At 42.0% G+C, this 119,318-nt stretch overlaps 2 protein-coding genes and 1 long non-coding RNA gene across 8 annotated transcripts; 2 read left to right on the top strand and 1 right to left on the bottom strand.

The window, feature by feature from the left end:
- Positions 1-5,615: 5,615 nt before the first annotated feature.
- Positions 5,616-30,591, top strand: LOC122163747 (sodium/hydrogen exchanger 2-like). The gene is made up of 12 exons (XM_042825215.1): positions 5,616-5,865; positions 7,175-7,638; positions 7,738-7,988; positions 11,554-11,771; positions 13,929-14,125; positions 18,448-18,537; positions 20,407-20,477; positions 21,433-21,597; positions 22,680-22,794; positions 23,961-24,095; positions 28,896-28,962; positions 30,476-30,591. The coding sequence occupies exons 1-12, from the start codon at positions 5,616-5,618 to the stop codon at positions 30,589-30,591; spliced, it is 2,139 nt and encodes a 712-aa protein (XP_042681149.1).
- A 4,083-nt stretch (positions 30,592-34,674) lies between these two features.
- Positions 34,675-49,281, top strand: LOC122163589 (transmembrane protein 182-like). The gene is made up of 6 exons (XM_042824909.1): positions 34,675-35,117; positions 36,220-36,423; positions 39,049-39,166; positions 40,718-40,816; positions 42,726-42,863; positions 47,824-49,281. Exons 2-6 carry the CDS (start codon positions 36,271-36,273, stop codon positions 48,051-48,053), a joined length of 738 nt encoding a protein of 245 aa, XP_042680843.1. The 5' UTR covers positions 34,675-35,117; positions 36,220-36,270; the 3' UTR covers positions 48,054-49,281.
- Positions 39,752-73,220, bottom strand: LOC122163591. Of its 6 annotated transcripts, none has more exons than XR_006169999.1 (3): positions 73,136-73,220; positions 44,723-58,591; positions 39,752-43,381 (listed from the first exon to the last, which is right to left on the bottom strand). It is a non-coding gene; the product is annotated as an uncharacterized LOC122163591 (long non-coding RNA). The 6 variants fall into 6 exon arrangements; XR_006170000.1 differs by having other exon boundaries at positions 45,225-58,591; XR_006169997.1 differs by having other exon boundaries at positions 39,752-47,715; positions 47,806-58,591.
- Between the last annotated feature and the right edge of the window lie 46,098 nt (positions 73,221-119,318).

Genomic DNA, 119,318 nt, shown 5'->3' with positions numbered 1-119,318 from the left:
AGTGGCTGGAATTCACTCCCCAGGCCTTTGTATCAGGCTTTTCTGCAACATCTCAGGTTCTGCTGTATCCAGGTGTAGGAAACACCATAAGGAGGGTGTTGCAAGTCTGAAGGCACAATATAGAGCTGAGTGTTTTCTTTCACATAAATAATAAGACCTTAAGTTATGGGAAATGGCTGCTTTACCAAAGTGAAACAAAGCTGGTTGTTCTCAGAGTGCTGAGGGCAGTGATGGTCTCAGAAGGCTGTTGGCTCTGTGACAGGGTTGGTTGGGTTATACATGCAAATACACTTTGTATCAGAGGATTTACAAGTAAACAACTCCATAATTCTAAATATGCCATGGAATGCTGCTGACGTGTAAGTTCTGACTTAGGTTTTAGGGTCCTCAGAAAGATTCTTGTTTTGTGCAATAATATGATTAATGCACTGTGCTGGTGGCTTTTTTTGTTCTTATTCCCCATCTGTACTGACAACATACTTCTGCTTTCCATTGCTGAATTTCTATTGCATGCTGTGCTGCTGACCAGATTCCTTCAGTGCTCTTTCCATTGCTCAAACCTATAAAACTGCTGTTTCTGTAGTTACGTACTACTTTGAAATGAAAGCTAATGAAGTCCTGAGCAGGCTGAGGGTATCAGATGGAAGCTTTGATCTCATTGTGTGTTCCAGGTCATTCAGCTTTGTCAGGCAGTTCCTGTGGGTAAGCACAGTGTGCCACGTTGCCCAATGGGTGACTGATGAAGGTACTAAGATACCACTTCATAAATAATATAAATACTGGATTATTTAAAAAACAAAAAAAACATTTCCTTCTTGAACTTGCATGCATAAAGCTCTAGGAGAATAGCCAGTTACTGCTTGCCTGATGAGCAGTAAGGAGCAAGGCTGCGGAGATTTGGGCTGGGTTTTTTTTTCTGAGGCTTTTGGGGAAGTGCTTTCTGTTTCACTGTGTGCTTCCCTCACTGTCACTCATTGCTGCAGTTGTTCGTTGATCCTGACATAGTTTTTCCTTGTCCAAAGACCCTGAATTCTGTTTCATGTGGGAAGAGTGAGAAATCACAGGTGCCTGCTCGCACCTTTTTGTGTATATGAGATGCATATTACTGCTTTGTTTCAAATGATGGAAATCTGTGAATTGGGAACATAGCAAACTGACTTCCAAGCAAGTCCTGGCTTTAAGTCTTAAACAGATTTTGTTTGCTTTTATTCTCCTTTCCTTTTACTTGAATTAAAGAAAAATAACTTCACAGTTCTTGCTCTCTTTTCCAAGAAATGTTGCATATGCAAACGTTGTGCAAGAGAGGCTGTGGGAAGATGTGTCTGAATATCTGCACTGGTGGTGTGCTCAGAAAGGAACTGACACAGTGCTATTTCCCTTTTCTAACCATTCACCACTCGGCTATTGAGCATGAATTGTGGAGCACTGGCTGCAGCAACACAGCTGCACTAACCCGGCTCTCAGACAGACTTGCTGAATGTTTCTGGGTAACAAATATACCCCAGGAGGTAGCTATCTGCTTATGTTTATTCCCCAGGAAGAAACCCCAGGCTGCATTAAGCCACTGCAGGACCTTAGAAGTGTGTGTCCCCAGCAGCATGGCTGGCAGCGAGGCCACCTGTGGGTGCTGGTCACCCTATCAAGCTGAGGTCTCAGGGTTAATTGTATCATTGGATTGATATCAGATGGATTTCTGGAGGCACGGTGTGCTCCACACCTCCAAAGTGAAGAATTTCTGTACTGCTGTATAGTCTTAGAGCTGCTGTGCGTTCTTGGATCTACCAATTCACAGTGCAAGCTTTAGTGCAAGTGATGCTGCATAGTGTCTGCTCCGATTGCTTCTTGTTCCTCTTTGGCTCTTATTTTGTGATTGCAGAACTGTGATAGTGGTGAACCATGACAGCTGTTATTTTCAGCATTTGGTTTGTCTGGACTAGTGCATTTTCCTGGTGGGTGATCTGTGGTTTGGTCAGGGAACAGACACAGCTGAGTGAAGGGGCAGAACCCAGTGGGCTGGGAGGCTTTCTTCCCACACAGCTGTGTCTGCCACCCAACTTCACAAAAAGGTTGAAATGGTGGCAGAGCAGCACTGGAAGTAAAGATACAGGCTTTCCCAGGTAGAATGATGAAAAAAAAAAAATAATAATACTGAAGGCCATTTAGCTTACTGTTTGTTTAAGCAGTTGCTCAGAGTGCTCGAGCTCTTACTGACAAAAGCGGTATCCAAACAGAAGTTGGTGCCAAAATGATTAAAGTCTACTCCTCTTGTAGTTGCCCTGTAGGAATTCATTAATTGGGAAGTTGTTAAACTCGAGGTTGTGTTGCAGTCAGTGTGTAGCAGTGTTGCTTGGAGGGGTGTGTGACAGGTCAGGGTGTTTGCAGTACGGCAAATTCACCAACCTGATGTTAGGTGGATGTTCTTCCCTGTGGGCTGCAGATCGACCTGTAGTGTCCCTGCCTGTAGCAGGTGGTTGAAACTAGATGTTCTTAAAGGACCCTCTCAGCCCAAACCATTCTAGTGAGCCTGGCATTCACCCAGCTTCCTGCAGCACGGAGTTGTTTCTCAGCACACTGATGCTTTCTGATATGCTGCAGCAAAAACCAGCATGGTATGAATTAAATGCTAAGGCTTTTGTATTTCTGCTTTCCAGAAAAGCTGTGAGTGTGATCCATCCCAGCAATAAGTGTGATGAGGGCTTGGTCTTAATTTTGGTTTTGATTAAATCTTGCTAAACTCTGTGTCTGCTTTGTGAGCTTTCTGTGTTTGCTTGTAGGCTTGCATATGAATGAAAATATGTACTTTTCCACTCCTGCTTCTTCGAGAAGATCAGTAGCTTATGCACAGCCTTCAGTAAATAAATATTGAAATGTAACAAAACTGCAAGCAATGAGAAGTACAAAAAAGAAGGTGACTGCTTGTGAAAATACGAGCAGGTTCCATTCTAATCGGGAAAAAGATTTTGCTCATTCATAAACTGAAATGACTGTCTCCAAGTTTTAGACAGTGTGTAAACAAATGGCTGTTATTCTGACATCAGCTGGAACAGGGCTGATCGCAGCAGCAGCACATAGCTCAAAAGACAGAAGAGATGTAAGGGATGAAGAAGTGAAGCACCAAAGCCCCACAGCGCACAGCAGAGCCTTGCTCTGAGATGTCCTGGGGTGAACTGTTTGCTAGAGAGACTACGAACGAGTAACAATCCCAAGCTTTTGAAAGAAGAAATATATCTGTGCAGATTAGCTGCCTTGTGTGGCAATCACAAGCTTGCAGCGGTGGGAACTGCTGCAGTGCTTTTGCAGTGTTGGGCTGAACCCATCCGCTGGGTTTGCAGCTTGGCAAATCACTTACTGTTGTAATATGAGATTCTCTGTGCTTGGTGTGTTTGGGGTCTCAATCCAACGTGGGATTTTCCTGTATTATCAGCTACAAGCTCTGAAATGTTGAGTACTTATAGTTAAGATTTACTTAAATACTTTACTGAAATGTCTCCTCATTTGAGGCCCACATGGTACCACAGCACAAGGACATTCCAAGTTTTCTTACAAATTTCAGTGGTAGATACATGAATTTCAGGAGGTGATGGAAATTGAGATTTAGTTTAGTGTGTATTTATTTTCTCATTAAGTGATGCACGCATCGATAGCTTAAAAAAAAAGGCATAAATTAAAGTATAATTAGAAATAATAACAAGACAGGAAGATAAAGTAAAAAAAAAATAATCACATATTTCACTTTTAAAGTAAGGAAAGGAAAAATATTTTGTTGTCATTGGTGAAGGAGTATAATAGCAACATTTAAAACAATACTTCTAACAAAACACTTTTGTTCTGGGGTCCTGAATTCTCATCACTGTTACTGTATTACACAATATCTTCTCATAACCCTATCTCTTTCACCAGAGACCAGTCAATGAAATTATAGGGATCAAAATCTAGCCCTGAAACCTAAAAATTGGGAAAGTACATTATGTTATAGACAAACAACACCCCAAACCCCATGTCAGTAAACATATGATCAGATGGTATTCACATTAAAAAGTGGTTCAATACTATCAATAGCCATTACAAGAGGGACAACAAGTATTGTGTTGTCATAGCACTCAGGAAAAACATTTTGCCATTTAGTTATGAATAAACCAGAAGCAGCACGTAATGAAACATCGTACGTAAAGTCAAGGGAAACAACAAGATTATTTAATTGGAACTGAAGAGTGAAACAACTGAAAATGTAAAAATGAAGGAAGGTCCTTCCTTAAAAGTAATGAGGGATCTGATTCCTCATTCCTTTCCCCATTCCTGCCTCAGTGGAATGGAATGATTGAGAACAGAGGAAGAAAATCTTGTGGGAATTCTGTATTCCAAATGTCTGGCCTGCAGTTCCACTAGCTTCTTGAATCTGTTGCCACTTCTCTTTGTATATTTACAAAACTTGGTTTGCTAAGATGGCTCTCATGGGAGATTGGTTTCTTTGCTTAAAAGTCAGCAAGTGTTCTAACAACATGTGATTAATACACATTAACAGTGGTGACTTAGAATAGTTAATGATAGAGAACTTCACTGCATCTCCCTTGTGCTCCAAAGTTTATCTTCCTCCCTACAAGTCAGATCAGAAGCAGCTCATAGGAGCTGAGAGCTGTGGGTGTGTGTCTGTATGATGGGTTCCGGCTTCCTACAGAAAAGTGGGTCACCAGCAACTTGCTGGCAGCTCAATGTTGGTGTCATTTAGGCAGCTGCAGAGAAGCACAGAGACCATCGATCAGTCTAGCAACAGCCTGGGGCCTCTGTTTTAATTACGTATGTGCTTTGGACTCTATTCATCCCTATTGAAGCATTATTAACTTAAATGAAACTCCACAATGGAGGAATTTGACCCAATATGTTGGTGTTTGTTTTTTTTCCCCCCTCTTTGATAATCCTACATCTAATTCTTTTGAAAAGTCTTTCTCTAAGCTGGCATTTGGCTTTCTGTGAGCAGTTGGTGTTTGGGGGTTGTTGAGAACCCCTAAGACCAGAACTCTGTGTGTTCCTCAGTGTAGCCCAAAGCCATTCCAGAACAGAGAGGTCAGATGGGTTTTGCTGTCTGTCTATGTGTCCAGCTTTTCTTACCAACTTTACTCGATTTTCTGTGCCATTTTCAAGCAGCAAAGAGAAATGAAGATAACTTCTTCTGTTGGCTCTTGCTGTAAGAAGAAGCTTGAAGAAATTGGTTAAATTTATTCTTTTTCAGGTGTCCTCCGTCCATCTATCCATCCAGCACAGCTCTGAATTCAGCACAAGAACGATGACTGCTTTGAATTACTAATTGGAATTTTTTATTATCAGCAGCATTGCTGCCAGCGTTGGGCTACAGATGAAGAGTCTGGTGGAACGCAGGAAGGTGGGCCCGCTTCTGGCTGCTGCTGTGCCATGTAGGAACTGCAGAGGTCTGCAGCTAGTGCACCAGGCAGCTGAAGGGTCGGCCCATTTGGGCACGTGGCGCTGAAGAGCACGGATCTCCAGTAGGACTCCCATCTGGGAGCTGATGGACAGGGAGAAGAGCGGGCTGAGGGCTGAGCTCTGTGGTGAGAACAGGAGCAGCTGCGACCAAATACATGCAGTGGACAGTCCTGGGGCTAATGGAGAAGCAGAGGGCATGGAACAAGGGCATGGCCACTGTCCTGGCTGCCCTGCTCTCTTCCTTCCTGCAAGCCGCCGGGGTGGGAGCCCTGCACGGTTCTCCAGTGGCAGAGAATGGCAGCTGGGCTGCTGAGGAAGCAGAGGGCAATGCGTCCACGGAGCACACGTTTTTCTCTCTGGATTATCAGCATGTCCAAGTCCCCTTCGAAATCACGCTGTGGATCATGCTTGCATCCTTGGCCAAAATAGGTGAGATACCTTGGGAAGGTGAGGAGGGATGGGGTGGGCAGGGAGTGGCTGTTCTTTCCTAAGATAGCCTTTATGAGTTGGATCAGGAGGAAACAGGACGGGTTGGAGGTTGTCTTTGGAGTTCAGAGCTGTTTGGGGTGAAGCAGGCGATGCTGGTGCTGGAGGTAACTTGGCACATTGTGTGTCAGATGCGCATGTTACGTGGCAGATATACTTTCTGCTGAATGCTGAGCTCTGCAAATGTACCTGTGTGTAGTGCTAATCAGACTTGCAAGTGGCTGCTGTGTCCTTCATGGAGCGTATTCAGCTGCTGTGAAATTCCTGTGAGCCAGATAAAGCCAAAGGAAATGTAAGGCAAGCAGATGTGTATTCATCTGCAGGACTGGATAGGAGAGAGTGGAATTTATATATTCTTTATTTGTCCCCCACACAGGAATTGTAATCGTGTCTGTGAAATTCCTGCCATATAAGTTATTTTACCACCTTTTCCTTCAGAAAGGAAAAGTCTCTGAGATTCATTTTGATCAGAATTTCATTTCTTTGGCTAGAAATGGCCTTTTCTTTTTGCTGTTCTGCATCTTATGGAATGAGGTCTCAACTTCATCATTAAATATGAAGAAATAATAATCATCACATTTTTTTAATGTTGTTATTCCTGTTCCAGTTCAATTTGTTTCAATTTCCTTCTTACTTTTAATAACCCACATCTAGTACTTATGGTGCTTGCCAGGATTTCTCTCTAGCAAACACTGGGTGTTGCACAAGGCTGGTCTGATTGATTGCTTGATCTTTTTTCTCATGTTACCTTTAATTTTGTGTTGGTAATTACACGTGGTGACAGTTTTCATACTATTTAATAAAAAAAGATTCTTTTTTTTCTTAATCTTTTTGTATGTATGGAATCTGTATTGTGTTTAAAATTAGCAGCTGCTGTTTATGCTCTTAGTGCTAAAGTTGGCATGCCAACTGGATTACATTACCCCAGAAGCATTTTTACTTACACAGATGATTTAGTTTATTTTCTCTTTGTATATTAGCATAACATTAAAGGTGTATTTTTAGGTGTGAGGAATTGCAGAGTGAAAGTTTGATATCTTTTAGATGTCTTAGCTAGTTTCTGATTGGGCAGCTTTACCTTAATAACATAATTTATTATCACTGCTTATTTCCTTTGATTTATTATCAGTACTCCAAAGTGCAGCCTGCGGGAGGTAGGAGCTGGTGAAGCTTCCTCACCACAAGGGGTACCTGGTTTTCCTTGGCTAGTTTGGGTGATAACAGAGTTTTTTTTCTGTTTATCCCCTTCCAGCATTTCACCTATACAACAAGCTGCCTTCTGTGGTCCCAGAAAGCTGTTTATTGATATTTGTGGGACTCATCATGGGGGGCATCATCTACGGCCTGAACGACAAGTCACCTCCTGTCATGGACAGCGATATCTTCTTCCTCTACCTGCTGCCACCCATCGTCCTTGACGCAGGGTACTTCATGCCCAGCCGCCCTTTTTTTGAGAACATCGGCACCATTCTCCTCTACGCGGTGGTGGGGACAATATGGAACGTGTTTGGGATCGGCTTTTCGCTCTATGGCATCTGCCAAGTGAGAGCTTTTGGGCTGCGGGACGTGTCACTGCTCCACAACCTGCTCTTTGGCAGCCTGATTGCAGCGGTTGACCCCGTGGCCGTGCTGGCAGTGTTTGAGGAGATCCACGTCAACGAGAAGCTGCACATCCTGGTCTTTGGCGAGTCGCTCCTGAATGACGCGGTGACCGTGGTGAGAAGCAGGCTCTGTGAGAGCCCCTGGTGTCCAGAAGAAGGGTGGCAATGTCTGGTGATGATTTTGTTAATGGTTGTTTTTCCCTTTTTCACCCAGGTGCTCTACAAGCTATTTCGATCATTCTGTGAAATGCCAGCCATCAAAACGGTGGATGTGTTCGCCGGAGTTGGAAAATTCTTTGTGGTTGGGATTGGGGGAGTGTTGGTAGGTCTTACCTTTGGGATGACCTCTGCCTTTACCACGCGATTCACCAAGGACATCCGTGTCATCGAGCCGCTCTTTGTCTTCCTGTACAGTTACCTTTCCTACCTCACCGCAGAGATGTTTCACCTCTCTGGCATTGTGGCGTAAGTGTGCCCCAGCATCACGTTTCTCTAAGAAGGATTTTTGGTTGTATTTGCTAACAGGTATCAAAAAAAAGTCTTTTAAAGTTAGCTGCAAATCTGTCTATGACAGTGAATAGAAAGTATGAAAATGTATGAAATAGCTGAGAGGTGTAACCCCGTTGCACACATTACACTACAGCACATAAGCAGTACTATCTGCAGCTCACAGGCAATCCAGATCACTAATGCCGGGCAAATTTCAAACGTCCAGTTCATTTAAGTAGGCTATTGAAGAATGGTTACTTGAGCCCCATAGGGGGTAGGCCCAGCCAAAAACAACGTTTGAAAAACAGCAAGGATTCTTTAATCAAATCCTCATGACCTCAGAAAAATGTGGTCGTTAGGTTTACTGCAAGTCTGTTCTAGCTTCATCCCTGATTGTGCCTTACCAGCTGGCATCTGGGGCTTGGTGTCCAGACGTGTGCTGAAAGCAGACCTGGTGGTGGCACAGCAGAGTGATGGGTGGTAGCTATTCATCCCTTATAAAGCTGAAGCCTGGAAATATGCCTTCTGTGTGAGAGAGGAGGGCTCTAATGGAAATTTCTGCCTGGAAAGTTGGCTTGGAGGTTCTGACTGACCTCCAAAAGGTTTCAGCCAAAGCTCGTGTGCTTGTCTTGCATTTCTGTACTTGATGTGGGTGGGCCCGTCCATCACCTCCCTGCCTCTAATGGCATTTGAAATCTATTGACCAAATTCAGCCAAGTTTGTCAGAGAGCAAGATTTCAAAAGTACTAAACCCAACTGTTTGCAATTTCATAGAGCACAGTTAGTTCCATACATTGATGATTGACTTTGTGCTTACGTCATTATGAATTTCACCTGAGGAGCTGGTGCTGAGAAAAATAAATCTAATAATCCTAGCGGTAGCAGAAGCCTTGCCTTGGAAAGCAGAGACAGATTAAAAACAAAGCATGGGTGATTCAGTCTTTCTGATTTCTGTGGGCTGATATTTGTTGCTTGGTTCTACAACTTGAACTAAATCAGCTGCTGCTGAGGATCACAACTGACCATTTAATATTTCCCTAAAGACTATAAAGTATACTAAGGCTCCATTGATAGCTACAGTGTAAGCAACTGTAAATCTGATAATGAGATAAAAAAAAATAAGAAATTTAAGCCGGGTTCCAGAGAGATACAGGAGCGCTTGGGAGATTGATTTTAAAACTAATGATACTTCTTTGTCTATAAACTATTCCTGTATCTTGCAGATTGTGTTCTTTGAACAGTTAATACAAGCAATATTCTGGCGTTACTGACAAAAATTCTAGCTCTGGGAATAGGTAAGAGAAAACCTATTTATAGGAGCAAAAGACGGAACGGTGAAGTAAATGTGCTGCATAATCATTATGGAGCAGAAAACATTCAATCCTAATGGTGTCTCTTTCTATCAATCAAAATCTACTGTACCCATTATGGAACCCATTTTCTATTCTTTTGAATAATGTATTGTTTCTAAAGCAAAACAATTGCGAAGGCAGTTGATTCCTGCAATACCAGTCTTACAATTGCCAAATTATAAATGCCTCTTCTGTATGTCTTGATTTCAAACTATTCATTGGTGATCAGGGAATACTGTATTATGAGAAACAGACCTTGGCAGTTGTTTCTTTTTGAAAATGATCTGATTGCAAAAATAAATAAATACATTCTACATAGTCTGAGAACCTTTTGAGTGCAACTCGATCTGCTAAACTTTTCTGCTAATGTTTTTTAGCTGTATATACATACATTCACATACATTTCTATATACATATATACACACAGATACTTTTTCCTCCTTGTCCCAGTGTCAGTGCCCATCTTTTGAAGCTGTGAGGAAAAAAAGATCAAATTTATTCTTTGTGAATGATCTGAACCCCTATCCTTTTTTCCAAGAAGGATTTCCAATCCATGGCTCTGGAATTTGGTTGCCCATAAATCCGTGTTGGGTTTCTTAGTTCTTAGTTGGATCTGTTTTATTCCGTCTTTATTGAGGCAGATACAGAAACCGAAAAATTACTTTATTTTGCTGCACTTTAAGGCAAAGTGGATCAGCCTGACAGGGATAAATCAAAAAGTTCAATTTTGGAATGTTTTTAAATAGTGACACATTTTTCTTATTAGGTGGAAGATATAAACTTGGATACTGGATGAAAAAGGGATTTTTGAGTGTTGTGTCAGGTGAAACAGACTCTCCTTCCCCAGTGAGAACATGGTGGCATTTCTGTGTCTGACCTTCCATGTCCTGCACCTTTTCTCCTGGTCCTTCCCTTAACTCCAGTTTTGATTTCTGATTGGCAGTGAGGGAAAACACATAATTATTTTGAGATGAAAGAAAAGGAAATATCTGTATTTGCTGTTGTCATTTGTTTGAATGCCAAGTCAAGTAAGCAGCAACTCACAGAGGGGAAAAGTGCATCTTCATCTGAAAAAGACTTTTCAGTACTTCAGGTGAAGAAGAACAGCAGTTACATGAAGTCTCCTGGGAAGGGAATTTGTCATCTATAGTACTCCATGTGGATGGCTTTACCAAGTGCCAGGGAAAATCAGATCTCAGAAATGTAAAACCATTTTACCACTTGTGGTACCACTTCTAGAACAAAATGTTTTTGTCCAGGTCAAAATACAAAAAATGGAGGTTTGACTTTTTGAGCAGCCGGTTGCTCTGACCTTCTAAGACTGCTGGCCTGAATATGTATTGATTTGTAAAGCTGATGAATTAGACTAAATACATGTACCCTGTAACTTAAAGAACCAATTAGCCATGAAAAATAGCAAGGCAGAGTTTTAATTGGTGCTGTGTGCTTCCGAAGTGACCTTGGGTACATGATACAAGGAAGTCAAATGTTCTGACTCCAGCAACGCTCTCTAATTTACTTAGGAGGAGCAGTGAAGCCAATTCTTGGCTCATTGTTCAGCCTGATGAGCGTTCATTAAGATTCTTTTTACTGCTGGAACACTTTATTGTTTTTTGGTTGCATATTGGATGGCTTCTTGGCTACATCCAGAGAATGGACAACTCTGGATGGACTTGGAAATATGCAGAACGAGGTATGTTTTGTGTTTGTGTTTCCATTCAAGCTGCTCTTAAGCTATTATAACTTCTAGTCCTACAAGAGACTCCTGTAGTGACCACATAGCAAACACTTCACAACAGTCCTATTTGCACATAGTGCTCTCCCTTTCTCTCAGATGTCTGACTCCCATGCAGGAAAACAGCTCCTAGGAATTAAACTCTTCTGCCCAGATGTTTTGAGATAGGTATAGTTAAAGTGCTGGGAGCTGGATACAGTGATGGGAAATATTGCTGTGTGATACAACAGCAGTGAATGAAGTTGTTTATCTGTGAAAATATTTGGGCAGTCTGGTCAACCTATATAGTATCTTACTGTCTTGATTGTCCTGCTGATGTTAGTGGGCTGAAGGAAGTGAATCACTAGCACTGCAAACATCTGGCACTTGATAAAGCTGATATTTTTTTCTTTAAATAATAATGTGTCAGTGTTGTGTCCTTATGAAGGAAAATGTTTCATTTTAATTTTCCCAGCATCATTGCTTGTGCCATGGGCATGAAACGTTATGTGGAGGCCAACATCTCTCTGAAGTCTCACACCACGGTCAAATACTTCATGAAGATGTGGAGCAGTGTTAGTGATACCCTCATCTTCATCTTTCTTGGAGTGTCTACCATTGGAGAAAATCACGAGTGGAACTGGCCATATATTTTCTTCACTGTCGTTTTCTGTCTGATTTGGAGAGCACTAGGTATGGTGAAATGATGCTCTTTTGTTGTGGTTGTTGTTTGAATGGAACTTTATGATTCTGTTTAATGAGAGAATGCTTCTGCCCCTGCCATTACCTCTCCAGTTTCTCCATGTGTGGTTATTACAGATATGAATCATACAATCATTTGAGTTGGAAGGGACCTTGATGATCACCTAATCCAACTCCTCTGCCATGAACAAGGACAAGGGCTGAAATGGGCTGGCTGCAGCCCTCCAGCACTGCTGTGGGGCTCAAAAGCAAGTCAGTAACCCTACTGCAATTTTCTAGTCTGTGCAATCATCACAGACAGCACTGGTGCTAAATAGAAATTCTCATCATACCTAATTTATAGATCCATCTGCCCTAGGCCCTTCTTTGATTATCATGATCTCCTATTCCATTTCAGTGTATCATGGTCCCTTGCTATCTTCACAGTTGGAGAAAGAGTGTGAGCGCAAACCCTGGGATCAGGGCTGCGTAAAACCCTGGGGCCTTTGGCTGCATATCCTAAATTGCAGAGATTTAGGGGATTTAATTGACAACAACCTCTGTGTACAGCAGTATCCTTAAAAGGAAAACTGGAGGAACCGTTGGACAGCTGTCCCTGGAGATGCTTTACGCAGATTATTTGTGGGTAGATGAGAACTGGGACCTAAAATGGGAGGTGAAAGGCAAAAATATGAGAATACACGTGTAACAAAGATTTAATTACCATATTTAGGAATGTAAGTAGCTATGGGTGTAGTAACATCCTGCTATTTTTTTGTTGTTTGTTTGGGATTACATAAGGAACAAATCTTTGTGATGTGACATGAAAAGGAAATATGAAACAACACTTCACTGTCTTCTCCCTCTGTGGGAATGACTGTGAAATGCTAGTAGGAGAATGATATCCTGAAACAGTTTGAGAACTGGTCTCCAAGGCACAGAAAATGAGCTGTTTCAAGGCAAGCCACAGCTTATCAGCTGCTGTTGTCCCTGTTTGGTCCACCCACCCTGCCGAGCAGGGTCAGCGGGCTGCCCAGGAGCTCCATGGAGGGGACTCTACATCTTCCTTATCTAGGAATGTTTTTATATGTTAACAATATCTGCAGATACAGCAGAGCACACGTTTTGGCAAAGACTTGATAGCTACAAAACATTCAATGGGATTTATGTTTGTAAACCACTGAGTCAAACAGAATGGTAATTTACTTGAACTCAAATTTGATAGGCACTTCAAGAAATTGCTTAAATAGGCTAAGCCATGATTAGCACGTATACGTAGCAGAATCTGTTTTATTTGCTGCTAATACATGCCAAGGTTTGTTTTAATAACTGCACTGCGAATGCACTTGGAAACACAGTTATTGGTTGTGCATACGTTGAAATGTTTTATTATGATTAAACTTTTTTTTTCTGTTAAGTTATTTGCTTAGATGAAAAGAAGTTCTGAGTTATTTTGACTTTTATTTAGTTGGAAAATTCTTCGTTGCAAGAGGTAAGGAATGTAGTAATGTTACAAAGCACCTGGCAAAATCCTCCGGCTCTCTCAACACAGCCATTCTGATTGCACTCAGATTACACCATACATTAGAGGAGGGCTCAGTGCTGCAACCAGCAAAGAAAGCGCTCTTTATATTCAAGGTCCCCCTGAATTAAATAAGAACACCCAGACTAAGGCTGAAAATCATCCTGCATGTGTCACCCTGAATGGAGCTTCCCATTGATCTTCATGGCTGTTAATCTTCAAGAAATAAAATGCTTGTCCTATCAGTTGGCATTAAGATCATGGCTTAGAGCTTTAAGGCCAGACTTTTTGTATCTTTCTGCATCTGTCTTGTATTTGCAGATGAATGAAAATTACATCAACTCATGTCACCTTACATGGTCTTGAAGTTGAGCAGTATAAATCTCTTACTTAAAGGTTTGTCGTGTTTGTTGTATTCCCCCAGGCCAGGAATGACTGAGGCTGGAAGAAAAGCCCTTCTCCAGGGCTCTGGGGTTCCAATGGCATTGGGAAGGTACCCTGCTTGGCCTAGTGCTCAGAGTTCAGTGACGTTTTGCTATTGAATATATCATTCAATCTTGAGAAAATTAATCTACTGGATATATTTATGAGGAATATATCCGATTTCTTCTTGTTTGAGATGTCCCCACCTTCTTTCCTGTTTTCAGGGGTTCTGGTGCTGACCTTCTTTGTGAACAGATTTCATGTGAACACTGTCACCAGCAAGGACCAATTCATCATTGCCTACGGGGGGCTCCGTGGTGCCATTTGCTTCTCTTTGGTCTTCTTGCTTCCTGACTTTCGCAGAAAGAAGCTCTTCATTGCAGCAACCACTGTGGTGATCCTCTTCACTGTGTTTGCACAGGTAACAACGCTCAGCCCAGAGGACAGTCATGAGCATATGTAGAGAATGACCACGATTTGTGTCTTTTAGATGAGTAACCAGAACTAAGCATTAGACATGGTGCACAAGCTAATGTGTATGAGAATTTACTGGTCATTAAAATTCCCTTTGTGTCCGGTGTCCAGGTGGGTAATATTTAAAAAGTTGCTACTTACAGAGGCAGAAGGTGTGATGCATTTGTGAGGCTGATTGTATTTTGTTCAATTAAATCGTGTGCTGTAGCCTTTTCCTTGACAACATGTCCTATTTCTGATCTGATCCATCCTGATTGGGGCAGCAGTGGTGGAAACTGGGAGGAATTTTCTAAGAATGTGTCCCAGTTTACTGGGGAATCCAACAGTTGAAGCAATATCCATTCAGTAGTTGCTGATCAAAATGTTTTGTGTATATACCTGAGAAGTCTTCATGTTCACGCAGCACAGCAGCTGCAATTATTTTATGATGATTCAGCAGCAAGGGGCTTGCGCTAACTCTTCTGCTGCAAGAAATGTGGGTGTGTTACTTCTTGTAAAAGCGAGGAAAATCAAAAGAAATAAGTCATAGCACACTTGATTTATTTGCCTCTGATTTTTCTTCCTTTTTTTTTTTTTTTTTTTTTTTTTTTAAATTCATCTTTGAGTCCAGTCGCTACCTGTATTCCCATTCTACCCTAGAGCTTCTTTAGTTGTAGCACAAAAACCTTGCAGGGAAACTGCTACTTTGAGTTCACTTATTTATGGCAGTGTTCTGTAACTGCTGAGAGAATGCAAAAAGATCCAGAATATGCCATTGCCCTGTACCCTAACAGATGAGATGCTGCAGATGGAATGAATGTTTTCTTTCCTATCGAGCATCTGGCGTGGGTTTGCAACAACATGAAGGTCTTGTTTCGGGGCAGCAGGGGATTCCTGAGCGTGGGCACGTGCCTGTCTTGCTCCCAACAGAAGTCTGTAGGAGCTCCTATCGAAGTCCTTTCGTACTGGACTTCGCCTGTGGATGTGCTCCTGCTAGGACTGCTCCCGTTGGTGACGGACCGCCCCGTTCCTCGCATTCTCGGATCGCCCCTCCAGGTGCTCGGCAGCTTCCCTCCGCCAGGCACTGCTCTGACATCTAGTGGTGAAAGCTTCCCTGCGAGCCTGTCACACTGGGGCTGCTTTCAGGGGTTCTCAGCAAAAAGCCACCTTTTGGTTCACCTTGCAAATGCTGCCGCTTCCAGCGAGGATGTGGTGGAAACGCTGGGGTCGTTGGGTCCCGAAGGGAGCAGGGCTGATGGTGGGGAGGTGAGCAGGCATAAGTGTGTGGGATGGGAGCTGGAAAAGCTCCTTGGTGTAGGATGTCCATCCTCCCCATCCCAGGATAGGGCTGCAGAACAGCTGCAGGGCCTCTAGGACACGGGGTCACGGTGTCAGCTGCTGAGTGGCCCCATGGCTCAGCATCACCCAGGGAGAGCTGATTCCTTCCGCTTGGCCTCCCTGAACCCTGCAGTGTGGGCTCTGGGTGCTCAGGCAATACAGGAGAGGCTGTGTTCGTTCCTAAGTCCTCCTAATTCACGCCAGCAGCTGAAAAATATCCGCAATGAGTGCGACGTGCTGCTGGGCTTGCAGGTTTCAGGGCCTTGTTGCATGCTGAAGGGAGACAGCGGGGGCCTGGGGGTGGGGAACGTGGTTAGGTGGAGGGTGACAAGTTTTAAGATGCAAATGTGGGTCAGAAATTGAAAAGATACGGTCACTAGGCATGTCAGCTCATGCAGAGACACTCTTGAGGCTCAGACAAAGGTTGTTCTAAGGCAGCAGCTCCATTCTGCCGAGGCTTTGGGAAATCCTTTCCAGGACCTGGAAAGGGCTTTTGTGTAACCTCAAAGCTCAGCTGGTGATGTCACTCCCATGCTGATGGGTGGGAGGTGGACAGGATCCCCGTGGGGATCCTCAGCTCTCAGTGGGAGCAGAGCAGGCTTTGCTCAGGCAGCATCGTGCAGCTGGGGCAGTCATGAGAACAGTGAGGAGAAAGCAAACTTGCTGCAAAGCTGAATCTGAGAAGTATTGTTATAACACAGCATGGAAAACACAGTAAAAATAATGGTGATAATAAGAAAAAGCAGGTATTAGGGGGAGCATTCAGCAACTTGGTTTTTATGGAAGTTCTCCAGAAGTCTGAGCTCTGCTGCAGCAGATTGGTGGATGTGGAATTGAGGAGTAATATCTTTGATATCCCCACATCCTTCACATTGTTTTGGGTGGAAAGAGCAAGTGAAATATTGGCTACAATCAATTTCTGTTGTCTTTTTTTTTGCTGCTGTTGTTTTGTGTAATGTCTTTTTGTTATATGTTTACAGTGATATCAGTAGTGACGTGGGTCTTAGTTTGTGTTTAGACTGTTCAGAAGGTAGGGGACAGAAAGCAGGGGAGAAGCTGGTGGAGGCCAGCAAAGCATCTTTTTGGAGAACAGATCCACTTCATTTTCTTGGAGATCCTGTCCACACTGTGTGGAAAGCAGACCAATAACCAATGTGTAAACAGCTGGGCTTGTCCATACATGGCTCTGTCAGTGCTTTATATAACCCAGGAAATGTGTCTATTTTGGGCTTTCTAACTCAGTTGCATAAGGCCCTTCCCCCAAGAGATTTGGTTAATAATTTTGGGAAGGTTGGCTGAGCAATTGTCAAGTCCTCAGTGCTTGCAGGCGGGCCTGGCTTGGTGCCACCCAACCGGAGTCCTTCCAGGAGCTGTGGGCTCATCTGGAATGCCACAGAGGGCACTTGCTGTTCAGTCTGTGTGAGGTTTAAAAACCAAATACCATACTTTCCATTTAAAAATCATTCTGTCTTTTGACCTCTGACCTCTTCGAAATTGTTAGCAAATGTAATCATCATCATAGAGTCTTTTGTATTTTCTTTTTGTTTGCTGAATATATTTACCCATTAGCTACTGGATTGCTGTTGGTAGAAAACCATTGTGTGAGCTGTGCTATAGCCATCATGTCATAGAATTGTATTGTATTGTGCTGAAGGGACCTTGAACCCCATTCAATTCCAGCCCTCTCCCACCCCTCTGCTGATGCAGCCCAGGGTACTGTTGGCCTCCCATCAGCATCATGCAGTGTTCTTTGGGCAAGCTGTCCTTGGTGGGTAGAGGTCATGGGGGACCTACAGGCATGACATGGTCTTGTGGCCTGAGAGACATATAGGATTCTCATAGCTCTCCCATGGTGAGGAAGGATGTAAGGAATCCAGGTATGTAGGTGCTTCTAAGTCTGGGAGTCCTGCTCTCAAATCTCCAAAACACCACTTTAAAATGAATAGAAATGTCGCTGATTATTATGAAGGCAAGAGTCCAAAATGTGTTGTCTGTAGTTCATTCTTGTAATATCTCATTTGTGAAGTTCAAATATTTCTTATTTACTCTGAATAATTATGCATTTCAATTGCTATTAGCTATTAAAATGGCACATTAATTGTTTTTACTATTAAAAATGCATTCAACTCTCCTCTGTGCCAACATTTGTGACATTCAGAAGTCATAAATATTAACTGCTCCGTTGTTTTTATTGTAAACTTGTCCTAGAAAAGAAGTTTCATAAGGAAGCCTGACTAGGAAATGCATTACTGCAGTATTTTCAAAGTTCACTCACAAGGCTTAAAGGACTCTAAAACTCTTTCCTTGACCTTCCCACCAGGTGAATACTTTGATTAGCAAACTTAGCCACTGGCTGATGATCAAAGATCATTGAAGTAATGATCTGTGGCACTTAAGTAGTGAGCAGACGTCACCCACTCTGGTCTGGGCCACCATTGGCAGGGGCTGTGTGCTCAGTTGTCTCCAGGACAGCCATCGCTTCGGGCATTTGAACTTTGGACATTTCAAGCCTCTTTCCATCTGGTAGACTACAGCAATAGCAAACTTTGGGCTTGACCTTGAGGTTACTGGTTGAGTTTTTGTGATCTTGGAGATGCTGGAGGGCAGAGCATTGCTCCTCTCTGCCACTTCTATCTAAAGGCTGTGTGAACTGCTGTTGACAAACTATGACTACACTTGCTTTCTGCAAGCAGACAAAATGTTTTGCTTACAAACATTAGCAGATAGAAGGTTTTCCAGTGTTGTCAAAGCTTCCTTTATTCTGCCTTAAAGCAGAGGTGCTAGCTCAAACAGCAGGCTTTGTTCTACCAGAAAAGTTACTTGTGCTGCAGTGGCTGTGGTAGGTGTGGTTTGTATAAATTCCTAAGTTTGCTCCAAAAGAGACAATGCAGGCACCACTAGAATGCTTGATGTGAAGAAAGCCTGACTTTTGGTTTTGTGACTTTGCTGCAGGGAATGACCATTCGCCCTCTTGTAGACTTGTTGCATGTCAAGAGGAAAAGAGAGAGTGCTCCCACGGTGGGTGAGCAGATTCACATTCGGGTAAGTAAGGAATCCAACAACACAAGCCCTTGAGAAGCTCAAGCCATTGCTGGTGGGCATAGAGTCCTTCTGCAATGCAGTGTGCCTCCGGGACTCTACAGCCTTATAAGCTCTTGTTGATTTTGCTTGAGTCTTCTGCAGGTTGGACTCTTTCCAGGTTTAGAGTCCTATGCAGCTCTCTAACAAGGGGTTATTATTTCTACTGCATTGATAACCTTTCACTCAGTTGAGTGTTGCACAAGGTGATGCACAAACATGGCAGATGAAGATGGTCGCTTGCCCAAAAGCTTGTCAGAAAATCATAGAATGGATTGGGTTGGAAGAATCTTAACAATCACTCAGTTCCAACCCTGCCCCGAGCTGGTTGCCCCTACCAGGTCAGGCTGCCCCACGCTCCATTCAGCCTGGCCTTGGGCATCTCCAAGGATGGGGCACCTGCCTCAGCACCACCAGTTTGGATATTTAAAAAGCAAACAAACAAAACCCAGGAAGAGTAAGAGAAACACTATATTGGACGGAATCACTGAAGTCCCTATAGCCCAAAGGTGCGGTTTGGTTCACCTTGCTCTCACCATCCAGACGTTGGCCTTTCTGCTTACAGGGACTTCATTGCAGAGTGATTCAACTCCAGGAGAAAGCAGGGATTTCTGCACCCTTCCCCAGGGCTCTGCATGGCTGAAGGGAAGCAAGGCTGGATCCCACTGCAGCTGCAATGCAATGTGGGGAACAACTCAGGGAGATTTTGCACTGGGTCTTGTTCAGTTTGACGCTTACAACCCCGCAGAGAACTGTGGCCTGGGATGTTTAATTTGATGATGCGCCGTGTCCAGTGTGAAGTACTGCTCTGAATCTAATTGCTTATGCCCAGTCACACTTCCATAAGCATGTCTCCTTCGGGAATATTTTTGTCTTCTCTTTGAGTAGCTGGAAATAGAGATGTTAGGTCTGGGGACATGTATAAAATGTTTGGCATCCTCACAATTAGGTTGTATTACAGGGCTTTGTCTGAGGTTAACAGAACAGTTCAATAGGCTGAGGAGGCTTTTCCTATAATGAACAGAGAATACTTTCTTCTTTTGTTAGTGTCTGAATAGTAAATCATCTCTGAAAATGTGTTTATTGGGAAATGTGAGCTGAAAATGGCCATGTACCAATTAAGCTAAGTAGACAAGGTAACAATGCAGATAGTTGGAAGGCAGGCATGCAGGGAACAAGAAGCAGCTTTTGTCCTCACATTTCTCAGTCCCCATAGCTGGGACATTCAGCGTGGGGTCCTGTTTGTGCAGCTCTGGCTGGGAGGTGCCACCCAGTGCTCACAGGAGCACCATCAACCAGTCCAGGATTCTTCAACGTGTTTTAAAACATAATGTTTTTGAATAAGGCACAGTATGGTCAATGATTTTATTTAGTGGGAAGTGCCTGGGGGAAGGCAGTACTTATTATTCAAGTGGAGTATTCATTTATACGTTATCTCTGTTTATATCCTGAAGATACTGTTCTCCTGAGACAAGCTGTCCTCAAAACACGTGGTATGAGCATTGCTGAGGCCCGGTATGCAGGATGTGCCAGCCATTAGCCAACCTGCACGTATCATAAGGAACAGATCCCCGTCCCTCAGAGATTAGTCTTTGCTTGCACAGACCTGAAAGAAAGCAGCCAAATCTCTCATTGTGCTCCAGAACCAAGGGATACATGTGTAGGGCTGAATGGGGAATTAGGCCGACAGCCCCTCTTCTTGTTTACCAGAGCAGTGTACCTTGCTGGAAATGTCCCCCATTCTGTCTGCTGGCTTTTGATGTTTGCTGACTGAGTTCATCACGTATGCAATACATGCAACCAGTGTATAGCAAAATCCTCTCTTCTGTTTAGTTCTTGGATCACTTGCTGGCTGGCATAGAAGATATATCTGGACACTGGGGACAGTATTACTGGAAAGACAAGTAAGGATTTGCCAAAATACAACTGTGTACATGTGTAGAAAAAAATGAGTCTGGTTCCTATTCTGCAAGTTTCTGCTGTGGGCTTCTGAGCCTCATTCATCCTTGTGGCTCGGCGCAGATGGGAAGGGGCAGCTCCTCCATCTGCAGCAAGGTGAGACCAGGCTCCTGGGGCACTGCTGCTGATCAGAGCAAATCCTTTCTCCTTCCTTGCAGGAAGCATGTTGTTCTTTGCTCTAAAAAGACTCCTTTTTCCTTACCTACAGTTTTTGCCCCTTGTCCAAAGAAATTTGCTGGAAACACAAGAGCTGCAGGTGCCATGGTAGATTGTCCACATAGAAGAAATTATTGTTATATTTAAATAATAGCTTAACCTAGTAGTAACAGTCTACCTGGTTTAATTCATTTAAAGCTGACTTAATAATAATGACTCAGGTTGTATCAGCTGATGGGTATTTTCTTAGAAATGACAGTGCTTGGAAGTGCCACTAGAGGGTATGGGAAGCACTGCTGCTGCTCCTTGCAAGTGGATTTCCATGTGGCTGAGCTGCAGCATCGCTGTCTGATACCAGCAAGATTTTTTCCAAATGTTGTGCTGCATTTTAGCAGAAAGTGGGAAGAAACAACTCAAGAGGGCATCTGGAAGTGTTTAAATCACTAAATCCTGTTGTATCTCTGGGGCTACTGCATGTACTTGTAGCACTTACTGGCCTTAGTAATAAACTTGGCACTTTGGGGAGTTTTTATTGTATTTGAAGATGTTTTAATATCTTAGCTTATGTACAGAAATAAGTAGGGACTGGCCTCTTGGGCAGCAGGTTTCTGGAAAGCAGGAAATGAAATATAATAAAGTATGGGGCAACTATGGACTGTGAAGCTGCTGGCTTGTTCAGACTCACAGTAGTTCTAGGGAGCAAAGGGCAGGAGGCTAAGAACACCTTGCTTTGTTCTCAAACAGGTTGGAGTATTTCAACAGCAAATATCTGCAGAAGTACCTGCTCCGAGAATACGACCAGCCCAAATCAAGCATTGTGCTTCTCTACGAAAAGCTGGAGCGGAAGCACGCCATCGAGCTGGCAGAAGCAGGGCAGCTGGGCCATGCCCCATCCCACCCATCCTTGCTGTAAGTGCTCCCCTGCCTGTCTCCACAAATAGAGTGCCACTAAGTTGTAATAAAGCTGTGTCCCTGTTTGCGAAAGCCAGCAGATAGGTTTTATCCCCCAGTCGTATGCTGGAAAGAATCATGACTGAGAATTATTGAGTTTTCTCAAGGAAAGAAATCTTTTAAGAAACTTATAAATAGATCTGGAAAGATTTAAGTAGCTCCTAGTTATTGGACGTATAGCTGGGGATATCAGCTTTGTTTTAGAGCCCTTCTAAATCACATTATGTGGAAGTTTGGTTTGCATTGGATTCCAGATAGCCAGATTGCTGTCTCTGATGTGTCACTTTCACGGAGTGCTATTTGCAAGGGAAAGGCACTTGCTCAGCTCTGTGGCTTCATGTGAAATAAATGAAATAAATCTGCTGCACACCAAGAGGCTGCCATTGTCCACATCCCTACCACCAGAAGGAGCAGTTATAGAATCACAGGATCACAGAATACTTGGATTGGAAGGGACCTTACAGCCTCCCTAGCCTCAACCTCTGCCATGGGCTGGCTGCCCCCCACCAGTTCATGCTGCCCAGGGTCCCATCCCACCTGGCCTTGAGCGTCTCCAGGAATGGGGCACCCACAGCATTCTGGGCAGCAGCGCCAGGGCCTCACTGCCCTTGGAATAAAAAATTTTCCCCTGGCATTTAATCTGAATCTCCTCTCTTTTACTTTAAAGCCATTTTCCCTTTATCTGTCACTATCAGACCACATAAAAAGCTCCTCTCTCTCTTTTTTTTATATGCTCCTTTTAAGTATTGGAACATTATGATGGTATTATTTAACAAACTTCTCAGCCTCCTCTGCTTCTCCCTGCCAGGCTGTTCCATAGAAAGAAACAGCATACCTTGTACCAATGCAAAATAAACACTATCCCAAGATTAGAAGGAGGATATTCACAACTGACTGGCAGATGGGTGGGCTCCATCTGCAGGGGCTTGCTATTGTTCATGTCTGCCTGTTCCACCTGTGGTACCCAATGGAGATACTGGGCATTGATGACACACCAGGTGTGCACCTCCTGAAGTAAGGTGCTTTGGTTTTCTTTGCAGTAACAGTGAAAGGACTGTCATCACAGAGAGGAAATCAGAGGATGCTCTGTGTCCGGATGGTCTGGAAGACATACAGGAAATACTGGCAAGGAACTTGTACCGAATCCGGAGAACGGTATAGCCCTTCCCTCCATCCGTATTTTGTATGTCCAATAACAAAAGTTATTTCTGTTATCCCAGCAGCCTGAGCAGATGTTGTGAATATTTACATAATTACTAATGATGTGGCTTTGTGAGCAGAGAATAGTTGGCTGTGTGAAGCCAGATCTAGTTTCCAAGTCAGTGGCACGTTTCTGTTTGCAGCATGACAGCTTTTGAAAGGTTCCCCCAGTCAGCCTGTAATTTCACGAGCTATTTTAGGCATCAGCACCAGAAACGAGAAGAGAGGAGCACATGGATCCTCAGGAGCCAGGTTAGCTCATCCAGTTACTGCAAAGCTCCTGGTTACCTACCAGAGCAGCATGGTTGCAGCATTACAGCCAACCCATGCCCCATCATCGTGCCATTGCAGCTTGGTGTGCTGTAACCTCAAAGCAAGACAGTAAACCAATACCATAATTTTTACTACCAATCTGGTACATCAGGGGGTGACATAAAAACACTTGTTGTTTACAGAATATTTCACAAATAATCCCTCTGAGGTTTGACGTAGAGCTTAGGAAGGTGCATTCTGATTGCTGCTCACGTGCTGATACATGGAGCCTTATCCTTAAAATCCACCTAAGCCTTTGTTTTGTGGATTATGCATGAAATACTGAGTCCTTGGGGATGTGGCTGGGGTGGGCATTTCAGCATAGCAGGGACAAACACCCCCTTGCTGCCACTTAACTGAGCTGAGAGAAAGAATGAGATAAGGCTGGGCAGAAACCTATAGAAATGGTGGAATGCTCTCCACAATTCCCTCAAAGGAGGTGGTAGCAAGGTGGGGTTGTGGTAATTGTGATAGGATGAGATGGAATGGCCTTAAGTTGCCCCAGGGGAAGTTCAGGTTGCATATGAGGAAAATTTCTTCTCTGAAAGAGTGGTGAGGTGCTGGCACAGGCTGCCCAGGGAGGATGTGAAGTCAGCATTCCTGCAGGTGTTAAGAAATACGGAGATGTGGCACTGAGGGACGTGGTCAGTGGGTGTGGAGGGGATGGGCTGATGGTTGGACTTAGTGATCGTTTCCAATATTAATGATCCTATGATTCTCTCTGGCCACCTGCGGGGCTGAGTGTCCCCGTGTCTGGGGGACAACTGAGAGCTGTCCCATGCTCACGATGCTCTGTTGGTGCATGGCAGGGCCCGGCGTACAGCAGGCACACGCTGCCCGGCGAGACGGAGCCTGTGGAGCAGGCCCAGGAGATCCTGATCCTGCAGCGCCGGAGCCTGCGGCTGGATGCGAGTGGGAGCTATGGGATCAGCCCCAGGAAGGAGGTAAGGGAGTGGGGATGTGCCTGCAGCAGCAGTGCACGTACTGCTCTCCGTGGTGACAGAGGGACTGCAGGTATCACAAGAACTGGGAAAAGTGCTCTTTCCTCCTCTTTTCTTTTATAGACAAATAGTCCTCCTGAATCCAAAATGGCATTCCAATGAGTAGGGAAAGAAACCTACCCAATTCCTGACAAACAAATGAGCCATCCTGTCTGCAGCACCGTTCAGCTCTTTGTAAGCCGAACCTTCCACCCACCAGGAAAGTTACTGACTAAGCAAATATTATTAATTGAGCCTCAGTTTGTAGATTTAGATATCTACTTTTCCCATGTTTTCTTTTCTGGGAGAGTTTGTGGCAGGCTGTGTTGAGTGCATCCATTGTCAGCACTCCAGATGCTCTGCAAACATTTAAAATTGGTGGGGTTTTTTTACCCCTAAAAATCCTTGTTTAAAAGGACAGAAGTGTTATTGTGAGTGCTCTTATTTATTTTGGAGGTGATTTTTTTGTTTTTAAAAGCAACTACAGTTCTGGGCAAACTCAAAGGAAATAAAATGGAAGCGTTGCATGCTGGATTGCTGGAGAGCCATGCAAATTCCAGGTTGGCTAGGATAGCTCCCTGCCGGCTCATATTCTGAGCAAGGGAAGAAGCAAGGTGAATGCGACGTCTGTGTGCCCGTGGCTTCTGTTGGCTCCTTTGCCATTGATGAAAGGAGCTGGGCAAATGTTCCCTGTGGAAAGGTGGAATGGTCCAGGAGCAGCATGTGAGGAGCGGGCTCAGTCCTATAGGCGACTCTAGTCCTTTGTAACTCTTCATCTGCAGGAAATCCAATTAAGCCCCCACAATTTGCCTCCAGATCTCCCCAGCACAGCATCAGTAGTGTGTGAGCCATCTTAAATTTCACCTCCTTCTTGGAGGCTCCATCACTAAGGAGAACAGGGTGACCTTTTGAGGAGATACTTTATCTTTCTTTATTTAGATAGTGATTTTCCACGGCAGCACAAGATCTCCAGGCTGCCGCAGGCTTTATTCTATTCTGATTTCTTTGTTCAAATGCCAGTCACCAAGGAGCCTGCCGAGAGCTGCAGCGATGCACCAAATGCTACTGTTTCCCAGCCCTCCTTGCAGAAAGGTGTTCCGGCTCTTGCAAACAACTTAAAAGATTTAATTTGATCATTTGCATGCTGATTGGTACTTACAATTCAAAATAGATAGGGAAGAACATGGCATGTTCCTGTAGAACATTTGGTATAATTAAACTTCAAAAGAACAACATCAAACTCGCGCTGATTTTGAGCACATTATGTACTTTAAGGACATTTGATTGTTAACCCTTGTGCTGCCACACTCCTGCCCTCTGCTGCTCCCAGCAGTAATATTAAATAGGGAATCTGGCACCTCAAAAAGATCTCCATTTTTCTGAGCACTTAGAACTGGCCTTTCTGAGGACAGAATAATCTGGTGAATATTCCCCTTCAGGCAGATGCATGGGACTTGTCAGCTGCTGTCAGTGGTGCACAATGAGCACTTGGGTGCAATGCAAAATTCCAAGCTGGTACTCAATGCAGCTGTCAAATATAAAAAAAATATACATCCAGCAGGGCTAGGGAGGCAGATGTCCTTCTGTGTTTGGCATTGGTGAGGCCACACCTCGAGTGCTGTGTTCATTTTTGGGCTTCTCACTATAAGAAAGACATCAAGGCCCTGTGGCATGTCCAGAGAAGGGAATTGGAACTGTGAAGGGTCTGGAGCACAAGTCTTATAGGGAACGGCTGAGGGAACTGGGACTGGTAGCATGGAGAAAAGGAGACTTTGGAGAGACCTCACTGCCCTCTACAACTCCCTGAAAAGAGGTTGTGGTGAGATGGGGTTCAGCCTCTTCTCCCACATAACTTGTGATAGAACTAGAGGGAGAGGTCTCAGATGTGTCAGGGAGGGTTCAGGCTGGATATTAAGAAAAATTTCTTCTCTGAAAGAGTGATGAGGCACTGGAATGGGCTGCCCAGGGAGGAAGTGGAGTCACTGTTCCTGGAGGTGTTGAAGGGAAGGATAGATGTTGCAGTGAGGGTGTGGTTCATGGGCATGGTAGAGATGGGTTAATGGTTGGCCTAGATGATCTTTTTCCAACCTTAATGGTTCTTGATTCTGTAATTTGAGGATACCCTATCCCTGGGGTGCCTTCGGCCAGTTTGGATGAAGCCCTGGGCAACCTGATCTGGTGGGTGGCAGCCAGCCCACAGCAAGGGATTGGAACTAGATAGTCTTTTTAGAAGCCTTCCAACCTAAGCCATTCTATGTCTCGCAGGAGACTTCTGGGAGTGCTCATCATATCTTTATAATAGCTACTTCTCCCTTCTCCCAGCTGAGAGACATCACTAGAATGAGCCTCAGCCCAAAAAGCAGCACTCTGAACCTAAGCAAAAAGTCAGGAGGGTGTGGTGTGACCAACACTTTTATCTGTTATCTTGAGTAACTGCCTCGTTTTAATTTGGATAGAAGTAAGACCATCCCCAAAAGTTATGAGAAAATATTCTAAAAGAGCCTCATAATATCAGTGTGATGTAGGGAGGTGTGTGATGGCAGTGCTTCCCACTATAAGAGAAAAGCTTGTAGTACTGGAATTTGCAAGCAGAAAGAACACTGATAAAAAGCAGTTTATTTAAGTATTTTACATTTTTAATTGGATAAAAATAAGGCACTCAGAATTTCATGTCAAATTGATAAGCAAATGGTGTTTAAAATAGCTGTGAGTGGAAGACTGGGGTGGCTGGCATTGGAGACTTTATATCAATTTCATACTCAATTTTTTGTAGTCTCTGAAAGAAGGGTTTGGCCTCCCAGGCTTTGAGTCAGCAGCAAAATCCATTCACCCCCATGCTGCACATTTTTCTATTCTGCATTTCTCCACAAGATGGAAGCATTACAACTGTGTTTGCAAACCAAGCTGGAAAACAAGGAGCAGAAGTAAACTTCCAGCCAAGAGCCCTGCAACCCTCCAGTGGTGCAATGTGTGGGCTGTCTTCCCTTTCCAGCCTATGTGAAAGGAAGCTTTCGCTATACATTCAACCAATTACATGTTTTGAGCTGAGCAAATAATTTAAAAAATCCCTTTGGCTCCATAGAAACACTGCTTTTCCTGCTCAGCGGCTGTCAACATGTAGGGCTTTTTCTTTTTTTAGTGAAATTGATTGTTCTTTTGCTATTAAATTATGAAGCTGTAGTAGCTCAATTAGATTAATCTCGTAGTTTATTAGGGGCTGATTTCTTTCTTCCTGTATCAGTCAACACAAAAATAAGGGCTGCATGGAAATGTGTCCTTCTGTAGGCCACCACCAGCCCAAGGACCAGCAGTGGAGCTCCTCCTGCCCGGTGCTCAGCTTTGTCTTAGCCAGCACCAGTCCCTGACTAGACCAGTCCTGGCCTAGTATTAAATGCAGAGGTTGGTGGCCCTGCCTGTGGCTGGGGGCTTGGAGAGTGATGATGCTTGAGGTTCCTTCCAACCATTCTGTGATTCAGTCCCTTCCTGCCTTTGTCCTCACTATCTTCAGGTGTCAATCTTTTGGCTTTACCGTGGTGTGAGGTGGCTCTGGCTGTGCTAAGAACCATGCCAAGGGTTTGCCAAGTGAATAGGTGAGAAGCAAGGAGCGAACGACCCCTCTGAGCCAGTTGTGCCAGTGGTGCGAGTCAGATGATTTACACCAGGCTCAAAAATCTTGGCAAGGTTGAGAGGTGACTTCAGGTCTGAATTGCAGCCCAGAGGATTAACTCCAAGGCACTATCTATTTCCAACAGAAAATTTGCCTTCCTCCGCCTAAGGACAAAATTCCTCCCGAAGGCCACTGCTTCCTGTGGCTGTGCATCACATTGGCTCTCAGCACTGTGTGTGTTTTAGGCTTGCCTGTTTTAGGCAAGGAGCCAACACAAAGTACCCTGGCACTGTGTTTTCTGAGACCCGGGATAGCTTTTATTTACCATGGAGCACCCAGAAAATCCTTGCACCTGTAGCCAGGCAACTTGGCTCTCTTTTCTTCTGCCAAAACACAAGTGCACTCCCCCAGAAAGAGCTTATTTGGAGCTGCCCATAAGCCGTGTGCGTAAATGACATACTGCCTTTGGTAATTATGTCAGAGCCCTTTCATGGAGCATGCTCTGAGCAGTATTAAATGCCTCTGGGAATGGCTTTCCAGGGAGCCAGGCTGCTGCTGCGGAGCCCGGGAGGCATTGTCATGAAAATGGTCAATAAAACCGTGTACAATGGGCAGAGGGCATTGGGTCCCTTGTTAAGGGAGGGGGGAAAGGGAAGGGAAACAAAATGGAAAGCCAGGTTGGGAGATGTCCAGAGTTATTTGGCAGTTCAGATTCCTGGCCCTGGGTGCCGAATCACAGCTGCACAAGAGGCTTTTTCCCAGTTCACAGGAAAACTGAACAATGTGGGCAGGACGGTGCTACCTGCTGGTTTCAGAAAGGTGGTGGTGGGCTCGCTGCCACCTTTGTGCTGCATTTATGTCCTGGCCATGGGCTTGGTGTCCCCATCCTGGTCAGCTCCTCCTGCACTGTGCTGCTGGAGAGCTCCCACCAACCCAACCACATTGGTATCTGTAAATATTTCCCCTTAGAAACGCCTGCCATGCATTGGCTCTATTTTTAGAACTAGTTCTTTTTGTTTTTCTTGGCAAAAGTAAAACAAATGGAAGCAGAGTCCTTGGGGATTGCAAATGGCTTGTTTATGAAGCATGAGTGTCATTAACAGACTTGCTAGCAATCTTCATAAATGCATTAAAGCACTTTTCTTCCTTAATCACAGAAGGAGGGCTCTTCCCTGGTGCGGGGTGACTCCGATGTGCAGCCCCGGCTGTGCCGCTCCCTCACTGGTAAGTGGGAATGGGGGTCTCTTCTCACCCTGCCCTGCTGGGGACATCTCAGCTGAAGATAAGGAGGGCAGTGCTTTGAGATGTGAATGCTATGCAGAAAAGATTCCGAAAATTAACATCTTTGGTGTTTTTGTTTGTTTGTTTGTTGGGTGTTATTAAAATGCACCATTAGAAACACTGTCATGAATCTTTGTTACAGAAGGACCAGTGGTTCAGAACCTCGTGTTTTTGTATGCAGAAGCTCATTCTTTAGACACATGAAAGCTTAGATTTCATGCTTTAAACAAATGGTTTAGTATCAAAGAGTATAGCTGTTTAAAGTTGTAAAATGCATCTTCCCAAATGTAGAGGATGGTCTTGTTTTAGCCTTGAAATCACAACATTATTCAGTTTCCATCTCTACCAGAGATGTAGCATGTGGGAACTGGGCAACGAGTCTTTGAGTACTCAGCAAACACCATCAGCACAATCACTTCTGTAAGGGTGAGGATTAGAGAGCTGCCATGTTTGCCACTCCTCCAGGTGGCAGGAGGTTCCCTGAAGATTTTCAAGGCGAGGGAAGATGTCACACTGAGGGTCATGGTCTGAAGTGATCACAGCTGTGGGTTGATGCTTGGACTAGATGAGTCAGTGGTCTTTTCAACATCACTGATTCTATGATTCCATGATTTTGTGATTTACTGCCTCCAAATATGGGCCGACCTGTACTGAGTGCCTGGGTCAAGCATTAGCATACAGAGTATTTCTTTATTTGTTGTATACTTGAAAAATATTTAAGAAAAGAGGAAGTATCTTTGTTTCCTTTCATTATTTTTTATGTAATTCCGATTCTGATGTTGTCTTTCTTTGCAGTTTTATTTAAAATTTTTAACTACATATTAAGTAGAGAGCTGTATAGCTGGTGCTTTATCTGCACAAAGGTGTCTGAGTGCAGCTTTGCATAAGCAGGTAGAGGGAACACAACTCTCTGGCATTCCTGTGTTCGTGGTGTGGCCACCTGCTGTGGATGTATCTGTTTTAGTCCATGGTTTATTACAAATGTTTAAACATTTCTAAAATGTTTAAATGTTCTTGAAGAAGAACATAAGTGTAACCAGAACAGAGTGACAAAAATACAGCAATTCTGGGTTGTTTTTAATTATTTTTTACTACATTCTCTCTTGTCAAGTCTGTGCCCCAGGGAACATGTGGGCACAGGGCTGACAGGGCTGCAGTCCTTGCGTCATGCCCCTGTGCACCCAGACAGAACGTGGCATGGTGTTTCATTGATCCAGACACATAGCATATTTCAAGGTACAAAGTAGGGCTCACATTCTGCTTTTTCCCCCTCCGCTCATCTACCCAGATGCTGATCTTTGTCTTCTGTTTCATAATTGAAAAGTGATCTTTGCAGCAACATAGCTCATCCCCAATGAGCCAGTGGTCATCTCAATGGCTCTCATACTGCTTCATTACTGCTGACCCACAAAGGAGAACATCCCTCAGCCGTGCCTCTGCTTTTTTCTTCTTGCAGTGGAGGATGAAGAGAAGGTTCGGGCTGTGAAGCAGAACCGGTCACAGTCTGTGTGTGTGATCCCTGCCCGCAGCAAACAGGAAGGAGCAGGGAAAGAGATGACTTCGGATATGTGATGCTGCTGGCTGCATCTCACTGCTTTGCAGGTGTCCATAATACAGTCTGCTTTCTTTTCTTTTTCACTTTTTTTGAGTCTTTTTTTTTTTTTTTTTTTTGTAATGGTGACCAGCAACATGCTCTTAATGTAAATAAGATAATAAGATGCATATTGAAAAGGACAGCATGGACTATGCAAAAAAATTCTGAGTGATCCACATCACATCATGCTGTCATTGTGCAGCACTATGTTTTGAAAAGGAACCAAGGAAAAGGCAAATATTGGATATTAGGAAAAATTTATTCTCAGAAAAAGTAGTGGGATATTGGCACAGGCTGTCCAGGGGGATGGTGGAGTCCTTGTCCCTGGGGTGATGAAGAAAAGGGCAGGATGTGTCACCAAGGGATGTGATCTAGAGTAGTCACAGGCATGGTGGTGGTCGGATTAGATGATCTTAGTGGTCCTTCCAACTGCAATGATTCTATGGTTCTGTGAAATGATGCACAGACAAGAAAGTGCAAGAAAAAATGTTTAATAAAATGGGATATTGGGGCTTCTCAGTAGTCAGCAGGGATAGAATAAACAGCAGGGAGTGTTTAGATTATATGTTAGGAGAAACTTTGTAATCTCAAAGACAGTTCTATTAAACGGTGGAGCATGCTGCAGAAATGACAGCAGACAGAGCAAAAAACCTCTGCTGCTTCTCAGGAACCGGTGAGTCCTCAGTGTGAGCATTAATCATGTGCATTCCTGAGTCAAATCCTGTTGTTCAATCAGGTGAAGCGTCTTAGCAGAGGGAACATCCCACAACAGCACTGGGTCTTTTAAGGGGAACTTATTACGGATGTGTTAGAAGCAGTACAAATATTCTTTTAAAATTTAGTTAAGGATTAACACTGGAAAATAAAATGTTCTATGGAGAAGCCTGTCAGTTTCGATCTCTGGGGCAGGAAACATGCAAACTCTTGCACAAAGAACAGAGCTGGAAGGGGAGAGGGGACAGTCACTGACCTGGGGTCACTCCTCTTGCATGGTGCTGCAGCACTGCTACTGGGACTCAACATCTGCTCCAGAGCAGGCACTAACCAGTGCAAAGGTTGGTGCCTGCACCACGAGCTGGACTGCACAGGCTCTGAGAGGTTTTCTACTGCCATTACTGAGACTTTTAGTGTTTGAAGAGGCTTGAATTAACATCCTAATAAGTAGAGAAAGAGGTCCCTATCCCTCTGCTGTCAGAAAAGGCACAATCCCTGCTGCAAAGGTGCAGAGCTGCAAGGATAGCACCTGAAGATGAGAGACACTTCCACATTTGCGTCATTTTGTCCAAAGGTGAAGGTAAGTAAGTGTCCAAGCCTTTGCATTCTTATCCAAACTCAAAAGGCTCAAGTTTGGTACTGCAAACAGTGGTACTTTTCTTTCTCTTCCCTTCTTCTGCAATGAATCCAAGAGCATTTTTAAGTTGCAACAGGGGAGGTTCAGGTTGGATATTAAGAAAAATTTCTTTTCTTAGAAGAGTGGTTTGGCACTGGCACAGACTGACAGAGAGGTGGGAGAGCCACCATCCCTGGAGGTGTTCAAGAGCTGTGAGGACGTGGCACTGAGGGACATGCTTGGTGGGCACGGTGGGGGTGGGCTGATAGTTGGATTAGATGATCTTAGAGGTCTTTTCCAACCTTAATGATTCTAGGATTCTATGATTTAATCTGAACAAGTGGCAAAGAAACTCTGAATTAAGAATAGAAGAAGTTATAGGAATTTGCAAACTTCTCTCCATGATATTTTTGGACCTTGGGAGCCAATCTCCTGTGTACATGAATGCTCCATTAGGAGATCACTGCCTGGTACCCTGCAGCATTCACTCAAAGTTAAAGATGCAAAAACGTATGTTTGCTTTACAAAGATGTAAGGGCCTCATTTTTATTTGGTTAAACTTCTGTAACACTGTCTTGAAATAAATTGATTAATTTAATTTAATTTCACTTGAAGGCTACTCCTGGCTGCCCAACACTGTAAATTTATCCAATTGCATGCAATGAAAATCAGCCTTGCATTAGTTTTTGTGTATGCATATGTGTATATGTGCATATTTAACTGATTTTTTTTGTATAATTCAGTTGTCATCACTCATTGTCATGAGTTCTATGCAATACTGTTATGGCTTACCAAGGCCCTTATCGGGTTGCGGCTGCTTTGGCACATCTGTATTTCTTTGTAATACTGTAGTAAATGATAAAAATGGTTGGAAAAAGCAGGATGCTTCCAGAAAATGGGGTCTTTGCACTACCCGTATTTTCTCTGATGATGAAAAAACGGACAACCAGGCATCGGCTTGATCTTGCATGGATCCCAGTCCATTAACCCCTCCCAACCTATTAATCCCTCCCAATGCCACTCTGCAGTGCTGGGACCCAAATACCTCTCTGGTGTATGAACCATTTGCTTGATCTGCAGAGAAGACAATATTCTGTGCAGTACATAGTTTCCCAATGAGTCACTCTGCCCCAAATTTAACCTCCTAGATTTTATGGATTTTTTAAAGAAGTTTCTTTACAAAATATAATAGCACAGCCAAAGCTTTCATGAAGTATTTTCCAGCTGCTTAGTGGCCAAGCCTTCTGCCTAGTGTGTATTTCAGCCTAGCATACATTTGATAATCTATGCCAGTATCCAGTGTTGGTGGTCTTAAAATTCAACAACTGAGTGGAAAACTGTTAAATGCTTGGGCCTCAGAGCATGCCTAATTAATTCTTTGCAGGGTTTTAGTCCTTTAAAAAGTGTTTAAAACATGGATTCGCTGTATCATTGAATATTGCATGCTTCTGTGGAAATAAATTGCATCAGCTTGATTCCTTTGGTAGTTCAGAGAGTTATGGCTCTGCGCTCACTTGGGAAGTTTGCAGGAGTCTTTTGAAAGTTCAGGTTAAAACAGGGAAAAGTTGCTAATGATGTGGAGTAGCTCAGTGGCAAAGGGAGAGCCCAGACTGGCACCTGGGCACAGCGATCGGCCACGCTCAGAAGCGAGCTGTAAATCTGCCTTGCTCTCACCCCTACAAAAAGAATTTGCATTCAGCGTGTGGATTTTTTTTTTTAAACTTTAACCAGAAAATCATGCTTGTGTTTATTTTATTTCATGACTGCTTAAAGTGATTATAACAGCTTAATCCTGGAAAGCGCTACTAACTCCTGAGAAGCAGGTGAGGCAAGCTGAGCTTTCTTCTCTCCTGCCATCAAGCACTGGGGTATCCCCAGAAACACCAAGCATCTTTCAACGTCTGGGCTTATGTGCTTCTTCCAAGAGAAATGTAGACGTGGATGGAGACAAACCAATGACTATGTTCTTAATGCAGAATTAAAGGGGCAAATGTCAATGCAAATATTTATTCCTCTCAGTCCATACCAGGACTTCTCCAGAAATCCCAAAGCAAGCTGGAAAGGGCAGCCACCATCTCACCTGTGTTCCCAACCTTGCAGGGTGTGGTGTGGTGTGCGTGGGTCTTGCCCATTAACAAGACTGTCTGTTGCATTGTATAAAATATGAACAAAGCACTTCTACAAAAGGAAACAAAAAAAATGAATTCAACCTTCAAAACCAGAGTAGATCTGAACCTTAAAACTAATAAACATGCTTTTCCTGAAGAGCAAAGGTACTACTTTTTCTATTAGTACAGTTCACAATACTTAAAAAAAAAAAGCGTTCCTATTATAAGAATTTTAATATTATCTACTGCTTTTCTGCAGAGGTGAGGAACACATCCATGGGGTTGAGCTGAGGAGGAAGAAACTCACTGGAGAGGCACTCTGACCTTGCAAACTCCACAGCTGAAGAATTTGGAAAATGTTTGGCTGGGCACAGAGCAGCCCATCGGGAGCCAGGGCTGGGCATGGTGATGCTCTGCTGCAGCCACACAACGTTTTGCTGCCAATGGGACTGAGAATTGCACAGGATGCCTTCCAAATGGCAAACCACACTAACGTGCAAACATGCATTAGCATAAACGCAGCACTGCCAAATACAGCTAGCTAAAAAGCACACACCTAAATGTGGAAGTGTGCATTAATCCCCCCCTTCTTTCCTTTTCTTTCTTTCTTTCTTTTTTTTTTTTTTTGAATATGCAAGTGCTCACTTTGTGTTGTAATTCCATGTGGTTGCACTGCGATCTGCGAGCAGTCCTCGCTGCTGGTATGTCATGCTGTGGTTTCATGGGGCACCCTCAGGCAGAACGTCCCCACTGATGGACTCAGTTCTGACCTACACATCACAAAAATAGAGGGCAACCGATTTTCTTGGCCACTCCATACAGGTTTCACTGGTATTCCATGTTTGTTAAATGGAAACCAATTGAAATTGCACTTATTGGAGATTAATTAGGTGATAGATATATTGCACTTTGTATTTAATTAACCGTTTTGTGTTCAATAGAAGGAGGTCACTTTGCTGCAGTAGTTGTGTACCGCTAACCCGCTGTGACAGTGAGGAAGAGAGAACTGCTGTATTATTTAACAGCCACACCAGCCTGCAATGTTTAAGAAACAGCAATACGGAAGGTATAATCGCTTATTGTAATTTGAAGTTCTTCATACTCAGGTTCATCAGTCCACGTGCACTGGCAGTTGCTTGAAAGTATAGTTAGAATTTCACCCAACTCTCTCCAGTTCCCTCGGCTGTGGGTGGCTTCTCTGCTATACCCATATGTGCACAGTTGCCTTCATTACACTGGTTTAGAAATTAATTTGCCAATTTGGTTGAGGAAATCAGCATTTTCCTCTATCCTCCTTTTAGGTGGGTCATGGCTAAGGCTGAGGTCTGAAAATCGGCACTTGAATTTTCACTGTAGTTTAAATTTCCTCCCCTAGACTGCTGGCATGCCACAGGAATATAGTTATTGCCCTACAGAAATTGCAGTTTTACTGGTCTGGCATCCTGTTGCTGGCAGTGATCTACAGCAGATGCTCCAGCAGCAGACAAAAGCATTGGGAGCCAAATGGCAACAGAATTCTGCGCAGGGTTGTCCTCATGCCCCAGGAGACACTGGAAGGGGACTGAGTGCCATATACTGCCTGCCTTTGTGCAGCAGTAGGGAGATCCCCATTCCAGGTGTGTAGGAAGGATGTGCAGGTGCTGACAGCTGAGCTCTGTGCCTTGCTGGATGCGGACATGCTGATGTAACTGTGTGTGTGTGGGATGATCGCATTGCTCTGAGAGCACCGGGGTTTTGAGAGGGTCACCAATATTTTAATGCATCGCTTGGACCCCCGGGGTTTGTATGGGCTTTATTCTGCACGGTGCTTTGGCAGACACAACTGAAGATAGCGCAGAGCCATGGGCTCTGGAATGGTGATATCTGTGGGGTCAGGTTTGCTCGTCCCATGCACAGCATGCTTTAAGCTCTCTCAGCAGCACGAGTGCCCATGACCCGTGCTCGCTGCTCACCGCACTGAAGTGAGCAGCCATGTGTTTTTTTGGAAGCTGTCCTTCTCTGTCTCAATAGCTGTTTGTCATGCTCCCTTAATGCCACAGCTGTTTGGCTACTCCAGGTCATCTGCTTTTATTAGTCCCTTTTCCGCCACCCCCTGAAACTCACACCGGCCGCCCGAAGATCCTTATCTGCGTCCCAGAATAGCACTTCTCTCCCTTCTCTTCCCTCAGTGACTGGGAAGCCGCAGTGTTTTCCCCTTTTTCCCCAAATTCTGCTGGGCCATGAAGGCTGGCATCGCTGCCCTGACAGCGGGCATCCTGGGCAGCACGGCCATGCTGCTCTTCCTGCTCGCCTTTGGGACGGACTACTGGCTGCTGGCTGCGGACATGTGCGGGGTCATCGGGGATGGAAACAACACGCACCAGTCCAGAGAGGTAAATACACAACCAGGTTATTCTAGGGAAGAGAGAGCTTTCGTTTAAATAATTTGCTCTACAACTGTCGAAAAGCTGCACAGCTACCTTCAATTTAGGTGTTGGCAGCTTTAGATCCATGCTTATTTAAAGTGACCTGTTAATGCAAAAAGTCATCCTGAGCTCCCTTGGATGCCCCATCTCTGGAGGTGCTCAGGGCCAGGTTGCATGGGTCTGATCCAATGGGGGCAGCCAGGCCACGGCGTGGGGTTGGGACAGGATGGGCTTTGAGGTTCCTTCCAACTCAAGCCATTCTATGATTCTGTGAGTGTTTTGACACTAAAAATGTCTGGAAAACATGAAAACAGTGCTTCTGTATTCTGGCAGATATGAATGTTAGGGAATGAAAGGCAAAAATGTAAGAGCTTTACTTGTTGACAGCCTTTGCCTCGAAAAACAAAAGATATCTCCTGATATTTTCTATTAAAAGATTTCTCCACCTCATTTGTTCGTTTAAAAGTAGCTCATATTTTAAAGTGTAGAGCTTGGCAAGCATTTACATCTGAAGTGAGAGAGCTGTGTTACAGGCAGCAAACAGGAGCGAGCAGCAGGTGCATGGCAGAGCCAGCAGTGGTTCCTGCCCATCTCACGTGGAGAGGTCTATTGTCAAATTAGGATTTGTGTAGGGTTTCTGTTAGCAAGAAAGATGATTTTGAATGTTTCCTGTTTTTATGACAGGTGTTCTAGTGCTTAGTACTCCTATCACATGTTTATAGATCCTTTTGAAAGTGTGCTGTGAGCTGAACTTGCTGCTGTCTGCCTGCCCAAGCAATCGAAGCCGGCTGCATTCCCGGAGCCATCCGCTCTTCTGAAATATTTCTGAGCTGATCAATGCGTGGCCGCAATTAAAAAATGACAGGAGGTTCCTTGTTGCGTGCAGACTTTTTGTTACTCCAAAGTTCAATCCAATTAGGTTTGATGTTTTCTGGTGTGGTGAGTCACACTGGGTAAGCATCATGATGCCAGCAAGAAATGCTGTCATTTCAGAATCCCATTGTCAATTGTGGGGCACTGTTTGAGTCATGTTTCCAAATGACTTTTTCCACTACTAATACTACAGGAAAAAAAAAAAAAAGAAATAGATAAAACTGCCTGGCAAAAGACAGCGTCTTTTTTGTCTAAAGCAGTGCAATAGAACCCCAAAGGAGACAGAGTCACAGCCAGAGGAGTGCAGCTCTGGTTCCGTGCTAAGGAAATGACAGTGTTAATTGTTTTGGATTTTGTTAGTGCTGCTGTCCTTTAGAGCGAAAGGCAGGGATGGCATGCAGCATGACACAGACACCTCAGAGGTGTCAGGAATGATCTTGGCCGTGTGTTTCTTTGCTGGTTGCTGAGGCATGATGATTCCAGTACCATCAGGAAGAAGTGGGCATTGCTCCTCTTCTTTCCTCTGAGCTGTTTTGTTTCTATTTCAGATGCTATTTCTATGATTCTTAGTTTAGGCACTGGTGGGTTTTACCTTATCTGTCTTTTTCTAAACTGGCAAACTCTATCCCTAATGGATAAGAAGGGTTGTTATCTGCCATGCAGCAGTTAAATGTGCACCAAGTCTGCAGAAAGCCAGTGGGGTCTGCATGACACCATTGCCATAGCTGGCATTTTATCCTGAAAGTAAAAGGAGAATCAGAACTCTGAAAGTGGTCATAACTTGATCTATGAGGACTTCAAGGTGAGGGAGCATCTCCCAATACCTCCTTGCTGAGTCCCATCTCCTTTCCCCAGTGCACTGCCATTCCTATGCAGAGCTTCTCCATCCTCTACAAAACAGAACTTTCTAACAGCTGTGTCTTTTTAACCAAACTGAGCATGAGAAAGATAAAATGGATTTTGGATATGGCTTCAATAATTTGGTTTTCGGTAATTAGTTTACGACTCGGCACTGCAATATTCTCCCTTCTGGAACGACTCAGACCTTGCATTTGCAGTCTGGTCTGTGGTTTGCACTTAGACCAAAAAAAGAGAACATTTGTCAGCATACTGAACTGGGCCATGCGAAAACTGGTGGGGTCAAAGAGTAATTCCCATCTGACATCAGGATATCATAATCTCTGCAGGTTCACCAGCAGGAGGAAAGCAGGAAACTTTTGGAGTGGTGAGCAGGGGCTGGGTGTGAGTGACAGCACTGGGCTGCCTTCTGAGGTCAGGTGAGACCTTGCATGGATCCTGCAGAGTGCGATGGCATCTGACCTGTTGTGTTGGTCACCTCTGAAATAGCTTACCTGGATCCACCTGCTTCCAACTGGTTACAACACCAATAGTGCTTCCTTAGGGAAATTATTTAAGAAGTGGTATCCTTGGCATACTTTTCCAGCTCCAGCAATCAGTGCTTTAATGTCTTTGGTGTGAGAAGATTGTCTGTGAGGATCTGCGGGATCCTTTTTATCAGGATAGCTGTGATTATAGAAATTATTTCAAGGGACTAAAATATTTGTTTTGTAGCTGTGATACGGAAGAAAATTGAGGGCAGCAGCTATCCCTTGACTCCTCCAAAACCAACTTAAACAGCAGCAATGAATGCACAACCATCCGAGCTAAACACGCGTGCTGTGACCAACCTCACATCAGCTTTTCCTCCACTCCCCACAGGCAGACACACTGACAGAGGCTGGGACGCAGATCCTCACTTTCCATCACGAGGGCTTCTTCTGGCGGTGCTGGTTCTTCGGCGAGGGCCAGTCCACGACCATCTGGACCTTCTGGTACAGTGAGTACCACACTGTGCCTCTTGGTGCTGCTGCCAGCCTGATGCCTCTGCACTGTGTTTTGTTCCACATTTTTTTATTATTTTTTTCATTCTCATCATCCCTCCAAAAACAGCTAACTTGGGGCATTCTTCATGGGTTCTTTTTTTGGACTTGGATTTTGCTCTCATTGGGCACCATCACACAGGAACACCATGGTGCCAATTAAAATATCATCCATGAAGATCATCCACCAGCAGGGTTGACTTTGCTCCCATGCACCCTGATATTTGTATCCAGCTAAGGTGTGATGAATTTGAACCCATGCCCACCTTGTCCTTAGCACTGCTCTTCAATTCCTGTTTTTTACAGAAAATCGGTTTTACCCCCACCAGATCAGGCTGCCCAGGGCCCCATCCAACCATGAGACCTCTAGGTGCTTCCCTTTTGGTTGAGCATTCCCCCTCCTACTGTTTTCAAGCTAGAAGTCAGGAAGCACCCAGGAGTGGGCAGGGGTAGCCCATACAGAACCAAGTGGGTCTGTGCTCCTGGGCACACAAGACCTTTGCTTTCAGATCTTGCCTGTTTTGCTTTTTAAGGTCATAGAAGTCACAAACATGAGGATTTCACTGCAAAGAAGCAGAGTGATGCAAAATCATTATTTTCTGAAAGCATGTTCATGTTTAAGAAAAAATCGAAGAAGGTGAAACATATTCAGAGGCAAAAAAAAAAAAAAAAAAGGTCTGCCAAGGTTTTCAACATTGCAAAGGCCCTGACCCTCTGCTCGCTCTGCTCAGAGATGCTTACAGGCTCATGGAGCAGCAGGATAACCCTACTGAGGGATTTGGCTGAAAATAATGCAGGTTCCCACAATCTGTTTATTCCCTGGTGGTTAAAATTTCAGATGGTTTTGCTGTCCCTCTGACCCTGACCTCTGTTTTCTGTAGAACTGTTACTGCCACTGTTCAGTAGAACAGTGCAGAGTTTTTCACACGGAATTTTTTTGATGAAAAAGGCTGGAGAGAGGGAGCTTGCTATCTAACATTATACAGGAATACATTATACGATACAGTGTTACCTGAAGTAAAATGACTCTTTCTGATAGCTGGCAAATTTTTATTACTTCTTTAGGTATTTATTATAATAGGATTGATCATGGCAAATTAATTTGCTGCTCTCGTGGATGTAATAATTAATTCAATAGGTATTCCATAGTCAATTTAGCATGAACTAATGTCCACCTATTATAAAGTGTTCCTTTGAGCTGGGGAACATATTTAAATAAGTGTCCAATCATTAATTAATTCATTTAACATTCATTCTATTACTGTTAATCACGATAAGTCTCAGTGGTATTAATATTGATGGGGCACGTCCATTCTAATTGTGCTTTCCTTTCTTACCAACCGAGGAAAGGAAAGGTACCCTGGCTCTGGTACCCAAACCCCTTCTCCCCTTGCAGGTGGTTTCTGGAGCAAAATAGCAATGGGAATATTGATGTCAGTTTGCCATCTGAACAGCTTAACTGTAGTTTTGCACAAAATTAAAGCAAATATTTTGTTGTTCTTTTGCAGCCAGCCAAGCGCACCCCAAGCACTGCATGCACGGCTACCTGTTCCCCATGCCCATCGTCCTGGGGCCTTTCCCACATCCCTCCTATGACACGACTGCAGGTGGGTCATTTCCCAGCTCCATTTTCAAGCCGTGGGGCCGGGAAGCATGTTGTGTGCTACGTGTGTCCTATTGCCAATCCTCATGGCCAACCATGACCAGGGAAGCCCCTTGCAAAGTGGCCTCGAGTGGCTTCCTGGGAGAGCGCCAGCATTGATTTGTTGCAAGACAAAATAAACAAACACTGGAAAATCAGTTAAAGACCAAATTGTCGGAAGATCCATCGCACTTATTTTTAATACCTCGAATACGACACAGTTGGAAAGCTCTCCTTTCAACTGGTTCCCTTTTTATTTATGTTTCTCTGTATTTTCAGAGTTCTTTAATGAATCAGCTGCTGCTAGGAATTTTAATTTGCTAAATTGGTGGCAGCAGCTAGAATTAATTCCATGATCTTTTTGGAAATGAATTGATTTCTTTAAATAGTGTGCATCACTCTGCATTGCCTCGGGGGATCCGGGGCAGGCATACTGCACAAACAAACATCTTGACCTTTTCCTTAGCCTTTAGCAGTACCTTTTTTTTTTATTTATTTTTTTTTTTTACGAGAAATTAATTAAAAAAAAAATATTTGTCAGTAGGAGCATGTGAGGGAGAGCATCTCACTCCTTTGCTGTGTCGGATCCCTGCCTCCAGGAGCAAACTGAAATGTGAAATAGATGGCAGAAAGAGAAGCCCATTGTGGGCTGTGTATGGCAGGCACATGGGCAAATGTTGGCTTATTTTTCTGCTTAGGAGGGAGTGGTACAACTCCAGTTTTTGAATGATCTCAATGGTAAACACAGGGATTTTTCTGTGCTAAATAAAGAGCCCTTCAGCCATCTGTCGCTGCCCATCAGCCTGTGCTATGCAGCCTCTGCAGCTGCCTCCAAAATGCCTTTTGGGGACAGCTCCGGTGCTGAGGCTGCTGCAGTCCTGCTGCTGAACTGGTCTTGATGAGCTCATCCCTGGGGAGATGGGGACACGTTGGCACCAGATGAGGACGTGATGGCATGGACATGGGGACATGTTGGTATGGAGCTGGGGATATCTCAGCACCCTCATTCTTGGAATTGGGATCTGCACCAACCACACTGCAAAGTGTTGGGCAATGCGCATGGAGCAGGCTTTTCTGACATACACTTTTATTTTATTCCCAGCCAGTCCATACTCAGATGCAAATTATGACAAAACAGGAGGCTGTCCAAGAAGTGGGTCCTCCAGCTATTACCTGCGCCAGAGATAATTCTGCCTTATCTGCATCCTCTTAGGCTTCCCTGAGAGAAATGGGTGACGGGAGGTTAAACATTAAAATGAATTCTGTGGTTTCGGAGAGTTCAAGATACTTATCTCTCCCTAAGTGGCTCTCCTGACAAAATGGCTTAAAATGAGCAAAACGCATCTTCTCTGTGTCATTTTTCTTTCAAGTGTGAGTCATTTCAGCATTGCTGTTTGCTCATGCTCAGCTCAAATCTCTCTAACTTGAGCTTCTGAGCAACAAAAAGCAATGGGAGCAGTGGGAGCTGGTGGTCTGAGCAGACTGGACAAACTGGGGGAAATGGGAGAAGGTTTGGAGAGTTTGTACCTGAAGAGCCCTCACTGCCCACACCTGGGACTGTCCTCCCTTCTCACATACTCTCTGGTGTGGTCTCCTTGCAAACACTTTCAGCTCCATGTTCTCATTCCAATCTCATGTTAGATCATGACACACAGCCCAAACTTGCATTCTGCACCCACACAACAACATACTGACTACAGCCCTGCTCAACACCAGCAGCAGCTCCCCGCTGGAGAAACTGCTCATGACCCCAGTGCTCACCATCATTTTGTTGCCCAAGCTGGCATTGATGGAGGAGATCCTCACAGCCTTCTAAAAGCCCAGATGAGCTTCCCTTCCTTTTTCTCTGACTCTTCTTTTTGGCTTTCATGCAGTGTACAGAGGCTTCTGGACGGCGTTCATCATACTGGCTGTTGCTGCTGGCCTGGTGGGAGGACTGCTGCTGGTGTGTGGTGTGCCCTTTGTCAGTGCCAGGTCCTACAAAGTGGGCGGCGGGTTCCTGATAGCCTCAGGTAAGCCAACAGTGGAAATCAGACACACGGGACAGAAAGGAGTGTGCGCAGCCTACTGCACACAAAGGAATGGGGTGGTACCCAATGATGGGGAGGCACACAGCGATGAGTGGCAAACAGTGATGCGGTGGTCTCCAGGGATGCTGGGGAGGGATTGGTTTTCTGATGGCAGCAGTGGTGAATTGGAATAAATGTTCCCCTTCCCCAAGTGGAAATAAATTTCTATGCTGAGCCAAGCTTTAGAAAGATAGTTCTTAGTCCTACGGAGCCTGGGAATTGGGAAACATACTACTTTTTTTTTTTTCCACTACAGCCTTGTACGATATCCAGAGCCTTTTTATTTGGGTAATGTTAGTAGTTGCATTTATCCCAGGCAGTGATCAGCCACGCTCTTCTCTGCCAGTGTGCCTTCATATTTGAGCCTCTTCTGTCCTTGCTCTGCTAGAACCTGGAGAACCACCATGCAATGAAAGGCATACCCAGCAGTTCAAAACTGGAGGCCTGGTTTTTAATAAAATCTGTAAAGATAAAGCAGTGTCACAGCAGGAAATGAATTAAAAATAGGCATTGATTCATAATCCCCACTACCACTACAAATTAGTCCAGTGAATTATCACTTGGGCCTTTTCTGTATTTGAGAGGGAATAACTGGAGAAGTACTTGATTTATAACTGTGACTCAAACTTAGAAAAAAAGCTTTTTTTTTTTTTCCCCACAATGCAAGCAGTTAAAGGTTGGAGCTCTGATGAGTGCTGCCAAGTGAATAACTTTGTAATGAACTCAAGCCTTCCTCTGAAATTAATTTTGCTTAATTATGGGCCCTGCACCAGGTTCTGATTCCTCAAGCACTGAATGAATCAAACACAAGCTAGCATCTTTTCTGCCATTTTGGGCTTTTTGTGAGCTTAAGCTTTTTGGACTCAAAAACATTCATGAAAATGACTTAACAAGAGAAGTCCCAAAATGAAGTCTGGAAGAACTCCACTCACATTCCCCTTATTATCCCCTTATTTTCTTTTACTTTTTTTCCCCCAGTTATTTAGCTTCCTTTCTGTTTCACAGGCTCTTTCCCAGTCTCCATCTTCTCCAGATGTACTAATAATTAACCACGTGATTCCACCTGAGATGGTTGTTAACATGAAGCTAGATTGCATCTATCTATTTGACTAAAAAATCTGGGAGGCACTAAATCAATGTGGCCCTACCTGCCTCTGCTAATTTGCTTTGCATTTTGTCCAATTTTCCATTTGCCTCTGGGTCCTCAGTTATTGAAGTAAGCCCAGCAAGCCTGTGGGTATCCGCTTATCTCTCTCTTATACAGTTTAATAAATGCTCAGTTGGGTTTAATTTTTTTTCTAAAGGTAAATTTTATGTGGTTGCACATGTAGAAATTTCATTTGGGAATGCAAGATATCTTGCTCTCAGACCTTCATTAGGTGCCAGTGCCTTCTGGTGATCAGTGCTGGCAATCTGATGTGTGCATGAGCTGAAGTGGCTGAGATAGGGCTCAAGCACCCAAACCCTCCCCAAGTTACGTTTTTGATCTAAATGAAAGCTAGAATTATGCAATATCTTTTCAGGAGAGTTCACTTAGGGTTTCAGCTGTTTATTGTAATTTTTCTTTTTTGTTACTGAACTCAAGCTTATCAATCGTGCTTGAAAATAATGTCCAAATGGATGCAGGATGCACCCCTCATTATTTCCTCATCATCCCTTCTAAAAACTGCCAGGTGGCAATACACTTAACTAGCATCACAATGACATTAGGCAAATGCTGCATCGCATCTGTATTGAAATTCCTGGCTTGTATTCCCTTGTGCTCCTTGGTTTCCTTTGGGTGTTTTAGCAGCCATGCTTACAAGTGAGAATAGGCATCACCAGTGTTGGGGCAGCTCAGCTGCTGGAGGGAGGAATTGTCCTGCTGTGTCCTGGGTGATGCTAAGGAACACCAACAGGAGCTCATCACCAGCTCCCCTGGAAAGGCAGAAATACTGGTAAATATGCAATCTATGCTTCTTCCAGCCACTGTGGTCCCCATGCTAGTTCTCCAGCACACCTGGCCCCAAATCATTTCAGAAAGTCTCAGGCCCTCTGTGAGCAGCAGAAACTGATGGATGGGAAAAGGCAGCTGAAGGTCATTCCTCCATTTCCTTATTGTGAACATCCCAAAGAGGCAAACGAGTTGCTGATTGTCAAAGTTCATTTTTCTCACAATTAGGAGATTACATGAAAGTTCAGGAGCTTCCACAGAATAAGAATTAAAGACTGAGTTCACTCACCTGTCCCTACACTTAAGGGCTATAAAGGTATCATAAGGATAAGAAGTGAGAGAAAGCAGAAGGCAGACTTCCATTCACTCACCAGTAGGAAGCAGCTCTCCTAGGTTCAGGTGGCTTGTAATTAGCCCTGGATGGAGGAGAGATTGAATGCCCCACTCCAGTCTGCCTGCAATTTGCTCCTTCCTGCAAGGTGCTACTGATCTCATCAGTCCGGAGACTGAGTTTTGCAGTTAATTTTTTCTGTCCCTGCCTAATGAACGGAATCAAAGAGGCATGCTGGGTTTGCTGCTTGACAGAGTGGTACTGAAAAAAAAAGTTTCTTTCAGTTTGCTGACCAAGATTCCAAGAAATCACTTCCTGCATTTAGGAAGCTGTTTGGGGCAAGTGTGAAATGAAGATGTCTTTCTGCTACAGCTGCTACAAAAAGCATCCAAAGGTGGTGGCTTTTGGTTTCCTGTGGAAGACTCTCTCACTGTGGAGACTGTATAAATCCCAGGGACTCCTTGCAACTCCAGAGTGATTATCCTAGGAAAGAAATCACTTTGCGTTTTCTTGTCGTAATGTTCTGAATTTTGGTGCCAAGTCTGTGGCTGTGCCTTCACCTCCACCACCTGTTTAATGACAAAGCAGTGACATTCTTTGAAGATTCCCCAGCAGCTGCACAGGTGCAGGTAGGCTTTGGTCAGAAAATGAGCCTCAGATAATCTGGTTTGCCCAGGGATAAAACAGCAACAACAACAACAAAATGTTACTTAAAGAAAAACGGAAAATTCTGGAAAAAAAAAATGCCATACCCATGTCCTCTGTTCCTCTGGGACTACTTTTTTTTTTTTTTATTTGTGTCTTTTACAGTAGGTATTATAAGTTAATGAAATATAAATTGATCTTTAAAAGAGCACTTTTCAAGGTTCAGTTGCTATCTAATTAATTTAATTTTAAATTACATCAGTAATAAAGGCTTAATTGCCTTCTTATCAATATATTGTATTTTGTAAAGAACATGTGACTATTTAAGCATTCAATCATTTTCTTAAAGTAGAATAATTGGTATTTTAAACATACAACTATCATATTAAGTGTAAAATATTTATTTGTGCATGTAATTTCAAGTGGTATCACAATCTCAATGAACATGCAAATGTTACACCAGCTGCTGTTTAACTCCTAGCCTGCCTTTGCAGTGCCCATGAGGACTTGTCTATGGGAGGGAGAACGGTCTGAGATAGCAGAGTGTGGTGATGTGAAGTGTGTTGATACAGTTACACAAATTTTTGATTTTTAAGATTCAATTCCCAGTCCTAGGGCATAGGATGCAGTTTAATAAATATGACAGCTCAGTATGAGTAGCTTCAACTTCTATACAACTGCTAGTGAGGATTGAGGAATGTTTTGGACCCTCATTCCAGGCTACAAGATGTGAAGCAGGATGTTATAGCAATATGTGCTTATATCACCATGAGCAGAAACAGCCCAACACTGCTGTGTTTCCTTCAAGCAAAGTTTCACTAAGCTCCATTCCTAAGCAGATAGATCAATGCCAAGCCATACCCACAGCCTTTGCCTAGCATGAAGGCTGGATTTTGTAGTGCATAAGCTGCTGGGGGGAATAATTAAATATAGTACAAGCTACCTTTAGTTTAAAAATTGCAAGGGGAGGAATGAAATGCCAGAACGCGTCCACAAAACTGTGCAATGACTTGTCAACTGTATTAATTTCTAACTGTTCACTTCTATTATGAACATACCATCATCTCTGACGTATTTCTTCCATATATGTATGCGTGTGTGTGTCTGTCTATATGTTATATAGCACTGTTAAAAAATGGCAAGTTTCTAGCTGTGATGTGGTGAGATAAGATATTACTGATGTAGCTTCAGATCTTTTGTCACACCGTCACCATTTAATGTTAATATATGTTGACTTTTAAATGCATTATATATATTCTTTAATGCAATGAAACAAGTAACATTGCGACCACACTGGTTTTTTTTTTGTTGTCTGCTTCATGCAGATCCTCATCACTGTGAGTTATGGGGTGTTGCAATCAGAATAGCAAAATGAGGTGCCCGCCCTCCACGTGCTTTTCAGACGTGAGAGGGTTGACCTCCAAGGCCTTCTATGGGGTATGTACAGAAATAAAAAGCACTGGGTCTGATGGGAGAGCTGCTGAGGGAGATTTTGACCTTGAGGCCTGGAGTGTCCTCAGTCCTTCACCACCTGGCTCATGGAGGTCTCACATGCTAACGCTGAGTCGTAAAAAGACTCCATGGCCTCTGGAATTGGCTGTTTGACTTTGGTATTGAGTTGCTCATGTGAGGCTGATGTATCGTGGCCATTAGGACATGAAGGGGCACTTCTGTGAGCTGGGGCAACCAGCCGAAGTCTGTGTGGCACTGCTTGCAGTAGGTTCAGCAACAGACAGTGCTTGCCACCAGTAGGACCAGTCCACAGGTCTTGTATTTCTGCTGAAAAAAGGATCTGATATTTGAAAGAGCATCTCTTCTCTTTTCCTCTTTTCCTGCCTTCTTTGTCAGGGAAAACCTGACAAATGTCACCATTCTGGAACACTAGCCTGAAAAAATAAATGGGAACCTGTTGCAATTTTTTCTCACTTTTAAACTTTCTGAATTTCATACACTGGCTGTAATTGGAGAATAACCACCTTTGTCTCTCTTCTCAGGAAGTTTATTTCTCCTGCTCATTTTCCTCTTTGTGCTGTGGAAGGAGCTTGTGGCCGATTTCCAGAAGTACATCCTCCTGGAGAGGAGCGAGGTGTGCCTGCAGGAGGCTCCCGTACACGTGTTATATGGCTGGTCCTTCTTCCTTGCTGCCGCCGGCGTGCCCCTGTCGCTGCTCTCTGGGCTCCTCTTCTTCCTGATCGGCAGAGAAATGACAGAGTCACTTGAGTAAGAAAAGGTGCTGAGAAACTCTTGGAGAAAACTGTTGATGCTCCTTGTAATGAAACATACACAAGTTTTGAAGATTATGTCCTTTTTGTAGCTGTAAATATTGGCGTAGGTGCGTGATTGAAGTCAGCGTTATTTGGAGGCAGGGTGGAGCACTTAGCATGCAAACACTCTCAGTCCTGTAGGCATCTCTCTGGACTGTGCAGCAGTTTCAGGTGGGAGGACCAGCCTCCACTGTGGCCAGCAGTCACCATGGCTCGGCACTGCCAGCGCGGCCCATCCGTGTTCAGCAGCACTGGAGGTTCCCAGCATTCCCAGCATCCTCGTTTCCTCTAAGAGGTAATCGAATGTGGCTGTGGGGGTGTATGCTCTGACATCTTTTCTGAGAAGCAATTAAGGATGATTTTTTTTTAGCTAGCTCTAATTGACGTCAAAGGACAACCATTTTAATGGAATGTCTGGAAACATGAGAGTTTTTTTCATTAAAAGCCTTGATTCTGAAGATACAAATGTACCTATGCCTAACCTAACTCTTAATAATGACTAAACTAATTTCTGTGGTATGCAACATGAGATGTATTAATTAGTATTTCTTTAAAGCACTGTGCTACGATGCATTTAAGATTTTGCCTGAACAGAGAGCTGTGGAAATTTGCAATCCAAAACTGAAAATTAGAGCTGGGGGAAAGAAAACGGGAACAATGATGCTATGATTTTTTTTTGTTTGTTTGTTTTTATGGTAGAGTTTGTCAGCCAGCTCACCAGGGGACCCTGTTGTATTCCACCTAGCATAAGAGCCAGCTCTGAAAAGACTTATTATATACAATTTATATATTTTTTAATTCTTGCAATTGCGCAAGTGTACATTGTCTGACAGGTTAAAGTGGTCCCACTAAGAGTAATGCATACTAATGCTATGTAAAATGATCTAAATTCAGGAGGTGATGTCATTTATTCTGTGTATGTGAAGGCTTGTAGACACTTGAGAAATGACAAAGAGTTGATCTTGTGTTTTTCAGTCAAGATCTTGCTATTTTGAAGTAGTTTGTTGGGCCCTTGCTTTCTGAATTCATCTGCATAAATTTTAAATTAAACTTACTAAAAATACATGCTTTTCTCATGGATGTCAAAGTTTATGGTAAACATATATTTCCAAAGCTTTATGTCATACTACTGACTCAGTATATTTAATTAATAATGTAATGTAAACCTCTTCTAGAAAGCAGCGAAGACTCTTGGCAATATAAAAATGTTTGTTAATGCTCTTCCTAAAATATTATTCAAGTCTGGTGTTTCTTTCCTTTTGGAGTTCTAATTGCTCTTTTACAAGACTCATTGCATACACAGAGTGAGAAATTGTAGTTCCCACATGTAAAGATTAGTTCTTTCGTATGAATAGCAAGCTTGTTCTATGGTTCTTAAGTAAAACTCACACTAATTTCCATTAAGGGGAATTTCGTTTGACTAGAATTGTTATATACAGGTGAAAATCGAGCATTTTTCCCCAGTGAGTAGATGCTTCATGACATTACAAACACACTGATACTTCAGTGATTTAGCTGGCATTTTTAAACTTTTTTTTTTCTTTTTTCTTTTTTTTTTTTTTTAATTTCGCTCTCTTTGGGTTATGCCTGTGCCCCATCAGTTCCTCAAGTGATAATTTCTCACTATAAATTCTCTTTGAATAATTTTTGTCATGTAATTATCTATTCGGTGTAGAGATGAACACTTACGGTCACAAAGAATAAAAGTATATAATCCAGGAGCAGAAGAGGTCAAGATTTACAGTCACTTGCCTTTCACTGATCCCATAAAACAATCCAAGCATGCAGAAATGATGATCCCATAAGAGACACCAGGGCAGAAGTATGAGAATGCAGCAAGAAATCCATCAGACTTATTGATATCTGTGAAGCTGAGGATCCCTGAAGTTGTGAATACAGAAGTGAGTTTTATATTACAGAATGAAATATTTATTAACTTTCTCCATCTGTTCTTTAAAAAATTTAGTTTAATGTCATCAAGGCATTTATGGAATACATTTAGCTTAATTATGCATTCATGCCTTAGGGAGTAAACCATCCCTGGAGACTTGCTCCTTCTGGATCAGCTCTGGAACAAGCAATAGTTTAAAACTCAATCATTCTTTTCAAAATCATGACTTTGAATCATTCTTGAATGGAAGATGTTGGGTTTTTTTGTTGTTTAAACTCTAATATTGAGCAGATTCTAACAATCACAACAATAAGGATATAGCAAATGAAATTATACACTGGCACAATTAAATTAACTAGCACCCGTAATAAAATGCAACATCTGTAGTCAGCACAAAATTGAACACATCATATTGGTGGACTAAAAGGTCTTTTGGCCTCATGTTTTTCTTGTGGCAAGTATGCCTTATACAGACAAAATTTTGTGTGGGAATCATTATTTCTGGAGGAGAAGCTTAAAAAAAATAAGTTGATGGAGTCAGCAGCAGGGTTTGAAATTGTGGAAACCACGGCCTCTTTCATCTGTTGCATGTAAAGAAGTCTGATGAAAGGATATTATAGAGTACTGACAAGGACCTAATTCTGATCCAAGTTTTGTCATTATAAATCATGAGTAATTCCAGAGACTGCAGTAGACTCTTATCACTGTTAAACATCTGTAAGTCAGATCAGTACTGAGACTAATAAATACATTCAAAAATGCATAATTAAAACAGTGATTTCACATCACTGATGAATTTTAGTCAAGGATTTCTTCAAGGATGCTTTTCTCACATTAGCATTTGACGTTAGTAAGCAATGAATTATTCCATTTTTTCTTCCCAACATCTGGGACACTTCCTGCTTTATTTGCTACTTGCTGAGCACTCTGCAGGAAATATTAATGAATCTTGGGTGTTAAAGTATAGGCCTTGTGGATCACACACACAGGCAGTGTTACACAGTAGACTCTATGTGCCTTGAAATTAAGAGACTTGATTTTGGTGAAGTAAGATAATGGGAGATTTGTCAAATAGGTGGGAGAGAGACATGGGGAGTTGGGATGCTACCCAAAGATGAATTCTCTGCAGCTCCCTCATTCAAATTGTTCCTCTGCATCACTTTCTCCCAGGGGAGGCAAAAAAAATAACGATAACAGAATTTCCTTGGTCAGATCCACACTTTTACTGGTGACTGAGAAAACTAGCAACCAGGAATTCCTTAAGGTAAGGGGCTAGGTGAGGGGCAGCAACCTCAAGAAGGGATGCACCAAATCTTCCCAGCATGACAGTAGCACTGCTGTGCTCTGCAGCTTTCTGTCACCACTGGCAGACTGGGATTGTGTCATCTTTCTCGACAAATCCTGTGGTAAAACTCCACAGGTCTGCAGCTCTTTGGAGCAACCTGCAAAGATCTGGTTTGAGCAGTAGAGGCAGGAGATCTTCCTTTGATGTTCCACATCTGGCCAGGAAGGTGAGAGTAGTGTCTCTACTTCAGAAAACAGCTGTTGCCTTCTTTGTGCGAACAGGTATGAACAGAGAGTCTCCATTCTGAGAGCAAAGGTGTGAGCCCAACTATGAGCCCATCACAGACAATGCCAAGGTGCATCCTTCCTTTCCCTCCCTGCCTTCTCCAACTGCTAGGGTTGGGGTTTGTGGGCTCAGGAGGGGACGTGATGCAGGATGAGACCAATGGAACACACTGACACCCAAGCAGAAGGCTGAGGATAGGCCTTCATTGTGCTTGTGACATGTCTGTAAGCACCAGCTCATATCAGGAGATGGTTTTTCTCTTTAGTAATGATGGAGATTGAGGATATTAACTGTAAGATAACCAAAATGCACTTAGGTGTATAATTTCACTCTGGAATGGCTTGCTTTCACCCAGCAGGACTTACAAAGCTTTCTACTTGTTCTGCATGCCCAGAAGAATCCAACAGGGAGTGCTTTCACCTTAGTTATGCATACTTCCAACACTTTGATGGATGCATGTATGTCTGCAGAGAGAATGTCTCTGTACGCTCTGCCCCTTGTGTCAACTAGGCATCACCAGTGCTTGGGGTCCCAACCTTGCAGCCAGCCCATGGCATACAAGGAAAGAATTTGGTGCTCAGGCTTTACCTTCCTCTGGATGGGGATGTGACAGGAGGAAGTTCCCACAGACTCTTCCCTGTCAGCTCCTGCTTGGCAGCACAGCTCTTATCATGCTGAGTCAGTGTGTTTGAAGGCACCTCAGCACTTATGCTGAGTGCTGCCTGGGAATGAGAGGGCACAGATGTGGTGCGGCAAATGAAGGCAGGAACAAAATTAAAATAAACAAGAAAATATAAGCTAGCTCCATGCTTGTTGTGCAGGGCTGTATGCTGTACATTACCACAGGATTAAGTTGTATCAGCCGGAGTACATTTTACAAGAGTGCACAGCACCTCAATCCTATAATCAATAAGCTGTACATGCTGCAGCACAAAGAGCTCTTATCTGGAATACCACTTTGAATTTAGCGAATTTATTTAATCCCTGATGCCTGCAGAGCATCAGTCCTCTCTTCTGGGTTAATTTATTTATTCCGGTGATCTATTTTTAGTCTTTCAAGTACTTGACATTTGAGAAGTACATTTTTCTCCCCTACTTCCTTCAAAAAGCATCTGAATTGAAAAAAATACATCACCTACAGAAATGCATTTGTTTCCTCATTCACTTCACCACTCTTTCTCTTGGGACACAGAGCCCTGTCACCATGCACTGAAAGGACCAGAGAAGGCTCCTTGCAACTCTGCTTGGCTCCACGTCAATGCTGAGTATTCAGAGGATCTTCTTTCTTCCTTCTCATCTCTTTCCCATGAATACTCTCCACCTCTTCAAAACAATTATCTATTTTTAAGGTGTATTGAAGGTGCTGCATTTATCTCCAGAGCTGTAATGAGTGCATGTGATGCTCTCATCTTCTAGAACTTCATATTTCTTAGTCGCACAAACTCTTTCCTGAATCCAAAAGATGCTATGTATGATGGTACAATACTGATTGTTATCAGAGCTGTAAAGGATGCACTCTAATTAACCCAAATGGTAGATACAGAATGTTTAGTTGTGCAAGAGTAGACCGAAGTTTGATAAGCGTTAGGGTCTGCAAAAAAGAGAAAATATTCTTGTGCGACATTCACTGATTAGATTAATGATGGCTTCATAAAAGCAAGAAAATAAATAGATAGATAAAATAAATAAGTAAATAAATAAGTAAGTAAGTAAGTAAATAAATAAATAAATATAAGAGCAAGCGACGAATGCCGAGAAGAAAAACAGTCTGTTGGAGGAGTCATTCACCAGAGCACACGGCACTGTTGCTCTGATGGCATGCAATGAGATGGTTGAGGAGCTGGAGCTGAAACCTTGTCCTTTACAGGCTGGAGTGATCGTGGTGTGTGGTGAATAAATGGTGTTGGTTCTGAAATAGAGGCATCAATTTTGAATCTCTCCTTGAAAAAAAAATAATAAATAAACCGTAGGGAAATTTATCAATTTAGACAAATCAACCACTGAATTAGTGCCAGTGATTGCTGAGGTGGGTCCTTCGCTCACATACAACCATATATCAGATCATCTCTCACACACAGTCTGCCTCCCAAGCCACACACAGCGCTCCTAGGATCAAGGTCATTACCAAGTGAGCCCAGTAATTAGCTCCAAAAACCAACCATTAATCACATTTATTGCATTGTTCTTGCATCACATCCCAACAGCATTCTTTCCACTAAAAGTAAATCCCAATGCTGGAAGAAATGTTTCAGTCACTCGCTCTTATAAACAATAAATTCATCTATAAAATGAGCACCAAAGAAGCACTTTTCATGCTTTCATCTGCAGCTGTCTGGCTTCACTTACCCAATTTATACAATTTGGGGTGGGAAGGACCCATCCTACCATGACCGCTGGGGGTTTTTTCCTGCAATTTGGTTCTGCAGGTCAAGAACTCTTCCACAACATTCTCTGTGCATTGTGAGAATCGGTTATGCTAACACAAACACCCACACTTTACACATTAAATATATATAAAATGACTGCCTTTCTCCACAGAGAGCCTTGCCTGTGCCACAGCCACTTCAAAGGCTTCAAAGCAGAGGTGCCTGCAGCGAGGGCTGCAGCTGGGAGCAGGAATGCTGCTTTCAGCTGACACCAGAGCTTTCAGGATCTTAGGGCATGACGCATTTTTTCATTCATTTTAAATTAATTTAATTGGGAAAAAAAGATTTGAAGGAGAAATAGGGGACTGGGTGCCGGGCAGCAGCTCCAGCGATTCTTGTTGGTGCCACTCCTCCATGTTAATGCATTGGTTCTGCAGGCAAAAATAGACAGCTTTGCTCTGAGATGAGCCACAAAGCTGTCTGCTGGATGGAAAGATCCTCTACATATCACAGGCAGGAGATGAGGGCTGTGCTGTGGATGTGAATACGGTTTTATACTGGGATGCAGCATCGCATCCTGCCTAACACATAGGGAGGAAATTCTCCTTTTTATACATCAGAGTATATCTTCCCTATCCCATCCCATAAAAGAAGGAGAGAAGATTTGCAAGCTTAACACCATATTTTACATCAAAATATAACCACTGATATACACAGATGTAGGTGCCTCATACCTGGAGGTGCTCAAGGCCAGGTTGGATGGAGCTCCAAGCAGCCTGATCTGGTGGGGGCATCCTATGATGCCAGCTGCAGGGAATCTTGCATTTCTCTCTGCCTGGCTAGCAGCCCTGTTGCCTCCTGGCTGCACGCCCTCTGCAAGGCTGCTTTCTCTGTCATTTAGCCAAAACATTGGTTAGTTTGAATCAGTGGAGCATCACGATTGCAATGATTTCATCAACTGCGTGTCCTGGGCTCTGCCCAGCCTCAAGTGCCTGCAGCACTGTGAGGAGCTGTTGTGCTTCATGTTCTCCCAATGGCCAGGCTACAGCAGATTTTGGCAAAAACATTCTACGGAAATACAAAAAATTCATACAAAAATTAAATGGAAAGTTGTGGACAAGTCTGCAGCCAAGGCCATCACTGATAAAATAGATGTAAAGACATAAAAAAGCTGAGCTTGGGATGGAGTGTTGGGAGCATCCTCAGCAGGAAGAGGGCTTGTGTCTTGCTTCACTGGAATGTGGTTCTGACCTAAATTATAATAAAACTCAGGGCAAAAGCTGAATCAGTCATTTAATTTAGCAGTGAAATCATAAGCGAAGCACTACACTACCTGGTGAAGGGTGCAGTGATTTCTAATTATGGATTATGCAGCTAATCAGCACCAATCAACATTTTATGATCTTGACTTAATATTTAATATAATGTTAATTATAATTGCTTTTGCCATAAACTGTGTCAAACACTGGTCGTGCTCTGTTCCCGGCGTGCCGTGCGGCCGGGGCTGCTGGGGAGGGAGCAGCTCCCCCAGACCTGGCAGCCCCCGCCCGCTGCCTCTGCCATCAGTCCTGGTGCTAATTAAGTGGCAGTGAGGCTCAGCCTTATTAGAATGGAGTTTTTATCTCACATAAGTACCTTCCAGCTACAAACAGGGGAAGTTCATTTAATTAAAAATAATTTTAGTGTAAGTTAATGTGAGCACAGTTCAATGACTCTGAAATATGTTTAATTTTTTTTTTTTTTTTCTTGCAAAGCATGGCAAGAGGCTGCAGGAAAGAAAAACAAAACAAACCAACAACAACAACAGATAATCTGGACAATACATTTGGACCAGCTTTCTGCATTTAGAACCCCACAGCTTCCTATTCGAATTCCTGCCCCAATGCTGGATATCACGTTTGGAAGCTTTGTCTTCACTGCACAGAACCTGGAAGACTGTGGTCAATGAGAATTTGCTTTAAAGATTTTCTTCAGCATTGCTCTTTTCAGAAAATCTTTTTATGACCCAGAGAGAAAGAACCATGCAATCATTAAGGTTGGAAAAGGCATCTAAGATCATCTGATCCAACCACCCACCTATCACCAATATTGCCCACTAAACCCTGTCCCTAAGCACCGTATCTCCACAGTTCTTGAATACCTGCAGGGACGTTGACTCCCCCACCTCCCCGGGCAATCTGTTCTAGTGCACAATCACTCTTTTGGAGAAGAAATGTTTTCCTAATGTTCAAGCTCCTGTTCCCAGTGACCATTTATAAATTATTTTCAGCATCCCTAAGAAAGATGTATCAGGGGGAGCATGGCTCGCTTAAAGCACACCCAAATTTTACAGCAAAGGACTTTTAGGCAAAATATAGCACTAGAAATCTCTTCCAACTTTGAACCTTTCACCATCCCATTGGATAAATCAGGAACATTTATGAAATTTGGAGCTTCTGATTACAACAGAAGCAAGGGGTACTGAGTGGGTATTTTATAGATGACTGTGCTTTGGCAAAGGGACATTGTCTCTAAAAAGAACAGATGTTTTTCTTGCACATTACTTCATCAAAGTTTTTCATGTTTTTTAAACTCATCCTCTTTTAACATGAAGCTCATCAGATATACAAAACTGTCTGAGGAGTGAAATCCCGTAACAGCCAAGCCAACATCACACACATCTCTGGGGGCACTGGGCTCATCACAAATTAAATTGATGTAGTTGAGTCAAACTGCTTTATACGCTTACAACACAAAATGCTTCAAGGAGATGACTTGGAAATACATTCTCCTCTCCATCTCGTTATCAAGCACCAAAAAGTATATAAAGGCCATTTAAGCTGTATGTCACAGAACACGTGCATACCTACACCCAGAAGTTCAGCCCGGCACCCGGATGCATCACAAGTGGACAAGTTCCTCCCCAGCCCTGGGGCTACTTTACATTCTCTTGCCATTTTACACTGTCCCTGTGTCTTCCCATGTCCTCTGAAGTCCTTATTTCTACTCTTTAGTAGTTTGGCTGAACAAATAAATTGAAGTGAATAATTCATCTACTGGATTTCACACCTTTTTCAGTATGCAATTTCCTTTGATGGAATCATTATTCACAATTATTTACTGAATAGTTTTAGTAAGCAATTCTCTGGGTGTAGACAGGCGTTGAGCATTTTGCTGCAATTATTTAATGGCTGAAATGTAAGACTTACTCTGCAGGTAAGTCTGACTGCTCACAAGTTGCATCCCTAACCTCATGTCTACGCTTGAGGTCATTAGTCCCACCATGCACAGAGCATCAAAAGTCCTCTTCACAGCCCTGATAGACACAAGGTTCTGCTCTAATTTAAATGTGGGGAGAAGCATTGCTGGGGTTGATACCTGAGCAGACTCAAGGGATTCAGTGACCTCTGAGTTGGCCAAATGATGTCTAACCTCAAGTCAACAGAATGAGACCTGGCCATCAGTTTCAACCTTTTCAGTTACGAGTTCATGCTGGGCATTTTTCAGTCTGCACTTTTTTGCTGGCAGGTATGTGCCTAAGTTCTCCTCCCTGAGGCAATAGACCACTAATTGGAGTTCAAAGTATATCAGTTTCTCCTTAAAAAATGGGTATGTTTGGTTTATGTTGGTGTGACTACTTAGCCAAACCTGCAATGAAGATGCAAAGCCCCTTATAACTGGGACACTGCTTCTCACCTTGCTCAAAACTTGAACAAGGAGGAAATATCCTCGCAGCTAATAGCTAAACCCATCAACTTCAAATGCAGTGTATCAGACTTCTTAATACATATAAATCTCTTGTACTGCTTTACTGTCTACCTTCTCACAGCTCCCAATAACATAATATTACCTTCAAGGAAATTATTCCCACCCCTCTCCCCACCCCATAGCAATACCCCTATCACCGTAATTTGCCATCACTCACACAGTTATGTAAAGTAGTTATACCACCATAATATCTCTGGTACTGCTACATAAGGCCCCAAGACGTAAAGTCTTTTCACAGAATCACAGAATCACTAAGGTTGGAAAAGACCTTCAAGATCATCCAGTCCAACCATCCACCTATCACAAGAGTACTCACTAAAATCCATTATCACCAATAGTACTCACTTTCATCCATTAAAGAACTTCACTCATCACGTATGTAGTTACATATGAAATCCAGTTTCCAGAAAAAGTCAATTAAAGCCCATAACTGGTGTGAGTCGAACCAGGCTGGGATCAGGCAGGAATTTCATCTGTGCACAGCACAATGAATTCTCTTAAGCTTTGCTTAAAAACAAGAACTGACCTCCCTGGATGGCTCGGAATCTCAAGTTCTCATTTTGAAAGGGGATATTTATCAACCAGCCACTCTCCATCGTTGTGCTTGCATGGCACAGACTCAACTCACCCTGTGACTGCTGGGACAGTGCTGTGCCACGCGCGCTGGCACTGTGTATGAAAGCCCTACTGCCAACGGGGCTGTTCCGATGGGAAGGGTTTCACCTGTTTGTTTGGAGAAACGAAGGCGGGAATTCTCGAAGAGGAGACTTCTCAGCAATATCTGCATGCAGGCGGGCACGGTGCGAAACACTGGAGCCAGAGGAGCCCAACACGCTGGGAGCACAGTGTGTGCAGCTGCTGGTGGCAGAGGGAATGTGCAGCGCGTGCGATAAGCATGGCCGTGCAGTATGCCATCAGTGCTACCTAAAAGCAAATGAAACTGGCATAAATAATTGTGCTGTAGAAAGCCTTTCTGTTGCACCTTGCCTATCACTGACAATTTACATATCTTAGGAAAACCTTTGTCAGCTTCTGTCATTTCTGCACTATTATGTGCCTTTCTGGATAATTACCAGTTAATGTGAAAAAGCAGATGGAAAAAACCTTGAAATTTCTGATAGAGAATCCTCAAACCTCTCCCCTTATCTGTGCACAGCAGCTTCCTGATTTCAAAAGAAGTTTGAAAACCTTTGTTAAAAATGTCCCTGATTCCCAGTTTGAATGAACCAAATGACATTCAGCTAAAATTATTCAGCTTTTTCCACAATTAAATTCCATTATCGTGAACTGCCAAAGTAAAATGGAAGGTCTCTTAACTAATGTGGTGGTTGTTTGCTTGTATTTTTCCTGGTGCGTATTGTATAAAACTGTGTAAAGTAGGCATAGGAGGATAAACAATAACTGTAATTTTGCATCAATAGTGGGGCATTTTTAGACCCATCATTATGGGAATGCACTGGGGTTGGTTTTCTCTCTTCCTCTTTCCTTTTTTTTTTTTTTCTTAACCCCTTTTCCTGAAAAACCTCACTGAGACTGATTGGATATTGCACCAATCGTAGGGAGCTGTGAGTGGTCATGGTTTGTGCTTGAGTCTCATATGTGATTTCTTTATGCCATTTCTGGCGCCGAGCAGACATTCACTTCCCCTCTCCCTGTTAATAAAGTCAGTACTTAAGGGAAAGAACATTGTTTAAAAAATAGTGCTCCCATGGGCAAGGGAATGGTTCTCATGATTCCTCCATTGGCTTTTCCCTCCTTTTTCTCAATGGAAGACTGTGCTAGAAGGTCCTCATAGCCTTTTTTTAAGAACAGAAATATATATTAGGTGATCTGAGCAAAAAGTTTTCTCAGAACTGTGTCCTTCAGCTAGGGCAGAGAATGGAAGTAAAGAAGTGCCAATGAGGCAGTGGGAGATAAAACAACTTGGTGCCATGATGTTGTCTCAGGGAGCCTCTAGGACAAAAGCCTATGGCTGCCTGACAATCCTGCTGGTTTGTGCTGGTGGTGCTTCTCTTCCTGCCCGGCATGCTTTATCCCCATAGAATGACAATTCATATACCGATTAAAATCGTTGTCTTTCATGATGGGAAAAGTTTGTTCTTCAAAGTAAAAAAGATTAAAAAAAATGCTGTTGCAAAAAGTGATGTAAAGCAGATGAATAAAAACAAAAAAAAAAAAAAAAAAAAAAAGGTTTTAATTCCATTATTTTCAATTAGCTCTTTAATTTGATTTAAGTCATTTGCACTTGTTGCCTGTTTTACATCTCTTATTGTCCAGCATTTTATTTCACACATCTAACAGTATTAAATCAAACTGTTTTCAAGTCTTTGCCTTCTTTTGAAGCCTCTTGAAAGTCTAAAGCAGACTTAAAAAAAAAAAAAAAAAAACAAGCCATATTAAAAGCAAACTTTCATCTCTCTGCAGGTTATTTGTAATCAGACCTTTCTCATCAAGGGCTCATTTCATATGTTTGTGATTGGGGAATTATTAAGACCACCAGAGCGTCTTGTTCAAAACATCACCCAGGTTTTTTTTTCAAATCTTCCCATATTTTGCTTTCCTGGCTCTACAGCCTACCAGCCTGGCTCAGTTTTTGGGCTAGGCTTGGTGCAGTTCCTCTTCTGCTCAGCACCTCAGCATTGCCCCAAGTAGGACTGGCAACTCACAGAGCACTGCAGTGTGCTGAGCTCTGCAGCAACATGGTTTAGTGGGACCAGTGCCGATGAGAAGGCGTTTGGACTAGATGATCTTAGTGGTCTTTTCCAACCTTAATGATTCTATGAGTCAGCTATTTTGTGTCCTGAATTCATGCCCAGACAGCGCTTCAACGTTTGCTTTGTTAGAACTTCATAATAAGGAACTCAAGAGCTTTCCTGAGCGGAAGGGAAAAAAGAACATGTTTCTCAATGGCTGGACTTGAAGTTTGCCCTGGATCCCACAAAACAGATTTCCCAACACTCTACCTGACCCATTACACTGAGGGATTTGGCCTGTAGCAATGACAATTTTGCCCAGCAGCAACCAGCCCCCAGCCCTGTGCAATGATGGCTGGAACTGATTTGTGAACATGCAGTGAACATGCCTGAAATTGCACTTTTCCATTTTTCTTTTTTGTCCTAGAGAGGCATGCAAAATAAAGGAGAAAGAAGAAATGCATTTAAGCTGTTCAGAAATGAAGATGTTTCTTTTTATGCTCAGTTACTTGAAAACTCTCCATGGATTTTCAGACCTGCAGCTGATAAGCTCAGAGGTGCAGAGCCTCCATATTTGATAATCATTTTGCACGTGACAAAATGAAAATGCACATTTTGTAGGTAGTAGAAAGGTATTTTTCTTTTTTTTTTTTTTCCTTTTTAAGTGAGTGTGGGAGTGTTAAGAAAGGCTCAGAATACTCTGCCTGTGGGAGAGATGGAAACTTTCCTTTTATAACTGAGAACTTGCTGAAAGAAAGTTTGCCATTGAAAGTGGCTGCGCGTTCCTATCTGAGTAACACGTATGGAGATTCAGCTTAATAACTATTGATAAAAAGGCATTTCTCTCAGTCCTAACAGCAGCTTAACCTTTGGGAAGCAGCAGCATCAAGCCACCAAGCTTCAATAATGCTCTCAAGAGTCTCAGGGAGTGCTGGGTGCTCCTCAGCACCAGCTGTTTGAAACATACTCCTCCTTGTCATGTAAGCTAGAACTAAAATATCTTTGGTGATACTGATTGGTATCATTAGTGCGATTTTATGTTTGAAACTTCTGATCCCAAATGGGATTCCTTTTTCCAGCACTGGTTTACAGACCCCACCAAAACATCTTGCACCATGTATGTGCCTCTTCCTCTCGGGATGCAGTTGCATTTGTTTGTACGCTTAAAAGACCAGCAAATATATTGTGTTGTGAACTGCTAATGAGACTCTCGAAAAGGCTATATTAAAAAGCAAAAACAAACCCAACCAAACATGATACTCCTCATCACAGTCTTCCTTTTGCCTTAGCGGTGCTGTAAAAGTAAGGTTTGTTCTGAGTGTTTTGAAGTTCCAGCACAAACTGATTTAATTATCCTTCTATGGAAACCCTCAGCAGCCTAAAGACATTCATGTAGGTTTTCCTCCTCTGCATGCCAGGACATCACCCCTCTTACTAGGAATGATTTTGATTGTGCTAACTGATGCAGATGGGGAGAGTTTACCTCCCGTATCATCAGATTTTACCAAAGTGCCCACAACTATATTGAAGTACAAAAGGTTTTCACCACCTTGATGCATCAATACTGGAAAGCAGAGTGAGACAAACCTGTTTATGGGATCCAGCCATGACAGATCTGGCACAAAGAATCACCTTGACACAACCATCCATAAATCCAGCCTTTCCCCCACACAACTCTGTGAGAGTGGACAGTGGGGGCTTTTCCTTCTGGTGTCCCACTCAGGAGGTGGCCCACCAGGGAGACATCCCCCAGCAGGTGGATATTCCCACCACAGGATTCTTACACAAAGGAGAAGCCCTTCAAAGCAGAGCCTGCTTATCTCAAAGGCAGCATTCCCTCTCTGATCTCCCATCAGCAATGCTGTATCAGGCCAGCTTTGCTCTTATGCCATGACAGGTGCATCTGAATAGATACAAGAGTTTCCCTGGCCAGAGCAACATTAGGTATTTTACACAAGAGGAAGAAATACTCAGGTGCCCACCTCAGACACTGCAATTATCTCAGATCGTGCAGATGAATTTATATTTATATATATATATATATATATATATATATATATATATATATATATTTTCCCCCTGTGATGTGAGGAAAATGTCAGCAACTACAGAAGCCATCATACTACTGCAAAGAAAACTATGTAGTATCTCAGTGGGCTCACCAATTCCACCAGGAGCTAAGCATAAATGTTACTTTCTCCCAAGACATCCCCACTCCTTCTGCTTCATTACTGCCATCTATAAAAGGACCTTGATTAGAACTGTGGCCTGTTGTTTGATGAACCAGGAATGCACACTTCCTGTAATTTTCCTTTCTTCGTCCTCTTTCCCCGTGTTTATATGTCATATTCAGTAAAGTCTCTCTTTTATTGAACATCTGTTTCGTACATAGCAAGCTTATTCAAACTCGGCAGGAAAGCACCTTTACTCCAAAATAAATTAAAACAATGTATGTGCCTCTGGCCAATAGATCACTGGATGGGAATCGTGAATGTACATTTGTGGATATTTGATGGGAAGTTTATCATTTAAATGATGAAAATACAGTACTTCAACATATGGATCATTCAGAGCTGCTCTTTTTCCTTTCCAGTTGAAGAATCATTGTGCATTTAGAGGAATTAGATAAAATTAAGACTTTAAACTGGGCTGCTAGTAAAAGCCATTATCAAAAAGTGAGAATGTAAAAGCAAGATTGAGGGATGCAATCTGACTTTGAGATGTTTGTGTATGTCCACACTAGATTAGACTGGCTTATATTTAGATGGTGCAAACAATAAGAAGAGTTGCATAACAACTGAGAATTAAGGAATTAAAATAAAAATTAAAGTACTGAGAGGCCCTCTGCAAAGTACACCAGTGACCATATATACTTGGGATCTTATGATTTCATGCTTTCCCCGCTGTTTTTTTCTGATTGACAAAAAGAATCTAGTTGGCTTTGTTGGTGATCCAGAGTGGACCATTTCCATGGCACTGTAATGTTTTTTCCTCCCTTTCCCACTCACCAGCTATAACAGTTTCCATCACAAGAGATGTACTCAGCTCTGGAGATGTTTGAGGTATTCTAGCAGGGGAGTCCTTCTCCAAAGCAGATCCTAATTCGTGAAGCAGTTTAACAACATCAAACTAAGTACAATAATCATGGAATAAACACAAGTATATTGAAGTCCAAAAGGCCATTTAGAGTAACAAAGGGATTAAAGATCACACTTCTGCTTGATTTCCAGTTATTAACACACCTTTCAGTACTTGGCAGCATGAAAGAAACCTGCCACTCCTCACCCAACTAGCTCATGCCAGTGTCAGCATCGCAATGCCGAAACACAAAACACGACTGCTGAATTGACACCATGAGTTTTAAAGCAGACACATTCAGGAGTTATTCACTAGCCTGAATTTTCTGCTGAACACATTTTACAGACATCAGATCCAGACTGCTTGCAAAAACTTGGAGATTCATGATCCTTGAGGTCCCTTCCAACCCCGGCCATTCTGTGATTCTGTGAACTCAGTAAAACATACCCCTTTCTCAGAACCAGTTCCCAGCAATTTTTCCACAAACACCCTGTAATGTGAGATTTATGAACTATATTTTGCAGCCACATTTGAAGTATAAATTATTACCCTGTGTTCTTTCAGTGAACTTAGTCCATTAAGGAAGCAAGTTCACTGCAGAGTACGTCTACTATGGATAAATATATACTTATATATGTAAGTGTAAATTAAATTGTTACCATGGAAAGAGAAGTAATAGTACAATGGGCTCATAAAATCACACATCTGTGTTATGAACAGTGCTGCTAATGACAGAAAGCAATATTGGAGACAGGAGCAGAAAATACATGTTGTATTGCATCTTTCTCCTTAATGTGCTATAATTTCCAAGAGACAATATGTCAAGATTATTTTTTGCTCTGCAAGAACATGGGGCCAGAGGTCCTCCATATTTTGCCATCCCTGTATGCACTGGGGCAGGACCCCAGGCCAGTAGGTTGGGGATACAAAGGGGCATCCAGTACTGCAGCCCTGCTGGGAAAATGTTCATTGTGTCTGTAGCGAAACAAGAGTTTTTCCTGGCAAAGTACAGCAATTTCAGGCCATGTGTCATTAACGCTCTGCTGTAAATTTGTGTTTGTCTCCCACATACAGCTCTGCCACAGCTGGCACCATGGAAAGCTGCCTTGCTGGCATGGCTTTCCAATTGGATTTATTGTCAGAGGCAAAAGCTACCAGCAGCCTTGTAAAGAGGACCTTGCCTGGTAGACATCTCCACTGTAATCACTTGCATGAGAGCAATCACACCTCTGTGGGGCAGACACTTAACAATCTATTATATCATAATTAAGTTTGGCCATGTTTACACTGCTTGATGATGATGCATAAAGATTAATTTACCTCTCCGCCCCCACTGCAAGAATGTACTGCTGCAGCACCCCATTAAAAATGGAAAGAGCAATAAAGTCTCCAATTATTTTTTATACTGCCTTAAGTCTATCAGAATTCATCACTTTACGCACCATTACTTTAATTTATTGGTTTATCATGTATTGATGTAGTAGCAATTATCCCAAGTCATTCTATATATGTTTTTAAATATGATGATGATGCTTTCTATGGATAAGCAAGCCATGATAACACCTTATTTACAGTTTGTCAATTTAAGGAAGATAAAGAAAGCTAAGGAATTGCTTTTGGCTAGAAAAGGTGCAGAGAGACAACTAAAATTGGGTTCCTCTAGCACTTATTAGAGCTCAAAATTAAAGAAGCCTGAACATATCAGCTCCTGAACATTGCAATTAGAACAAAAGCACAAATGCACAGGTTGATCTTCATAGTTGGATTTTCTTTAAATATTGATTAGAGATCTGAATATTAGAAGTCTTGGCTCTTATTCAGCAAGAGACTGAAATTCATAACCAGCTTTTGAGCACATTCATTTCCTCATCAATTTTTGAGGGTTTGTTGATTGCAAACTGTGCACAGGTCGCTTCAACCAAGTGCCGTGGCAAGAAAAGGCGACAGTCACATCTGCTGTCGGGAGCTCCTGAAGGAAGTGCTGTTACAGATGAATCCTTCAGCTTGCAATTGCTGAGGAACAAATAATAAGTTCACCTTGACACAATTACAATGCTGAGATATCTTATTTATGCCTGAGTTTCCTGAGAGGTTAAAGAAACTGCTCCTGAAAGATGCGGTCTCTTCTTTCTCACTCATGGCATTTTGAGGGTTTTTGAGCTCTCTTTTTTGAGGTTTCTGGTCTGGGAAATCTCAGCAGAGTTCAGCAGGGTCCAGCTTGGGAGATTTAAAGCCACAGAAGGATGGAGGCTGTGGGGCATTTTTCATGCCCCAGCTGTGGCTGTCTTAACTCCTTAAGTACAGAATAAAAGGGATGCTGCCATGTCCAATGGTGTGGTCCCATGTAGTTAAGCAAGAGCAATGAACATGCCAGTTCAGCTGTGTGAACTGTCAGTGGGTTTAAACCTTCTGTGCTTAGCTTAGGACAAAACCCTTGGAAAAAGGAACACCATCAGCTCATATATTTGAATTCTCACTGGTCTTTCCCTTTATGCCTTAATCTCTCATCTAACAGCACTCATGCTTCCTTCTCCTGTGATTTTGCAAACTTAGGTTGCTCAGAGAAAAGGCTCAAAAAGTGTCACTTCTGAGTCCTCCCGTTGTTCTCCCATGAAACCCACATTTGTTCCACACCATTCTGTGTTCTCTGTGATGGAGATTTCCAGCTTTGTCCCACTTCTAAAAAATCTGATTAACAATTGTGCTGAGTGTCAGCACAATGGTGATTGGCAAAGTGTTGGAGAGGAGAAAATTACACAATATAATGCAGGCTGATTATGAAGAAACATTTACACCACGCACACAAATTCTGTTATCCAGACACTGTCTCACCTCGTACACCAGTCTGAGTTCAGGAACTTCTGTAGCAACTGTTTGTGAAATTGGGATGCATAGTATTGAAATACAGTTAAACTTAAGAAAGATGTAGTTGGTTTCAAAGCACGTTTTCCTCTTTGACTGGAAACCTGGAGAAGGAGTCCATCTCCTTGGTGTTAGCAGAGTGAAGCAAATGCTCACTATTTTGGAATCAGCATTCCTAGAGGGACAGGTTTCTTCTTCCATTCATCACCTTGTGCTTGTACGCATAATTCTTCTGCTGGAAAACGTACGAGAAAACTGAAGATTTAAGACCCTTTCAAGGCTGAAGCAACCAGGGTTGCCCACTGCAGATAAAGCTGAAAGAGCCTTATTGATGGAAAAGAAGAAAGGAAGATGTCTGTGTCTAATGGAAGATAGCACTAGCAAGATATCCTAGGGACATCAGACAGTCATCTTGACAATCTCTATTGCTTACCTGCATGAAATATGGGGCTTGATGTCAAGGTAAGGGTTTCCATGGCCTTTAGAATATATCATTTATATATCCTAATATAAAACAAAGAAAAGTATGCACATTGGCTGCTTATATTTAGGGTCCTGCTCACTACAACCTCCCCTTTTAGGCCACAGGATTCCAACTATGAGATTTCAGAGCAGGCCATGTTATTCAATAAGAAAACACCCTAACCAACAGCCTGTGCTTTTATACATTATCTCCAGTGCTTTATGGGGTCAACATAAAGTCCATACATACATGGACAATAAACTTTTTGACCATTTCTCACAGATTTTATGGACTGGTCCCATCAAGTGCAATCCAGCAGCTTACTACTACCCTAGAAAAATTAAAGCATCCCTCTGTTTATCCAGCCCATACTTTTTTCACCATTAAGTTAGAAGTCTTCCTGCCCATCATGTGTGCAAAAGGGCACTTCAGGAGTGTGGACTGGGAACATTCCCAGTCCCACTGCTCCTATAGCATCACTGGATGAATAATGACAGCCTCATCCAGGAGTTTCTGCACCCACACCCATTGGCAATGGGCAGGCGAGGGTTCAGCAGCACGTTCCTCACCATGATTACAGCTGGGAACTGCCATCATATAATGAACAGGGCGGTGAAGAAAACATAAAATGCCATCTACAGCATGCACAGTGGGGTAATAAATCCAAGGTGAAATAGTAAATCTCCAAGGAGTTACAGGAACCCAGATAGATACCCCGGTGGAGGTGCATTTATTCTGAAGCACTACAAGGTTTTTCTCTTATCTCCAATTTTATAGATCTGTGCAGCTGCAGCAGTCCTTGGATAGGGCACATATTTGAAAATACTATAAATTTCACCACCATTTTATTTCAGATTCATTGGCGCTCCCTGTCTTTACTATCTCCTGGTGTTTTATGCCTCAGTACTTGAAGAAAAAATGCTTTGTTTGCACTAGATCTAATATGAAACTCTCTCTGACATTTAAACTTTAGTATCAGTTTGCCTACAGTGTTAATATCACTGAAACTGCTTATATGGATTAAATTGCCTACAGTATATAATGCCAAAATATGAACATAGCACATTTACAGATTCAAGCCCTTGAAAGAATTATTACCATTAAAATATTTAAGGTCACCTTTACAAATGCAATAAATCAGGAGGATGTCAAACAGCGAGCATTTAAAGCTCCCTGACTGGAATAGACCAGTGGGAAAACAACAGTATGATTCATCGTTGCATGCAAAGCAGGGCTGGGGACCATCACTGTCCAACTCTGGTCAATCCAACACCACCACCCAAAGCCTGCTGTTGAAATCAGGGGGCTGTGAATGGCTTATGTTGGAAGGGACATGAAAGATCATGTTATTCCATAGGCTGGCTCCCCTTACCAGATCAGGCTGTTCAGAACCCCATCTAACCAGGTCTTGGAATGGCATAAGGGATGAGGTACTCATCACCTCTCTGGTCAGCCTGAGTCAGGGCCTCGGTGCTCTCTCTGTTCCCCCTGACATCTAACCTAAACCTCCACTCCTTTACTTTAAAACCATTTCCCCTTGTCCTATGGGCAGGACAATATGGGGTAACACAAATCACAGAAAAGCTGAACTATCAAAGGAGGGCCTCCAAGCTATCACAGGGTTGGAATTCTTGGGTTTTCCTCTCTCAGTGTCTTAATATCATATTTTCTTGTCTTATAAACCAAAATATTTCTTTTCTAAGTGTTACCATGCAGAGGCAACCTGGCACCTGAAAGCAAGCAGTTGTGTTGACTGTTACTGGGCACAGTCACCAAGAAGCAGCATAGAATCATAGAATCACAGAGTCACAAAGGTAGGAAAAGACCTCTAAGATCATCTAGTCCAACCATCCAACTACCACCAATACTGCCCACTTCACTACATCCCTTAGTGCCACATCTCCATGATTCTTAACTACCTCCATGGCAGCCCATGCCAGCACCTCACCAGTCTTTTGCATGAGGCAACCCCAGCTTCTCATCTTGTTGCTTTGCACAAATTCTCTCTCTGGTTATGAAAAGCTTTTGCAGGAGGAAAGAACAGCATAACCTCATTTTTGTCATTAAAGTCAGATGCTGCATCTCAGTATGCCCCCAGGAGGCAGAACTGATGAGTAAGAAGATGCCATTTTCATGCAGTGCCTTTTCTGTACAGAACAGCCTATTCATGCTACGGGCCCAGTTCTGCAAAAATCCTTATTGAGGTCAACACAATTTACTGATAATTGAAGTCAGTAGAAAGTTTTGCTTCAGTGAAAACTGGCAAATCAAATCTATCAGCCAATTCTTAAAAAAAAAAAAATTAAAAAAAAATCACCCTTTATTATGCTTTCATCTTTAATATTAGGATTCAGCAAATTTCCTGAGAACAACCACTGTGTAAAACTTTAATCTTTTGAGAATGGATTGTGACTGTAATTGCAAAAACCAGTGTCCTCCTCCTGTACCACATTCCCTGCCTCTGAATGTCAGCATTTACTAGCATGTTATGTATGGCAGATATATTTACATTTGGTTAGCACTCATACTTTTATTTCTTTTTCACCAGATGACTGTTCTTAACATTCAGCACAACATTTGTATCTAGAGCAGCCCATTCCAACTTATAGCGTGAGACAGACAAACCCATCATCATTTTTTAAGGCAGACCAGTAGACTTAAAGCTACAACTGTTAAAAAAAAAATCCATACAAGCAATTGAATGTAATAAATTGATCAATACCTCATATATAAAGGTTCAGCAAGACCAATTGGTGGAAGGTATCTTGGAGCTTTCTAAGCCAGCAGCTGGTGCCAGTTCTGCAGACATGTTTTTTGTTTTTTTTTTTTTTTATGAGGACTTTTATACAGTCACACACAAAAAAGCTGCAAGAATTTCTGACAAGGCCTTATAGCTTAAGTTCATAATTTTTTGTTTGTGCTGGTTGGCAGTTTCATTATGCATTCAGCAGAGTGCAGCAGTCTGCATCACTGACTGTCCTGGTGCTCCCACTCCACTTGACAGGCGATCCCTTTCTTCTTCCTGCTGCTGCTAACGTCTGTAATGGTGGCAATTAAACTAACAGTGCTTATTAAGGGCAGGCGCTCCTGTTAGTAGGTATTTCCACCCACCTCGCTACTGCAGCTCCACAAGCAGAGGTGCTGGAGGCTGTCATCACATAACTCTTTCATTTTATGCTGTAATGCTAGAGGTGTTCTCCACTAGCATTAACAAAAAATATTCCCAAAATTCTGTTTTTTGTTGTTTGGAAGGGAGAACAGGCAACCCTCCCTTACTGCACTGCAGATTTCTTACCAACGTTGAGCCCATTCCCACTGCCAAGGGATGCCACCAATCTCTGGTGGCCTCTTCAATATGGTCCCATCTCCTTCCAGTTGGGCAACAATTCTTTCTGCTTTTCTCATAGAAACAGACAGGAATCCCTCAGCAAGGATTTCGTAGAAAGCACCAAACCTCTAAACAACTCAGCTGTCACAGGCCAGCAAAGAACAGCTGAGCAGCTCCTGAGTTTTAGCAGATGCTCTGCAACATGAGCATGAGCAGCCTAAGTGAGCCACGGCATCCCTGGACTTATGACTGCACCCACTGTTAGAGTGAACAGTTGGCTAACACATCTGATAATCAGATGTGTTAATATTTTGCAAGAGTGACTGACAAGCAGATTGTTGTCAAATCACAGATCCATCAGACTGAGGATATTGAAGTTGACAGTGCCCAATAATTTGCAGCTTTCTCCTTCAGCTTCTCGTAATTTACATTCCAGCCACTGAAGGGAAACCTACAACCAAAGAAAATTGATGGACTCATCATCCCGACATGACATTCCTGGAACTTCAGATTGCTCTTTTATACACGTGTTGCAAAAAGGAATGATCAATGGGAGGTTATAAACTCCTCGTTCACAGGAATCCTGCCAATGCTGGAACACTGCACCTGAGCTGTTGCTTTCTGTGCTCTACAGAAACTCAGTGGAACGCTGTGGAGATGAGGGATGCAGTTTTGTGGGTTGATAATTGGACTAGATCATCTCAGCAGTCTTTTCCAACCTTAATGATTCCATAACGCTCAGAATAATTTCCATTTAATGGTATTTTCCTTAACCTGGAGACCTAATGATATTGTAGCTACTAAGTATAGGCTACTGTTTTACATTTCTTCAAGTCATTAGTCCCAAGTGGGTAGTATCTTGGTAAATACACTGAGTTACTCATTAGTTGTATGGTCTCACCAAATGGAACACCTCAGATGCTTATTCTCAGGCTTGTGCTCCTGTTTCTTACTAAAGCTGTGCTATGACTAATTATTTGGAAGTTTTTTCTGTTGCACATTATGACCTCTAGTTGTGCATAGGTGGTGTTGAGGGCATATGTGGAAAAAAAAAACTTCTAGATACAAAATGTGGTTCATGGCACACAGCAGCATTGTATCAAAAGCAAAACAGGGCCAGAAGTGATGTTTCTCCACCGAGTAGAGTTCAATTTCAAAGGCTGAGGGTTAGTCCACAGATTTAGTTAAGCCCCGAGTAGAAATCTATCTTAAATGAAATTTTTTGTTGACACCAGTTGGGATAGGACATGGTAACTCACTGTTCTCCAGAACCATGACAGAAACTAAAGAAAAATACTGCTGGAAATATTTTCCTAAGAAAGGAAGTACAGAGAGGGGCAGAAGAATCACTCATTCTTTTCAACAGTAAAATAGAGATAATCAAGGCTTAGCTTTGCTTGCCAATGGTCACCTTGGCATAGTATTGCCATTGACAGTGATAGGACAGCATACATGTTAAAATAACCTCAGGCACAAACACCTTACTGAACTAAGATTTAACAGGTATTTGGGTTTGTTCACACTGCTTGGGGCTTGTGTCAGGTTTTGGGGGTATTCATTCTCATCACACAGAGCAGACTGAACCTGTTGAAATGAGATTTTTTTTTTACATATTTGCATCGTATTAACTGCACTACACACAGTGAACAGCAACGTGGTAAAATTATCACTTATTTAATGGGAATTTTCACTCCCAGTCAAGGTGATGTAGGATGGAAAGCCCAGCCCATGCAAGAGAATAAGGATTCTTACAATACAAACACAAAATCAGCAGAAGTTATCAAGTAGAACATGTTTCTATGAAATGGCAGAATCACTCCCAGCTTGACAGTACAGCCCTGAGTCAGACTGGCACCATACACTGTGAAAACAACATGAGGAGTTTGGAAGCAATGTGAATGCACTTGGAAATAATAGCCACTTAACCCTTATTTCTTGGAGCAGTTTCCATTTTACTGCAGTGATTTACACCAACAGCTGAACTCAATCCAGCTGACTTCAAACTTACAGTGTTGCATATTTAAACTGTTTGTAATAAACACCATCCTGCATTTTTGCAATGCTTCAAAAGGAACAGAAGATATATTTTTGAATTTTTAAGAGAGCAACTGAAGTGAACCTTCTTCAAAAACGTAGTAAGCTTCAAATCAAATACCGCACTTCTAAGAAATCCATTAACTGTTCATATCTAAAACTCATCCTTCAACGCTTCACCCTATAATGCACATTGTTGTCAATTTTTGTCTTATTTACCCCCTGCTAATAGCTGGGCTGAATTCCAAGGAACTTAAGACAATTGCAGAGAGATGCAGATCTAACATTTTTCAAGATGACAGCCAATAGTTCTGAGCATTTAATTCCCGAGATGGAAGAATCTCCAAATCCTGCTTTTATAATTCACCCAGGAAAATACATCAGAGCCAAACTGTTTCTATACAGCCCAACTAAAAATGTTATTGTTTGATCCAAATTGTATCTTTCTTGGCAGATTTGTAGGGATTGGTCCTGCCTGACACTTGTATTTTAATATGAAGCTGAGAATTCAACAGTTCTTGATAAATTAGCATCTGTATCATAACCGTAGGCATTCTGTCCTCAGCAGTATAACTTAGGTAAAGGTTCATTTAATTTACCCCTTGTTAAAATTTAAACAGCTATGCCAAATTCCACCAGACTTGGCATGTATGACATGACTAATGACTCTGCTAAACTTAGAGTCAGAAGCTTCAATTTTGAAACGCATCATCTTTATGTATTTGCCCCTGAGCAGCAGCTCATGGTAAAAAATAAAAAAATAAAAAAAATGAAAAAATAAAAATTGTTTGGTTTACTCACATTTGAAATTTAAGCAGCTAAAGACAACTCTAGAAATTTCACAATATTTATGCATGAATTTGATATGCACTTTCTGCTTAAAGCAGGAAGCAGAGAGGGTCAAGGGTACAGGTGGTATTAGAGATTGTACAATCAATAAACACACAGAGGTTAGGTTTAAGTAAGATTATCACAGCGGAAAGATAATCAGAATAAATGGAAATGCTTACCAGTACGGTAGGCTTGCAAAAAAATCCATGAGGAGCAATCTCCAGAAAGAGAGCCATCCTCAGTGGCAGTCAGCACTTAAATGGGATCTAGGAGAGGTGCAGCCAGGCTCCACCCCTTCCTGGTAGGACAGGTGAATTGCCTTCACCTGTGCTCCCACGGCTGACTCATTGTTTGCCTCAGGCGGTCAATCAGAAGTTCAGGCCCTGATCAATAGTTCCCATACAGAGATCTTTTTGCTCTGTTAAAACAGACAGCAACATTGCAATAGCATGCACTCCGTGACTGAGTTTTAGGTGGTATGGATAAGAGTAGGATCACCCCAATCTTGTGTGTTCTGCCTCTCTTTCTCTCCCTCCTTGCCCTCCTGTAGGTCTTTTCAAATAAACATAGAATTGTTTGACCTGGAAAGGACCCTTAAAGATCACCACATCCAACCCCCCCCCCCCCGCAACAAGCAGGGACACCTACAGCTCCATGAGGTGCTCAGAGCCCCATCCAGCCTGACCTTGAGTGTCTCCAGGAATGGGGCACCACCACCTCTGGGCAACCTGTGCCAGTGCATCACCACCCTGACTGTAAAAAACTTCCTTACATCCAGTGTAAATCTCCCCTCTTTTAGTTTGAAACCATTGCCCCTTGTCCTGTCACCATGGATCCTGCTGAAGTCTGTTCCCTTCTTTCTCATAGCCTCCCTTTAGATACCGACAGGCTGTTCTCAGGTCTCCTGAAGCCTTCCCTCCCACACATTGCACAGCCCAGCTCTCTCATCCTGTCCTCATCAGAGGGTGTTCAATCCCTGGGATCATTCCTCTGGACAAGCTCCATCAGATCCGTCTCTCCCTTGAGCCACCTATTCTGATTCAGTGTGATATGACCAGAACTCTGTCATTCTTCTCCAACTGAGTATATGAGTACCAGGTCACTGTGAAAAACACAACATACCATCTACAGCCGTGTTTCATCTCATGTTGAAGCTGACTTTTGTGCAGCAATTACACAGATGTGTCCCAGCCCATTGCTAGAACTCCACATGATGTCATACTACAAAATAACTAATAGCACCATTCTGCAAGGGAGTCAGGTGCTGACACAGATTTTAGTTGAAGTCCTGTCTTCCTAAGATACTTCATATCAGCACTTGGAGATTTTGATTGGCATTTTCCTTATTTCAATATCATGAGCTGTATTAATTTTGCATGCTTTACTCCTTGTACAATTCAGTATCTGGAGAAATTGGACAGGCTTTTTGCTGTGTTTATGCAGGACTAGGGTTGTCTGAAACATCTGTGCAGTGCTCTCATCACACTGGCAAACACAAAGGTACAGTAACTCCTCAAGGAGCATGAAATGCTGACTTTCATTTCTATTACACAGTAAAAATAAAATATTTTTTTAAATTACCTAGGTTAGGGAAAGATTTTATAATGAAAGGTTCAGAGTCTGAAAATGAAGCAAAATTCTTTGCTTTGAATAGAGACAAACACTCATAATCAAATCAATCCTTTGGTTTGGGGATGGGGGAGGAGAAAGGATAAATCCATTTGAGAGCAGAATATGGCCCATTGTGTTTATCTCTGAGAAACTTGTCTTTACCCCTGGCCTTTGCTATAGACCCTGTCTTCAACAGCTCCTGACACTTGCTAACTGCACAGCTTGGAGATGAGTGTACAAAATTTAACATTCCGTTGAAAACCTGCCAGCTGGATTCCAAGCCCATCTCTGGGACTTCCTTCCTTTGAAGAATAATAAATATTTACAGTTAAATAAAACCTTAAATGCTTTTTGAATAGTGCATTTGAACAGCAGCTCTCCTGTGTGGTGAGCGGACTCCAAAATCTGCTTTGTTTTCTAACTTCAACATTTCTCAGCTATATTTTAAGTCCAAGATAAAGCCCATTCAGGCCAAAAGGTTTGAAAGGTGATCTCTGATCTTAGTGCAATTCTCCATCATCAGTTCATAAAACTACTTGGCAAGGTATTAGATATCTCAGTCTGTTCCTTTCCAGATAACTGCCTTGATGGGACTGATGCATTTCCTAATAAAATCCTAAGGGAATTTGGTGCCATCTTATTGCAAATTTGTGGATGAAGTAGGACAGAAAGAGGTGAGAGTTCCAACTGGTGCAAACCAGCATCGTTCCATCAAAGTCAGTGTTTGTAATTTGTTCTTGAGTTTTGGGAGTTTTTCAAATAAACTCTTCATTTCCTTAAGAAATGCCAGGACTTCAAGCCAAATAAAAATAAATCTGGTTCCTACTGAAAGCCAACATTTGTCAAAATCATTCTTAAAACTCTGCATTGCAAGGTGCAAAGATACTTCAGTATCATCAGTTCTGCCTTGGCTTACACCATGCCACAGAAAATATAAGCAATCCAGTTAATATCTTGATGTAACGAAATATATTGCTGAAAAAGAGGTTGTATGTACACTTGAGCTGTAGATATGTTGGCATAAAATCAAGAAGATTAATTTCTCCATAAACATCTCATTTAAGAAGTTAAAATCCTTAATAAACCAAACTGTACTGAATAGTTTCCTGTGTTCTTCAGCAAATCAGGCTCTACCAAGCCTTTACTAAAACACAGAATCATAGAACATTGAGGTTGGAAAGACCACCAAGATCATCTAGTTATCAACCCATACCTGTGACTGCTCTAACCCACATCCCTCAGTGCCACATCTCCATGGGTCTTGGGACAATGACCCCCCCCACATCCCTAGGCAGCCCATTCCAGTGCCTCACCACTCTTTCAGAGAAGGAATTTTTCCTAATATCCAACCTGTACCTCCCCTCATACAACTGAAAGCCATTACCTCTCCTCCTATCTGATGGTAGACTTTCTCTTTAAGCATATGAATGCTGAACCTAGAAATGTTTCTTACTGTTACAGACAGACTCCCCTTCCTTATTTCACTGTACTGTATTCTCACAGCAGAATAATCATTAAATGAATGCTGAGTATGAATCATGGAGAAAAGGTCAATTTCACTTCCTGGAGAATTTGGGAACTTATGTATTTCTTACTGTTGTGTTAATTGATCAAGATATTGCACAGGTGGTTTCTGAGCAGCATTTATGGATCTATGAAAGGTAATTGGACTCACAGGTTACTTGGTATCTGGATAGTTTGGGAAATAATTGTTCAAAGAATACAAAGATTCTCCTAATCAGGAGAAGAGCCAGACTGGAGGTGCTGGTATTACACCCAGCCATGGCACCTTCAGCAGAACTGGAGCCGATAGGAATGATAGCCACAGGACAGATCTTTGCTTCTCACCCCCCTCACAGCTGAGGGGGACTTTGGGTTTCTTTTTTGGACACTGTTGAGTTTGCCTTCCTAACAATGGCATCCAGAGTGAGGAACCCAAATTTCTAGCTCTTATTACCAGGATAAAAGGCGTGGAATATCTCCACATCTAATTAAATTCATTGAATACTTGCCTTATATCTTGTGCAGAAAAACATGACAACAATGCATTATCTAGAATGAGAACATCACATGGGTCTTGGATCAAATCTGCTGTCCTAACTCATAAATGCTGTATGCTTGCTCCCACGTGGGTAAGCGTGGCTTTGGTACTCAATCACATCCCTCACACTGCAGCTTCAGTCTCAGTGTGCATTGGGTACAGAGACATCAACAAGACTCTGGCAGTGGAATAATAAATATCAGGCACTTTCACACGTTATCTGAGAGCTAAAGGAAAGAAAGGAAGGAGCTGACCACTCGCTCATCATGTCAATATCATGCAACAGTGTCCCTGCAGGATACAGCCCTGCTGGTGACAAACAATTCTGATGTTAAATGCCAGCTGAGCATCACACCTATGGCTGAGGTTCCTTTACATCCTATCGTCCGGACATTTCCCCTCCTTTGGGGTTTTGCTGTGGTTCTCCCCCCCTCAGGTTCAAGCAACTGGATCGAACACACGTAAATAAATTTAAAATACATTTTCAGCTTGTGTGTATATAAAGATAGGCATATGTACAGGCAAACCACATATTCTACAAGTGTATATTTGTGCACTGGAGACAAAATACACTTACAAAATATGTGTAGAGTTCAATGCTCTCTTGCACAAAAAAAAGAAATTTCCTGAAACAACACATCTGAAATACCCTTACAGATGTTTCCCTGCACTACCAACAAAAAAAAACCGTCCCTGAGCTAAAATGAAAATTGATTTTGAAAAAAGCTGAAGGATATGAGTGGATCATCATAATTGGATCAACATGCTCCAAAAGCTTCAGGCTACTTCGACTTCATTTCTTAGCTGACAGCTTTCTTTTGGAATTCTTCAAACCAAACACAAATGGTTTGATTGCAATATGTGAAACATTTGACCATCATATCCTTGACAGTCAGTCCGCTGCAGGGGAGATTTGATAACTGTTGTCAAATTCATAACAGCCAGTCTAATCCAAAGAACCAACAAAAAGCACAGGAGCTGCTTCAACAGAAACAGAGTCTGTATTAATGTAAAATGACACCATTTACAGGGCAAGTACAGAAAAAGGCTGCACTGGGTCTTTTCCAAGCAGTGTTGCAACCACATGGACAGATTGGATTGGTATTAATTGCTAAATACAAATTAGAGATGATAAAAATCCACTTGGTTTTCTATTCAACAATCGCACGAGAAATCAATCCAGTGAAAAAACCAAAAAGCAAGTTTCTTGAACTGAGCACGCATGATTTTCAGGCAGTACCATCTGGGGAGGTGAGAGATCAGTTCCACCAAATACTGCAACCACCCCAGCCATGAGAGCAGGGGGCACTGAAACACCATTTGCATGGCACCACCAGGGAACTGGTACTGCAGAACCTGTATTTCCCAGCCACGGGAGATTCTGGAGGCCTGTGCATGTCCCCATTCCTTGTCCCAGACAAGGGGGTAGGTGAATGGGAGGAGTGGGACAGATGAGAGGAACGCATCTCTGAAGCCACCTGTGATGTTGTGAGGCTGTTGCAAGGCATTTGCTGTGGCAAATGGTGAATTTCCACAGCTTAGTACAGCATTCAGCATAGAATGGATGAAAAAAAAAGTGAAAACCACATTAAAAGAGAATAAAATCTAATGGTATCTTCTCCATTTATTTCTAAGACAGGCAAAAATGAATACTGCAGCATTAATTGGCAGAAAAAAATTGAATGCTATCATGGATAAATTAATTACCGGATGTCAATATTATATTAAACATCTAGTAAGAGGAGTTTTAATAAGTACATGCTGTCTGAAGTTGAAGCTTCAAGATATTTATCAAAATTTTATGGAAGATTTAATTCATAGTCTTGACAACTGCAGAAAATACACTTGAGTATCACTGTAGATATGTAGGATTAGAAAGAACAGCTACTCAGAAGCTTGTTCTTCAGCAAGTAAAATTTAATTTTAAAAGCAAAAAATGTTTTGCTGAAAATATTTCTCATGATCTCTGTCTCGCAATCTCAATCAGAGCCAGCTATAGGGAAAGCAGTAACCACTTAACAAATGCATCTGTCCAGGGAGCCTTCTAATGGTTAATTTTACCAATACCAAGCTTCTACAAGACACGCGTCGAGTCTTGCTCTTCGATGCAGTGATACGACTCCCAGGACTCCATAGAATCACACAACGCTTGGATTGGAAGGAACCTTACAGCCCCCCTAGCCCCAACCCCTGCCATGGGCTGGCTGGCCCCACCAGCTCAGGCTGCCCATGCCCCATCCTACCTGGCCTTGGGCACCTCCAGAAATGGGGCACCCACAGCTCTCAGGGCAGCTGTGCCAGGATCTCACCGCCCTCTGAGTAAAGAATGTATTCTTAACATCTAATCTTAATTTCCCGTTTTTTACTGTAAAGCCATTCCCTCTTTTTCTATCACTGTCAGGCCATGCTAAATGTCACTCCCTCTCCTGCTTATACGCTCCTCATCAAGTATCAGAAAGATTTGCTTTTGCATTGAGCCTGGCACACACAGATGCTCGAGGTGCGTGTGTGACCTGCAGTGCTGTGCAGGTCTTCCCAGAGCCTTGAGCCACAGCCCTTCAGCTGACAGTTTTCTCCCACTTTTCCCATAGTCGCTCGCTTTGTGCTAATTTCATCCTTCACAACTGCAAATTTCCATTTGCAAACTCCTGCGCTCTCTGGCAATACCTACAATAAATATATTTAGTCCAGAGTTTCCTCTTACACAAGCATTGCTCAGCAGCGGAACCATTTTTTTTTTTTCTTTTTTTCCCCCACATTCTTTTATCTGTTTCTCTCTCTGAAAACTCAGGAAGCAAAAGGGATAAAGTTTAACGACTGTTCACGGTTCCATGTCCCACAAAATTAGAGAAACATCTGGAAGTTGTTTCACTTCAGAATGATTTTTAACTGAATAAATGATCTCGTCTGTGGTTCTGCATAGGCTTGTCAAGTGTGTGAGGAGTGTCAAGTGTGTGGGGAGTGAGCATTAGGACCCCCTCCTACCTAAAATACACAACAAATCAATTTCTAGGGGCTTTTCTCGCTCCCTAAATACTCTGATTTTTTTTCCCCTCCATTTAGGTATAGCATTCGTTAAACAGCCATAAGACTAAATTAAGAGAAAGCAATACCATCTGATTACAGCCAAGAAAATAATCAATAGCTCAGCACGAGCAACTAAGTAATAGAAAAATATTCTGAAAGAGGAGTTTTAGCTTAAAAATCCTAGCTTATGGGAAAAGAGATGTTATCTGAGCTGGAGTTTGGTTTGAACAATTGGGATTAACAAATCTGCATTCTTTAATTCCATCCCTAACTCTAACTTTCAGGCTTTTTATTTATTTATTTATTTATTTCTAGCATTACTCTGTTCTCTGGATTAGTGGTACAACAGTAGCTGTTGTGCTTCTCTGCACATCACTGAGGCTGCATTGCTCCCTGGCATTTTTGCAGGTACTGAGGATGGGATGCCCTGCGGGACGCAGCTTGCTGTAAGGGCCCCTCTCATTGCTGCCAGAAACACTCAATCTGGGGATTCAGCATCACAGTTGGAACACTGGGACTACAAAGTATAAATGTGATTAAATTTTGACATGGGGAACTCCAGCCAAGAATACCACCTAGGATGGAGGATGGTAAGGCAACTGATAAGGCAAAAACTGATTTTCTTTAGAAGGCTGCCTGTTCTTTGTTTAGAAAAGTTTAGCCAAAAATGTTTGAGGTTCTGTCACATTCATTTGAGACTGCAGTGCAAAGCATTTGGAGATAGGAGTTTGATGCAATTATCTTAGATGCAATAATACTGAGAAATAATTTTATTTTGGGTGTAAAAATATTGGGGGAGGAGCAGAAATGTCTTTTAAGCACCAGGCCACAGGGCTGGAAAGCTTTGCACGCAGATTCAAGTCTAGTATTTTCATAGTCCACTTCCATCTGCTTTACGGGATATATTTGCCCTCCTTTATGCATGTTCCTAGTAAAATCATCTTCCCTCTTTGTCCAATTCCTTTGCTCTTTTCTCAAGTTACCATGGAATCAAAATAACACTTACTGGCTTGTCTGCACGTGTTTGAAATCTATTTGATGGCCATTACAGGAGACATGTTTTCAGGTACAATAAGGTGGGAACTTCTGCTTGGACATGTAGGGACAATAGGTTTACTCTGCTGCAGAGTTTATTCTTACCAGATGGAACTGGAAAGGATGATGATGTGTTTCTGCTCTGGAAAGGAGTTTTCTCCCTAAGCAAATGTGATGGCTATGTGAAAAGCCCCAATTTAGACCATGTGCAGAACACATTGCCATGCCACCTGAAAACGGTTAGTGTTTGAAAGCCTGCTATCCTAGACAACTTCAGGAAGCAGATGTAGCACATAACTGGGACTGACTGCAGAGTATGCATCATGCCTGAGACATGCTCCTTGTCCTGCTCAAAGTGTATTGATTTCATGGTCAACAGAGAGCATCAACAGGTACCTGGAAAAAACCAGGAGAGCAAGGAGAACAAAGGAAAAACAGAGGATTCTTTTTGTTGGAAGTTCCAAAGAACAGCAATGCACATAGTGAGATTGACTTACCAGTGATGGTAGAGCCTTTCTGAACAACAAAATGGCATGAGCTAGCCATTGGGCACCATTTAGCTCAAAGCATGCTTTGGCTGGTGGATGAGAAAGCTGATTTGCCTTTCAAAGATAACATAGATTTACTACTAGAGAATAGATAACACAGAGGGAGTAGAAGATTAGATCAAGGCATGCTATGATGTGATGGCGTCACCTGTGTTGAGTGATGTTCACCTGATGTTCCAGAATTCAGCACAGTGTGAGATCCCCTGCAGCTGGAGCAGGCCAGCCAGGGCAAGGTGACAGCAGGAATTGCTAATAGGACACGAACTAAAACACATCCAATGACTTTGAGAAGCAGTAAGATTCCTAGTGCCCTCACATCCCCGTAGGGCTGTTCTGTTACCAACAGCACAGATTGATGACTGTTTACCCAGAAAAATTTGCCTCTTGCATTCTGAGGAAAATTAATACTTTCAGTGATAAACTCTGCTATGAAATTAATGATGCTAAATCCCAGACACTAAATGTAGACCTCCAGAATCCATAACTAAAAAGCTGTGAGGTATCTGTATTTTGATAGACTTACAGAGATACATTGTTATCTATATTTCCTCTAACCTAAATCAGTTTTTTTTTCCCGCTCAAATCATAAAATTGATTTGCTACTTAAGGAAATAAATAACAAAAAATGATCTTGGTTTGGTTATATGGTCATGATAAAAATTAATTGGTCACCCCAAATTAGTATTTCATACAAGTAACATTCATTACGAAGAAAGATTGGTAAAACGCACGTTTGCAAATCTTATTCTAGAAAGACAATTCACAGCTCTGAGTTTACTAAAATCTGATTGAGATACCTGATGGAGGTGGAGATGAGGTCAGGTATCATGGGAGCCTGAGCAAACACAGAGTGAAATTTCAGAGAATAACTTCAGGTATGAACTCAGTACTCTTCTGTTTTTTGCTTAAACTGTATGCTCCAATGCAAAATGAGCTTGGGGTCATTATGATATTTCACATGTGGGACTTCAGAAATACAAAGACTCCTCCTCATCGCTACTGTTCTCCAGCCCTCAAAAGGGATTTGTTCCTCTCATCTCCCTCACTCATATATTTAACACCCAGATGTTGTGATAAAATGAAAGAAATTAACACCAATATAATAATTCCTCTTAAGTGTTAATGTACCTGCTTAGCAGTTTTGCTTGTTTCCAAACTAAAATGATATTTAAATTTTACATAAAATATCCACATTTTAGGATACTTCTGACTAGAAGAGAAAGAAGTTCATATGAGAAGAGCCTCCCCAAAGATCCATATTTTTGTTCAGTGCTTCAAGTGTAGACAAAAATATCTTTACAGATCACAGGAGAAGAACTGAAAGCAGACGTCACTTGGGGGTGGGAGGAAAAGAAAATATCCAGAAACTGGTCAAAATCTTCATTAGTCATGTAGCTAGGGAGAAATTATCACTGTAGATATCAGTGATGGAGCCCTCCAATTAAAAGAGTACATCAAAATGGTGTTCTTCATACATAGAAGGAAGATCTTAAAAATTTAAATAACAGAGTTTCGAAACCACAGAGATTCAACATCTCTGGAGAAAGCCATGATGGCTCCAGAGGATTTCATGCCTTACAGAAAGATGCAAGGACACTGCACGTGAGTTGATGACCTTGTAAGGAATTGCACCGTTTTAGAAAAGCAGAGCTCTCTGCTATATGTAACACAGAGAAATGATTTATTGAAAGCAGTTTCAGAAAAAAATGATGGACTGCTGTATATTAGCATCAAGTAGATTTTAGTCTAGGATTACTTGTTATGGAATGTGAACAAAAACAAAGACTGAAAATAATGACAGGATAATCCCAACTGAGTCTCTTGAAAAGGAAAGCTAGTTCTTGCTAAAAAAAAAAAAAATAAAATAAAATTTCTGTGAACTGTTTGGGTACATAGCTAACATACATATGCAATGATATCTAAAGAGAGAAAAGACATCAGCTATTGGACAGAATTCAAGTGCATGGTACTCTCAGCAAGCCTAACCCCTAGCGCTCACCCAGAACAGTACTTCTGCACAGGGAAAAGACTTCTCTCTCCTATTTTCAACAGCTTTTTTGATTTTGGTCCTCATTTGGAGCTCATCCATTTGCTTTCTGTAAGGCAATTGCTGATATTTAAAATGCTTTTATTTAAAATTACAGTATGGGAATCCAGCCCTTTGTTGCCCTTTCAGCTGCTCAACAACTTGAGTTTTAGTTATTAATCTTCCATGATTCTTCATGTTTGTGGCAATATATCCAGTATTAGAACTACTCTTTTAGGTCATTAAAGAAAGATCACCCAGAAGCCTGGTCTTATTCTCAAATCTGTTCATTTAAAACTTAATATTGAAGAACATTATTTAATGAGTATTATTTAATACAAAGCAAACATTAATTTTTTGCCTCGAGCCTAAGTTTCTTACACATATACAATCATAATTATCTATTTTGACATTTCAATCTTGTAATCCCTCACTGCTCTGTGAACCACAGAGTAAAGGATTGCTATGAGTTGCAAAGACTCAGCATGAGGGACAGAAGATGCACGGTTCATGAACAGTGTGAAAAAAACACACATTTATATGTGGAACTAACATGTTTGCCATGTCATCAGAAAAAAAAATGAGGAAAAAGAAAGAAGGATGAGTTAGAACAGCTGCAGTTTCAAGGGGAAACATTAAAAGCCATCAACACTGACACCCATCAGATGACTCTGCCTCTGCTGAATCCTATCCTATAATAATCCTGCTCTGCTCTCTTGCTGGGGCTGGTAAAACTATGCTTCTTCACACAGAGTATCATCACAACTAAATAGGCAACACCTTGCACCTTGCTATGCTGGTAAAATAGCTGCAAATTTCAGATTTTAGGCTTCAGGAGATCTCATATGAGATCTAGCTGCATCGAATGATATACAGGGATAATGGGAATGTCATTTGGCAGGTGCACAAATGCACATTTTTTGATGAAGGACATTTGTTAGATGCTTAGAAGCAATAACGGCAATGGAGCTCAGAATTCTGTATAGGGGGAATATGCAGAGTTCCTTGTCACACTGTGTATTTTTCCCCAGCTGTCATCCTCTCTACACAGGAAATGTTAAAGTATAAAAAGATCCATTTAATTATGGAGATGCAGACACACATGTAGAATTGCAGAATCTTAGAATCATTAATGTGGGAAAAGACCACTAAGATCATCCAGTCCAACCGTTCACCTACCACCAATATTGTCCAAAAGCAATGTTCCTTGGTGTCACATCCATCCTTTTCTTGAATAACTCCAGGGTAGCTACTCCCGAATCTCCCTGGCCAGCCCGTTCCAGTGCGTCACCACTCTTCCAGAGAAGAAATTTTTCCTAATACACAAATTGACCCTTTCCTGGCACAACCTGAGGCCATTTCCTCTTGTTCTATTGCTGTTACTCATTAGAAGAGGCCAACTCCCACCTCTCCACTTTCAGGAAGCTGTAGAGAGCAATAAAGTTTCACATATGTACATATATGATATTTTGCAGTTTTATAAATGTGTTTTCTTGGTACTAACTTTATTAAGAATATTCTAGTCCATCTTAATCCAAAGAAAGAATTCCCTAATCCAGATTAACATCAAAAAGCAAGAACAAACAGAGCCTAAAGATGCGATTTGGAAGGTCATTTGCCAAAGTGAAGGCACACAGAGAGAACAAAGTGAAGGGCCTCTCTATAAATGATAACAGCGGGATTAGGCCCACAGAAAGTATTGCTATAGCAACAAAATAATTTATGAGAATATATATAATAAATTCAGAGCCACAGAAGTGCGACGGGAAGAGGCTCATACCCACTGTAATAATGCCACACTTCCCTTTTCAATAACTAACACGTAGAAAGGAATAAGCACACTTCCATTTCATGGCTTTGTTTTAAAACAAGCTTTGTCAACACCACTTGGCAGCTCCCAGTCGCTGAGAACACTGTATGCCTCCTGGTTGGGAACAGGCAATGTAATTAACAGGCTCGATCACACTGAAAGGCATCTCACTGCTAAATGGGGGCTGCCCAAGTTTGTGCTGATGATTCCCAAATAGCTCTGATATGAACCCACGTGCAGACACACGAGTGATGGTGCAGCCATTAATCACAGCCATTTTGTAGTGGGTGCCTCGATGGATGCTTTGCACACTGAAAGTCACGGTGCTGGCTCGATGTCCCAGCTGAGCAGCACTAGCCACGTACAGCACTGCACACAAAAAGCTTTCTGCCTTCTCCTTTGGATGATCAGTTAAAAAGTTAGAAAAATTTATTATCATCACCATTTATTCTTTAAGGCTATAAAAATATGCCAGTGAAACCCCCCCAAAAGGCTTAACACATTGCCAAAGTGCTAATTTTAGTCCTCATTATTCCCCCAAACCTGCACTCGAAACCAAAGCTTCTGATCTACAGAGAGCTGTTGTTTAATGTATTTCTGTATGTAGATTCTTGACAGAGACCGTTTTTCTTGCCTCTCTGGTGGCTCATATAGCAAGATTTATGTCCATTATGCATACATTCCTTGCAATATTGGACTAGCATAATCAGCAGAAAATCTGAGAAAGAGACTGCAGCAGCCACAAAGCACCGCTAGAGATGTATGGGCTCCGGCCACCTTCTCCTGTCGCCAGGAGTTCTGCTCCCAGCAATTGCATAGGGCAGGAGGACCACAGGATCACCCATCACCAGTGCAGGTCCCACCTTGCCCAACCCCAGTGTAGAGCAGAATGATTGCAGGTAGCAGTTTACTCAAAACTCTGTTTAGATATTGTTCCTTTTATTACAGCAGGCCCTACATAAATAAAAATAATTTAAAAAAACCCCAACATTACTTATAGTATAGTATTTTATTGCTGCTCCACAGCATCCTTTGCAGTGAGAGGACTAAAACTCCACACAGCATTCTGATCAGGATGCCACCACCAACCACATCCCTAGCACAACACCAGCACCATTCTCTCTGCCTGTTGTATACCACCTCTGATGTACACATCCCTGCATCTCCTCTTGTTCTGACTGCTGCTGGCTGACCTGCTCATTCATCTGCCCCTGTTCTGCCAGGCATAAACCATTGTTACCTCAACAATTTTTCCCTCATCACTGCCTGCACCAAGATCTGCAGCTGTCTCCTTCAAACATTCCATAATGAACAAAGGAACAAGTCTTATAGGGAGCAGGTAAGGGAACGGGTTGTTCAGTCTGAAGAAGGGGATGCTCTGGCAAGAACTTATTGCTGTCTACAACTCCTTGAATGGAAGTTGTGCTGAGGTGGGAGTTGGCCTCTTCTCCCAGCTAACAGGGATAGGATGAGAAAGGTTGGACTCAAGTTTTGTCAAGGGAGGCTCCAGTTAGGAAAAATTTTATTCTCCAAAAAAGTAGTCAGGTGCTAGAAGAGGTTGCCCAGGAGGGTGGTGCAGTGGCCATTCCTGGAGGTGTCCAAAAATCTTGTAGATGTAGCACTGAGGGACTCATTTTAGTGGGCATGGTGGGGATGGGTTGGACCTTAAAGGTATTTTCCTATCTTAATGATTCTATGATTGCAATGCATTACTGACAATTGTCAGGGTGCAGCATGAAGTCTGGTAGTCTCAAGGGACACTCGGGTTGAGACTTCATGATCAAAGCCCATCCCATGCCACAGCAAAGGAACATCAACCAAAGCATCCACACAGAGAGGAGGTAAAGTGAATGAAAGAAAAGATTCAGTGCTATACACTCAACCTTCCAATGGGAAAGACAAAAAAGAGATAAGCATCTTGTTAAGGCGCATCTCTGCCTTTCCCTTTGGGTTGCTAAAACAGAGGCTTTCATTTTGCAGCAGAGATATGGACACAACACCCTCAGCACCCCATATCAGCTAATTTCTTCACCTGTAGTCTTCATTTAGACTTGATGCAGGAAGCAGGTAAGTATTATTATGTAGGGTTGACAGCTATTGGACATATCCTGGTTTCAGAGCATTGGTGAAGCTGACGTCGAGGCATTCAGGATCAGGTTGGATGAAGCCCTGAGAAGCATATTCAAGTGGTTGTCAACCCTGCCCATAGCACTGGATTTGGAACCAGATGGGCTTTAAGATCCCCTCCAACTTAAGACATTCTATGACCTGCAGAAGCCAGTGGCTCATAAGTTACCTATGCAAGCTGGGTGTTCAGGAGCTGTTCCTGATTTACATCACAGTCGATGGAAAAATAACTGTGCCCAAATTGTTTTTGGCTTTTTCAAAAATTAGTTAGATTATTTACCAGCAACACTACCACTACATCTTTACAGAAAGTCTCAGTTTTGCTGACTGAACAACCATAATTTAAAAAAAGATGAATTACTCTCAGGCAACGGGAAATCATCTCAGTGTAAATAACTGCTGTGGCAAACAGGATTCTTTGTTATTCAAGAGTGGCTGCATGAAGCGATCCTCAGAGATATGAGCTGAGCTGCACCTAATCCAGCCACCCAAAAACTCAGCACCTACAGCCCAGATGCACTCCTTTGTAGCACAGCTCCAGTTTCTGCAGGAGGTGACTCATCCCCTTGCTCAGCTGACTGAAGCTGTAGGATAAGTTTTTAGTGATTAAAGGAGGTAAAATGGAGCTCTGCATGTCCTAATTAAAGCAAGGTCTTTGAGGACTGCAGTTGATTTCCCACACAAGACCAGCAGTCACTCACATCTCATGGAGTGACTTTCCATTTCTGCACCACTAGGAAGACTATCCCTTCTATTTTGATTGAGTTCATTGATTTGTATTTATTTATTAAACCTCCTTCCTTTGCAGAGCTTTGGATCAATGCTGGGTCTGTGGTGGCACAGAGCGATCCCCACTGCCCACCAGACAGATTGAAATGTCCGCTGCTCAGGAGGCGCAAACTACCCAAAAATGCCACAAATGTGCCAAATTAATCTGCAAATCAAAAACTCATTTTGATGAGTTCTGCTTACATACTGCATGCTTCCGGTTTTCTGTTTCAACCAAATACTGAAATAAAGCCCTGAAGTTCTGTCTGGTTTTCTTTTACTCTCTCTGCTTTGGGTGACTGTGACCATATCCCCATATTCTCCCCCTCTCCCTGTGCTGGGGCACACATTACAGATCCCACATATCTCAACACCCTTTCCCTGCAACATAGGATTGCAGCCAAAAATCAGGCTTGCAATGCCTTTAAAGCCTCCTTTATCAGCAGAAGGTGGGGTTTATCCTCTGCAGGATCCCCTAGAGGGAGACATGACCCGTACTTTGGGAGCTTGGGATGGAGGTGGTGGGGCTGAGCAGGTCAGCCCCAGGGGAAGTCACACCCCAGGCTCTGCCAGGCTACAGCTTGCCTCTTTTTTAGCTAAGTGCATGATTGTCCCCTTTATCTCCTTGATTGTGATGACAATAACATCCAAATCAGAAGAAAAATTATTTTAAGAGTGATGGAGAAATATCAGGACTGGATTATCAGCACATTTGCATGGACAATAAAAATACCACCAATTCACAAAGATAAACTACATGGAAGATTAGCCTGAACTGCCAATTTCTTAAAATGTTTCTCATTTCTTGGTTATGGCTATTTTTGCAAATTTCCCTTTCAGAAATCACATTTCTTTCAAATCAGATCATTGCCCTAGGGTTGTTGACCTTTATTTCGCCCATCTGGAAAACAAATGAAGCAGGAAGGATAACAATATGAGATACTAATCAGAAGTGCTGTTTGTTTTTTGGAAGCTTGATTTCCAACTTATGTATTTCCCCCTAAAGGCACTGCCAGCAGTACGCTGGATAACCTTTCCGTAAGGAAAACCAGCAGCTTGGCCAAAGGCCTTTTTGTGGCATCTTGTGAGTGGTGAAAGGAATAATAATAATTAAAAAGCCAAACGAATAGTAAAACTGAATGCAGCTATAGGTGCAGTATTGCCTCAGCAGCCAAGTAAGGTACCTCACTATTTGTGCCCCATGCATCCAGATTTGACCTATGCTATAATGGAAGGTTAACTGGAGTGATGGAAAAGGACAAAACAACCTACTGTCATTAGTTTTGACAAAAGGATGCAACGTATCATTATTTGTGAATGGAATGATGAAAATAAATCTGCAAGGGAGGGGCTCCTTGAGTTGAATGCAACAGTAAGAGAAGAGGTTGCAAACACCGAAGTGAGGAGATCAGCTTCCATTTGTTTTTCTTGCTGAGCAACACCAGCCCCCAGGATGTGGGTGCAGCTGAGCAACGCGTTTTGTTGCATTTGAAGAGGAATTTGTTAATTTGGAGATCTTAGTCCCATAGTTCTAACTCATGACTTTATGAGTTCATTCAAGCTGGAAATAAACTAAATCTGGGGAATGATAGCAAGACTTTAAATTTTTTATTATTAGAAAACTGTGGGTAGGGAAATCAATAGTTCTTAAGCAGCTCTGTTAAGGAGGGAACACATGTTTTAGTATTCATCAAAAGCTATTCTCTTTTCAACAATCTTATTGTTTTCCTCACCCCTACTTCTCACACAGCTCCTGGTTCAGCCTTCAAGAAGCTCTTTGTTGGAAACATGGCACTTGGCTGTGCTGGTGGGATCTCCCCTCTCCTGAGGAGACAAGGAAAAGATCTGGCAATATCAGCATTCTCTGGACCTCTTGCTAACTTGGCCAGAGCATGAAGTACCAGAGGTTGGGGAGCTCTGAGGAGGAGATCCGTAGAATTAAATGTGTTGTGTTCAGGCCGCGGCAGCAAACAGCAGAGGCATTACGTATGCAGCTCCTGTGCCTGCACACAACCTTGAATATCAGAATCTTCTTTGATGATAAATAGTATAAATGGTGGCTAGGACACTGAACTACCATGGGATCGTTAGTGTACCCCTGTATAAGGCACTGAAGATGAGCAGAAGGGATATTGGTGCTGAGTCTCCTCTGAAGGACAGACTGCTCATATCCCATAATAGTAGATTCCATTTAAAAATAGCAAATGATAGTCAGAGGAATAATAAAACCTAGAAAATCATACCAAAACCCTGCAATACATCAAAGCCATTTTAATAGCTCTTAATACAGTCACTGACACAGCTACTGTACTTGCAGGGCTGGATGATGGAACAAGCAGAGGTTTCTGGTTTTTACATTCATTTCATCCTAAAAATTTCTGTTGCTTCTTGCATGTAAATTATGGATAATGATTGTGCTGACAAGAGGTTGCACTTAGCTGACTCTGCTGGGAGGCAAAATTGGAAGAAAATACCTGGCTAAAGGAACTTTCTTCTTTTACTCCATTGAAGAAAAAAAGAAAAAGGGAAAAAGAAGATGCAAGAAGTTAATTGCATGAGGCTTCTTATATTTCTTGGCTGGCTACTGAGTCATAACTCAGTGCTTCTGGATACCGAGGAAACATTATTTGATGTACTGGGGACAATCCCATGCTTATCAAATCATCTTGCTTGCCTGTAAAGCTAAGCTCCAATTTATGATGTTTTATGAAGCTACAAATTGAGCTAAGGCTATAAAAATTGGGCCTTAATATTCAAGAATAAAAATGCGTAGAGTACTACTGAAGTGACTTTTTTTTTTTTAGGACCCGCACCATCCTTGCATTAAATATAACCAGAAAGCCCTGACAATAATGGTGCCTACTGAAAAAAAAACCAAAAACCCAACAAAAAACAAACAAACAAACAGGAGACAAACAGCACAGCTTTGTGATTTCTAAAACATAGGTACTTTCTGCTGCACATGAATTAAGGTAGAATGATGGGCTGTATAACACAACAACAACTGATAAAGCACTGTGTGTTGTGTAGTGCTTAGTGAGTATATTTGTATTTTTAAACATTCTCCCTTGGAGAAAGCAGAGAAGGCTTTCAGAGCACATCTGCCTGCCAGACTGATTTTGTTGTTGTTCAAGTGTGACCACGTGTACAGACAGAAATTGAACATTTACAGGCAGTTGTTTAGAAAACAGTCCTTTCATTCATTTTCAGCCTGGTGAGGCTGGACAAGACTGAGCACCTGATGGAGCTGTAGGTGTCCATGCTCATTGCAGGGGAGTTGGACTGATGGCCTTTAAGGGTCCCTTCCAACTCAAAGCATTCTGTGATTCTATGATCTACTCGTGAAGAAAAGGCTGAGACTATTTTTTCTTGTGTTTGAAAAAGGAAAGTAGAAGAGAGAGAAATTTTTCTAATCCATACCTGTACCCTCCAGAAACATCACTGTATTTGACACTTTCTGACCAGCTTCCCCTCACTGTTCTGTTATCAGAATCATTAGGAGAAGACAACCATCTACTTAGACTGTATCTTTGAGGCCCTGATGGAAGAAAGCACATAAATACCCATTCAGTGTTAGAACTACTGAGCAAAACATTTAAACATCCCTCTGACTTCCAGAGGTATCAGCACGACTGAACAGCAGCTGAAATTATTGCTGTGGAGAGCTGGGGTTATTTACATGCTTAATGTTAAGTGCAGAATCAATGTAATATTCTGAAATGCAGTTGGAATCCTTAGGAAAAAAAAATAAGTTAGATAGCAATTACACCAGAATTGTTTAAAGTATCACTTGATTTTTACTTTGAGATTTTGGGATCTAATTAAGAAGCAGGACTGATGTGCTCAAATCTGTCCTGCTGGCTGCCCACGGGATTTGAGTGTTAACATCCTTAAGCTCGTTTGAACAGTTCAGCCTTGATCATTAAAGAGATGTGCTAATGGCAGATGTGGGCACCACATAGTCTTAGGGAATCAAATGACTTAAAGCAGTGCAATACCTGAAGTCACTTTTAATACGATTTAAAGATAGTTCAGTCTCTTAAAGCATCTTATAGATACAGTTATCCTCTCCAGAAGCTGCCTGTGCCAGGCAGAAGTTGCTCCCCCAGCTGCTCATTAAAATCCTCTATGCTGGAGGTTTTGAACTGATCTGTTTGCAAAGCAGTTCAAATGAGCACTTCAATTCTCTCCAGGCAATAAATAAATAGATAAATAAATCTGCAGGGGTAGCTGGGACCAGTCACTCAAGCAGCCCAATCAGCCCGGCTGAGGAGCTGGAAGCCAGCACGGACCGCATCCCTGCTGGGCTGGAAGGGGTGGGACCAAGGCTGTGCTCCCAGTCCTGTCTCACAGGCTTCGTGTACTTAAACTAAAGTTATTTACTACAACATAGGCCCAGAAACACTATATTATTTTCAATATTTTGTTTTCATTAGATTATTATAACAGAAACTTCACAAAGCGTGGGAATGTAACACCAGAGCTCAGAAGAAAGCATCCTTTAGGTAAAGCTCTGTTCTCCAGGATTCATTATATATAAGCATAATATTCATTATTATAAGCAAAACTGGATGAGCTCCTTGATTTATCATTATGCATCTGCAAAAAAAAACTTCATACGCATCATAGAATCATAAAGGCTGGAAAAGACCTCTAAGATCTCCATGTACACCCATCAACACACCCCACCATGCCCACTAATCATGTCTCCCAGTGCCACATCTGCCCTTTTCTTGAACACCCCTAGGGACTCCCTCACCTTCCTGGGCAGCCTGTGCCAATGCATTATCACTCTTTCTGAGAATAATTTTTTCCTAATATCCAACCTGAACCTCCTCTGGTGCAAATTAAAGCCATCACCTCTCATCCAATCACTGTTACCTGGGAGAAGAGGCAGAGCCCACCTCGCTACCACCTCCTTTCAGGGAGTTGTAGAGAACAATAAGGTCTTCTCTGAGCCTCCTTTCCTCCAGACCAAACAACCCCAGTTCCCATAACTGCTCCACCTGCAGAAGCCGGACCCATGTATGGTGCAAGAGGCATCTGGGGCCTGAGAATTATTTCTCAACAAACAGGTATCATGAAAATGTACTTCTCTGGATCTGACAGGGCTGATATAAAAAAAGCCACAACAAAAATCTAATCCATGCTGAGGCAGAAAAACCACTCACTAAAACACCATCTAAAACAGGAGCTTTGAACTCATTGAAACTCTATTATATGCTTGAATAACTCCTGGAACAATAGAAAGCTCTGCATGATTATGTAGGCAAGTAGAAATATGCAAAGCAGATGTTGTCCCTACTGCCACGCACTGAAATCTCATCACTGGGCTGGACACCATCTCCTCTGTGGTCATTCATCTAAGGCGGTCACACCAGGGTATGATGGCAGCAGCACATCTTTCAGCCAGATAGTGCTGCCTGTTACACATTCCATGTGAGTCCACATCAACTTGATAGAAAAGCAAAATTATCTGTGATTGAGTATCACTGCAGAAACTAAAGCCCCAGGGCTAACTCCAATCTGCAAAGTGAAATATTTAAGATGAGAAAGTAGGCTACTGGCTTTAGCCTCCTGCCAAAGGACATCTCATCTCATTTCCAATGGATCTGGTTTGCTTTAGATCTCCAGAAGCCTAATCATACATTAAGCACTTCCATCCCATTTAATTGATTATTTTTGTTTATTTTGTTCTTCAGTATACTACTGCAATAAGAGAAGAAGGCTTCCAAAAACAGCTCTTCACCACTTGCTCTTCTGAGCAGATTTTCAGCCCGTGTAGCCTAGCATCATCAGATAGCAGTTCCTGGTTTCTGTGGAGGTATGGCTGAGACCCTGAGATGTCAATGCAGTGCCTGGGAAACAGGATGGCAGAAAGCCAGTGGGCAAAGAGCCACGTCCACAGCCAACAAGCAGCACCACCTGGCCACTGCCCACCTTCCTGCTGGCTTCTCCCAGCCATGTTTGGTCTTTGGCCTTTTCTTGAGGCAGGGGCAAATACCTGTTCCTTTGCTGCTAAAGCAAATAGAGAAGGCTGTGGAGAAATGAAACAAACAAACCAAGTAGAGCTGGAACAGAGTTAGAAAGAGTGGAGAAAGCCCTAAGAGTGAGTAGAAGAGCTTTGGTTTTAAAATGTGGTTTCTCTGCTGTTTTCAAATCTACCTTATCGCTGACACTTCACAGTTTTCTAGCAAGCACACTGCATTGTCAGCCTTGATAGCTATATCAAAGTTGTGATCATTACTATTTTTCTTAGTCTCAGCTCTCTTGAGACAGTTATTTATAAGATGTCTATTAATCTCAGCTTTTACTTTTAAAAAAGTTATGGCCCTCAGATTTTCAGAGAAAAGCATTAAAATATGAACCTTTAAGGACAAGGAAAAGAAAGCAAGTAACTTGACTTTCCTTTTTAAACCAGAGCCTTAATCTGGGGGAGACCTAACTAATCATTTCTAATCTCTTGATGATGGGGATTTCTTACATGCTGTAGCAAGAGCAGCAATGGAAAGGCAAAGGGGGTCCTGGGGTGGTTTTGTGTTTAATCACTCTCACGCCTTTTAATTCGGCTGAGGACTGAGGCACAGCTGCTCATAAATATACACACCGCCGGGTTACACCACCGCCTGCCTGCAACTGCTCACTAAACCAGAAAAGCACTACCTTCATTCAGGTAGTGTATCATTTCAGAAACCCAAGGACTTTATAGAGATGATTGTCAAAGACGCCACCATTTTGTAGTTAGTATAATTAATAAGGTGTGCATTAAGTCTAAAAGTGCTTTAACACGTTTGCAGTTGAACTGTATTGGTGTTATGCTATATAAAAGAGAGCCACATGTTAACAGAACACCGGGGACCTGATCTGTTGCAACTGCTGAACATCAGTAAGAAAATAAAAAGGAAATGTCAAGTTTCCTTTAAAATCTTTTTGGTTTTCTGGAGCTGTGACTTTTATACAGTAGATTTTGTGAGAGAGCTTTGTTTATAAAAATTATTGGGTAGTGTTGGCTGTCAGAAACACAAACAGGCAATTAGTGCAATAAGCAGAATGATGCAACAAACTCCTCCTTGCAGCTCCCTAAATGGGGCCAAGCAAGCCTCCAATCCAACAAGCACGTGCTCAAGTTAACACACTGTCCTAGGAGTCTCCTGAGACACACTTTAAAGTGCAGAAATACACTGGGGAAGTGGGATAGCAGGAATGGTCAGTGATTTTATTGCGATGTGGTACCACCTAAAATCCACTTTAGGAAGCTTTCTGGAGGCATAAAAAGATTCTTCTGTCAGATTGGATTAACTTTAATGGCTACAGCCCACTTAGTAGCCTAAAAAGAACAGTTTCCGTCTTCTGACTTTCCACCTGAATTCTGCATTGAATTTCTTTACTGAGTTTTGGTGGTAGTAGCCTGCCTGCCTACAATGTAAACAGAGTGCCAGCCTTTGTAGGGAACATGGGTTTATGGACTGCGGAAATATATGCAGGACAAAACAACCCTCACAAGAGAAATGCAGTTAATTGCACAATGTCATCCAGTTATCTTTATTTCTTCCAGTCTATTAAAAAAAATAAAAATCAATGGACCTAATTTCTTGCATGACAACCTGACCATTGGCCTATTCTGAAACCACTCTCGTTATTTTTACTCCAGAACTGCAATCTCCTCTTGTACATGTTCTATCATTATACTTGGGCTGATGAACACAAAAATAGCAAAAACATGCAGAAGTGTGATGCTTTAACACGTCTTAGGATTTTCTGGGGGAATGACTGAGTGTGACCCACAGACAGCAGCTGCCCAAATATTAGAATCACAGATTGGCTTGGGTTGGAAGGGACCTCAGAGAACATCTAGGATGTTATTAACCCCAAAGTGCAGAGCTTGAGTGTGCTCTACAAAATGGATGCTGTTATGGGAGGCACATATGAAGATTAATGAAATGAAGCTTTTTGGATGGGTTATTCTGAAGTGGTGTTGTTCTTGGGAAGTACTCACAATGGAGAAAAATTCTGGAGGAAGCTCTTCTCCTATTGATTAAGAAATGGGTAAAATTCGTAATTAGAAGAACAAATGCTGTCAAAAGGGAATGTCCCTTCCTTACCCCTCTCAAAATGATGCATGCATTACGATATGCATCTTCTGACACAGTTCCCCACCAACACAGGGGAATCATTCCTCCTGACACCTGTGTGCCAGCATAGGTTCAGATTCAGAGTAGAAGGGAAGTACTGATGATTGAATATGGCTGGATGAGAGGAAATGCAATTAATACCACTAATAACAGCAGACTTATTGCTTCAGTGATTCCTAGCTCACTTGAAGCACCAAGTCATCTTCTTAAATCTCTTTGATCAGAGAGCTGCTGGAGAACACAGGAGTGAGGTTCTCACTGCACAACCTTCATTAGCTGGAAGCAGAAGATGGGCTGACTTTTGCCACCCCGTTCCTTCCCATCCCTGTTTCGTACATACTAGAAGTTGACCTAACAGGTTCATCCCAATTTTAATTGGAGCCTTTATGTTAAATGCAAAAGTACTTGTAACCTACAGTTAAAAAGGATTCGAGTCATGCAATGAGGCACAACACTTAAACCCTGCTCATCTATAATATATATCCCTATGTACAGAAAGCATGGACAGTGTCAAATGAAACACGCAATTAGTCCCCCTCTAACAGTGAACAGTTCAAACTGTAACATCATGCCAACCGTGATTAAGAGTGATACAGCACATCATCATTGTCAACACTATTCAGCCAATGTAAACCTTAGTTAGAAATGTACTTGTCAGAGAAAAATGTGCCTTTGATTTCTATTACACTTTCCACAGTAATTGCTGTCATCAGTGGCAGGTTATTATTACAGTTGAATAGAGTTTCAGTAATTACTTTTGCACAGATTCTAACAGCTTTTAGATTGAATGATATTCTGACAGTTTGAATACTCTTGACAACAATTACCTTTTTCCTGGTTAACACTGATTCAGGAAAATTAAAAATTAAATCTGTTCAGAGGAAACACTTATGTATGGCACTAGTAAGTGGGTTGATACAAAAATGTGTAAATTGCAGAATGACTTAGAATAAAAAGTTCTTTTGCTCTTCCTCTTACGCTTTAAAAAAAAAATCAACACTTGGGGTACACGCAGTACATGCTGGTTAGATTACCAGCAAACGATGTGAAATAATTTAAAGCACTTCTAAATCCACTTCCTACTGATCAGCCTGAAATGAAGAAAACACTACTGTGGGGAAAGGCTTGTTGCTCCCACCCTAATTTTTGGAACAGTCAGATAACAGCTCGTGGCTTTCAAACCATTATTCTTAATTTCACATCACCAGATTATGCGAGGAAAAAAACCAACACAAACCCAAGAAAGTGTCTTACAGAGGTAATCTAGAGAAAACCAGCATGTTTGTTATTTCTGAAAAATTTATCTAATATTAGAAGGGTCATAACTCAAATGGCTTGATTAAAAAAAATCGCATACACACAAAGCTCTCCCATTTAATTTCCCTCTTTGACAGGATAACCGGCCTTGTGGGTAAGGGAGACAGGAAGTGTGATACATTTTTTTATTAGTAAGCTTTTTGATACTGTTTCATACAACGCCCTTATAATAAAACTAAGAAAATACGGTCTAGAACTAGATAAAATTACCATAAGGTGAGCGAACAATTGGCTGAAAAACTGCTCTCAAAGAGCAGTTATCAATGGCTCACTGTCAAACCAGGAGGAAATTCAAGATGAGATTCCTCAGGGATCTGTTCTTGCTCCAGCTGTGCTCAATATTTTCATAATGACTCAGTTAAAGGGAAAGAGATTACATGTAGAAAATTTGCAACGTTGAGGAGCTGGGATGGTGGGAACCCTTGGGAGGTCAAAATCCAGAAGATATTAACAGTTTGGAGTGATAGTCTGAAATTAAGATGAAATTCAATAAAGCCAAGTGTAAAATGTTACACTTAGAGAAGAAAAATCAAACATTAATGGAAAATTGCTAGTAAGGGAGCTGTATTATAGGAAAGAATTTCCAAGTTTTAGTGGCCTACAAGCTCAGCATGAAACAAAGGAACAAAGCTGTTCCAAAAAAAGTTCATTTCAGGGATTTGTAACACAGTGACACACCATGAGAAGACACAGCTCTCCACCTCTCCTTCCTGCAGACCAGCAGTGTACTAACACACCCTGGTGTACTGACACACCACTTGTGTTTTTCAGATAGCAGTGGGTTAGTTCCTATGTTGCTGGTCACTGGATGTCAATTAGTCTCATAGAAATGAGACCAAAACCAGTGGGTTTAAACTCCTCCTTCACACCCATCCCAGCCAATGTACATGGGATGTGCATCCTGCAAGGCATGGGACAGGCACTACTCCTTGTATAGAGTCCATTGCAAAGCTGCAACTGAGCCTTTAGTGTTCAGTGCTACCACCTAATTCTCATCTACATGTATATTAAAATATCATTGCCTTTTTTTCCCCACTCATTAGAATTATAGATTTAGTTTATTGTTACACTTCCCATAGAGTCTTCTCTTTTTATTAGCACTGTACAATCCATACAAAAGCAAAATTTAGTCCTTTCAGGAAGCTGAAAGGAAGCAATCTTTTACATGACAAATCCAACATTATCATATGTAAACCTCATTTACTATGTAATGTCTTCCTGTTTCCAGTTCATTAATTGAATGAAACCTATTTTCACATTCTGGTAGGCAGCACTGTTCTCCAACTAACATAAACGGTGCTTTTAAGGTGAGAAAAGAAAAGAAAGATGTAACACCAGAAAATATTTCACATAATGATTGGTTGAAAAAATATATGGATTTCTGAGATGTTTTGAGAAGTGTAGTGAAAATATACATACAAAAGAATAGCGGATGAATTCTGAAGCTAAAAATAAAATGTATTTATCAGATCAGCAACTAGAAAGTAACTATTTAACTTTTTATGAAGTGAGAATTCTGGCTTAAGCTAATGCTAGTGCACAGGTAGGCAGAGCCCACCCCGTACATGGAGGAATCCCTTTGCCTGTGCTATGGCTCTGGATATACTCCAAATTACCAACTGAGACATGTGAGGTTTTGGACAAAGCTATCACTGAACTGGACACTATGCAGCTGTGAATTGCTAGTGATAAATATGGTCTCCTGTTTAGGGACAACATGCTGATATCTCCATCACAATGCTTCTCCTTTTAGAAGAATCTATTTGGATGCTCCATGTGGCCATATCAATGAAAACATTTCAATATGCTTGCTGCAGATTTCAAGGAAACATCCCAACCATTTCTGCCATACATGCAGAAATTTTTGTAAGTTAATAAAAAAGGTTTCTCCAGGGGGTGCAAAAGAACAGGTAACCCAGGTGATCATTTGGAAATGATACTAAAAATGTCTTCCTATGTTAATTAAAATCAGTCCACACATCTTTTAAAATATTTCATTATTGTGTTTTATATATGAAAATCCTTTAATACATATTTACTGTTTTAAGGTATCTGGGATGGCATCACATAGGAAGTAGGGCGAGGGACCGAGCAGCAGCTGAAACACTGAGATGTCTGGGCTGGAAACCAGGAGCTGAGCATCCTGCAGCACAGAGGAGCAGTGGTTAGGGGACCTGCCCAGCTCCATGACAGCCAGCTGCCAGAACAACAACAAAACATGCTATGGCAGCCCTAGGACATGTCTCCTTCTGCACAGAGGAAGGATTAGCACCTGTGCCCGTGAGTGAACCACTCCACAGCAGCAGACAGCTGACCCACAGTCCCTATTGATGTTCAAGAAACACTAAATGTGGTACTTAGGGAACACAGGTACTTAGGTTTAGTGGGCAGTGCTGGTGGTAGGTGGACAGTTGGACTAGATTATCTTGGAGGCTTTTTCCAACCTTAGTGATTCTATGATTTTTTAGTCCATACTGTTGGTGTTTTAGAGACCACAGTTTCATTTGCATGAAGCCGAAGAGACAAACAAAACCAATATTACAATGAGAAAAAAATTGGCAATTTAAAATTGCCTACTACATTCTTTGCCATTTTGACCCCAATCCAAAGCCTTTATAAGCCAAAGAAAAGACAAGCTCCTAATTAGTGAATACGACCAGTTAATGGGTTTATTTTGAATGAGCTTTTAAATAAAACAATAAGCAAGCTGGGGAAAAAGCACCTCCCTGGACTACCTGAGGCCAATTTTTTTCAAGTACAGGTCTTGTTATTTTAAAATCAATTCCTTTAAGCAATTACTTCCTCAGGACTATGTCATTCCAGAGGGAACGGATCCAAAACTACTCAGCTCCAAATAATTTAATCTCAGTGCATCTATACTATATTTTCTTCCGATGACCAATTCATAATATGGGTTGATTTATTATTTTTCTTAGTAGAAACATTCCACAACAGCGTCATAAACAAAACACACAGAGGAAAAGAGAAAAATCACAGTTACAAAGATTTTTTTTAAATCCCTATAGACATAATAGTCTAGAACAGCTCATTTAGAAAAATAAAACTGCAGCTGAGGAGTTGGAGAGGAAAAATAGGCAACTCCAGAAGTTATGACTAGCCAGGTTTGTTAGGACAACACCCAACCCAACTCACAGAACTTCCTCATGCAATAGCTTCATAACTCCTTAATTTCTCATAGCCTCACCTGAATTCAAAATGGGTGCCATCCAACACTGTAATAAGAACTTTAATCCCATTTGCATTAGAACTGCTGTTTTTAATACCCAAAGTTATTGCTGATTAAAAACAGAAGTTTCTATTTTTCTCCTGAAAGTTACCTCTCCTTTCTTGTATTACAAGGACATTTCAGGCTTCCAAAGGCAAAGGCAGCTTGCCCTGAAGAGCCATGCTTCAGCATGAAAAAACTAAAAACTGATGGACTCAGGAAACAGAAATATTTTCTAAAAGTTAAGCTTTTAGCTTTACAGCAAAAAAAACACACTGTAAGATACCACCGGACACACAGATACCATACTTACAGCCCCCAGGTACAGACCACACGGCCATCCCTCTGCCCCCTACATCCTTCCCTGCAGAACCCAGCAGGAGGCACATCCCTCTCCCCATCCTGCAGCTGAAACAAGCCAGGTTCCCCCAGGTGTTTGCGATGAGACTGGTTAAACCAGTTGCACATGTAACCTTTTGACATGCATCAGAAACAAATACAAAGAGTGATAGTAACACTTCTAGGGCCCCTTAGTTACCAAACCATCACTTGGCCCACGGCATAGCGAAGTGAAGGCACTGTGTGTGCTGATCATTTTAGTTTAGCATCCAGTCTGCCAGGAGAGTCTGATTAACAGCTTTCCATTCCTATTCAAGCATCTTTGTTAGGAGTAAGCCTTTGCTCTTTTAGATCCTGATCCAAAGCCTTTCAAAGCCATTGAAAAGTCTCCCATTGATGGGAAGGGGTGTGTGCCCTCACTAATTGTTCCTTTCACATTAGAGTGAAAACAAATTCTCCAGCTTTCATTTTAAATCCATGAAGCTCGGTCCCTTGATATTCTGGACCCTGATTTTAAGCATGCTGATGAGGAGAGGAGGGGAAAGAGAGAAACAAAGCACCGGACAGGGGATTGTGGGGAGGCTGCAAAGATGTATGCAATACATACCATGCAGTAAGATTTGGTACATTTCATGGACTGTATTTTACTATCTAGAAATTCTCAAAACGTTGCAGGTTTCAGAAGTTCACAGTCCACTCTAAATTTAAAATATTTATTTTAGTGAAGCACTGGCAAAGGTCGCCCAGAGAGGTGATGGATGCCCTGTCCCTGGAGACATCCAACACTGGATGGGCACTAAACCCCTGATGGAGCTGTAGGTGTCCTTGCTCACTGCAGGGTAGTTGGACTGATGGTGTTTAGGGAGTCTTTTCCGACCCAACTGACCCCATGATAGCTTGGCAGCAGATCTGAGCTAAGAAAACTAGTCTGTTTCTCCCCAGGAGCTGTTCTTTTCTCCCCTGGAAGCAAAGGTTTTGGGTTTGCTCTTCCCCCAGATTGAGGTATCGTCTCTACTCCAGATAGGTGTGGATGAAGAAGAGTGGAAGGCCTGGAAAGCCTGCAAGCTTCAGGCGGGGTATATCAGTGCCAAGAAAGGTATTGAGAGGTCACAAGATGCTTCAAGACTGAAAAATATGGCTGGTGAACTGAATTATAACAGAAATGGAAAGTTAAGTGAGTGTGTAACAGTGATAATAGAATTGCAAAAGTATCTTAAACAATAACTAAATGAATGTCATTCTTTAGGAAGATGGTTTAACTGGGTATGTTTCTCTGCAGTCTCACAATGCTGTCTCCTGGGATGGAAGACCTGGAAATTAAATAACTTAGTTACTTATGTAACTTAAGACTGCCTTTAAAATGATGAGTACCTTTTCCCCTGGTAAGAAGATGAAGGGCAACTAATAGATATTTCTCTCCATAAGTTAAAATAAGCCTATGAAGTCATGATAGGTGGTGGAGTCACTGTCCCTGTAGGTGTTCAAGAGGCATCTAGATGATGTGCTATCAGATATGGTTTAGTAGCTTAGTGGAAGTAATGGTGATAGGAGGATGGTTGGACTAGATGATCTTGTAGGTCCTTTCCAACCTTGTGATTCTATGAAATACATGCAGACCTGTAAGAAGGGGAAAAGCAGCAGTACCACACGCCTGATTTTGTAGGAAGACAGGAGTGAGGATGATTGACTAGAGCAGCCCTGAACCCATTGCTCAGAACACCATCAAGATCATCTTAAGAAGCAATGGCCCGTGTCCTCAAGGACAGCAGATCTCTCTGAACCAACAACCATGGCAAAGTACTGCAGCTTTGGCAGAAGAAGGAGGATTCATAGAGAAATCCATAAAGCATAATAATAACCTGTAAACATACTTCTAAAAAAATGCCTTCTTACTATGAAATCATTTTTCTTCCCTCCACAAAGAGGGATTTCACCCTGGAGTTGTTTCTAAAAGATGGAAAACATAACAGATGAATGCTGCCTTGCATAAGGAACACACACATGCATTTAAATCACTTATATTTTACTTTTTTATGATGCAATTGTGAATTGTGTTATTTTGCATTTGTAATTAGAGGTTGAAACAGATGGTAAAGGCTTGTATTAAAGTGACTATGTACTGAAGGAGGCAGCTCTGCGCATCAGGTCTGCTACTCCATTGAATGCTGGGAATGGAAACCTGACCAGAAGGTGGTCATGCTGCACAGCAAGGCAAGATGAAAAGCACCAGAACTGGCTTTCTACAAGGTCAACAAGCATTTGTGAAAATCTATTATTTTCCAAAATAAGCACTCTTACAGCATTCTTGCTACCATACTCTATTTTTGGCAGTTGGATTATTTACATCTCGAGAGATCTAACACTGTATAATTAATATACAGGGAAGAGAAAAGAGATAAATAGTATTCAAAAGGTGGCATAAGTGGATTTGAAAATCACATTGTTCATTGGAAACCAAGGGTTTAGAGAAGAAACTGATATGGAGACTGAAGTGCACGAAGGTTTTAGATTTGAAGTCCAAATTTCCTCAGCCCAGAACCCAGCTCACGGTTGCTTCGAGCCAAGGGCTGCTACAGAAGGAATAGAAAGCTATTGTTTTCTGAAGTCTTTTCTCTAAGAAACAACATTATTACTTCTATTCACTTCAATGTATTGATGTTGTCGTCACTGAGGATCTGCTGATAGGTTTTTTGATGAAGTCCAAAAAGATTACCAAAAGCCTGACAAGACATTCCATTGCAGAAATATACCACACCTGGTCCAAAGCCCCATAAGCTCAACAAAATGACCCCAAATTTACTTTTGTAGGTTTTCTTTTAGATTCTTAGATCTCCATTACATTACCCAATAGCTGAAGAGCAGCATTACAAGGACAGTCCTGAGACCATCTTAAGATGCAGTAGTATTGTTAAGACAAAAAAAAGACAAAGGGTGAAGAAGTCAGAGAAGCACACTAGCAGGTAGCCACGCACTTCATGCATACAACAGATTTTGCTCTGAAGAGGTGCTTTGTGCTCAGTGCTTTTTGAATAGGATGGGCTAGATCCAGATTAGTGTCTGTTTCAGTGCAATCTGAATTACTATTCCTGAATTACTAATTCCTATTAAAATAAGGAAATGCCTGAGAAAGGAAAGTCTGAAATCTGCTCTGATTCAGCAGAACTGTGTGTTGTCTCCTCATGCTTCTTGATCGTGCTCTCAACCAGTGAGCCTGTCCTTCCCTCAGTCCTGTCCCAGTGAGATGTCAGCAATAACGGGACCCAACATCAGCAATCTTTCCAAACGCAATCAGGAAAATCCCTCCAGAAGTACCCAAATTCATTATTAAGTTAACTCAATGAGATCTCACAATAATGAGCTCCTTTATCCTTTTGCTACTTTAATCTGATCATAAGATTTTACAATGAAATACCAGAGAACACACAAAAATCTCCTTTGGAAATGAAGGCCTCCACTGCCCACCTGGGGCTAAATATTAGCTAGCACACGTGTATCCTTTTTAGCTTGAATATTCAGATTCTGTGATTGTTCACAAAGAGTAACGATAAAGATCCTTTTCAGTTTAAAAGAGGATGTGAAGGGTTTCTCTGACTTCACTGTGGTCTTTGTGGCTAAGAGTCCTTCTTACAAATGCAGCCTATGCCTACTCTAAGGGGTTAAAGCCTCTTTGAATCTTCCAAAACTGACTTTTTCTAAGTAAGATCTTCAAAAATCTCAGTCAGGTTTTATAGAGTTCTTTTGTTGTACAGATATTGATAGTTCTTAAAATTGACCGTTTAAAGGATTTTGTAAGGCCAGTGTTTGAGGCTTTTAAAATCGGAGCTTAGAGGCTCTGCTCACATCTGAAGGCTGATTTAAGTTAACCTTCACTGCGATTTTCTTCCCTGCTCTCCTTTAATGTGTGACTTGTTCTGCCAGAGCACTTTGTTTTGTTTTGGAATGTGCTAATAGTTGCTCGATGATATTTAAGTACACTTGTTGCACTCAAAACACCATATAATATTCAGTTAGTAAAATTTCTAAAAAGTACATGATTGCAGCCTCAAGCCAGGAGCAACACAGGGCACATCTGCCCACTTCACATCCCTCTCAGTGAACTTCCATTGCCCAGGAGACAACACTGTTGACACTGGAGGTAAAAGCGTTTTAATATGTAAAAACAAATAAAAGACAGTGTTTATGCAGCTAATGAGTCACTCAGGTCCAGGTCGTATTTTGTTGCCATAACTAACTGCTGTCAGTGGAAGCGACCAAAGCATGAAGTGAAACTCACTGCAATAAGCCACCACTCACTGCCTCTCTAACCAATAATCACACTGATAAAGCAACAAAGCAAAACAAACCCAAAGCAAAGAGGTAAGGAAAATAGACCAAAGGAAAGGAAAATGAATGAGAAAATTAAGAACCAAGAATATTACGTTCTTAAGAACTTAACTGCATGCCCCTGAGCTCCCATGGGTTGGCCCTGACTTCCCACCAGGTGCTCAATCACTGGTTCAAGCTGTGACTTAGTGTTTCTGCTACAATTTACCAGGAATGTTCATTAAAACAGCTTCTCCAATAGATACCAATATTATCTGCCCTATTAAGCTGTTGCAAGACTAGGGTTTTTTTTTTTTGTATTTGTCAATCTAGCTTTTTTTCCTACTACAACTACAGTATTTACCAAACTCTCAGATTTAAAATGGCACATTAGATACTTTTTCCTACTTAGGTTTCCTTATATAGTTTAAAATACGAGAATAACCTGAAATAAATGTATTCTAAAGGCTTACTATAAATAGTATCTATTTACTATCTTTTGGCGTATGGACAGAAAGTAAACCAGAATGCCACAAGAACAAATTTTCATTGGGGAATTCATTCACATCTGTTCCCGTATGGCAACAGGAGAAACAGAATTAAAAAAAAAAATAGACAAGAGAAAGAGAACATTATGTTCTCTTTCTCTAATGAGTTTAGAGAAGAGAAGATGTTTTCCTTTGGAAAAACATCTCTACCTGATCTTCAGGTGAAGGTCCTGATTTGTTTTTATTCTAGCTGACCTGATTAGCCAAACTCTAGCAAAGAGCTGGTGAAGAAAGGAGAGATTCATCATGAAAATTAACTCCTTTCTGAAAAGGCAATATGATTCTGAAAAGATGCTTAGCTGGAAACATACACTCGCCTGATCATTTGTTTGCAAATCTTAATGTGCTCCTTTCCAAAATCCACTGATGGAATGTGCGTGGTACTTAGAAAAAGTACTTCCTCTCACTGTATTTAGCAACACTTTTATGGGCAATATATTGCTAACACGTTACTGATATTAATGTGTGCAAGTCGTGTATTGAATGAAAAGAAATACCTTTTTGATCCAGCATCAATGCGACTGCTGGTGCCTGGGATCAGGAGCTCATCTAGCCATTTCTGTGGCATTCACATGAGATAACTTGCATCCTGAGCCACCAAACCTTCTGAACAACCTCACAATCTCAGGAAGAATCAAGTTTGGATGAGAATGATGTGTGGATTATTCTGTTTACAGAACCTCTTTGCACCCCAAGCATGGCTTTAATTTTCCCTTTGAAATACAGATCAAACAATGCAGTCAGCGTCAATTCCTTTCTCCCAAATGCTCTGCATATTCTAGATTCTGCAGACAGCTCAAGGGCCATCTTTTTCAATAGCACTGTGGTGGAAATACTACTTCACATTAGGGTTATAGGCCATCAACACGGAATAGAATGCAGCATATTAGTAGTATAAAATCAATGATGTTGAATCATCAGATTGATACCTAAATAGCACCAAGCTATTTATGAAATTGGAATTAATACTAACAATCCTTCTGTAACTTACACTAATCTACCACATAACAGCATACACATTTTTCCTACTTGTGTAAGAATGGACCCGATGAAGAACCAAGGGACGTGACCAAGTGCTTCTTTTGACCATTATCCTCAGAACACAACACGCTTCTCAGAAATGCACTGTGCAGATAAAGTCTTTAGTAAATGTACATATGGATAGATGTAGTCAGAAACAGTATAAGACTTTCTGCAATGTGATGATATTGCTAATTTCTCTGGCTTTTCATTTTCTGGCGTTTATAGACCAGAAAACCGTGATGTAATTCTTTGATGCAGACAAATACCCTCTATTAAATAGATTATGATCATCAAGCCTGTTTTGCTTGAATTTCTATAGCTTCAGTGCACACCAGCTAGAAGGCCTGGCCCGATAAGTGCTGAGTTCTTTCAAGAACTATTTATTTCAAAGTTACAAAGCTTGTGAAGGTTTAAAGTTATAAATTCCTGTTTTTCTCGGAGCAATATCTTTAAAGATATGCAAAGAGGGATTTCTCAGCACTATTCAGAAGCAAGTCTCAAGTGATTTACCTCTTTTGAGTACAGAGATTGTTTTTTAATTCAAGCAAACATTTTTGGGAAAGAAAAAAAAGTCTGAGAAAAAATGCTCATTAGGAAAACAACACCAAAAATCTCAGTAGGAATATTCAACCAGCTTACCTGAATTGGGAGCCATGCTTTTACAGCCTGGAGCATGAGCAATGTACTGCATTTTTAATACAAGACAAATGCAAAATCCATTAATGGAAAGATTCTGTTGTCAGCTTTTCAGAGCAGGTTTAGAATAAACCTCCTATCAAAAACCATAGCCTGAAAGCTGAAGTCAGTACCACTCAGAATGCTATAGGTTCATTGTCTTTTTGACATACTGTGTTGGGTATAGCAGGCTATAGAAACACGCACATTATTCTCACTTAGATATTTAGAAAAACAGATCTGTTTGCATAGGACATATACACAAGAAACATTTGATAGATGAACGCACAGATAAAATTTCACTGGTTCACTGATAGAACCGCTGTGTGCTATGCACAGAAAATTACCTCAGCATGGGTAATGTATGTTTGACTTCGCCTTTTGCATATTGATCACTCCCTGAGTAGCAAATAGAAGTGCATGCAATATGAGTAACTTTATTTCAAACTTGCACGTCTTAAGACATATGCTCGCTGATATCTGAGCATAAATATACTGGAATTTACAGTCATATTGCAGGTCAATACAGTCTATAGTATTTCAGAGGTGCTGAACATATATTACACTGGATTACTTTGAAGATCCATATTTTCAGATGTAATGATTTATATATAGATCCTAGACCAATAGATAACCTTAAGCTTTGGTAATATTAACACTTGCAAACAATCATCACTACTGTATCACTCTCACACTCCATAATCTGCTAACATATGTCTACATTTTATATGTGTTTATGTAGTACTTAATATGGAAATGTTTCATTACTGCCCGCAGCAACATGTGGCATTTCTTCAAGAACATTTCAGCACCTTTTAACATGGTTTCTTCAAATGTCTTTCTAATTGTGAGGATTTCATTCTACAAATGTTATCACTGCTCAAGCAGACTAATTTTCTTAACTGTTTAATATACATGCTCTAGGCATTTCTATAAAATGTAAAATATACAGTACAGAATTAATATAAATAAACTACTAAAAGACTATTATAGATCAGATTTAAAGCTGCATGGTTGGAGATAGCTAAATTTTAAAACCTACAATTCTTCTTACTGTGGCATCACTTCCTCTAAAATTTTTGTTCAGATTAAAAGGAAATGTTTCAATTAATTATTTTATGAATTCCCTTTCTTATGCCTCAAAGTCTGTGAGGATAAATCTGATTTCATAGAGAATACAGCAGACTACACCTGATTTCAGAGCTGAATCGTCCACTTCAATGCTTTCCTGTCCTAAATGCATTCATCCCAGCATTTGGCAAACTGTATGGAAACGTCCTCTTAGAATAAGGATACAGAACACTGTAATTCTTCTTGTAGGAAACTGAGATTAGATATGAGAGGGCAGTTTTTCTCTGGGAGTGTGGTAAGGCGCTGGAACAGGCAGCTCTGAGAAGTAATGGCTGTCCCATCCCCGAACATGCTCAAGGCCAGTTGGATGGGGGCCTGGGCAGCCTGATCTGGTGCCTGATTTACTGGTGGGCAATGCTGCCCATAGCAGGAGACTGGAACTAGGTGATCTTCGAGGTCCCTTCCAACGCAAGTCATTCTATGATTCTGCAGTTCTATGATTTCTTCTGCAAGGTCCATGGGATTTTTCTGGAGCTGGAAGAAATGTTATTTCCCTGCAGCAAGGTTGGTATGTTTCTGTTGGAGAGATGAGTCATTGTTTCTTTCATATATATCATCCAAGTACCTATAACTGTCTCTCATCTAAATGTTAATTGCATCCAACAGGAAGACTTTAAATGAATACCCTGTCAATAACACTGTTATTAACGTTTCTTGATAGGCATGGTTAAAATATTTTGCAAGATTAGAGTCTAGCATTTCCTACAGAATCTGCTTTGTGTGTTGCATTATTGTGTCTACTTATGATCAAAAACTGCTTGTGAAGTCTTGTTCTATTTTTTTTCCCATCCCTGAAGGTGTCCCCATCCCTTCAGGTGCTCAAGGCCAGGCTGGTAGGGCCCTGAGCAGCCTGATGTAGTACTTGATCTAGCAGTTACAACCCTGCCCACAGCAGGGGGTTTGAACTAGGTGATCTTTGAAGTCCCTTCCAAACCAAGCCTTTCTATGATGCAGAGTTCCCATATTGCTAACTTCTGATGAACTCTGGTTGCTTGGTGTGCAACAGTAATCTGTACTCATCTGAACTGCTAGCCCAAGTAACCAGCTGCTAAGCTTATATTTTCCAACTGCTCAGCAGTGCACTGTATCATGTTCATCCAGTGCAGCCAGTACTGTAAGATCTGACAGTGGAAGGGGTTACAGTGTTGGGTTTGGAGCAGTCAGCTGACATTCATGCTTTACACCAAGCCCTCCTCTGTCTGTCCAAATGAATAAGACACGAATCATTTGGCAGCAATTCCTTGTTGTTGGCCACTCATCTACCTGAAACAAAGGGAGGCAGACAGAAGAGCCCATGTGTATGACTGGAAAATAGGCAGAGCATCTTTGCCCTGCTGCCCCGTGTGTATCACTGATTGAATTTTCCAGCTGAGGGAGCAGCAGCAGCATGTGTGCCCAACAGCAGTGTGCCAGCAGCACCTCAGCAACAGGTGGTGGAGCCTCGCTTGTTTGGGGCACATGGAAACACTGGGAAAGTTAAAAGCACACACAGCCTATGGTGTTTGAAAAGAGCAAATAAACCATCCAAACACTGAGAGCTGCCTTTTTTCCTCCCCTGCTCATCTCCTTTTCTTCTCCTCTGCTGTTTCTTTAGACCTTTTGTTTCTTCTCTGCCAGACATCTGTCCTCTGCTAGGACTGCTGCTGCAGCAGCTAAGGCATATATCACAGTATCACAAAATATCCCAAGTTGGAAGGGACCCACAAGGATCACTGAGTCCAACTCCCGGCTCCACGAAGGACAACGCAAACCCAAGTGCTCCCTGAGATGCTGCAGCTTGGGGCCATGCTGCCCTGGGCAGCCCATTCCAAGCCCACCGCCTTCTGACGCAGATCCTTTCCCTGACCCCCAGCTGCCCGTCCCCTGACACAGCCCCCTGCCGTTCCCTCAGGCCCTGATGCTGTCACACAGAGCAGAGCACAGAGCTGCCCTCCACTCCCTGTGAGGAGCTGCAGCCACCATGAGGGCTCCCCTCAGCTCCTAGGCTGAGGGCTGAGCAAGCCCAGGGACCTAAGCAACTCCTCAGACATTGTGCACTCAGACCCTTCCCCATCTTTGTATCTTCCTTTGGATTCTCTAACAGCTTTATGTTCTTACTTTGTGGCACCAAAACCTGCACCCAGTGCTCGAGGTGAGGCAGCACAGCACAGAGCAGAGCAGGATGACTGCTTCCCTTGCCTGGCAATGCTAGCCCTGATGCATTCCAGGATACGGTTGGCCCTCCTGGCTGCCAGGGCACGCTGCCAGCTCAGATTCAAATTGCCACCAAATTTGGAACACCTAGATCCCTTTCTGTGGGGCTGCTCTCCAGCCCCTCGCCCCTGGACTGTACACAGAGCCAGGGCTGGTGTCCTCTGTGCTTCTGCACCAAGATAATGGGAGGAGTCCAGTGGACAGCCCCAAGCTCCCTGCGGTCTCCAGGTGAGCTCTCAAGAAGAGGGCAGGACTGGGACTGCTGTCCTCGAAGCTGCTGTGCTGGGACAACTGAAATCCAGCAGGCAGCTCCCGGCAGCCTCCAGGCAGTGCCAGAGAAGGTACGGAGGCAGCTTTCCATTAGAGAGGCAAAAGGCTTTGGTTTGGGTATCTCCCACCTTACACACAGCACACTCTGATAGTCCACACCGAGACACCAAAGCTGAAATAAACACATAGCTGGAAAAAAAAAAAAAAAAAAAAAAAAAAAAAAAAAAAAAAAAAAAAAAAGTTAAATCCCTACTTCAAAACCTGTTTTGTGTTTTCTTATTTCTTAAAGTTATTTTTAAGTGTTTAAACCAGACCAATTATAGTCAGAAACTACTTCACTTAATCCATTCCTTTATCTCCTGGGAAAAATCACCAAAGCAATTCTCAAAATGTTTAAATCCCACAGTGAGCATAAAAGAAGCAAGTAAATCTGCTCCTTCCCAGGCAAACCTTAAGGATTTTACTGACATCTTTAATTAAACTAGCAAATAGGTCGGTTTCTCTTGTGTTCTGACCAATACACTGTCAACAAGGAAAAAAAAACCCACTGAAAAGAAGGATTTGTACTGAAAAATAGCACCAGAAACAATCGTCTAATCATGATCATAGACTGGAACAGGAATGTAATCAGGAATTATTAAACATTATCAACTTCTTCCTGGCAACATATTGCTGGGATAATACTCCTGTAACTACAGTAAAGTTAGTTATGAAATGATTAAACCTGAAAGTTGGAAATAGGACAACAACAACAAAAAAAGCATGAAACTGTGCAGAAGAAAAGTGTGTTTATCAGTGTGAATTTATAAGGACAGACTTAATTCCAAAAAGGAGAATTGTGCAATTGTTATTAGATCAGAACTAAGCACAGATGGCTGCAAAGAAAGCATTCTCCAACCCACCCTACCATTTCTACCCTGCAGCACTTGCGAAAGAGAAAGCAATAGAGCAGCAGAGAACATCAGAACTCATAATTCAATGTTTTAAAGTGCAGAAGGGTAAGTCTACTTCTTCTTCTAATACTCAGTAGTAACCGGCAAATCATGCAGTTTATCCAACACAGATTTTGACACGATTACAAAAGATCATTGCCAAAGTTATACCCAGCATTGCTGGACAACTTGACCCAATCTCCTGTAGATTTCATATTATTCCCCTCTTTTTTTCTTTTTTCTCTTTTTTAAAATAATTTACTTCCCTGCTGGAGAGAACTGATGTTCCCAGGGATGAAAAGGTATTCATTGCATGGAAAACCATGATCCAAAAAGTCTGCTCCCAGCTCTCTGGAAGAAGGATTTATGATGCTCAACTAGCAGAGATAGCAATTAGCCAGAATACTCAAGAGCAGAGAGCCTGACAATCTGATGAGTTATTCTTTTGAACTGGGGCAGCAACTCATGCATAAATTTTCTTGTAAACAATTATTACAGGAATGCACTGTAAACACAATTAATCATCTCAAGGTGTTATCTCTAGGTATTTTCCCCACAGATTATGTGCCACTTGCTCAATAAATCAAATTTTAACATAAAGACATCAATAGCTGGTATTATTAATATTCCCATTCAATGAAACATGGTTGGGTAGAAACTAACAAGCTTTGATTACATTTTGAAAACAGAAAATATTACATAAAATAGGAAAAAGAAGATGTGAATAGTGAAACTTTGAATGAAAAGAAAGGATTAAAGAAGAGGCATATGAATCAGAACATTGACTCAGATAATTTAAATGCATTTTCACTGATATGAATTGGAAATAGTATAGTACATCTTGTTAATAGGAATATTAAGTTTTACATCATCTTAGATAGGTTCTTCTTACAAAACAGTATTTACAAGAGCCCTGCAATAATAGGCTGCCTAATGTTTCCGTAAGATTTCTTCTTATGATATAAACCAAACACATTTTCATCTATTGTTCGTAATTATCAGCTGGGGATTTGAGTAGCGGGCAAAAGGAACAAAAGCATCTAACTCTGTTTCATCTCTTACAGTCTGCAGTGCATTGAACAACGTGCACTCCAGATTTATTTGAAATCACCCCTTCAGAAGCCAAGCTCTGAGATCCCTTTGGAGATCATCATATGGACTTTGGCAGGAGTTGAGAGAAAAACCGGTTCAGAGGAGCAGGTCTACCAGGGCCAGGGGGAGTCAGGCAGGGCGAGGGGAAGAGAAAAGAGGTGTTGTTGGAGCAGAGGAGAGGAGAGGGGGAACGGGAGGTCGGAGAGCACCAAGGAGCATCTCTCTGGGCTGTCAGCTTTGAAGCAGTTTGCAGCATGGGGAGCATACGAAAGGCACAAAGAAAAAAGCAGAGGCCTCAGGGAAGTTACACATAAGGATTCCTTCCAGGAGAAGGAGAGGAACAGAGCAGAGGACTTACCTAGATGGTCTGAAAGGCAGAGGGAACAGAGGGAAAGCACCAGCATCTGCAGCCTCTGCCCAACTGTGTTCAATAATGTTCCAGAGAATGTCATTATTCCTATTTACAAATGAAATAAATATTTGCTTAGACATCTGCTTGTACATCATGCCTTGCGCAGCCGATGACACAAATACACGTCAGCACAGAGGAACTGGGGACAATGGGGAAAAAGTGGATTTGGGCTTCAGTTTTCCCATTGATTCAAATGAGTTCTAAATGAACCCCTGTGGGAGCTGTCTGGAAGAAGCTTCCCTGGGACAACAAGATCAGATCCTTCACACGTGAAACAAAGACACTGGGAGGAGAGAAACCAGAATTCACTGAATTCTGAAGGTCCCCTGCTGAAGGCCTCCTGTTGGTGCCCAGACACCTATGGCCCCATAATCGGCAGCAGAGAGCCAGGACAGCAGGCAGCCAAAGGAGTGCTTCTCTTCCAGTCTAACCCAGAGACTAACCCAATGTAATGTTTCCTCCAGTTTTTGTTTATTTTGAATCAGGGCCAGAAGAGTAATGCAAATGTTTCAAACCATTTTCATACCAGCCTGCCTTATTTCATAGAAATAGTTCATACAAGTTAGTGATGTCTGCCCATTTGCTCAGATATCACTCTGGAAATCAACAGTCAGCTAAGACTTTAGCAAGACTGTACACTACTGCTTCTCTACAGGAGAAGGTGTTCATTTCTCCATTCATTCCTTAAAGAAGGATGGTGTAGAATGGCCAGCAGACAAACCATGCTACAGCAAGGCATTGTCCTATTGGCCCCAGGGACTTCTAATATAATACTTCTCAGTGAGGGTTGAATAGTACTGAATGTATTGCACTGCTGTTATCTATCGGTTGGTAAGGATAGCAAAATATCACTGCTCAATAATTATCTAAAAGACCAAAGCTTTTTTTTTTTTTTTTTTTCTGTGTTGCCAGTTTTTATTATTTTCTATTTCTGGTGTGCTGAATAGTCCTTAAAATAATACGGAGCTATGACATCACTTGCAAATGCAACAAGAACTCAATTAAAAACACAAACAGATTTGTGCGTACGCACAAAAAGGGTGCATCTGGAGACCTTTGTCCCTTTACTTTGATGGTAGCTCTCACGCAGCAAACTTTATCTAACCTGACACTCACAAATGTTGGGGGAGACAGCTGAGAGAGTCCATAAAACGTGAACAAAGGGAAGCAAAATATACTTCACCAGCTACCTCAATTCACCTTAATAAGTTCTCATCACGGCACTATCTGGCATTACTAATGTGCTGCACACCCATCAGCACTGAGCAGTTGAGATGAGTTTTCTGCTTATCAATGGCTTCTTTTTCTTTTCGTGTCTGGCAAATTTCTAATAGTGGATGATTTCCTGTATGCATATCCCATTTATGGTTTGTAGCACTGTATTATGATGAATTTACACTATCAATGAATGTTGCTGAAGGGCCTCATTAACTTGTGCAGGCGGTGAATTTGTATTTTTCAAAATGCCACTCTTTCTCTAAAGAAATCTCGCTGACAGTGGCAGTCAAGTACTTGACTGGTTAATAAGGCAGCTCAAAGGAAACAGCTTCACTTCACTGCTAGTTTTGTCCTTGTTTAATTTCTCCTCCTTTCTCGACAGGTTTTGAGGATGTGTGAAGATAACATATTTCATCTTTAAATCTCAGTCCTGCTGACTACGATGATATAAACAAAAGCAGAAACACAGAAAATTATAGAGATACACTTAAAACAGAGCCAGTAATGAAAACTTGGGGTTGTAGATGAGATTTCACTCAGGCAGCTCTCTGCTTGGCATAATTAGGAAGTTTCTTTAAATCTTGCTAAATCTCTGTTCTGCTTTTCTATGCCTGCAAAGTGAACAAGATATAATCATGCCCATAATGCAGGGCCTCAAAACCTGAAGGCATCAGCACCCAGCCCTACAGACAGACTGCAACCTGCAAACAGTTCAAAGAAATCTTGTCAGACTAGCTGCGACATATGGAGCCATGACGAGAATATTTCCAGATATAGGAAATACCAAGCATTCTGTAAACAGAATGGTTTGGAGTATTTTTTGCAGAGATATTTTTACGACTGGTAAGCTGCAAGAATCTGTTCGCAATATCTGAGCTCTCGGTTACCACCTGTGTGTTTCTCAACAGAACGTGGTTAACATGCAGGCTTCCAATGGAAAACATTTTTTATCCCACGTAGTGTTGCCACTATCTGCCAAAAGATCTGTGGAAGATGCAGAGGCTATATGGAAATCTTGTTCAATCTCGGAAATCTTGAATGCAACAATGTTTTGTTAACACAGATCATTCTACCTACCTACAAGTCAATGAAAGCCTTTGCAGGAGGGATGCTCCTGGGGCTAGGATGCTGCAGCATCAGGAGGAGTTTGGGGCACTAAAGACCATGGAGAGTGGCCTAGGCAGTCCAGGGGTGAGAATCAGGTTGGGTACTGGGAGGATTTTCTTCTCAGAAAGAGTGGTGAGGCATTGGCACAGGATGCCCAGGGAGGTGGTGGAGTCACCTTCCCTGGGGTTGTTTGAGAAATGTGGAGATGTCGCACTGAGGGAAGTGGTTAGTGGGCAATATTTGTGATAGGTGGATGACTGGACTAGATGGTCTTAGAAGTCTTTTCCAACCTTAATGATTCTATGATCCTGTGACTCTATGATCCCTGCCAATAGGGTACCACTGCAGTCTGTGCTGAGACAGCAGTGAGAGGATGGGATATACATATTATATATGGCTAGGAAAGCTGGAGCAAAAAGACATGCAGGAATCAGGGCTGAATCTACAGTATAGATGTACTCAGTGTCACATATGCCATATGGACAACAGCAACTACAAACAATGAGGTCAAGCCTGGGAAACTGCAGCAACAGGCAAGGCAAAAAGTATTTTCTTTCAGATGCAAAAAAAAATCTGAACATGAAGTCAGTATTTTCACCATTTTTGTCTTAAATATATATGGACACATATATAACAAATATGTCTCTCTACATACACACATTCCCATATATATGTGGATGAAATAAATCTGTAAAACATGAGAAATGACATCCACAAAGGTACATTTTTAGTAACATAGAAAAGAAATGATTGACAGAACAAAGCATATGGAAACGAAGAAGAATCTAACCCACATTTAGATCTAAGAAAAAAATATTTGCCTGAAGGGAAAATATTAATTAGTTTGTCTACATGCAAGATAAAAGTCTGGAAGACATATCCATCAAAAGGCAGCAGAATAAACAGCAAAATGGAAATTATTTGTAAATTGACAGTAAACTTGGCAAACATTGAGGGGGTAAACAAGTTATTTGGCATGCAAAGCACTCAGAAATCACAGCCTCTGTCAGGAGGCATCTGTGCATATATTCACTTATTTGACAGAAATTAACATTTTGCAGAAATCTTTGTTGCATGCTAAAGATTTCTTCACCCTCCTTAATTATTTTAATTGCTGCTTCAAAATGTTCCATGTAAACATGAAAAAAAGACTTTAAAATCTACCAAGTCCAGTTCCCCATTATTAATAATGCACAGTAACTCTGTACAGGAGATCGACACAAAACCTACAGAGACATAAAATATTTACAGAAAAGAGCCATATTTGTTTGTCTTGGTTTAAATCTAAGAAATATGTGAAGGCATTCTTCAAAACTTTTTTCTATTGTGAAGGGTTTTGAACACAAAACACTGTTTTACCAACAAATGCAATTAACTCTAATTGGGGTTAGAGGCCCAGGGTATGGAAAACTGAAAAACATCAAGAAACAGGATAAAAAGCTGACATGAGCACCCCACCCTGTTTGTCCTTAGATCAGATAGACAGTCCTGAATGGAGGCTGTTATCAGATAATCCAGAACAAGGGCTTGAGCCAAGTGTCATCCATCTCCTGTAGCAAGAGCAGCCTCTGCAGGCACTGCTGTGGGCACACAGAATCAAAGAACTGTTTCAGTTGGAAGGAACCTTTAAAGATTATCTGGTCCAACTCCTCTGCAATGAGCAGGTACACCTACAACACCATCAGGTGATCAGAGCTCCATCCAGCCTGACCTTGAGTGTCTCCAGGGATGGGGCGCCATCACCTCTCTGGGCAACCTGTGCCAGTGCCTCACCACCCTGATTGGAAAAGATTTTTTTCTTATGTTTAATTTAATCTCCATTCTTTTAGTTTGAAACCATTTCTCCTTGTCCTATCACAGCAGACCCTGCTAAAGAGTCTATGCCCTTCTTTCTTACAACCCCCCTTTACATATTGAAATATACATGGACCTCGCAGTGTATGATTAGGTGACAGGGCAGGGAACATCGTTTTGTGCTGCACAGGGCTGAACACAATGCTGATTTCCCAAATTTCAAGAAGGCCCAGCAGAATTGCAGTGATGCTTCTCCCTTGTTTATAGCCAGGGAATTATATGAGCTGCACACATTTTAAAAATTCACTTTAAAAATAGCATCTGAATAATATTTTCTGCAAAATTTAGACTCACATATTGCACCTGATACTCACCAAGAACAAATTCACATAGGTAAGGCAATATTTGACATCAGATGAAGACCTAACCCTGAGCATTTATAGACCATTCCTTGTTGTCAGGCCACAACACACACACACCAGCAGTTCATGACACTGAAATGGTCCAAAGATAATCGTAGCTAGATGTCTCTGGGTGCACAGCTCTTTGTCCCTTTGCTACTGACTTTCATGTGGGCATGCCAGTCCAGTTTGATTAAAAAAGCAACAGCAGGAAGAGCTCACTCAAACAAATCCAAGTGCTGAAGGAAATCTCATGTGAGCCCAGATTAAAACTCAACAAAAATCAAAGAGCTAAACTGAGCTGAATCTGGGGCAATTTGTTCTCTTCAATTGAATCAATCAAATTGAAAAACAAGTCAAATACTCCGTTTCCTCTAGCAATCCATTTCCAGGTCAGTTTCTAAAGCCAAAATGTCTTCTTTTCTGTCTTAGTTTAATGTATCATAACATCTAAGTGATTTGGTAAGTTGTCAGGCTGGATGCCGGCTATTCAAGTCATTCCCAGCTATGTGAGGACTATGGCTTATGCAAATTTAATGACAGCAAAACCTTGGAAAACTTTCACAAATGCCAAAGCAACGTTTGATATCTATTTGTGTTATTTAGTAAAGAATTTGGAGGTGCAATATTTTGCAGGAAAAACATCCAGAAACAGCACATAATAAAGTAAAACCAACAGGAAATATATAATGAAACAAAAATTGGTTGTACTTGTCTGACACCTTTATAAGTACTGAACTGCATCAAGATTCCATTCCTACCTTTATGTATGGAAATTTCTGCACATTCAGTGACTTTGGCATAAGTGAGTTTACTGCAGAGCTCTCTGAAGGACTTAGTAGGTGTTGCAAGGAGCTCTGTGCATCGGTACAGACATGCCCATGAGCGCATGAGATTCCATACAGCTCCTGTGAGTTGTCTATGGCAGCAGACATTTGTCCCTAATACTCCTTGCTGTAAACCCACATGAAAGTTTCTCCCATTTCATCCAGGAGCACACTTTCTCCTCACCTCGACCATAAGGTGTTGCCTCTTTCAAAACAAACCCACACACTTTTCTTACCTTCAGGCAAAGACCTGAATTACACTGGAAATACCCCTGTTGAGTTCCTAACAAGTTCAATTTTGTAGCAGCGCTTGTGAATCCATTGGGAGCTGAGCAAAGTGGGAGCAATTGCCTGTGTGGATTTCCTGAAACAAAACACAATTTTTCAAGCATCTTTGTGTTCTAAAGAGCTAAAAACAACTGAAGGTCTA

Source organism: Centrocercus urophasianus, unplaced genomic scaffold (genome assembly GCF_019232065.1).
Source record: "Centrocercus urophasianus isolate 14NV4802_14NV808 unplaced genomic scaffold, USGS_Curo_1.0 seq_24, whole genome shotgun sequence".
Lineage (NCBI taxonomy): Eukaryota > Metazoa > Chordata > Aves > Galliformes > Phasianidae > Centrocercus > Centrocercus urophasianus.
Note: the sequence above shows the minus strand (reverse complement) of the source record. Positions and strands in the feature narration are given on the sequence as shown.

What these genes read in the sequence shown, in the direction of transcription:
- LOC122163589 (XM_042824909.1), top strand. Translation starts at nt 36,271, where the DNA reads ATGAAGGCTGGCATCGCTGCCCTGACAGCGGGCATCCTGGGCAGCACG. An exon ending in CATCTGGACCTTCTGGTACA is followed by an intron (nt 39,167 to 40,717) that starts GTGAGTACCACA and finishes GTTCTTTTGCAG; the next exon opens with CCAGCCAAGCGCACCCCAAG. An exon ending in CTCCTATGACACGACTGCAG is followed by an intron (nt 40,817 to 42,725) that starts GTGGGTCATTTC and finishes GCTTTCATGCAG; the next exon opens with TGTACAGAGGCTTCTGGACG.
- LOC122163747 (XM_042825215.1), top strand. Translation starts at nt 5,616, where the DNA reads ATGGAGAAGCAGAGGGCATGGAACAAGGGCATGGCCACTGTCCTGGCT. An exon ending in TGCATCCTTGGCCAAAATAG is followed by an intron (nt 5,866 to 7,174) that starts GTGAGATACCTT and finishes ATCCCCTTCCAG; the next exon opens with CATTTCACCTATACAACAAG. An exon ending in CCATCCCACCCATCCTTGCT is followed by an intron (nt 21,598 to 22,679) that starts GTAAGTGCTCCC and finishes TTTTCTTTGCAG; the next exon opens with TAACAGTGAAAGGACTGTCA.